We start from the raw sequence: 144,179 nt of genomic DNA on the forward strand, positions 1-144,179 counted from the left end.
GGGATCAAGCATACACTATGGTGCATGCCAGGTAACCCACAATGTGAGGCTTGCATTAACAATGATAAAGCAAGCCTATTCATTGGTGTCCCCAGCAAGGGTCTATAAGGGTGCAACAGGGTTTCAAGGAAGGAGAGGTTGCTTGCTACCCAGATGGAAGGGGCAAAGGTTGAGTCCAGCCTGGAGAAGCTGTCAGAACAAGGAAGGATAGGATTGGCTTTGGTTTGGTGTACAGTTGAGAATGGAAAGTAGGAGTGAAATTCCAGATCTGTCAGTGGCCAGATCTATGTTTAATAATAATAAAAAAAAAATCCAGTGGAAGGGGCTGGAGAGATGGCTCATCAATTAAGAGCACTTGCTCTTGTAGAGGACCAGGTTTCAGTTTCCAGCATCCATTTTGGCAGCTCACATCCATCTGGAACTCCTGTTCCAGGGGATCTGATGCCCTCTTGTGACCTCTACAGGCACCAGGCAAGAATGCAGTGCCCATGCATGCAGAGAAACATTCAACACACACACACACACACACACACACACACACTCAAAAGTTTCTAGCAACAGCAGAAGCTGATGCAGCTAATCGCTGCTGAACATGTCATTCCTTATACTAAGTGCTGGTCAGCCAGTATTATCTCTGTAATTCTTAAAGCAGCCTATGACGAGGTAATTATTATTATCCTATTTCACATGGGAAAGTACGGCAGAGCCGGGACCTCCTTTCCAGGTTCTTACAAGATAATGGAGTTTTCAGCGATGAGAACTGAGGTAGGAAAATGAAAAGGACCTGTCGGGATATCCGGAATGGAGACAAGAGGGGCAGTTCACCTTTGTTTCTAGGAGTCAACAGGCCTCCTTAAGTGTGTGAGTCACATAAACACTAAAACCACATCTGCCATCCTGTCTAGAGGACTACGACTGGACTGCACCAGCCTTGTCGTGACAGCCCTAAGTTCCAGTCGGGGGTTAGGTGGGGGCGCAAGTCCTCTGGCTGATCCCTGTCCACCCACATCCTGTCATTCCGGTCTGGCTAACAGAGAGTGTCCATTCTATTAGCCGAATGGGAGACTTTCTCCCTTCCCAATCTTCATTGTACCCTGGGGCAATTCAGTGTTTTCCCTCCCCCACACCCGCATTTGGATCCCTATCTATATGCTAGAGCAGGTTGGCTCTCAGGAAGGCACTGTATATTAAGTTGAATGAGTTGTTATCCAGAAAAACTAATTACCTAGGGCAAAGGTAAAGATACTTGAATGGTTAATTGGAAGTGTCTATCCGCGGCGGGATAGGCACCCCTTTCTGATTTGTTAATTTTATCATTCTTGGCGATTTAAGGCGAAAAAGGACAGAAGGTACATTTCATATTTCCCCACCATCTAAAGGTATTTAAAGTTCGTGGGATGGAGACTAGAAACGCGCCTACAGAGACGTTCTCGCCCGGGACACCGCCCTAAGATCCGAGTAGGAAGACTCCTTTCTCCTTGGATGAGCTGGGCAAGCCCTGCCCCTAAAGGGGGTGGTGGTGGTGGTGGTGGAGGTGGAGAAAGAAAGCGTCCACACCACGCGCGTCAGCCCGGAGTCCAGACTGCTAAACGATCCGGGCGCGCGAACCTCGGCCATTTATTTATTTATTTATTTTTTCCGCTCCCCACCGGGGTGCGCTGTCCCTTTAAGTGGGAATGCTGGTGCTGGCTCCTCCGTAACACCGGAGCCGGCAGCTTGTTGATTTCGGGCGCTGGTGAATTTCACATTGTTTCCACTTCACTTTCCTTGCCCCGGGGGAGGCTCGGCTCGGCTCGGCTCGGCTCTCCGGACGCCGCCGCCGCCGCCGCTGCTGCCGCCGTTACCAAGCACGGCTCGGGGAGGGTCGGGGCCCGCAGCGGTGCAGCGGGCGGGGACCGGAGGACCGGCTGCCGGGGCCACACGCGCACCTCGCCGCAGTCGGGCTCCTCCCGCGGAGGAGCGCGGCCGCCCGGAGCGCAGCGCGGCCGCGGGGGCCCGCCCAGAAGCTAGCCCGCCCACGGGCCGGGCTGCCCAGCCGCGCCGGGAGGGCCGGGGCGGGGTGGGGGGCGGGGGTGGGTGCCGCGGCTGCCGCGGAGCCGCCGCTCGGCGCGTTTTGCATGAAGATGGCGGCTCCCACCGCCAGCAAGGCAGCCTCCCTGGGCTGCAACAACAAGCCTGCCTTCCCGGAGCTGGATTTCAGGTCGGGAGCTCGGGTGGAGGAACTGAACAAACTCATCCAGGAATTCACCCGGCACGACCAGCGGGAATACGACGACCAGAGAGCGCTGGAGATCCACACCGCCAAGGATTTCATCTTTTCCATGCTGGGTAAGGAGAGGGAGGGAGGGAGGGAGGGAGGGAAGGGGGGAGGGAGGGATGTGTGACTGTGCGTGTGTGCGCGCGGGGGTGATGGAGCGGGTGAAGAGCCCTGGTCCCCGCCCCGGCGCTTGCCCCGGGGTGTCACCCCTTGGCTCCGCGAGGCTCCCTTTCCTTTCCACCGCCAGCCCCGCCGCCCCCTCCGCTCCTGCCTGCGCTCGGCGCGGGGTGCCCCTCTCCTTCCCGATCGCCCGCTCTTTTGTTGGTTCCTCGACCGCGGGGCCGGCGGGCAGGTGAGGCGGCGGCAGGAGACACCTCCTGGCTGGAGGAGCCCCCGAATCGGCGCGGGCCAGGTGACACCGGGTCCCTTGTAAGCCCAGGCGGCCCTAGCAGCGTGCGGAGGCCGACCCGCGCCGGAGCGACAAGTTGCTTCTTGTCGTGGTTGCGGCGCGGCGCTATCACGCCGAGCCCCGGGTGGCCAAACTTGTTGGGTGTTGCAGAGTAACCCGCGGAAGTAGTCCGGGCGCCCGGAGTTGCCGCAACTTTGATTTGCAAATCGACTTCCCTTTGAAGGGGTCGGAAGCATTTCCGGTGCTTCTCCGGGTTGTTGCTGAGCTCGGAATTCCTAATTCCTTGCTCGAAAATGACCAGGCTCAGAACTCAGGCCGCGGAGGAGCGCTGTCCCCCTGGTCTTTGTGTATTGTCCTAGTGCTGGCCAGGGGGTGCACAGAGTTTCCCACTCCGAGCAGCCCTGCGTTAGAAAATGTACCCCCACCGTATCTTCCAGTCCCACACCTACCGGCCCTGAAAGGTAAAGAAAATTAATGGGTTCCGGGGCTCCAACCCGATCCCCGGCGTCCTGCGGTGAGATTATTGCTTCTGAGTTGTAGAATGAGCATCCGCTGCTGGGAGCCTCGAGTGTAGCGCTGTCATGCAGCAGTGGTGGCCCCGTGGTTTGCATTCAGCAGGACTGGACTGGAGGAGCCGTGCTCTACGAACGTTTCCACAGTCAGTTTTTCAGATAGTGGTACATGGGATTGGTAAAGGCCTTTTGGCCACTGGACCAAGTCTTTGCATTCTCTTGGCATCTAATGAGACTGCAGCCGGTCCGCTGTCGCTTTTTCTCCCCCGAGGTACCTTATTGCCTTCAGATTTTCTTCCTCTTAACCCAAGTCGAAGAGATACAGAGTGAATATATGATCCACCGGTACTGTGAAGAATTAGGCAAGTTGGATGGGCCAAATGTTAAACACGGGACTATGTTTTCCCTTTGCTGCTCACCCCCACAAGTGTATTCTAGGTATTTTAGGTGGTGAGTGGGGTTGAAAAGATCTTTATTGTGATGTTGACAGTTCAACTATTTAAGTGAATTATTATTTCAATTCACAATGTGGTGGGACTCAGCTTTCAGAAAGGAGGTTAAAGTCTTTACAAGGCCCCACTGGCATCTTAAAACCAAACCAGTGATTGACAAAGGAGACCGGAGGTGGGGGTGGGGTGGGGGAGGTGAGGATGGGGTGGGGGAGGTGGGATGCGTAGAAAGCTCAGAGCATCTACTTAAGTTGCTTAACCATGGCCTTTGCCTTTGGCATAACTAACCACCACCTGTCATTACAGCAACCCCCCCCCCCCCCCTTTCTCTAGGACCTTCACTATAAAGAGGTGGTGAGAATAGTCCTGGATCAGGAAGAGGGAGGTGATGGGGAGGGTAAGTTTAAATGCTTGGCTCAGTTGGAATGCCTGCGTGTTCCTTCACCTGACACAGTGAATTAGTAAGGTCTGAAGCCTCCTACAAAGGGTAAACTATTCCAGGGTGCGTGATTTATGCACGTGTTTAATGTCGCCGGTGGCATCGTGCTGACAGGTAAACAGGACTGGCTTCTCTTCCTTTTCAGTCTGTTGACCTTGGAAGGGATGCTTTCTCCCCTCTGGGACTCTGGCATTTCCACCTGCAGGAGAGAGAAATCAGGAGTGCCATTTAAGCCCTTTGCCCCTCTGGATACTACTACCAGGCAGATGGCGACGTGAGCCTGCCTGTGTGTGGTGCTGCATTCATTTTCCAATCCCTTGGTTTCCTTTAATGAGGAGCTGGCTGTTGGAGACCAGTGATGTTTTGGTGACAGCAAGGGTCCCCGTGTGGATTTACTTTTTCTAAAGCACGTTTTTTTTCACTTGGCCTTAAGAAACGAGATTTCTTTCTGTACACTTTATTTCACTAGCTGTGTCCTAGAGTCTTTCGTGAGGATGCGGATGAGGTGTCTGAGTGACCCCCAGCTTGTTAAGGTGTCCCTTGGGTGGCCACAGGCCCTCATTTCAGGGAGTTGTAGGGGGTTTAGTTTTCTTGGCTCTGATCTTCCTCTGTCTGAGCTGCACCCGAGGATTGTCAGCAGCTTAAAAAAAAATGTGATCCTCTCACTCAGGATGAAATGGCAAAAGCATTTGTCCAAACCTCTTTAGCAGAAATATGGGTAATGTTTCCTCTGTAGCAGGCAGTTGGGGGCCCTGGGTGATGGCCAGGCAAGCCCCTATCTGTTACGAGGTTGTTAACTTTGGACTGAGGTTCCACGAGCTTCCATCTTTGCGTTTTACCTAGTTTGGAGGGAATTTTCTGCAGGTGAGTGAAGGACGTAGACAGCTGTAATCAGTGACTGACTCTTCAGCACCCGGACACCCACGGTCCTGTCAAAGCAGGGATCTACACAGGCTCCGTCACCCACTGGGGGGCCATGGGAGACTCTGAGATCTGTTCTTTGTGCAGACATTCCAGTTCCTTTGGAGGCAGGTGTTAGCGGGAATCATCAAGAATAACTTCTGTTCCTCTACACCTTGTTCATTTCGGAGAGTGATTGCTGTTATCTAGTTAATATTTGAAGGCCCAGACTCTGGGAGAGGGTTGGCAGTGCATAATAAACACCGTTTATCAGAATTCAGAGAAATTGCCAGAGTTCATTAATGTTTTAATAATATTTGGTATTTGCATACTATCTCTGCTGAGTCTTTTGTTAACCTTCATCCCCCAGTGAGGCTGGATGGAGACCGGTGGTGTCTCTGTGGAACGTATGTGCAAGGGAGGTCGTGCCGGAGATGGAGAAGGCAGCAGGACACGTGTAGTCACCAGTGGACACGGGTTTGGTGTCATGGCCTGGTCAGGAGAGTAGTTCTCACTGGCTGTCCAAACCTCAGGGGAGGAGCTCCTCGGGGCTTTTTGAGCAGGGGCCTCGTTCCCATTTCACAGGGGGAAGATGCTAACCATTAGTGGGATAAAGAAACCGAGATGAGTGGCTAGGAGACTATCGTGACTAAAGACGCGTTCCTCTCCTCCTTGAGTCCATTAAAGGTAGAAGCGTGAGATTGAGGGAGGAGGGAGGGCTTGCTTTTTGAGGCATCACCTGTTCCAGGATTCTGCTTCTGTGTCGAGCTGAGAGTCTTCACGTAACGCGAAGCAGCCCCTGCAAGTGATTGCCGAAGCACTCCCGAGTTCAAGTGTTTGATTCCGTGACAGGATCACCTATTTGAATGCTTGATTGGGAAAATCACAGAGAAATTGTCATCAGCTCTGTAGTCCCAGCCCCACTCTGCTGTTTGCTGGCTGTGCGTGGTCTTCGTTTCTATAATCTATTGTACATGGGTAACACTGGTGCATCCTTTCAGCATGATATCTGTGGGTAACATTACTTCACCAACTGGAAAAGAAGCAGGCATGATTTGATTATTTAATTGAAGAATAAATAATATTATTAGAAAGCACAGTGAACTTCGGCTGGGATGACTCCCACAGCTTCACTTCAGAAAGAACTATGGAGTACAGTTTGCAGAAGCCCCAAGGGTATGTAGGCTGTGGCCAAAGGGAGCATGGTTAATCCCAGCGTTCACTTACATTTGTTAAGCGTGCCGTGCGGGCCTGCTATGAAGTTAGTTCCTCTGCCTAGATCTGTGAGCTCCTGTAATCCGACAACCTTAAGGACGTGTCCCCTCCATCTGTTGGGAAGATGAAGCAAATGCCGTCTTAAAGATGGAGCCCAGAGGTGCACAGAGGTCAAGTTCTTATACCAGGATCACATAGAGCTTGAGTTCAAAGCAGCTGCTGTTTGCTGATCTGTTAGACCCTGGTGTCCCCGATACAAAAACTTCCATCACTTTTCACCGTCTGCTCAGACAACTGGAAGGACCTGCATCACCCTGGGGAATGTTCCACTTTTCAGCCTACTCTGCCTGTAAGAACAGGGGTGATTCTCTTTCCTCATTGGTTGCTGTTTTTTTTTTTTCTGCACCTTAAAAAAACAAAACAAAACAAAACAAAAAACCCAAACAATTACTGTTTGTTTGCCTTAGCAGGAATCTGAGATTAAAATAGGGAGCAGAAACTTTGATAAATTCACATGGGTCTCTTTTGACCCCACGCCCTCTCCTACCCCTGCACAGTGCTCTTCCTTGTACACCCACTCTAAGAATAGGTTGCTGGCAGTCCCCAACCAGCCCAATAAACACCATCTGGCCCCTTCAAAGTACTTCTGAGTGAGTGCTCCTAGACCTCCCGTATTTCTAGGCAATCTTTATACCTCCTGAGTAGGCCATTTGGAAGCGTGGCCTTCTGATATATGAATGCCGATTTACCCGGCCACATTTATTGCAAATCATGTCGCCTCGTCGGTCCCCCAGTGCTTGGTAGCATCCTTAGAGTTGCCCTCACTAGTGTCCTTATAAATTCTAGGATGGTTTCTAGTTTGTGCCGTCTCTGACAACCTTAGACATTTAGGGCAGTAGGTTCCCTCTACACATTTGTTTTTGTGCCAATCTCAGTTGGTTCTCAGCAATTGTGCCCTTCATCCTCTAGGAAGAGTGTTGGAGCCGCGGTGAGTCCTGGGTCTTGTGGCGCTAATGCCATCCATCAGTGGACACTGCTTAGGCCGAGCCTCTTCTGTATGCTCACAGCCTGTTAGAGTCCCTCTTGTCAAACTGAGGTCTTGCCATTGAATGTTAAGCCCTTTCAATTCCCCCGGGGAGTGTTAGGAAAATCCTGACTTTCTGGTCCCATTTCAGAGCTATTGATTCAGAGTCCCCAGAGATCTCCAATCTGGACCTTCAGCACTTCTGTCTGTCTGACTTAAAGCCTGAGGCTGTGCATTCTCTGTCTACTAGAGCCAGTCCCAAGCACAGTGTCATCAGGCTGTCTTTGGAGACTAGATTCATATTGCTGAGTCCAGTGAGTGGAAAACCTCAGAAAATTTGCCCAAGTTTACTACCAGCAGGTAGACGAAATGGCTGAAATCTAACCAAGGTGAGGCCAGCGCAGACCCTTTGATGTCAGCAAGAACCATATTCTCCACTCACCTGGGCTAGGAGACCCAGATTCTACCTCAAGACTTCTGAATTCTTGCTATGTGGTTTTTGGCAAGTCATTGTAGAAACTGAGCCTCAGTTTCTGACTGTGTAAGAACAAGAGCAGTTGGTGTTAATCACTGTACTGACTTCCTATGTTTGATTGCATCGGGTTCTGAACCGGAACTCCTTTGTGCAACACAAAAGAAGGGCATTGTGGAGTTGTGTTTTGTAGTGTGTGGTGTCTGTGTGACCCTGTGTCTCCTAGCCCCTGTTGGACTTCTTTTCTGCCCATTTCCCATGACTGGAAACACAACGAAGTCAACCCATTCTGCACGCCAATCACTAATAATATTTCCCTGCACATTTTACTAGACATCTGTGTTTATATTTATACCACGCTTACACCTGTAGGTACTTACATGCATATGGTTTTGTATAACGGAGATCTGAACGGGATTTACGCTGTTTTTTTCAGGTTCTCCAAATGGGGTCATCTACCGCACCTTGAAAGAGGGGCTCTGCTGAGGAGCCTGTGGGATGATGGTCTTATCTCTTCTTTCACTCACTCTTTTTGGCTCCAAGAGAAGATGCCATTCTTCAACTTGGAGCTCATTCTGTGATTTTACTAATTGAGAGTGACAGACCCCTGGCATGTGTGACTTTGGTGCATCTCCTGTCCCATTTTGCACGCTCTATGCAGAAGACTTGTGTTTCTTACTTTCTTCTTTTCCTTGGGTTGCCCTCTTTATTGGCTTTTTAACCTGGCTCCATGGAAACAATTAATGGGGAATCTGTGAACTTGAATGAGAAGAAAGGCTGTCTTTATTTTTATTAACCTCTAACTGAGACAAAGCATTTCCTCCCAATATAAATATAGGTGACGAACTATAGTAGTATTAGTAAGTAGTACCTAGGTTTTTGTTGCTAATAGAAGTCACAGGCGTTTTCTTTTGCTTGCTTTTTTTTTTAAAGTTTATTTTTTATGTGCATTGGTATTTTGCCTGCATGTATGTGTGTGTGTGAGAGAGTACTAGATGCCTGAGAACTGGAGTTACAGACAGTTGTTATCGGCCATGTGGGTGCTGGGAATTGAACCCAGGTCTTTTGGAAGAGCAGCCAATGCTTAGCCACTGAGCCATCTTTCCAACCCTGGCATTTTATTTCATAATACAATGTCACATATATTGCAAAAGAAATTGGGCCAGTGAGATGACTTAGTGGCTAAGGGCTCTTGCCCATGATCCTGATGACCCTAGTTCAGTCTCTGGTACTTGTGTAGTTGAAGGAAAGAACCAGCTCTCCAGAGTTATCCTCTGACCCCACACAGATGCTGAGTACATGCATGTGCGTACATACGCAAAATAAATGCTTGCAATACAAATGAAAAAGACACCACTGTTGTTTTACAATAAGGGCAGACACCAGAATTGCTAGCTCCTATCTATTGGGTTAACAAAGACTCGTATATGATCTGGCTCAAATTTACTAACAAAACGTGTATTTTAATGCTGACTCCCTTTGAAAAAATCTGTGTAACATTGTTCTCTTAATTTAAATACCTTGTCCTTGCCCGGCATGAAGGGGTACACCAGGGATCCCAGAACTTGGGAAGTGGGAGAATCTCGAGTTTGAGGCCAGCCTGAGTCCTATTCCAGTGAGTTCAAGCTAGCCTGGCCTACAAGTAAGACCCTGTCTCAAAACCCTACTAAACAAACAATCCTGTTCCTGGCAGGAGTTCATGGAGTAGACTGGGCTGTAAGAAGGATCGATGCCACAGAAATAGTTAAGAGTCCTAATTGGACATATTGTCTGCGCTTTGTTTTCTCCTCCCTGCTCAAAGGCCACTTTACCCATGTGACTTTCCTGTTTCTCTGAGGAGAAAGAATGTTGCCCTTAGAATGTTGTCCTTTCCTTGTGTTTTTTTAGTACCTCACTGCCCTTAGCACATTCTTCTCCTATGTTTATGTTTCTAGCACTCAGTAAAAATGTGTACACAGTAGGCAGTCACTAAATGTAAGATGACTTGAGTTAACTTTTAATTATTTATTTATTTATTTTTTTGTTTTTCGAGACAGGGTTTCTCTGTGTAGGTTTGTGCCTTTTCCTGGAACTCACTTGGTAGCCAAGGCTGGCCTCGAACTCACAGAGATCCGCCTGGCTCTGCCTCCCGAGTGCTGGGATTAAAGGTGTGCGCCACCACCGCTCGGCTAACTCTTAATTATTTTAAGCTTTGTTGTTGTTGTTGTCATTTTGCAAGACAGGGTCTCTCTGTGTAGTCCTGGCTGTCCAGAAACTCACTCTGTAAACCAGACTGGCCTGGAATTCACGGAGATCCTCCTGCCTCTCTGCCTCTTGAGGCATACCTTTAATTTTAAACTCTTTTTATGAGCTCTTTAGACAGGGCAGATGGTTCAGTGGTTAAGAGCTGCTCGTGAAAAAGACCTGGGTTTGATTTCCAGCACCCAAATGGCCACCCACAACTGCCTGTAATTGTAGTTCCAGGAATCTAGTGCCCCCTTCTGGCCTCCTCAGGTACCAGACATGCTTCCAGCAGACGTGTATGTGTGTAGGCAAAATACTCATACATATAAAAAGATAAAAATCTTCGAAAAAGGAATTGAACTCTTCTGAAATTGTCTCATGATTTTCTCATCTGTTAAACCACACTTGATCATTTTTTTCTGGAGCTGTGGAGTCTTGGTCTTACTCTCTTTTGTGGCAGAGGACTATAATTGGCTTTTTCTACTTAAGACATTCCTGCCTTCCTTAAAACATACCCAAAGGCAGTGTAAGAAATGCCCAGAGTGACTGCTGGGGACTGCTAGCCAAGAGCAGAGCAGCAAATATGTAACTTGTAAACTTGTGGGTATGGGTCCTTTGTTGTGGCCCTGGGTTTTTGTGCTCTGGGCATCTCCTGGACCATCCCCTGTCCATGCTGGAGGGTTGGCATGAGTCATTGTTCCCAATAAGGTGTTGAGCAGGTTTATCATTCATTCTCCAAATTGTTAGATGCTTCCTCTGGGACTCCACTTAACAGCCATTCTTGGTTATAAATGGAGTATTTACAGTCAGTAATAATTTATCTTTGCACAGTGAACGACTGCAGTCCACATTCTTGTATTGTATAACGGGGTTGGGCTAAGCTTTGCTGAGAGATTATATAAGGCAGCCTTAACCCCCATTTATGCATGGGGTCCCCCAGACCAGGAGGACGTAGCACTTTATTCAAGGTTGCAGATATAGTGGTGGAGCAAGACTCAACCCAGCTACAAGTGTCTCTTATTGAAAGATACTGCAAAGAACTTACAGGGCGTTTTGCCCTCACCTATCTTCTGCAGGTTTCCTGGGACAAATCTGTATTCTCAGACAAGGCCAGGGCCGCAGGTGTCATTCACCTGACGGTTTTTTGTTTCTCCCCCGGACCTGAGGCTGTGTTGTAGACAGTTTAGCTAAGAGTGATGTGTCAGTTTTTAACCCCGTGGCCATATGTTTTCCTGGTTGCTGGCCCCACCCAGCTTCTTCTGTAGGTCTCTGGCATTGCTTGCAATGAGCTCGGGACTAAGTCCTTGTCAGCTGAGTGATTACTTAAGGACAGTTCATAATGATGCCATTCCATGAGGCCGTGTCTCCAGGGAAGAACTCTTTGTTTGCCATCCTCTCCAGTGCGTTTTTGTGAATTCCCTCTGCTCAAGATAGAGAACTAGAGATAGAACCTGCTGTAAGTCAACCAGTGGAAGGAACTAGTATTCAATTTTTTTTTTTTTTTTTTTTTTTTGAGACAGGGTTTCACTGTGTAGCCCTGGCTGTCCTGGAACTTGCTTTATAGACCAGGCTGGCCTCGAACTCAAAGAGATCCCACTTGCCTCTGCCTCCCAATACTGGGAATTAAAGGCGTGCGCCGCCGCCGCCGCCGCCGCCGCCGCCGCCGCCGCCGCCGCCTCCTGGCAACGTGTTCATTTTTTATTGAAAACGTGTTTTCCTCAGTACAGAGGACTTGATGACTGTTTGTGAGTTAAACGAAGCCCAGAGTGGGAGTTGGTCTAGATTATATTTATGTTTTTGTTGCTTCTAACTAGGGTTTGACTGTCTGCCATGTACACATAGCGAATGGTACGAGAGGCATTCATTCATTCATTCATCCATGGTCGGTGTGCCAGCCCTGTGCTAGCATAACCACTGTCATGCAATTACTGTGTAAGAACATGGAGGAGTGAATACATACAGCAAGCACAAGGCTACCTCCGAGCAAGGCTTCTGTTCTCTAGGGGATGGATACTGTGATTAAACTTGCAAATGAATAGAGATGTGTGCATAAGGAAAACAAGTAGCCTCGACTGTCACAACGAGGGGTAACGGGTTGGCTGCTGAGCAAGGGGTAGAGAAGACTTCCTTGCAGCACGTTCACTTCAAGCCCAGGAACGAGCCAGCTGCTGGAAGCGCGGGTGGCGGCGTACTCAGGTAGACAAAACAGCAAGTGTAAGGGGGTGCAGTTGCAAGCATCTTTCAGGGCTACTTAAGTGACAGTCAGTCTTACCTCTGGGGAAGAATGGTTCGTGTTCAGTTTGACCCAGGCTGAGGAATGTAGTGCGTTTCCTGGGGATGGAGGCTTTCCAGGTAGGATCAGTGGGCATTACTCTTCTCCTGTCCCGGGTATTTAGGGACGGGGATGGAGATGAAGGAAACGTAGAAAGTTAGACTATAAAACCTTTATGATTGCTTCTTCTTTTTTGTTTGTTTGTTTGTTTTGTTTTTCGAGACAGGGTTTCTCTGTGTAGCTTTGCACCTTTCCTGGAACTCACTTGGTAGCCCAGGCTGGCCTCGAACTCACAGAGATCCACCTGGCTCTGCCTCCCGAGTGCTGGGATTAAAGGCGTGCGCCATCACCGCCCGGTTGTGATTGCTTATTCTTATTCGTATATTTTGGAGATAGGAGCTTGCTGTGTAGCTAGCCTAGGTGAGACTTGAACTCACTGTGTAGCCCAGCCTGCCTGTGAACTTGTGGCATCAGAATCCCCAGTGGTGAGCCTCCGATGATTGTCGGGATTACAAGCTTGTACCACCATGCCCAGCAGGATAACAGATGGCAGAGAGGCCCCTTGTAGCCCTGCTGTTCTCTGATTTCACCTCTGATAACCCTGGGGCTAGAAAAAAAATAATAAATCCTGGGTTGATTTGTGAACGCTGCAGTGTTCCGGGGATGACAATAAACCTTTTGTTTCTGTCTGGTCCTCCCTAGTTTACAAAATACCATCATAGGCAGTTTGTCCTCCGGACTTAGCCTAACCCCATGAAGCCGTGATTGTACCTGGTACACCTTAGGAAGAAAGGATGGCCCAGAGAGAATGCTGGTACCTCGCTGAAGGTCACAGACGGCGGCTGAGGGATGGGGGTAGAGTGAGGGTATCAGACTCTGGTCCTTTGAAGGCACATAACACTGGACAGCTCTGTGGCTTCCTTGAAGCCCAGCCTGCCTTGGAGAGAGTAGAGGGAAGCAGGCTTCAGGGTCCCCATGAGGGGCAGCACGAAGCCCAAAGCCTGTGCATCTCCACGTGCTGCCCATGCCCGGATCCTCATTCAGCTTGTAAGCACTTCTCTCGGCTGCTTCGAGAACACCCTTCTAGCGGCTGCAGCTGCTCCTAATAGCAGCTGCGTGTGCGGCTTGTGTTGTGATTAATAAAGGAAACTCAACAGTTTGCTCTCGCAACTGTGCCCTTGGTGTGCACAGCCTGCTTTCAGGCAGGCTGTTTCTGATTTGGAGCAACACAGTCCTCCTCCTGGCGTATGGATACAGTTCTCATGTTGTGGTGACCCCCCCCCCCCCACCTAAACCATAACATTATTTCGTTGCTACTTCATAACTGTGATTTTGCTGCTGTTATGAATCATCATGTGAAATATCTGACATGTGACCCCCCCAAGGGGTTGTGACCCACAGGTTGAGAACCTCTCTGATTTAGAGCAGAGCTGGTGGCCTGAAGGCCCTGGGTGGATTGGATGATGAGGGAGCGATGCACGGGTTGGCTCACTAATGGTGGTGAGCCTTCATTGTCTGTCAGGGAGAATAGGGGTGTGTGTGTGTGTGTGTGTGTGTGTGGTGGGGGCGGCCAGCAGTGAAGCAGGCCCACCCTTTTCCAGTGTTTGGCTGCTGGGTAGTTTTAGAGCTTGAGTGTGTTGTGTATTCAGCTTCTGCTTTTAGCAGGGGTCCCCAGCTTCGATCCCAAGTATCTGACGCCGGAGGCATGGGATGGAGCCTTGAACTTGCAGTTCTAATACATCTGGTTAGGTAGCTGCTGTTTTGGTGACCACACTTCCAAAGCCACTGCTCCAAAGACAGGGTTGACAGCTTTGCAATGTTTGGAGTTTTTCCTGAGAAATAGACAACATTTTAAATATTAAGAACAAAGTAAAAACCTTAAAAAAAATACAGTGGGGTTTGAAACTGTAGGGGTCAGTGGGGTCAGTGGGGTCAGTGGGGTCAGATAACCCTGGACCTCTTGGCGGATTTCCTCTGATCTGAGTGCATTAGAGAGCCCTTGGGCGTCTGCTCAGGAAACGGGGCCGAGTGTTGGGGCCACAGTTCATTCAAGAGCATCCACTTCTATGGGTTGGGGGTGGGGCAGGATAATCATGACCTCATGTTTCCTCTGTGTGTGTGTGTGTGTGTGTGTGTGTGTGTGTGTGTGTGTGTTCATCTGCCCGTGTGTGTGTGTGTGTGTGTGTGTGTGTGTGTGTGTGTTCATCTGCCCCAGCTTGCTGTCCTGATTTTATTTTTAAGTTGAAAATCTTGCTATGTCCCATTGGATATAATGATAATGGCACGAAATAATGTTTACTGTGTCCCAAGCACAATTCTAAGTATTTTATATTTGGCTTTTATTCACTAAATTAGTATTAACTGCTGTGAGGAAGGTAATGATAGCCCTTATTTTACCGATGAGGACTCAGAAGCCAAGAGCAGTAATGCCAGACCTCGGGTGCTCCTTGGTGGAGTGGGGATTCGAACCCAAGAAGTCCTAAGTCCAGGCGGAAAACAAGAAAACAAGTAAGTTGTGGTTGTTAGTTGTTGATTTTGTGTGTGTGTGTGTGTGTGTGTGTGTGTGTGTGTGTGTTTGTGTGTGTGTGTCTGTTTGTGTGTGTGTGTGTGTGTGTCAACTCAAGCCAGGGTTATTTGGGAAGAAGGAACCTCGATTGAGAAAACATCTCCATCAGATTGATCTGTAGACTTATAAATCGGTGAGACTTACTGAGGTGGGAGGGCCCAGCCCAGCCCACTGTTGGTCCCCCCCACCCCCACCCCTGCAGGTTGTCCTGGGCTGTGTGAAGATGCCTCTGAGTGAGGCCTGAGGAGCCCTCAGTAGATAGCATTCCTCCTTGGTCTTTGCCTCAGCTCCTCCCTCAAGCCTTAGCTTTCCTCAGTGAGGGACGGTAAACCTCTAAGCTGAAATGAATCCCTTCCTCCCCAAGTTGCTTTTGGTCATGGTATTTATCATGGTGACAGCCAGCCAGCTAGGGCCTAAGTTTATACCTTCTTCTTTTTATTTGTTTATTTTTCTTTGTATGTGGGTGTTTTGTCTGCACATATGTCTGTGTAGCATGCCTTATGCCTGCTGCATCAGATCCCCTGGGACTGGAGTTACAGACGGTTGTGAACTGCCATGTGGGTGCTGGGAATTGAACCTGGGTCCTCCAGAAGAGGGGCCATCTCTTCAGCCCTAGCAGACCATCTTTTTTTTTTTTTCCAAACCGTTTTACAAAAACACAATGAAAGAAACCTTTCTCATGCAAAGTGGAAGCCATTGAAAGAATCATACTATTTACTATTCCAAGGACACTTGAGAATCAGTGGCTGGATTTCCTCCCTCCCCCATTTTACAGTCATGGAAACTGAGGGCCATCTTGAGCCCCAGCTTCACTTTTGGGTAGAGTAGAGATTAGCAGCATGTGGGGCGTAGATGATACCGAACAAGATGTTTGCACACAAGTCACTCGGCTGGCTCTGTGTTTACCCCCCAGGGAAGGCCGCCTCGTTTTGAAGTCATTTCAGGGGGGCTCTGCTTCAAGGTAGGGGACATTTCTCTGCTACAAAGCCTCCCTGTAGTTTGAAGTTCTCTTAATTGCCGTTAGAGTCAGGATGCTCAGAAGAAAACCTCATGGGCTGAGTGTATTTTGGTCCGTCATGTTTGCTTTGGTCTTCTTGATTGTTGTCGGTCCCTTCCTCCCTGGTTCCTTTCCTCTGAAGTGTGTGCCCTCTTCCACCTGAGCTGGTTTCGTAACTCAGATTGTTATTTTGATCTCCAAACAATCCAGTCTGGGGTAAGGAAGGCTGGCTGGTCCTCCCTGTGGTGGTTGGAAGAGTGGGAGCGCTCTGTAGGCTGGTCTACATCTCAGGGAGGAGAGCTGGCATTGCCCTCTTCTTGGGTTGGTGGTCTTTGGGTTGGTGGTCTGGGAGCTCGGAGTCCCGAGGACTTGGCACTCTTAACAGGATGAAAAGAATTAGGAAGCAGCACAGCAGCGCCGTGGTGCCAGTCCTGAGGTCAGCTCACCTCTCACATCACTGTATAGATGGGGATGCTTAACTCCCCTAGTGGATAGTGACTTCCTCAAGGCTAGGCAGCAGTGATTGATGATGAACATGAAATCAGGGGACACTGTCCCCATTGCCTCAGGTGCTATAGAATCATCGATCCCTTTGATCCTGGCTGTTGGCCACCCCTGCTTTGCAGCTGAGGAGGGGATCAGTGTTTTGTCACTTGTTCAGGCCAGCACCAGAGGCCACTCAACCAGGCAGCGTGACTTCTCCGACCATTCTCTGCATCATCATCAGGAAGTTGACTAGCCCAGGCTCTGTGTGGCTGATGATGGACAACCTGGGCTAAGTGACAAACGTTGGGGGCCAGTGGAAGTGAGGAATGGTAGGCAGAGGACAGAGCGGATTGGCTGTTCCCGAAGCCGGGGCTGGCACGGTCCTGTGACTGGATGTTTCTTGGCAGCGCTCAGGACCAGCATTCTTTTGATGCCGGGGCTTCATGTATTGAATTAGTCTTTTGTAGGAGACCTCATCCTGTCCCCAGCTTCCCTCTTTTTGAAAATTAAGAAGGTGGGCCCCAGCTAATTGATTGATTTAAGCCCCGCAGAAGTCAACGGGGCCCCTGGCGCTGAGTAAATTAGGGCAGTTTTGTGAAGCTCCATTCCCCACCCCAGTGGGTTTCACTCCAGATTTAGATCATTTAATGAGGGCGTAGTTAATGTAGTCTGTCCTGGGGTGATGGGGAACAGATGATTTTCCCAGTGAAAGGCTGATGGCAGTGTACTTTTTAAAAGTTTATTTTGCAATCAAAATTTATTAGCTGAATTGGGTTTTATGCAAATGAAGGACTGTGCTGCCTCCTTACTGTTTGTGAGTGCTTTGTTAAAAGTACATAGCCTGCCCCGTTTCTCCGTGTTGTCGTATGGGCCTGGGTTTGTATTTGGACTTGTTGTAAAGCACTGAACATATTGGTGTATGCCACCATGGCTGGTGTTGACTGGCAGCTTGACAGAATCTGGGATCACATGAGAGATGGGCCTCTCCGGGCATGACCGTGCCAGATTATCTCAGTTACGTTCACTGAGGTGGGCAAGCCCATCCACCGTGGGTGGTACCTTTTCCTGGTCCAGTCCTGGGCCGTATCAAGCATGGAAAGAGAGCTGAGTAGCAGCATGCGTTTGTTGCCCTGCTTCTTGACCGAGGATGCAGGGTGACCCCAAGCTCCCACTTCTGTGACTTCCAGACCATGATGGCTAACCTAGACTGTCAGCTGGACAAGCTCTTTGTCTTGTAGGTTGATGAAGAATATTTTACCACAGGAAAAGAGACCAAGGCACAGTCCTTGGGATGCGGTTGGTTTTTGAGGTCTTGGTATGGACAATGATGTCAGTGCGTTAGGATTAGAATCTGCAGAGAAACCTCATTCTAACCTCCTCCCCTTCCCCCCAGGTAAGAATCACAACCAAAATGTAAGTGGCCTTGAAGGGTAGATCCTTCTGAACGAAGTAGATGCTTAAGGAAAAACTTAATTAAACTTGGTTAGTCACTTTATTTTTGTGTAATTTTGTTTGGGATGGGTCTGGGTAGCCCAGGCCAACTCAGATTCCTGACCCTTCGCCTTTTTCTTCATCCTTGCTAGTGTTGGGATCACAGGCGTGTGCCACACATGTGGCTGGACCATGTGGGACAGGCACTGTATAGGGATACTGAGTTGCCATGGAAACCCAGGACTGATCATGATGGGGGCAGCTCGTGCTGCCTCCTCCAGCCTCAAAGGCCACCCGTCTCCAGCCTCATGCGTCCCTGCCCTGCCCTTAAACCTCTCACGTGCCCACACCCAGCCTCACGTGCCCCCCCCCCCCCCATGCGCCCTCATAGTCTAGCCTCAGCAAATGAGCTTTTCTTCAGAGGTGGCAGCTGCTACTCCAGCTTCCCAGGTCCTAGCTGGCCTGGTTTGTTATGAATTTCTAAATATTTGTGACTGATGTCTGATGTATCTCACCTCCTTAACAACTCAAAGGTGACCCTTCATGTATATATACTTTTGTTTCTCCTTTATATGTCTGGAACACAGGTCCGTGAAGATTTGAGAGGGCCCCAACACATCTTGCTAGTGTTATTGGTGATTTTGGTTTTGTTCTTGAACTTGGGCAGTTGGAAGGTCATCACTGGTGACCATCTGTGGCCCTATGTATTCTTACAGTGGCTCAGGATACCCTAATATGAGAAACTTCTCCAAATATCAAGTAATTGTGCTTAGATTATTGCCTGTTGAGATATTTGGCTTGGACAATTTGGTTTCTAGCTGTGGTTTAGGCAAAATTTTTTTAGTTCCCATGTTAAGTTTTGTTGTCTGAGGTGAACAGAGCCGTTCTATCCATCCCTCTGTGTCTGGAAAGGAAGGATAGAGTCATCATGGAAGAGGAACAGTGTGGAGGCCCACAAAGGTTTCCTAGTGAGATCTGAGCTTGCTTTACCCAGCAGAGCTGCATTAGAGGATTGCTTGACCACGTGCGTGGTTACCAGGGGTTTGGAACGGTCTACATTTTGATGTGTGGTATGCTTTGATCTAGCAAGGGAAAGACTTTCGCCTTGCCCCTTGGCATTCCTTTAAAAAGCCCTTTAGAAGAGACAGAAGGGGCTTGTGGATAAGGATCCAGGCCCTCCTAAGGCTATCCTATGTCTCTATCTGTTTCTCTCCTCTCTATCCTTCTATCTAAATCTCCTCAAGAGTACCCCGGGGGGAAAAAGGTGGGGGTGGGTGCCCCACAGCACAGGAAAGGTCCACAGGGGTGCCATGAGAAGGGAGAGCATGGGCCTGGGGCCAGGCAGCCTGGAGCCCCAAGTGGCACTGGGCAAGCTGTCGTGAGTGTTAGAGTCTTCCTGAGTACAGCAGGAGCAAGAGAACGTGGCTCATCTTCATGATGTAGCCTGTGGTAGATCCTAAAGAATTTGAAGGGAAAAGCCAACTCATAGGCTTTCTTTCCTTCAAGACTGACAGTGCTCATTTGGGTTGTCCCTGAGGCACAGGGAACACGAAGCCTCTTCCTCAGACCTCATTCTCCCTTCTCCAAGCTGAGATGGGCGTGGTGGCTAGAACTCGAAGGAGCAAGTGAGATCTGCTCAGGGCTTCTGCAGTTCTCTGTGAAAATGTTTTGTCAACAAATTGTTGAGGCCACGGGATGGAAACTCCTCTTGTCTGTTTCAGGTTTTGTCGATAAAAGAAAGCTAGGTGATTTTTTTTCCAGGAGACACAAAGAAATTTCTTTTTCCTTTAAATAATTCTTTCCCGGACGTTTTTGCGGTATAGGATTGGCCAAATGAGGCACTTAGTGTGGCCACTGTGCAAACCCTCCCCACTGGGCCTGCAGGGTGGAGACGTGCCTCTCCACACCACTAAACTAATTACATGGATTAAAACGCTCGCGCCAAGGCTGGGGAGACAGCTCTGTCAGCACAAACATAAACACTGAGTTTGAATTCCCAGCACTTGGGTGAGAAGCCAGCACAGTGGCCCAGGCCCTGTAATCTCAGCCCTGAGGCGGAGGGCCTCCGATCCTTGGAGCCAGCTGGCCAGCCATTTTAGCCAAATCCATGAGCTCTGGGTTCAGTGAGAGAGAGGCTGTCTCAAAAACCGAGATGGAGGATGATTGAGGAAGACACCCAAGGTGCCCTCTAGCCTCCACGCCCACAGACATGTGTGCACTAATGTCCATACTTGGGTGCATGCATGAACCCATACTCATGCATACCACACGCACACTAAAAGAATCTTGCCTGGCTGGATTGGAGGAATTAACATTGTTGCTTATGTTGATATTTATGCTAGCAAGGAAGATAGGGAGAGTTTAGGAGTGATCCATGTTAGGTCTGATTGGGGTGTGTTTGGGTGGGGATGTGGGATTCACACCCAGACTTCCTGTGAAGTTCAGGATGACCCCGATCCTTCTGAGGAGTCGAGGAACAGCTCCATGGAGTCGGTTTTCTCCTTCCACTTTATATGAGTTGTAGGGACTAAACTGTCATTGCCAGGCTTGCATGGCGCATGCCTTTCACCGCTGAACCAGTTGACCAGCCCCTCAAAGAGGATTTCCTGTCAGTCTTTTCTGTACTGTCACTCTTAATCCGTGTCTGTGTGTGACTAAGTGAGGAAAAGCCTAATGTCAGTCTCCTTGAAGGAATAGTTGTCAGATGAACGGGGTGACCTCCTGCTTGGTGTGAGTAGTATTACTCACACCAAGTATTGCTGTGATAAAATATTCCGGCAAAAACACTTTAAAGGAGAGAGGATTTGTTTAGGCTTACTGCTCCAGAGGGTTACAACCTCTGCCAGGGAGCCATGCAGCAGCCGGGGAAGCAGTGTGGCCGGGAGGAGGAAGTTGACTGACCACATGGCATTTGCACTCAGGAAGCAGAGAGTGAACAGTAAGAGGGACCGGACTATAAAACCTCAAAGCCTACCCTCAGTGATGGGCTTACTCTAACAAGACTCCGCCTCCTAAAGGGTCTACAAACTTCCAAACAGCGCCACCTGCTGGGGATCGAGTGTTCAAACACAGGAGCCTATGGGGGAACATTTTACATTCAAACCATAACAAAATACATGTTCCTGTTGCTCAGGTGGGAGGCAGAAGATGAAGTGCAGGGTGTGGTGTCTGAAGGCGAGCTTCTTAAGGGCTAGGACAAGGGTCTGGTGGGGGTGACGGTTTCAGTCTGTTTCAGAAATAGTAGTAGAAGCTCAAATTACATCTCAGAAAGAATTAAGACTGTATGTTTCATTCACAGCACCAGAAAAAAGTTTGTAAGATTCTAAAAGCGTGTATATTTGTTCTAGTTACCCATTGTCTTCCTTTCAGGGTGAGGGGGTGAAGATTTCAAAGTGAAAATAGCTGTCTCCTTATCTTCAGGAGAAGTCAGATAGAGGGCTGAGCAAAAAGCCTGGAAAGCCATGCCCTACTTTAATCCAATTAGGAGAGACGAGCCCGACTGCATAGAATGGGGCTAGGGTATTTCAAGAGAAAGGAAACAAGCCCTGGGGTCGGTGAGGGGAGCCTGGACTGAGCCCCAGTAGCATCTGGTGCAGCTGTTTTTATAGTGCCGAGAGCTGCTAAGGAGATTTCCCAGATGTTCCGGGAAAAGCGGAGTTTTCTCATAAAACCACTGGGTTAGATGCCAGCCAGCCACTTCCTCTCTGCAGCCCGCAGGTTCCCATCTGTATTCGTAGGAAGCTGGGCTTCCCTTCCCACTCAGTGACTTAGGATTCTGAACATAGTGCGTTTTCTCTGGTTAAAAGGACGTTTGTGGAAGAGCTAAGTATGTTAAATTCCCATTCAGCATGGAATTTTGTTGTGGCTTGGCAGGCAGGGATTCACTTTTTAATGGAATTTCTGGAAAGCAAGTTTTGCATTCTCGTTTGAGGAAGTTATGACATCACACATGACACACTTCCCTGGCCCTCGGCACGGTGACTCAGCTCCAGGAGAGTGCAAGCAAGCCCTTGTGGGGAGGCTGGTACCCTGGCGCCTGCAGGCTGCTGTTGGTGGCATGACAGCTCTGGGCCACGCACGCTTAACAGAAGTGGAACTGCTGGAGTGGAAGGCACCAGGAAGGCCCTGAGCAGTTCACACTGAAGGTGACAGCCAAATATTGTCGTGCAAATTAAGTCAGACACCAAATGGGAAATTCATCTTAATCTTCTTTAAATACTTAACTGCTCATTTGCCAAGGTTCTAAGTAATACAATTTCAGAGGTTCAGAGGTGTCTAATACAATTTTCCCCCTCTGTACATAATTCTCTGCCCATTGTGTAACTCTATTAGGAACATTAGGGTAATTACAGAGCTGTGTTCCGCTTTTGGATTACTGTTATATTTGCCCTGAGTCTGCCTGTACTGGCCCTGTTAACAAGCAGTGACTACAAATTAAAGAGAATCTAGCAGATGCCTGAATTAGGATGCCCTTGTCTTTCTTTGGGGGATTTCTGAGTAATGCAGGTAGCAGGGTGGCGTGTGGGTTCAGAAACTCAGTGTCCTTCACTCCTCATCTGTTGGTGAAATGGGGGCATCGTCTCAAGTCCCAGGCCCTGGGGAATGTGAGAATGACAGTGGGAGGGAGCCCCAGGTAGTGTACTCTAAGGTCAATGGCAGGGCCCGGGGATGGGACTCAGCTCAGTTCCCAGTGTGGGCAACAAGGAGGTGCTAGGAGAGCCTCCTGGTGGTCTCGGGAGGCTTCTGTGGAACAGAAGCCTCGTACATAAAGTTTGGGCTAATGATGGTTAACGGTGGCATGGCGCTTTAATTCTCAATCTTGTAAAATACATGGTGTTGTATTTTCTTATTCCGCAGACTAAGCAATGAAGGTGCAGAAGGCTTAAACGTGATGCCTAAAAATCCAATCGGAAGACAGTTCGTTAAACCTTTTGGCTTGGGTTTAACAGCTCAAGAAATCTTTCTTATCTCGAGTCCTGTGCTTTGCGTTGGGAAGGGCTCTCCCATCCCCTCTGCAGTAACAGTGGGACCTAACACATCTTGAAGCTTGGTCTGTGGCCAGTAGATTGGAGAGATGCTGATGCTGAAGTAGAGCTGCTAAGCAGAGTGACCCTCATGATTCATGAGAACGGATTCACGGACCGCCCCAAGGACACCCAAATCTTCAGATGTTCAAGCTCCTTCTATGACATGGCCTAGAATTTGCATATAATCCCCCCCCCCCCCCCCGATATTTAATGCTCAGGTCACTTACAGTAGCCAACACTGGAAAGGTGGCCCCGTGGATAAAGTGCTTGCTTCACAAGGGTGAGGAGAAACATTCAGTTCCCCGGCCATCATGTCAAAGCTGGTAGGATTGGTGGCTGGCACTCAGGACATAGAGACGGGGACCCCTGGAGCAAGACTAGTGAAATGGGTGAGCTCTGCGTTGAGTGAGAGACTCTGCCTCAGTCTATAAGGTAGAGAACAAGTAAAGAGGATGGCCTGCACACACATGCACACTTGTGTGTATTTATACCCAAGCTCACACTTGTACCACCACACTTGAAAACATGCTGATACATATGTATACCCACCACACATACACACACACACACACACACACACACACACACACACACACGTGAGAAATAGACAATGCAGTGTGAATAATGACAGTATAAGCTAAATACAGATGCAATTTTCTGTATTTTTCCTATGTGTTGGTCCCTGTTAGTTGAATCCATGTGTGCAAACCCCGAGGATACAGAGGGCCAAATGTAACCTGCCAGTGTTTACACAGCCAGTAGGGCAGACCCCTGGGCTTTTCTTGTATTAATAGCAATAGAAATAACAGAAGAAGGAACATTTCTTGATTGAAAACTAGGTGCCAGGGGCTATATTGGTATTGTATTAACCCTGTGTGGGGAAGTATTTGGAGATATTCTGCAGTGAGGGAGTACCTACGATCTCCTTCTCTCATAGGGATTTCCATATACTGCCGCATGCTTCTCTCTACTGGGTTGGAAAAAAGCAAAAGTCAGTACTTCTTGTGATTTTTTTTTCTTGCTTGTGTTCTATTACATCTAGTATTCTAATCCACATGTTATGAATCGGCCATCTGCATCCCTGAATGTAGCTCACAGATCTACCTTGTTTTGCCCTCATTATAGTAAATACGAACACATGACTGAATGATGGTAACATCTAAAAATTCACATGAGTATACAAAAATGTGCATTTATGGTTTATCATGAAAAATTATGGCCGTGTGGGCCTTTCTTGATATTCTAACATCAAATAACTCCGTATGGATTGGAAATGATTTTCCTCTTTTCTCATCTAATTCCAAGTCTCTAGGAGGGTCACAAAGGGTAATAAATAAGCCTTAGAACAGAAGAGTTTGAGTAAATGTATGCAAGATGGAGTCGAGACTGCCATCTTATGAGGCAGGCTTAGTTTGGTAATTGGGCATTTGCTCTTGGTGAGGTCACTTGCTTTCTTGACACTGGCACATGGACATGTTAGGCATAACTCGCTTATGCATGGGAAGAAGGAAGAAGTCCCTCTAACGTGATGGTATATGACTCATCAGAATAAAAAGATGCCATGATCCAGCCTTCTCTGGACAGAATGACTTATGTTATCCAACATTTGAGGAGAGGAGAGGAGAAGAGAGGAGAGGAGAGGAGAAGAGAGGAGAGAGCAGTGTTCTCGGAAGCAAGCCATAGATCTAATGAGTGGAATGGGATGATGTGTGTTAAGGCCCTTCGTATTGAGTTTATAAGTTCCTGGAGGTGTTTTGAGAACGTCATCCTGTGTCTTGTTATGATAGGCTTTCTGAACTGTTGTCTGTGACTTGGCACTGGCTCAGCAAGCCACTCAACCCTCTCTGAGCCTTTTCTGTACACAATGTATTCATGTGGCTAATGCCATCTCCCAGCCTTCTTTGCCGAGAGCAGGTGCCCAGTGTTTATATTGAATAAAGAAGGAAATGCGGAGCTCATTGAGGTTCTTTGAGTTGACGTGCATAAGGCATCCAGGAGCGCGCGTGTCATAGTGTTATACGGTTTGTTGAGGTTGCTTTTGTCTTCTGTTTTGGTAGTGCTGGGGGTTAAACTGTGAGCCACACACCAAAGCTAAGTTCATCTACAACCCAGCCTTTGGTTTTGTGTTGGTGTGTGTGTGTGTGTGTGTGTGTGTGTGTGTGTGTGTGTGTGTGTGTAATTGTAGCAGTCTTTCTTTTTTGGGCCACTAACCAGCTCCCAAATCAAGACACGGAGACTTCTTATTAATTATGAATGCTCGGCTCTATCTTAGCTCTTATTTTAATCTATTTCTCTTTATCTGTGTTTTGCCTCAGGCCTTTTTACCTTTCTTCCTGTATGTTCTACTCTGTGTCTGCTTGTTGGCTCTTGCCTGGCTTACCCTGGACACCTCCCGTTCCTTCTCCCTTGCTCCCCCCTCCTCCTCCTCCTCCTCCTCCTCCTCCTCCTCCTCCTCCTCCTCCTCCTCCTCCTCTTCTTCCCAGTCTAGCTTTCTCCGCCTACTTATTCTCTCTGCCCACCAGCCCTGCCTGTCCATCTCCTTCCTAGCCATTGGCCATTCAGCTTTTTATTAGACCAATCAGGTGCCCTAGGCAGGAAGGTGAAACAGCAACATAATTAAACAAATGCAACATAAACAAATGTAAAACACCTTTACCTAGTTAAAATAATATTCCACACCAGCAAATGGCCTGCCTTCCAAACTCTGTCCCTCTCCATGGGGTGTGTGTGTTTGTGTGTGTGTGTGTGTGTGTGTGTGTGTGTGTGTGTGTGTGTGTGTGTGTATGTATGTATTGGGGTGTATGTGTAGAGGGAACTGATGCCACAGGGCTCTATCTATGTGTGAAACGCCAGGTCAGTGGTTTCTTATGTTGTGGTGACCCCCAACCATAAAATTATTTTTGTTGCTACTTCGTAACTGTAGTTTTGCCCCTGTTAGGAATTGTAGTGTAACTATCTGTGTTTTCCGATGATCTTAGGCACCCCCTGTGAAAGGGTTGTTCTGCCCTGCAAAGGGGGTCACGACTCACAGGTTGAGAACTGCTGCACTGGATGAAGCCAGGCAAGACCAGGGTTCCTCATGACATACTGCTGCCTTCCATCCTGTTGCCATGTGACTAGTCAGACATGTGACTAGTCAGAGCAAGGTGAGCCCAGGTGTACGGAGTTCTGTAGGAGTTCAGAGTGACTGCAAGTGACAGTGTCACCAGGAAGGGCTCCTAGTGACGCCTGACTCCTTCTTTCTTTTCTGATGTTTTTTAGAGATAAGGAAATAACAAAGAACAAAGGCTTTGAGTTTGGACAGCTCTTAGGGTGAGCCCCTACCCTGCCTCTTCTTGTCTGTTTCTGTGTCGGGGACCTGTTCTGACCTGCCGAAGTGTTCCTGGGAGGAGTGAGGAATGAAGAAGTATTAGACAGAAATGTAGGCCTAGATGAAGAGAAAGGCACAGACACAGGATAGCTTTGGGAGGGCCTTGGGTCAATACCCAGCAGCCCAACTTTGTTCATAATCGGCCTTTTATATATCAGCAAGGGGAGGAGCAAAAGACCTTCACCTTCCAAGGTCAAGGTATAAAGCACCAACAAGTGTAGACCCTTCAAAACACCTGCTACCCATGCCTTTGGCCAAATCATCCTATTACGCAGCCCTGCTGGGCAAAGCAAGCTCAGACTTTCTGACCTTGAGTAAGGCCTTCCTGGGGAGCCTCTGTGGGCCCCCACATTTCTGTAACTCTTAAAAAACAAAATTTGTTTTACTTATGTTTATGGGTGTTTGGAGTGCGTGTATGTCTGTGTCCCACCTGCATGCAGTGCCTGGCGAGGCCAGACAAGGGTGTCAGAACCCCAGGAACTGGAGTTAACAAGCTGCCTTGAGAGTGCTGGGAACTGAATCCAGGTCCTCTGCACGAACAGCAAGTGACCTTAATTTCTGAGCCATTCCCTCGAGCTTTGTTTCTATACGTTGTAGGCTTTGTTGCTGTGGTGTGATTCACTGGGTGTTTATAAGGCCTGAGTTAAAAAAAAAAAAAAAGCACTTTGTATGTACTTAGGAAACGACATAGGAACATGGTGGCCGTTACCTTTAATCCAGCACTTGAGAGGCAGAGGCAGGCAGATCCCCGTGAGTTTGTGGCTTGTCTGGTTTATGTGGTGAATTCCAGGCCAGCCAGGGCTGCAGCTGTGGAAAGCCGGGAGAGACGGGTATGGCTGGTTGTGATGGCTTTGTTGTCACCTTGGCAGAATTCAGAATTGCCTGGGAGACAGGCCTTGAGGTGAGCGTGCCCGTGGGGGATTATCTTGATTGTACTAATTGAGTTAGGAAACCCTCCCCGCTGTGGATGGCACCATTCCCTGAACAGGGACCCTGAACTCTGCAAGACAGAGGAAGGGAGTTGGGTACTGGCACTGTTTCTCTGCTTCTCGGCTGTGAACACAATGTGATCGGCGCCAGCCAAGCTCCTGCCATGATGGGCTGTAACTTTGAATGGAAACAGTAACAGACCTTTCTCCTTTAAGTAGCTCAGGCAGGGTATTTTTATGCTGCCGACAGGACAGGAAACCAGGACTCTGGCCAGAGTCACCAGTCATAGGGTGTTGAGCTGGTGCTACAGGGGTACCTCCTTGGTTGGGGGGTGTGGGTGCAGAAGGTGATGTAGTACAGGGCGGGGTGCTTGTCTGTGCTCAGGGTTGAGCAGCCTTTGCTGGGACTGAGCATGCTAACATCTTGAGTTTAGTATTATCGAGTCTTAAGGTTGGTGAGACCAAACCAACCTATCTGTAGTAAAGCGACTCACCCACTGAATCTGTTCAGGAACTTAAATAGGAGTCGGACGATGGCAGATATGATTTTAATTGTAAAGAACGTTGGTTTCATTTTCTCCTCTTTCTGGGTGGCTAAGCCATTAGGAAGTGGAAATGATCTCTGAAGATACTTTATTTGATTTGGGTTGAAGGTGGTCACCATCATTGTTTCTATGCTCAAAACAGTTTTTGAGGTTTTATATTAGTATTTAAAATGATCATATCCACTCCCCCCTCCATTGCCTTTTTTGGACCAGATATTCAGGGATTCCTCAGAGCAACAAGAAGGATGCTCAATTCGGCTTCATGTTGTATTCTTGAAACAGACATTGTTTTTTGTTGTTGAAATGCACTAGTTTCATAGTTTTTTCTTTTTTCTTTTTTTTTAAAGTCAGAGTGCTCATTTGCTTGGCTTCATGGTTTCAGAGTTCATGCCTGTGTAGTAGGATAAGAGGCGTGGGATGCAAATTACAGCTATAGGATGTCAGTGCATCAGATTTTTTTTTTTCACTACCTAGATAATTATCACCTAGGAAGTAAGCTCAGCTCAGGTTTACCATTTGTCATCATGCCCCATCAGACAAAAATGCTAAGCCTCTCAACTTATAAAAACTCAGCTTTCTTTCAAGGGCAAATATAAATTTATATAGATGTATGTATATATGCCTCGTGTCTTGATATCTAAGTGTCTGGTGTCCTGAATATCTAAGATTTACCCGATAATGATCTCCCAATGCTAAAAGTACCAGAAAAAATATGTCTTCTTAGTTGATTTATTTCTGTGGCGTCTGTGGTCCACAGGAACAGACCATCTTTCTAACAACAGGAGTGCGTTTGCCCCTGACTTCGTTGTGTACAAGATGCTTTCTGTCCAGTGCATCCTTACACCGACCCACACGGGGCACAGAAATATGTTTCAACTGTTTATAACAAGGGAGGCTTTTTTTCAGAAGCAGTGGGATGATGTCACAAAAACTTGTTGTTTCTATTTGTTCCAGGAATAAATACAGGTGAGAGGCATTGCTTTTATGATTAGTTGTGGTTTCAGAAATAGCATTAGTATTTCTTGAAATCTGTCCTTCACAAAGAAGTCTCTGGATCCTTCCTTGCATTTTCTTAGAGGTTTCTTATTCACTGAGCAGCATTTTTATTGCTTTATTTTGTGAGACTCATTGCGGACTGGATGTGCATGTGTTTAGGGCCTCCATTCTTTCAGTAGGAAGTCTTTGGACTGAGTTTAATCCTAGAAGTATGACTTTAGTAATTGCAGGTGGCAAATTCTGTCGTAGTATAGTATAAGACTGTCATGGTGCATGCTTTCCAGAGAGTCCACAAAACACTTTTCAAGTCTTTGATCTTTGAATGCACAGTTTTCGTTTCCCTGTTAAATCATTTGAAAGATAGTTTGGCTTGGGTTTGAGGCATCTTGACAAAAGCCCCTGGAAGTTATATACAGAACTCTATGTTCATGCTGCAAGGCCAGGGCAGATGTATTAAATTTACCTACAGACTAGAGCTTCAAGAAAGTGCTTTCAGGGCTATTCATAATGAAACTTACTTATTGTTCTTAAAGAGTATTGTCTATTAAGTGAAAATAATTAAATGCATAATTCGAGATTCTGAGCCAACTAACCTCTTAGAACAGGCATTGAATTCTTTTCTCCTAGGAGCCTAGCAGTGCAGGTCTTTGCATTCCAGCCATTCCACAGTGCTCTCTGGTGTGGGTTCTCACATGCTTCCATGCCTTAGCTCATGTTTCCCATGATGCATTGCAAGTACCTGTCTTTTCATCACTTGCCAGAAGGATTATCTCTGCTTGTACAAGTGCGTGCGTGTGTGTGTGTGTGTGTGTGTGTGTGTGTGTGTGTGTGTGTATGTGTGTAGGACACAGATGAGACAGATATACAGACAGAGATAGACTGATAGGTAGATAAGTAGGGAGATTGATTGTGTATGTCCATTTAGTAAAAAATCAAATACTAAAAATCTTTAAAAATTTCCTTCCTTGTAATGCTTCCAGTGGAAATTGTTTGCTGAAGGTGGGGCATTGTGTAAGTTTCTCCCTTGCTGCTGGTCCCAGCTGGCTGCCTCTCCACATCTGTGTGAATGCAGAGGTTTGGGGCACTCCGGGGCACAGTGGGCGGCTTCACCCTGCAGTTCTCAGCAGAGAAGGGCACCTGTACATCACTCTCAGCTTAAAGTGGTGGTACGCGTCTCTGAAGAGGGGTGGGATCTGGTGAAGAGGATGAGGTATTGTGCCACAGTTCCTGTCAAGTGCAGACTGCTGGTGTTGCACCTAAGAGAGCTCACTAAATGGGGGTGGGGGGGACCAGTATTGCCTGGTGATGGCTGAAGAAACCCAGTTTTGACTGTTCTCTGAGCACGTTTGGTGTAAAACAGAGACATCTCTGCTCAGAAGACTGGTTAAGTCAACCTGGTGACTATAATTCTTTAGGAGAAATCATGGTATTTTGTGGGCAATTTTTTTTTCAATGAGTAGTAATACTTCAGTTTTGTTTTTTAAGATCAGTTTATCTTTTTTTTTTTAAGTGTTCGTGCTTTAATGAATTTACTTCTTCATCCTATGAAACCTTTCTGATCCTATGTTAGCTTTCTGTTACCTTGACAAAAATACACGGAGATAAACAATCTGCTGGGGTGTGGTATTTTGCCTCACACCTTCTGAGATTTCAGCCCGTAGGTAGCTTGTTCTGTTGTTGTGGGCTTGAGGCAAAGTTGAAACATGATGATAGGGCGTGGTGGAGAAAACGGGAGCTGATTAGGGGGCAGAGAGCATCAGGGACGAGATAATGTCATTCAAAAGCAAGTCCCCACTGACCTACTTCTTCCTAAGTCTCTACCATCTCCCAGGAAGAAAATCAAAATGTGCCTCCAATCAGTGAATTATCCCGTTGGTGGAGACAGAATCCTCACAGTCCAGCTGTTTCCCAAAAGCTCCACCAGCTACCACTCAGGCGGTGTTCAGATTCTAACCACAACCCTTTTCTGAGATGGTTTGCTCTTTCAAACTACTTTTCCTTTCTCTTAGTCTTCTCCCAGTTGGTTAATGATTCTCAAGGCTTGCCCAGGGCTCTGAACTTTGACCTTTGGACCAAGTCTTTCCTGAAGAGTCATCATGTACTAGATTAGAAGCAGAATCTGATTGGTTGGAGAACTTTTATTTCTATTTAATGAGTTTAAATATAGGAGGTTGTCCCCAAAGGAATGAACCTGATCCTGATGTTAATATCTGTCTTTGTGTGTGTGTGTGTGTGTGTGTGTGTGTGTGTGTGTGTGTGTGTGTGTGTGTCTCCTCTGATAGGCTACCACTGAGTGCATGGTGCTAGCTGGTCCTTAGGCAAAGGGGTGGAGGATTCCTCCTGACCTGTCTGGGAGTGTCTGTGCTCACTGGTCCCTTAGAGCCGCTGGCTTTTCCCCTTCACAAGTTTGCTTATCTTTGTCCTGTGCGTTTCTCAAGTATAGTCTGCCCACAGCTTTACCCAGGAGCTGAGTTAGAATGCAGTGTTTTGGGCTTAGCGTTTCAACAGTTTGCTGAGGTGATTCTGTTACCTACTGCCCTTTGAGAAGCACCTGCCCATCACATACTCCAATTTGAGAAGCGCTTGCCAATTCTAGAACCACAGAAGGTAAAGCTGGTCTAAAACAACAACAACAACAACAACAACAACAACAACAACAAGTTTAACTGAAGTTTATTTTTACTTTGAAGCTTAGACAACTCACTGATGAAACAGAATTTTTATTGTTATCATGTTAAACTGATTTTATTTAAAACCTTTTCTTTTAGAGAAATTGAAACATATAAAAATAGGGAGACCAATTCAGAGGTAAGCTGTGTGTCGTCTGTTTATCGCTAAATCTAGCTTTTCCCTGTAGGACTGTGGTACAGTGCCTGAAGCTTCTGGAAGAGAGGTTTAGTCTGATGGTAACATTTGCCATGCAGTGCATCCAGAACACTTTTCATTCTGCACATCCCCCTTCCTAAGGTAAACCATTACACCAATATCAAGAAATATGGCCTCGACCAGGCTTGGTGGCACACACGTTTAATCCCAGCACCAAGGTAGAGACAGGAGAGTCTCTGTGATTTTGAGCTTAGCCTGGTCGACAGAGTGAATTCCAGGTCACCTAGCACTACACAGGGAGACTCTGTCTCAAAATAAAGTAACATTGGTTCATGAGCAAATGCCACATAAGCCAGGCGGTGGTGGCGCAGGCCTTTAGTTCCAGCACTCGGGAGGCAGAGGCAGGTGGATCTCTGTGAGTTCGAGGGTAGCCTGGTCTACAAAGTGAGTTCCAGGACAGGTTCCAAAGCTACACAGAGGGACCCTGTCTCTAAAAAACAAAAAACAAAACAAAACAAAACAAGCCACATCCCCCAGACTAGTGTTGAGCTTAAGGTCATCAAGGCACTGAGTTCATGAGTTCAGCATCTTCTGCTGGTCCTGATGGTGCAGTGAAAAAATCTGGAGATAGTGGTGACAAGGAGTTTTTTCTTTTCTCCTCAGCTTGTGGCACAGTGGGATTCTGTGTGAGATCTTGTAATCTCCAGTGGCCTCGCCGCTTCAGAAATCAGTCTGAGAGTTCCAGTAGGAAGAGCACTGTCTACTCAGTCTGAAGCCTGAGTCACTTGTGTCTTAGAATTTGTGCTTTACTTCATCATTTCATGCAGCTGCTTACGGTGAATGTAGAGTTGGCTGGAGATAACAGATGTACAGTCTCAGACAAGTTCAGAAAAGCGTGTTGCAGGATACCTGGCACCCAGGACACCATCCACCTAGTTGAACTATAGTATTCGTTGTCTGAATACACAGGTAACAAAAGTATGAGAATGTATGGGAGAGTTCGTCCTATTTCTTTCAGGATAGGAACCACCTCTGTGAAGACAGGAGAGGAGAATAGAATAATTATATCTGTAGATGCTTGTTTTTTCGTTACGTGGGGGAAATGTGGTAAAATGTCCAGCTAAGCACAAGCCAGTGGGTGTGTACATGGTATTTATGATGTCATTTATGCTATTTATGTATGCTTGGAAATACAAAGGAAATGCTTTTAAGGAAGCGGTTGCTTTGTTTTTATTTATGTTTTGGTGTTGGGGTTTGAACTCCGGGTCTTGTATCGGCTAGACCCATGCACTACCGCTGGGCTTGTTACACCTTTGGCCCCTTGTTTTTCCTTTCTGTTTTGAAAACCTGAAAAATTGATTTGTGTGAAAATTGTTTATAAACTCAAATTCTCAAAAATGTTAGTAAAATGTCTTTTTGTTTTTGAGATAGAGATATGTATGTGTGTGTGTGTGTGTGTGTGTGTGTGAGAGAGAGAGAGAGAGAGAGAGAGAGAGAGAGAGAGAAGAGAAGAGAAGAGAAGAGAAGAGAAGAGAAGAGAAGAGAAGAGAAGAGAAGAGAAGAGAAGAGAAGAGAAGAGAAGAGAGGGGGAGTGTCTCACTGTGTAGCCCTGGCTATTTTAGAACTCACTATAATAGACCAGGCTGGTCCCAGACTTAGAGAGATCCTCCTGCTTCTACCTCCCCAGTACCAGGATCAAATGGGTATGCCATCACACATAGCCAAAATGTAATTAAAAAAAAAATAAAAAACCCAACTCTCATATCATCACAAAAAGATCAAGACTACATATAAACATTATGAAAATAATCTAGCTGGTGGGGCTCCTGGTTGAATTAAAGTCTAAAAAAATAATTCTTAGACGTGTGGGCATTGCCAGAATTCAAGCCAGTCTTTTATACCCCACGGGTCCCCGTCCCTTCACCACTGTAGACAGAGACAGGGTTTGGAAGGCTTGTGGTGGTGGGCACGGACAGGTTTCATTTGTATTAGAATTCGTACCTCTGTTACTTCCAAGAAAGAGTCGATGTGGCCCTGTCCCGCTTTCTGTGGCCTTGTGGCCTTTAGACATCGTAGACTCCCAGCTCCACGCACTGCACTGCCGTTTGCTCCGCCCCACCTCTAGACAGTGCCTCTTCTGAGCCATTTGAGGGGACCCGGATGTGTAACAGATCTCCGGGCAGGGGAGTCTGGGGACCCTCAGCGAACTGTTGTCTCCTTAATTACCTTTCCCTTTAGGAAGTCCTTCGTTCCTTCAGAGTCTGGCTGCTGTGCCCGCCCAGGGGACTGATCAGTGTTCCTATTATAATAATCCATGCCTGGAGGGTGTGGTAAAGGTCACACATTTGATATTTATTCACGGGAGTAGAACTGAAGCCAATCACGGTGGACGCTCCTGCTGGCAGTGGGGAAGGCTTGGGCTTTCTCACCCGTGTGCACGTGCCGGCCTGGGGAACAGGAATAGTGTTAATAAGCCGCGGTGAGAAAAATGATTAACTGTGTGTTCCAAGACCTTCAGCAATGTGCTGTTTGTCCACCCCAGCCGTGGCGGTTTTATTGTGAGCAGTGGGATGGAGCCTACACTTGCGGTCACATCTGGAATGTGCAGACGGTTCCAAGGAAGTCTCTAGTCTCATCTAACCCTTGAGAGTCTCATCTAACCCTTAAGAGTATGATTTTCTTTCTCACCCAGAACTGGTTTTTTTTTTTTTTTTTTTTTTTTGTCCCCTTAATCATATTTATTGCTCTTATCTCAACTCTCAAATATTTCTAATCTTCTAAAAACATATATAATTATCATTTAAGGGCCTGGATTGTGCCAGATGGAGCAGAAGAATGGCTTCCTGGCTGTGACACAGTACTAAATCTTTTTGAATCAGGTTTTATTCCCGGGAATGGGAATGATACTCAGCTTTTTTCCCTGTCTGAGTGATTCATCAATTTGTCCTCTCATTCAGATACTCACCGGATGCTTCCCAGCTTCCTGCCTTGTGGAGGGTACCATGGTAGGCGCCATGAGGAAGGCAGAGCATGGGTAGGAGAGGTTTGTGCACATACGTGTCGGGAGAGTCTTCCTTCAGTCTCTGAGTATTTGACTTTTCGGAGGACGGAAGAGCAAACCCATGTGTTTCTCTGTTTCCACCTTCAGGACAGCTGTAGCTCACTGGAACTGCACAGTAGCGTGTCGTGATGAGAGAATGAAGTTTAGTGCAAAATGGAGGGAGAGCTGCCCAGTGACTGCCCATAACTGACTGGTTTAAAAATAAACAGTAACTATGCAGTGCAATACAGTTCAGTAACGCAGTCTTCAGTTTACGTCCCATTTTATGTATTTCTTGCATAGGGTAATCTTATGTTGCTCAGACTGGTCTTGATCTCCTGGGACCAGGCCATCCTTTCCCTCCACCCTTCCCAGTAGCAGGGACCATGGGCAGGTAGGTGCCACTGTACCCAGTCTTAAAGCACAATTTTAACAGCGTGCATGGGCAGTATACTCTGACTATGAAAGCCAAGGAGACATCCCAACTATCCCATAGTTCCAAAGTCCCAACGACTTTGGACCTGGCTTTCATTGTGTGAAGTTTTGTCCCTGTGACTCTTAAGTGACATTGACTCTGGTCCAGGTCCTTTGCCATCACAGTCTCAGATGATGTCCAGAGACAGCCTAAGAAACAGACCAAGTCCTTTTCAGCCTCATTCACTATTGCCTCCAGGCAGCAGCCCACCAAGGATGCAGGTAGTTCTTCCAAAACCTGACAGCAGGCTCCTCTGTTCATTCAGGAAGATGATGCTTCTGAAGGGGCTGGAGGAAGCCAGGCAGGGGTGGGAGGGGAATAGGGGATTGTTGGGGGGGGGGGGGGGCGGTGACCTCTTTCAAGTCAAGGTGCTGCTCAGGAATCCTGTAACTTTGGAGTTGTAGACTAGCACCCAGACAATGGGACCTTCATCGAATTTTCCAGAACCTTCCCGGGACTGGAATTGGAATCACTGACCCTACTGTTGCAGAGAGGGTCTCCTGAGTACGTTCTGAGGGACCACTTCCCCACTCCGTTCTTTTGAGGTGCGCACAAGGCTTTGTGCTCCTGACAGTGAACACCAAACCTAGCTGTGAACTGACCCGAAGCCGTCTTTTGGATTCCCTGTAGCTCGTTATAGCTGTATTGACCTTTCTCATCTAGAAAGTGCATGTCTGTTGTCCACATCTTACTTACACTAGGCTACAAGCTAGATTTCCTTTTTTTTTTCAGTTTGCTTGTCAATATATATATATTATATACATATATATATAATATATATATATTTGGTTTTTCGAGACAGGGTTTCTCTGTGTAGCTTTGCGCCTTTCCTGGAACTCACTTGGTAGCCCAGGCTGGCCTCGAACTCACAGAGATCCGCCTGGCTCTGTCTCCCGAGTGCTGAGATTAAAGGCGTCCGCCGCCGCCGCCGCCGCCACCACCACCACCACCACCGCCCGGCTCAAGATAACTTTTAGAAGTTACAAGTGAAAAGTAAGCACATGTCAAAGATTTAATTCCTAGACAGGAAACTGGTAGAAAAGAAAGGATTTGAGTAGCCCGTACAGCAGTAGGCACTGGAACAGGGCAGACACAGGGCTACCTGATGTCCGTACAGGGCACTAGAACAGCACCGAGGACTCTGCTTTCTACCAGCCAGTAAAGTCACATTTACCTGTAGTGAACACACATCTCCAAGTTGACATGTAACTGCACGAGATCTACAGCGTGAATAGCGTTTCTTGAGAATCAGGTGATGCTCGGTGTGACTTCTACACGATAGGGCTCACTGCCTTCGTTCTGTTCCATTTTCAAGTGTTGCCTAATGCATTCTCATATCCCCCGTGTCCTTGGACTTCGCCTAGGAGCGTAGGTGTTCGTTCACTTGGTCCTTTGGTGTGTGTTGTGCTAAGTGACAAGGTAGGCGTTAGAGATACATAATGGTGTGCAGCGCAGGGCCCTGGCTGTCAGAGTTCTGGGCCTGTTTCCTGGCATCTTTCAGGGAGTCATGTAGGTCAGTGTTCTCCCCAAGAGGCAAGGCTCCTTTTGACTGACAGTCCCTTTGGGCCCTATGGCTTACAAAGCCAGGAGAACATGTAAACGTCACACAGGATGACAGCCAGCGCTCAGTCCTTTGGGGACGCGTGGGGATGCTCTTCTTTGTGTTTCCTTGTCTTAAGTTCCTCAGTGAGAGTTTCGCAGGAGCCTTTGCAGTCCGGGCTGGCCAATCCCTGGTAGGCTGGTGCTGGCAAGATCCCCTGATGTCTGTACAGGCTGGTGCTGGCACGCTCCCCTGATGTCCGTACAAGACAGATGTGTTCATTTTCTGGTTTGATCAGTTTGCAGCATCCGCTTTACCAGATTCTGTGTGAAGACCTGGCCGGGAGGCTGCTTTTTCCCAGAAGTACCGGAAACTGGCAGAGAGCTCGCTCGGACTTCATGGCTGCCAGGACAGTTTTCTTACTACTTACTGCAAATCTCTGCATCTATTCAGGGAATTTTGTGTATTATTAGTTAAGTTTAATTTCCTTATTTCCACAGGGGGTGGTGGTGGCAGCTGGCGTTTTTGTAAGAACTATAAAATATTCAGCTGGAAGGAGCCTTAGGAACCCCTCACCCTCTGTACCCCCACAGCTGACACAGGGAGCCTCAGCTACGGAGAATCTCGTCATCAGCTTTTGTTGTATGGTGAGTCACTGGAGCTCAGGCTTGTCTAGTCTTGGGTGTTTTCCACTACGGTAGCAATTCTCCCCTCCATCTAATCGGACGAGCATGTTTATAACTGTCCGTAAGTGAGAAGAGCCTACATTTTCCTCCCAAACGTTTCCCTCTAATCCCATAATCAATTTTCAAGTTATTTTAAGTACGAGTGGAAAATTTTCCGACTTACAATTTTACCCATATTAGCCTGTTCCCAACAATAGAACTTCAAACTTTTAACCTTTGGAGGCTTAATTATAAATAGAACGACAGGGTGTGCCCGTGGAATAAGTGGGTGATTGAGTGCACAGACTTGCCACCAGGGCTCCCTCAGCAGGAGGACTTGGTGACAGTACCGGCGGAGCACCGACAGACAGACAGACAGACAGACAGACAGACAGTTCTGCTAGCTGTGAGCTCCTTGGGGTGGGGTGGGGGGTCTGTTCTGTTGCAGAGAGCTGCTTGCCCTGGGCCATCCCTTTCCTGGGAGACTCGCAGGTAGAGACATCTGGTACCGGTCAAGGTTGAGGTGGAAGGCTTTTTTTTTTTTCCTGGCTTTCTTCCTCGTCTCCTGGGGGGAGGTCCCTTAATAAACATCTCCAGCCCTAGCTCAGCCCCTCTCTGCCTCTGTTCCTGGGGAACCGCCATGCAGCAGTGTATTTTGTATTTATTCTTACTGCAGCCCCTTGCTGGTGTAGCCTGGGGTACCGGTGGGATGTAGGTGCTCAGGGTCTCCACTTTTCTTCTCCATTCTCTACTCTGATGAAAGATTCGGCATGTGAAGAATTTGGCCCGGGGCCAGGTGTCAACGCTGACTGTTTTGTGGATTTAAGAGGAAGTTTGAGTCTTTCTTGCTGTGGGTCGTCTTTGCAGTGAAAACCGGTTTTAATTGTTTATGACATTAATCAATTAAAGATTTACTTGCTGCGGGGAGCGCAGTGTCTCTGAACGTCGGAAGCTCCTCGGGGTTGATGGGTTAGGAATTCTGTTTTTGCTTCCAACAGCCCTTCCTGCTGCTGTTTCGGGCCCTCCACATGATGACGGACGTCCCTTCTCTGAGCTGCGCTTGGCACAGCGCCCCCAGTCTGGCTTTCTAGCAGAAATGAGGGTGCTGCTAATGGACTGGTCAGATGCAGTAGATGGAGAGGGAGGCTAGAAGGAAGGAAGGAAGGAAGGCCTTTCTGAGGCCTAAGAGAGATTTGTTTTCAACTCTGCTTGCTCAGGTGCCTTCCATCTTGGCCAGTACTGAGAACAACAGGGCACCTTACCGCTCACCATCTGTTGGTCCCCTTGGAGACCTTGGTCAAGGCTGTTGGTGCTGGCCAGCCCTGTGTTAGTGGCTTCAGCATAGAGAGTGTTCCATGGACTCTGTGCCCCAGTGAGGGTGTGCCTAGGAAGGGAACATTAGAACCTTCAGGGTATAGGACAGGACATAGAAGTATTTCTACTAAATACTTGCAAGCAAAGAGAGACTCCTGTGCGCCCCCCCCACCCCGACCCCAACTCCTAGTGTATTGCTCACGTCAATGCGTTCAGCCACCACACTGGAATTCGGGTACCTGGGAGCCCTGCAGATAGAGAGCTGCTTCTTCGGCACCTCTGTCTTTTCAGGAGAAGGGGGTTTGTTTAGAATTCTGCTGTTCAGCCCGGTGTCCACCGTGTGAGCAGCATGGAAGCAGCAATTGGGTTTTCACAGGGAGGCCATAGACGTGGCTCCTATAAACCCGGACATTCAAAGCCCTCACTTAATGGAGGTTTTAAAGGCTGTGATAAATAAGTTGTTTTTTTTTTTTTTTTTCCTCAAAGGGCAGACTAGAGCAGGAGGCACAGCTGAATTAGTCTGTTCTGTAGATGGCAGCAGGCGAAGACTTGATACCAAAGAAATTGCTAAGCTTTTTATTTCTTGTCCAATTTTCTCACTAAGGGGAGAGAGGTCTATAAAGGCGTTCATCTGTGTCCATTTTATAAATGACTTAGTCTTGCCACTGAATTTGCCTAGGGGAAGAGGAGTTAGAAGTAGACAATACACCACAGAGTCAAAAAGCCTTTTGAAATAATTTAGTTCACGGTCTTCATTCTGGGTGTTGGGAAGAACAAGGGGAAACTGCTTGGGGACTTTGTGCAGGGACAGATCTCAGTGAGCCCAGGACTTTGCCCAGGACTTGTGCTGTGTCAGAACTTCCTATGGTGCATCGTTTTTTTTCAAGCTGTGATGTGAAGGGGGCACGTGTGTGCATGCCTGCGTTCGTGCGTGAGTGTGTGTGTGTGTGTTTTAACTGGCTTTCTGTTATTGTGACCTAATACCCAGACTAATCAACTTAAGGGAAGAAAGTTTTTTTTTTTAAAAAATCACTCGGGTTCAGAGCCATCAGAGGGTTCAGCCCACAGCCATTTGATTCTGTTGACTTGGACCCGTGGCAGCGCAGTACAGTGGGTGGGAACACATGACCGGAAGCCTGGTCCCCTCTCGGCATTCAAGAAATAAAGTGAGACAGACAGGGCTTGAGATTCTAATCGTCCCTCAGAGGTATGTCTCTGCTGCTCTAAATGCCTTCTTAAAGATTCCAGAAGTTTCCTGTAGTGATACAGGTTTTACCACACTGGCCTCTGGGGGCACATTTGATATCCAGCTTATAGCAGGGAGTAATTACTATTTGGGAGCCCCAAATTTCAAGAACTTAAATCTTTGCCCTTCAGAGTTTTGGCAAGAAACATAAGCTTGAGATCTTAGACATGGCAACTTCTGGAGAGAAAGAAGTGTAAAACACGAGCATTAGTCTCATGTACTTGCTGGTGGATTGGCCAGATCCCCTGCCCCATCCCAAGTCTGAGTAGCTATGGTGTCACTCAGTGGTTAATTACTCTACTTTTTAATACAGACACATCTCTACGAGTTTGATACAGAGGTCTTGAGCAGACACTGAGTAACTGTAATAAGTGTTGTAATAGGAGCTAATGTGCACACACACACAACACACAGGATATATGAGGACACACACAGCGTGTATTTGAGAATTCCCTGATGAGATGCATAGACCATGGGAAGATGCCTGTATGGAGTCTTGTGGGAAGACAATGAGCCCCTGATATAGATGGCCAGGGACGTCTCACAGATGAACGGGCCTTTGGAAGGGGCAGAGCTTAGGGAAGAGGGAGTGGCATGAAGTCGTCCCTCAGATGATGCTGGATCAGGTGTTACAGAGCATGCACACAGCCCTCTTCAGGAAGAGCCGCTGGTTTGAAATGATTCTGATCTTAGGATGGCTATCAGTTATCTTTGCTTTGAAGGTTTATTCCTTTTTTTTTTTTTTTTGAAGATTTTGACCTTGATAGTTACAGATGTTCCTTTACTGATGCTTATAACCATCTGGAATGATTGGAACGTAATCATGCTTGATGCAAAAGACTAGCTATGATTATCTGTGGGGATTTATTTCGTCTCCTAAGTTGGAAAATGTGTCTAGCAGAAGCCCGTATGCAGCCCTCAGGGTCCTGGGAACACAGTAGGATAAGGTCTTGAGCGTATCTAAGATCTTGCCTTTTGTCCCCTTCTCCTTCCTCTCCCTTCATGGTGTCATCCATAAACAAGTAGTGACCATTCACCATAGACATTGCTCTGGATCCTGGAGATCAGTGAGGACTAACCTTTCCCCCTCCGTTTGAGTAATAAATGCCAACTGCTGTGAAGACTCAGAAGAGCTCTTCCTCAGGGACAGAATTCCTGACGGAAGTGACTTCAGGGAGGAAGGATTGGAGAGGGGACAGCCCATCATGTGGGGAAGCCATGGCAACCGGCATGTCGAGAGCCAGCAGCCACTGCATCTCTCGTCCCGGCAGAGCGGGAAGCAGAAATGGCCAGGCTATAAATAACCATTAAGGTCTCTTCGTCATTGACTCACCGCACTCGCTGTGCCTTCTTCCCTAAAGTTCCCACAACTTCCCCCCACACCACTGCTAGCTAAGGATGAAAGTGTTCGCACGTATGAACATGCCGAGGACATTGGACATTCCAGCCATTTTTAACCAGTTACTCCAACGTTGGGTCCTGAGGGAGAGGGGAACTAGAGCCTGAATGACCAGTGAATGGTAGAACATCGCCGGATCAAGTAAGGAGACTCCAGGAAGGAACATTCTCCTTAGAAGACACATTCAAAAGCCACAAGGCCCGTGGGCGATGGTGGGGTGCATGGGGAAGTGAGACAGAGGAACAGGAAGCAAGAAGAGCCTTGTGCACCAGACTGGGATATGGGGCAGTATCCTGATAGCAATGTCTGTGCAAAGAGTTCAACAAAAGACGTGCTTTTCTGGGACACCGCAGAGGCTGTGGTTGGGAATAGGGTGAGTACAGTACATGGAACACACAGTAGGCATGTGTCGCCATAGTTGAGGAAAGAGACAGTAAGAGCCTACAATTACGGAGAAAATGGAGCAGATCCAGGCGATAAGTAGAAGACAAAAGTGAGCAGAGTTGATGTTTAACGTGGAGGTAAAGGACAAGTAGAAACTCAGGATGGCAGCCAGGTTTCTCTTGGGCCCCAGACCAGGTGGTGGACCTGTCCTCAGAAGAGGAGTGTGGTTATCAAGAAACAGGTCTCGGTAGGAGAGGGAGGTGTTGAGCTGGCCATGCCTGGGGAGCAGCAGGGAGTGATACCACACCACCCCTTCCAGTGGGCTGATTGCCACAGTGGTAGAAACATCACACATCAGAACGCTTGTGGTTTGTCAGGGCTCTTTAATTTTACCCATGAGGGAAAGGGGAGTAGAGTTCAATGGCTCGCGTAGGGGAACGTAGCCACTCACTGGTAGAGCCAGGACTGGGCCCCATGTCACCAGCCTCCTTCTTAGGAGGGTTTCTACTCCTATTGCTGGCTTCATGGGCTCTGGAAACACATTAGACATCGATCCATGTAGCCACATGTCCTTCTCCGGGGAAGAATTGCTGACAGAATGCAGACCGTAAATCCATGTGGGGACTGTGCCCCATTTGCATCTCATTCGGTTCCATCTGCCCCATTTCCACACGATTATGGTAACTTTGTTAGGCAAGTGGTTTGCTTAACTCAGTGGAAAGTCTTAATTACTCTTTAATGGCTGCGTACAGAGGGAAAGTCAGCTTTAATGTTTAATCATTTGGTTGTCTCTTGAAGTTTATTTTAGTATTCTATTTGTGTACCCATAAAGTATATGAATGTATATTTGTTACATTTCCATTTTCATTCCAGATTTCAGTGAAACAAAAATGTTTTCTCTTTGTGTATGATTGCTATATAAACAGCAAATTTAATGAAAAATTAAAAATTTACAACCCACCCACAGTTTTTCTATAACAACAACAGCAGTTTGAGCTTTAGATACTTACAGTCCTTTCTTGACACATCCATATGGTAATTCTAATTTGCGTTTTCACTTCCTTTTAAACAAGATTTATTTATTTTTTATTTAATGTGTATGGGTATTGTTCTTACATGTATTGTGGTGTACCATTGTGCATGCAGTGCCTGCAGGGGCCAAAAGAGGGCGTCAGATACTCTGGAACTGGAGCTAAAGCCCATACATAGTAAGCTGCCCTATGGGTGCTGGGAATGGAACCCAGGTTCGCCGGAAGAGCAGTCAGTGCTTTTATTGCTGAGCCAACTCTCCAGTTCTTGCATTTTCTCTATTGTTTTTCTTTCATTAAATATATTATCCATCCACCCATCCACCCACCCATCCATCCACCTATCCATCCACCCACCCACCCATCCACCCACCCACCCATCCACCCATCCACCCACCCACCCATCCACCCATCCATCCACCCACCCACCCATCCACCCATCCATCCACTCATCCATCCATCCATCCATCCATCCATCCATCCATCCATCCATCCATCCACCCACCCATCCACCCACCCATCCACCCACCCATCCATCCACCCATCCATCCATCCATCCATCCATCCATCCACCCACCCATCCACCCATCCATCCATTCATCCACCCACCCATCCACCCACCCATCCACCCATCCATCCATCCACCCACCTATCCACCCACCCATCCACCCATCCATCCATCCACCCACCTATCCACCCACCCATCCACCCATCCATCCATCCATCCATCCACCCACCCATCCACCCACCCATCCATCCATCCATCCATCCATCCACCCACCCACCCACCCATCCACCCATCCATCCACCCACCCATCCACCCACCCATCCATCCATCCATCCACCCACCCACCCATCCACCCATCCATCCACCCATCCACCCACCCATCCACCCACCCATCCACCCATCCACCCACCCATCCACCCATCCATCCATCCATCCATCCATCCATCCATCCATCCATCCATCCATCCACCTATCCACCCACCCATCCATCCATCCATCCATCCATCCATCCATCCATCCATCCATCCATCCTGCCAGCCAGCATGGTCAGGCAGCTGGATCTCTTCTAAATGCGAGGTGCTATGAAACTAGGCTTCAGAGATTAGAGGAATAGGTGCTTGGGCATTGCATGTGGCCATTCTTTGTAAATCACTCCTATGCAAAACCCTCCTCCAATGTGGTGAGGTACTTAATAAAGAAAAACAAAAAATAGAGAAAATGCAAGGGGTTGAGAGATGGCCACAGGCCACAGTGCACAGAAACTACCAGCGTGTTACCTCTCCTGTCCCAGAGGCTGTTAAGCATCCTAGACCCAACAAAGCCAGAGGAGGTAGAGATACTCTGGACACCATTAGAGACAGATGGACCACATGGAAAGGTTAGTGGGGGAAACAGCAGCTTCAGTGACTCTGAAGAGGGGGTGTCAGGAGAATTAATGATTCTGTTGTGTTGTCCCCCCCAACCACAGACCCAACTAGAAGCTAGCCATTGAGTCTGCCAATATTACCCATAAACTTCTGCTGTTAAGCTTCTGATTGTAATGAGTCTTTTGAACCTTCCATGAGAGTTAGCCTTCCTAACAGATAGTTTTGTCTCCAGTATGTCAGACATCTGTTGCCACGGTTCCCATGATCATTAATTTAAAGTGATCTGTAGCAGGGCTGGAGAGATGGCTCAGAGAGAGGTTAAGAGCACTGACTGCTCTTTCTCGAGGTCCTGAGTTCAAATCCCAGCAACTACACGGTGGCTCACAGCCATCTATAATGAGATCTGGTGCCCTCTTCTGGCATGTAGGCATACATACCGGCAGAACACTATGCATAATAAACAAATAAATCTTTAAAAAAATGATCTGTAGCTGGATGGAAGTCAGGACGGGAAGTCAAGGCAGGAACATGGAGGCAGAAACTGAAGCAGAGACCGTGGGAGAAGGCTGATTAAGGCTTGTTCCTCATGGCTCACTCAACTTGCCTTCTTACAGAACCTGACCAGGAGTAGCACTATGCACAGTGGACTAGGCCTTCTCACATCAGTCATTTATCAATAAAACGCTCCACAGACTTGCCTACAGGCTAGTTTGATGGAGGAGTTTTTTTTCTCAATTGAGGTTTCTTCTTCCCATATGACCTTAGCTTGGGTCAAGTTGACAAAAAAATGACCGGCACCGTGTTTTATATAACCTTTGGTGTGTTGGGAAGGCACTGTCTCAGTGCTGAGGAGGAGAGAGCCTTCGGCTTCCAGGGAGTGAAGTTCACAAAGGATGAGAGCTGGTAGGGAGTAGAGGAGGGCTGGGATGCTACATAGGGAGCCAGCAGTTGAGAGAGTCTTCCAATGTTACCCACAAGCTTCTTCTGCTGGTACGTTCCTGATTAGTAATGAGTCTCTCTAGCTTCGGTGACTTTCCTAATGGATGGTTTTGCCTCCAGTGTGTCAGCCCTCTGATGCCATGGCTCCCATGATCATTAACTTAAAATGATCTGCCGCTGGGCGGGTAGTCCCTGCACTCAGGAGGTGGAGGCTACATAGAGAGACCTTTTCTTTCTCAACAGCAAGAAAACGCCTCTAAGTCTGAAAGAATAAAGAATTGTTAGTGTGTGTGTGTGTGTGTGTGTGTGTGTGTGTGTGTGTGTGTGTGTGATTGTATACCTCCTGGGTGGGTACCCTCGGAGGCCAGAAGATGGAGTCAGACCTCCTTGAGCTGAAGTCACTGACAGTTTTCAGCTGTCCAGTATGGATCCTGAGAACTGAACTCCAATCCTCCGCAGGAGGAGCAGTTTCTCCAGCCCCAGCCTGTGAACCAGTCTCTAAGGACGCCTTTGCCTTTGCTCACCTCTCCACTGACCAAGTCTCTGCCCTTTCATTTCCCCTGTTCTGGACTCCTCTGTGTACCTTTAGCCTGACTGTCTTACACTTAGTTTGTTTTGTTTCTTTGAGACAGGATTTCACGTAGTAGCTTAGGCTAGCATGGAGCTCACTAGTAACTGAGATGACCTTGAGCTGACCCTCCTGTCTTACTCAGGAGTGTGCACCTTGAACACACTGTCTTTGCCTCCTCCATCTCCTTATTCCTGAGGTCTGCTTCCCTGGCCCCATGGGTAAGGTTGGGGCTTCTTCTTTTAGTTCTGATGTCTGTATCTGATAGTCATTTTGTTATTAGGAATGTGTGCATTAGTTCTATGGTCTTGTTTTCCAGCACCCCATGCAGTGCCTAGCATATGGTTTATATTTAAGGGAGACGTTGAAAACTGAGGTATGTGCTTTACAGTAATGAAGGTTTTCATTAAAAAATTATTTTTATTTTATGTGCATAGGTGTTTTGCCTGTATGCATGTCTGTATGCCACATGCAAGCCTGTTGGCCTTGGAAGGCAGAAGTGGAGTTGGATCCCCTGGAACTGGAGTTACAGACAGTTGTGAGCCACCATGTGGGACTGGGAATGGGCCCTAAGTTCTCTAGAAGAGCAACAAGTGCTCTTAAACCACTGAACTATCTCTCCAGCCCCACAAGTTTTTGTTTTTAACCTTTACACTAGTTATTCTCATCTGTCAAGTGACCATCATTTTAAAGTGTGTTTATATTCAAAATATTTGTAGCTTTTCATAATGGGTGATTGTCAGCGTGGGTAGAAGGTTGGTGGCATACAGAAGTGATGGAGTCAGCCCCTGCCTTCACAGACATTATTTCCACCTTTCACGTGACTATGTGGAGCTGAGAGTTTTGTGTATTTAAACAGTTACAGTCCTCAGTCCGAAGCACCAGTATTGGTTGTCTGATTTATTCGGGGATGATTATTAATGACCAGTAATATAATAGCCTTTCTGATGAACCACTGGACCCTTGGCTTTACTCTTTAGCACGATCCGTCCAAACAGTGTAGATGTACAATTTATTTCCCTCTGAGAGTTGTTCTGTGTGATACTGACATATAGGAAGGCCCCAAGTTCTCTAACGTCCCGGCTCTCCTGCAGTTCACATCCCTAGCATAGCTCACTCCAGCAGGTGGTAGACCGTGTTGCTGGTGCCCGAGGAGTGGGGTTTCTCTCTCTTTAATGCCAGCGTCATGGCTGGTGTCTTCTGTTCAGGCTTTAATAGGCTCGCTGATGGCCTCTGTTGCAGGCACCTCCCCTTCCTGTGAAACTGGACACAGCTCCAAGTTCAAGGCCGAGTCAGGCTTGTAGCACAGAAAGACTAGTGAAAGTGTAGGCAGCTGGCATGTGCCATGAGAATGTGTGTGTGCCAGGCAAGCACTGTAGTACTGAACTATACACCCAGCCCTTTACTCTCTCTTGCCCCAGTTAGGAATCCCAACTTTGATTGGCACCTGGTAGCCATGAATTAGGGGACTCTGACTAGTTGTGCTTAGAGTCCATTCTAAGGATATAGAGGATAGAGTTACTTAGTGCTTGAGATCTGAGCTGGAGACGACTCCAAGGTCTGGACCGATTCACTACACTCTGTCTCGCTCCTCCAGCACCCAGTCCCAACACATTTCTCACTCCTATCTCATCCCGAAATGTGATGTGTGCGTTTCCACAGTGAGTGTGCAACCACTTGGTGTTTTATTTCACGGATATAGTTTCAGTGAGTGGCATTGTCCTCACATGCATTTCATTGGTTCCATCAATGGTTCCGTCTAGTCACGGTGATGCTCGGGTAGCAGTTTGCTTATCTAGCCATTCACAGCCACTCTGCTGCATCAGCTTCCTCCTGTGTTCCCTGTGGCTGGGAGCAGCATGAGGGAGTTGCACTGATAAGCCTCACATGTGTTGCTTCCATAGACACAGCACGGAACAGCCTTTCCATCTTAAAGACCAGAAAGTCAGGCCATAATGTATTTTCACATTGTGTCTACCGCCCTCTCCCGTGATTCTTTTCTACAGATGATTAATTAATTAGGAGTAGGAAAAAAACAAACAAGGAATCCTGATCACTCCTTTCCATTAACTGGCAATTAGTTTTAGGAGCAGCACATTTCTAGAAATCCCAACACAAACACCAGGAGTGTATTGGTTTCTTGCCACTGAAATCTCATGGGTAGAGAGCTGACTTGTTCAGACAAGTCAGGTGAGACCCTGGTCCTCCATTTCCATCCTTTCCTGGGTTTGTGCACATTGCTTTGAATCCCTTTTCAGAGATTTTTCTTTGTCTGCTCCAGCTGCCTCTTGCCTGCTTCAAGTCCAAAGGAAAGGTCGATCCTGAAGAGCTCAGCAGTGAAAACCATGTGTCCAGCCTCGCTAAACTTCAGAACTTGGCTGCCCGAGTGAGGGTGGGCTAAGAGGTGGGGAGCCACAGAGAGGCAGGAGATCACAGGAGGAGAGTTGTTGGGGCTAGAAGGGTGTGGTACTCAGAGTTCTGCTGCAGTGGCGGAATCCCTGAGACCAAGGAGCCAAGTCCTGCTCATTTTCATAGAGGTGCCAGTCTGTGGTCACATGTCCCCATTGCTGTGGGCAGCATCATGCCAGAAGCACATGGTGGGAGAAGGGGCTTGGCAGCTTGGAGGTATACAGAAGTAGAGACAGATGTGAAGGGAGAGAGGGAGGAGGGAGCTATAGCATCTGGGATTCTGGGAGCTCTTACAGGGAGAGGCGTGCTCTTATGACCCACCTTCCTTCCACTTCCCAGTAGACTCCACCTCTCAGAGTTTTCTCACATATCCAACTAGTATCAGCAGCTGGGGACCCAACTATCAACATATATGACTTTGGCCGTTTAAGGTTGAAATAATAACAAAGGCCTTGAATATATCAAATCCCGGTGGAGTTACTGCCTAAAATCCAGCTCATGACCTAGTGATCTCTGTCCTCCAGGGTTCCAATCTCCTTCCTTTCCACCCTTGCCTTGGCCTCTCTTACAGCACAGCAGCCTAGTTCAGAATTTCTATGTCTAGCATGTAGGCTCTCTGAGAGGTAAATAGAATCTGCCAGTTTCTTGAGTCTGGAGCCTGGGAACCAGCCAAACGAAACCCCCACATTACTCTGTCCCTCAGGCAGTCACAGAGCCTACCTACTCTGGTCCCAGAGCGCAGAGAACTTGGCCTCTGCCCTTGAAGGGAGTGTTCTCAGACAGTCTGTGATCTGCCACAGTTATCTGGTCATCTAAATCTGTTCACTGATTAGAACCTAAGGCCCTTCAGCCAGAGCAGCTGTTGATCCAGTGTTTTGGAGCACCCCTCCCCCACTTTCAGGGATAAAATGAAAACAACACTGTTCTGCACCCTGAGCCCCACCCCAGCGGATGAGCCAGAGTGACCTGTTTGCTCAGATTAGTTAGGTCGTGACAAAATGCTGCCTGTCAGTGTGGAGGGGGGCTGTTGTGTATCAGCCTCAGGCTAGTGGGGCTTCACAGGGCTGGTCACCAGCAGAGAGAGACTGTTTCCATTGGATTTGGTGTATCTGTATTTGGAGAAAGGCATAGATCTGCTGTCTGTTGCCTGAACTGTCTGTCTTCTCTTACTCCAGGCTCCTTCCACTGGTCATGAGGCCATGTTTGAAAGTCAGTCATTTTGTAACCTGTTATGGGGTGTTTCCTGGGTTTATTACCTTCCTCCAACCTGAGGCTTTGGGCCATCTGTGCACGAAAGGCAGGGAGAAGCGGAGCAGCCCTCTCCATTCTCTCTTCATTTCCTCTCCCTTCTGGGAGGAAGGAGAATGTGCAGCCCTTTTTCACATGGGACTTGATATCTGTTTCTGAGTGTCTGGTGCAGGAGGTAAGAGGTAGTCAGGGAGCACAGCCATGCAGCAGGCCAATTAACTCTTCCAGAGATAACGGCTCGCTTCTCTCCCGAGTTACCTAATGCCTGGCACTAGAACAGATTGTTTTTCTAGCCTATGTTTCACGTGACCATGCCTCAAAAAAAACAAGCCGTCTTCATGGACAGGCAAAACAATTTAGTTAATCGAGAATTCATTGATGGCCTGGCCACCTGGAAAAAAGAAATTACTCTATAATTTAGAGTTAAATGTGCTTGTGTGTGCTCATGTGTGCATGCATGCCAAGAAGTGCTGTGCTTTTACCATAGAAGATCTGGCAAAAGGAATCAGCCAGGTTCAGGGGAGAGATTTATTGCGCCAATTCTCTTCTTAATCAGAGATAGAGGGATTATTCCTTGGGTTTTTTTTTTTTTGTTTTTTGTTTTTTCAATTCTAGCAAATTGAACAGACTGCTAATAATGTTTTCAGTTTTTAAAAAAGTATATATTTTTAGTTGTGTGTATTTGTGTATGTCTATGTGTGTTTATGTGTACCACACTCATGCAGGTGCCTGTGGAGACCAGAAGAGGGTGCCAGATGCCCTGAAACTGGAATTACAGATGTGAACTGCCTAACGTGGGTGCTGGGAACTGAACCTGGGTCTTCTGCAAGAGCAGTAAGAGCTCCTAATGAGCCATCTCTCCAGTCCATTTGCAATAGAAGGTGGTTCTTACTTACACTTGTACATTGCAGTTTTAGTATATTTAGTTTGCAGTTGGGGCTGGAGAGATGGCTAGTGGTTAAAAGTACTTGTTGCTCTTTCAGAGGACCCAGGTTCAATTCCCAGCACCCACATGGTGTTTCAAAACACTGTAAATTTTGCTCTAGGGGATCTGATGCACTCTTTTGGCATCTCTGGGTACTAGGCATGCATGTGGTGCCTAGATATACATTCAGGTAAAACACCCATATAAAAATAACAACAATTAAAAAATTTAAAAAGAATTTGCCGTTGTCTTATTTGGATACAAGCTCTTGCTCTATATGTAGCCTGGGCTGGTTATGAACTCATGCCCCTTGTACCTTGGTCTCCTTTGCTGTAAGTAGAAGCACGTGCTGTCGCACTTGGTTCCACAGTTCCTTTCAGTTTTAAGATTTACTTTTAGTGTGTGTGTGTGTGTGTGTGTGTGTGTGTGTGTGTGTGTAATTGTATGAGTATGTGATCATGAGTACAGGAACCTGAAAAGGCCAGAAGAGGGCATCAGATTACCTGGAGCCTGAGTTACAGGTGGTTGTGAGCCACCCAATGTAGATGCTGGGAACTGATTTGGGTCTTTTGCGAGAGCAGCAGGTGCTCTTAACTGCTGCTTATCTTCTCAGCCCTGTTGTTTGTTCATCTCCCGCCTCCCGTGTGTCTCTTCAAGAGAGATTTATTTATTTATGTTGTATGTATATGATGTGCCTGAATGACTTTAAGTTCAGGTGACTGTGGGTCAAGGCATGGGATCCTCTGGAATTGGGCTTACCGTGGCTTTGAACCATCAAGAGTCCTCTGCAGTAGGCTGAGCCGTCTTTCTAACTGCTGAAGTGGCTTTTAAAGATCTGATTATTTGAGCTTCAGACACGAACAGTTAGCTTAATTATGATATTTGAGGAAAAGTCCATCGGTACCCAAGGGTCATACTCCAAATTGATCTCATCACTGTTTGTATCAGTAACTTCCTAAAGGTGGCAGAACTGGACAGCCATACACTAAGCCAAGAGGAATGATGGGATGGCTAGAAGGATGGGTGGGTGCCGTGCAGAACAGACTCGTAGGCCATATTTGCTCTCTGAGCTCCATCACACCTATGTATACCTCCAGCTTCCGTTCTCACTTGGTCCTGAAGTCGGGAGTCCAGCGCGTGGGGTGAAGCTGTCTTGGTCCTTCACACATGCTCCTTAGGGGAAGGCAGGCAGCTCCCGCTCTTTTTCTCCGTCCAGTAGAACCTTCGTCCCCGGAACTGGGATGCATTGTATTTGCTTCTGTTGAACGCGTTCCTAGAAACCCTTGTATTCTGTGTTTCAAGCGAAACTCCAGAACTCTGGAGGGGGAGGGTGTTGGCAGCCTGGGTTCCGGAGAGTGAACCTTGGCCTGAGCTGCTTGCTGACTTCTTGTAACCTCTGGGTTTCCTTTCAGCCCCCTCGACTCTGCACTGCTGCCTCAGTTGCTATGGGAATGAAAGCCAGCCACGTGTGAGAATGCTCTGGAAGGCTGGGAACGCCGTAGGGGAGAGGTTATATAATGGCATTTTAAGAGCTCTCACAGCTGCCAACTCTCACACCAGGGGTTGGGGTGGGGAGGCTAGACAACAGATATTTATATCTCACAGTTCTGGGGGCTGAGAGATCCAAGGTCAGGGCACCAGGGGATTTCATGTCAGGTGAAGGCCCATTTCCTGGCTCAATGGTGACCATTTTTGCTGCGTTCTTTCATGCCTTAAGGGAGAGTGCCTTAAGGGAGAGTACCTTAAGAGTACTCTCTCTGTCTCGCTTGTTTAGGCACTAATCCCTCCATGAAGGCTCCTTCCTGAGGCTCCTAATACAATCACCATTAGGATTAAAATTTTAATCCAGGGCTTTTTGGTGGGGCCATGACATACAGAAACTATGTCCTCCTTATTCTTGCCTCCTTAGGGCCTAGCACAACTTTTGAAAGTATTTAGCACCCAGTGAATGTTTCCTGACGCTATGAACAAATTAAAAAGGTAAAAAAAACTAAACCACTTTCTAACTTTACCTCTGATTCAGGATTAGTGTTTGTGCCCCCTCGTTCCTGCTCAGAAGACTTTTGGCAGTCCACGCATGAATGTGCGTTCGTTCCCCTCAGCTGCTGGAATTCTGGAATCACCAATGTGCTCTTTTTCTCACGGGTTTGGAATCTAGAAGACTGAAGTCAAGAAATGGCAAGCTTCCTTCTTCTGAAGACCTCAGACAAGACTGGTTGCTCCCTTTTCTGGCCTGGTCACAGGCAGTCCGTGGCAGCCCGTGGCAGTCCTTACCTCACAGTTGTGCCTCTTCAGCCTTTCCTCCATCCTCACGTGGACTTTGTGTGATCTCAGTGTTGCTGGCTGCATCTTCTATGGTCTTATGTTGAAATCTCAAACCCAGTGCATCTTAAAGAGTCACTTTGGTGGTGTCTGGGTCATGAGACTCCATTTTTTGTGAGTGGAATGAGAGTCCGTATAAGAGGGGCCATAGGGGACCTGTTTTACCTCCCATTATGTAGAAATCCAGCAAAAAGGCACTGATTTGAGGCAGCTCGCCCTTCCCAGGCTGCTCTCACAAATCTGCCAACGCCTTGGTACTGGACTGTCCGGCCTCCAAGCTGTAAGCAGTGCATGTGTGTTTATGAAGCATTTTGTGGTTGTGTATTTTGTGGTAGCGTTCCCAATGGACCAGATTAGCAGCTTCCCTCTGTGTACAACCCCCCCCCCTTTTATTGCAAGTCATTGAATTTTCAGCCTTCCTTAGTTTAGTATGCCTGCATCTTACCTTGATCATGTCTTTCTTTCCTTTTTGATTTTTTTAAAACTCTTTTAACTTTTATCAGTTCTTTGCAGCTTGATCATTTCTATGAAGATTGTTTGCAAAGAATATCACACTTACAGATGGGAGGGGATGGAGAGGGCTAGGGCTGGGATGCAACCTTGTTGCTGGACATAACTCAACCACTGTACTATCTTGAAGCTGGACTCCTTAACTCTTTATTATTTTCTCCAAACAGCTACTTAATCTTTGAGAAGCATTTCTAGGGATGCTTTCTCAGAGGCAAATTATATAACTAAACAGCAGCTTTGGGAAAATTTTTGAAAAATTAAAAAAAAAATCTTATACTGTATCATGCAGGACTTGTGTCTAGAAATTTGACTGGTGTGTCTAGGGTCTGAGGAAAGGACAGACATGTGCTCAGGAAACCTGCGGTCAGGTGGGTTGTACACATTCTGATGGAGTGGCTTCAACTGTGCAGCAACCCAGAACCTCAGCGAGCTTACTCTGTGCAGGGCAGGGAGGAGTTAGCTGGTCTCTGTAAGCAGCAGTCTCGGGTATAAACATCTGGGAGTCGGCAGCCGAAGTTTCTAGTCCTGCACACACTGATCAATCATTTCTAAACACTTGTAGTTGTATGCACTATCAATATTTGCACTTGGACCAGAGGAAGGCTTTGCCAATTCCAAGCCAGGTCCAGATCGGGGGCGCTTTACCAGTTTCCCATGGACTTGGGGCCTCGGTCTTTGACATGGCCAGCTAATATCAAACAATGCATATTCACTTAGGACTTCACGTGCTCTCTACAGTCTTAGGCTTAAGCCTCCCTGCTGTTTCCATCACTCCAGTCAGCATGAATATGAAATAACAATCTTATTCTTTGGAGGGGGAGGGGAGAGAACCTCGTGTTTCTGAAGAGGCCACTTCGCGCCTCCTCACGGGATTTCCAGTTCCAGTTCACCTGGAGTATGGTTTCCTCCAAGCTCAGGAACTTCTGGCCTGCTTACGACTTGCGACAAATAAATCTACAAAATGCGGTTAACAGGTGCATGGAGGTAGAGCCCTGAAGTGGAATGTCCGTGTGGTGGCTGCTAAGGTCCATTACAGAGGGGAAGCTGAGTGCTTGTGTGCCCACCCAAAGTAGGAACTACATTCCGCCTTTTGGCGTCTGCCCCAATACTCTTTTCTCTGAACCATTTAGCACTTTAGAAATCATTAGCGTCCGCCATTTATTTACCAGTCTGCTTTTGTTAACCGAATAAAGGAAGAGAAAGAAGTGGAATTGGCATTTTCAGTCTTTCTCACTAGAATATTGATTGAGTCCCTCTGTCATGTCTGTGGATTTATTTCAGACGTATCTGGGTTGCCTGGGAGACTCCGCTGCCCTCCAACAGAGGGATGTGAGTGGATAGATGGCCCCATCCTTTCCTTTCTCCCCAAACTTGGTCCTGTCCCCCCACTTCTGCTGGGTGGTGCTTCCTGAGCTGGCTCCTGGGCAGGTTAAAAGGCCTAGCAGTGCAGTCAGCAACTGTCTGCATGCTGAAATCATGCTATCTGCATTTCATATGCCGTGTGGACTACGTTTTCTCTCAATTTCTGTGAACTGGAGAGACACCCCGTGCCAGAGTTCCTAAATTGCCACAATCAGTAACCTTGGGCCTTTATTTGTTATGTATAGTGATGGCTTTTCTTTTTTTTTCTTTTTTTTTTTTAATATATTTGTTTCCTAGATCACTCTTTGCAATATTAAAAAAAAATGTAAATAAAATGACTTTAAGAAAAAGGAAAGCCTTCTGCATCAGGGTGAGTTTCTGTCCAGAGGTTGGTGGCATGCCCGAACCTGAGGTGGAAAATACTGGTTTGCTGTGCTGGGGAGCCCCTGCTGCCCTTTCAGGGCAGGTCAAGGCAGAGCCAAGAGAGCCAAGAGAGGCGGGGTTTGGCTCGGAGAACCCCTGTGCTGTGGGAGGAACAGCTTGGGAGGAACAGCCCCATTCACTGGCTTCCAGGAATCACCCAACCTCTAGCAGAATCGCTCTCTGTAGATTAGGGGATCCCCAGCTTGGTTCTCCACAATCTGTGATGGTCCTCCACCCCCACTAATGCAGTCCAGGGTCCCCAGAGTCTACAGAAGTTTCAGGCTCCATCCTGCATTTTCTGCGTTAGTCTCATTTAAACGTCTTATTGCAAGCCGTCCTTCACTAGTGTTTTCTAGCCCCTAAATTTTTTTCCCACATTCTCCCCTCCCTCTCTGATGTCTCATTTAGGCCCCACCTCTCATCTGTATCTTTTTCTTGAATACCATTCATCATTTAAGGACAGATGTCTTCTGGAAACTTTCTCTGGTTTCCCCTTTTATTCATTCTTTCCACCAACCTTTTTCCTCCAGGTCCTGATGTGCATGGAGCTCTGTGCTTTGGCCGTGTGTGTGTGTGTGTGTGTGTGTGTGTGTGTGTGTGTGTGTGTGTGTACACATGCAGGATGTCAGATGGTAGAGCAGGGAACGTGTTGTAACTGTAATCAGGCTGGCCTCTGAGGGGGCTGGCTTGTGGTTTTTCTCAGTGTTTAATTTGTATTTGAGGAGTGAATTTTGTCGTCCAGGCTTGTTTTACTGCTGTTCCCGGTGTGGAGAAACTGGATTTATTTTCAACTGGATAGTGTTGCTCAAGGATGGATCCAGGATCCCTCTGGGACTGTGTTCTTTGGGGTGAAGGTGCTGGGGTCTGCTGACGTGCTTTGTCTGTGGAGATTATAGGCCCTCAGAGCACCCTCTTTATGTTTAACTTGACCTTAAATGAGGGGTTTTATGAAGGACTCCAAAAGGCTGTCCCTGCTGTGACCCCTGCATGTGTATTCTAATGTGTCCACCTCAGCTAGGAAGTCTGCTCTGATGGTTCTAGCTCACAGATTGTTCCTCTGTGTGGACTCGGGCTCTGTACACTATAAATAGAAAATACAGGTGTATTTTCTGCACTCAACATCCCTGGAGAAAAATCTCCAAGCCGATTGTCAGCAGCAGCAAGACAGGCCTGGGAACCTCCTTGTTGCTTTGATAAGTTACCGTGGAGGACTGTTTAGGGCTAATTGACTCCTAACTACATCCTTGCCTCTCCCTCCAGCATTTGTCTTGGTGCCTAGAAAGCAAGATAGGTTGTATGTTAGGTGGTGGAAATCCTGGGGAGATAGTGAATTCTGAGTTCAGGAGGCTCTCAGGATGCCGCAGGCATGGTGTGATTTGTGAGGGCTTTGTGTGTACATGGTGTTGGATCTACCCCCCCCCCCCCCCTTGCCCAGGACTGAGATAGGACTTATAATACTCAGTTTGATTTGGTACCTTTAAGGTAGGAGACTGTAACCTGGAGAACAGTTATGAGGGGAAGGACATTTGCATGGTGCTGATGCCCTGGGGCTGGCTTTGGTGTCCTGAAGTGCAGGAGAAGGCTCTTCTCCTTTACCTGCTTTCTGTAGACGGAGTTTCTTTCTGTCCTGGAAGCTGCTCCCAAATAACCATTCAGAGACTTATTATTTATAAATGCTTGGCCAATAGCTCAGGCTGGTTACTAGCTAACTCCTACATTTTAAACTAACCTGTATTTCTTATCTACCCTCTGCCATGTGGTGGTACCTTCTTTCAACACAGCACGTTCATCTTGCTCCCCTCCCCCCATCTCCCAGGGCTCCTGAGACTCCTCCGTTCTTCCTCCCAGTGTCCTGTGTCTCTCTGTCTGACCCATCTATACCTCCTGCCTGGCTACTGGCCAGTCAGCTCTTTATTAAACCAATCAGAAGGCGCCTTGGCAAAGACACAGCTTCACAGTGTTCAGAAAGATTATTCCATAACACCTTTCCTTGTGCTTTCTCTGGCCTCTGCCTTAGAACATACCAGCCCTATGTTTTACATGATTTTACAGCTTTACAAACCTTACTTTGCAAGATTTTGCTAAGATCTGTTGCTGGAAGAACCGAATTCCCCATAGGATGTCCCGGTCCCAGGTCGTCCTCCCCGCACCCCCATCCCACCCCCCCTCCCCCACCCCCTGCCTTCCTGGTTGAGTGACAGATGAAGAGGAATTTCTGCGTTGGGATGAGAGAAGTCAGGATGGGCCATCGATCTTCCTGACTAGCAGCAAGAGGATTTTCCTCCTCTGTGGTCTTTCATTAATGCCGTAGGTTATGCACCTGTACTCAGGTGATGCCTGTGGGCGGGACCAAGGCCAGAAGCTAGGCAGAAGGGCCACACTGGAAGGGTTAATTAAAGAGTGTTTTCCCTTTGGGTCTTCAGCAGCTCTGGGCAGCCACGGGCTCCTCTTGGCTTGGGTTGGAGACACCTGTTCCGAAATCTGTAGTGACTTCTCCTCTGGCACCTAATGAGTTCTGTCTGTCTGACTGAATGTTCCCCAACTTGATGGTGGCCCTGGAAAGCCCATCTTGCCCATAGAATTGGCAGGTTCATCTAATTGTCTGGGACTCAGATAAAAATGCTTTGTTCTTTGTTCCCACATGACATCATTTCAAAGTCTCTCTTCTCCCAGAGATTGCTGAGGCTCTTCCATTTGGACCTTAAATTGCTTCTCTTTGAGCAGGCCTCTCAGTTTATATTGCAAAGGCGGCTCCTTTTGATTAGACGTTTAGGGCGTCAGTGAGCTTTCCTGATCCAGTCATTCAGGCTGCCCTTGGCTTTTCCCTCTTCTTCCCTTAAGTCATGGCGGCTGCAAAGAAATCAATTCTCGCACTTCATTTTCTTGTCTGTTTACAGTATATGATCTGTTATCATCGTTATGACTGGGGTATGTGCTACAATGGTAATAATAACCCGCCCCACCCCACCCCCATTTCTATGTAGCGACTGGCCTTGAACTTGCCATCTCCCCACCTCAGTCTCGAGCCCTGTGATTCCAGTTGTGCGCCACTGTTTATCGCTGTAGTTGGCAGTATGTACCTGGGAGAGCGGCGCCTAAAAATGAGGCGAACTGAAGTCTCATGCAGTAGCCAACTTTATTCAGAGCATCAGGCAATTTATACTCTGAGGGTTAAGAAGAGTCACATGAGGAAGGTGTTCAGTCACAAGGACCAGCCAGCACATGTGGAAAAACCATGTTTTTCCATAGAGGCACATGAATAACAACAGCTGAAGTCAACTCACTCCTGTCCGCTACACCTGGAGGGGCATGGAAACACAACCCCAGAAAAATTCTGTTTTGATGAAACTGAGGTCACAAGACTCTTGTCTTATTTTGTTGGAGTTTTTTTTTTTCACAAGCACTCAGAATTCTCAAACATCTCCATTCTTGGTCTGTGTTCCGACACCCCACCACCCCACCCCACCCAGCTTAACTATTTCTCACTTTGAACCAGTTCTCATGCTTACATCTGAGTAGAGGGATGGTTGTCAGAAAAGGTAAACACCCAGCAGACCTCAGCCAGGTAAGGCAGTGACGGTAACTGCCTGTGTGTTCATGGCTCTCCTCAGCTGATTCTCCCGATTCCAGGTTTCTCTCTTAGCAGTCCAGTGTGGGGCCTAGGAATGATGAAAGGATCCACTGAAGGTTGTGTGTGTGTGTGTGTGTGTGTGTGTGCGTGCGTGCGCGCACACACAACGTGGGTCCAGGGGTCGCTGATCTGTGTGCAGCGGTGGAGATGGATGTCAGGAGTGGTGCTGTCCCACCTCAGGTTACACACGCCTCCTGACCAACTTGCTTGGATATCTGGGAACAGGACATATCTCTGGGTCTTTGCCTTGCTTTACAACTTCTCTGCTGCATTATTTTCTGGCTTTTAAATGGCACGATAGAGCTGGAGTGGGGGAGTAGTGGGAAGACTTTAATATTGAAGAGTATATTCCAGAGTCAACAGATCTAAGTTTTAATCCTGGTGTCTCCCCCGCAACCCTCCACCCCACCCCACCCCCACCCCACCCCGCCCTTTTTTTTTTTTTAACTCTAAGACAGGAGTGTGAATGTTGGTTTCCTTATTATAAAATGAAGATGTTCATTTAAAAGTTCATTTTGAGGATTAAAAAGTAATAACTCATAAATGTGTGTTAGAATCATTGACTCATTGCACTATTTTGTGCATTTATTGAGGGGCACTCAGAGTATCTCTAATACTGCAGTCATGGCTATTTTGACCCATCATAGGCATTGGGGAAGGCCTGGCAGACAAGATGTGGTTATGTCTGCTGTGAGTCTCTGACGTGTCCGATGATTAAAGTCACATCGTATTGAATGCTACCTTAGTGTAGAAAAGTGCTTGTTACAGGAGTGCCCAGAGTTCTAACCGCCATCATAAGAACAGAATGCTGCTGGGTGTGTGGGATGTAGAGAGAGTGTGGAGTGCCCGGAAGTGGGTCGGTGGATGTGGAGATCTTGAAGGCCAGGCTAAAGAGGTTAGGCTCTCTCTGTTCATTATTTGCATATTCACAGTGCTGAGCCTGGGTTGAAGAGAGACCAGAATAAATACACCGTAGATAAACCAAGTCAAAGGTGATGCCAGTGGTCTCAGGGCAAAGAGAAGAGGACTGTGCTCAGGCCGGTGATAATGGGAAAGAGCAGCAATCAAAAGAAATCAGAGATGATCTGGAGCACTTGTCCCCTACCCCCCAGCTCCAGCACTGGAGGAGTCGGGGGAGTACTTTTAAGCATTTGTACTTTCAGGTAGTCATGAAGTTAGAGCAGGCAAACCCAGAGCAGTTCCCAGAGGCTTCGAGACCTTTGCAGACCCGGGGCCGTGGGCACTGTAAGGAAAATGGCTGGAAATGTTGTATAGTGGTCTGCAGGGGCTCATGCTGGAAAGTCTAGGCACCATTTCAGGATTTTTCTGTGAGCTTTCTTACTCCTCCTGTGCCCCCCAATTATGTCACCTTTACTGACAAGTGGGCATTGGCTTTTACTTTGCTCTCATTGGTTTACATTTTCTGTGTTGAAAGCTTACAGAGTCCAGAAAATGTGGGCAGGAACAATCTAATGTTTCCTCTTTACTATCAAAAGAGACTTGCTTTCCTTATTTGAAAACTCTACTTCATTTCTCCCTCCTCTGTTTTATTTCCCCATTAAAATTTTCAGCTGAGAAAATGACCCAGAGAACAAGTATATAGGTTGGGTTCTTAAGGATGGCGCAGCCAAGCACTGGGGTGTATTTAAGAATTCTTTACTGGCAACCCAAGCAAAGAAACTGTTGCTTTGAAATAAGAGCCTATTTGTTTCTGATGGCTCTCTCCCGTACAGCCCTCCTTCCCAGTTCATTCAGATTCATAGCTGGGATGTTGATTGCTTGGAACTGATGCCCTGTGAGCCGCTGCTGTCCCTGACTGTGAGCTTGGGGAGAGACAGACAGACGGGAGAGGGTTTTCCCTTCCTCCGCTTTTCTCTCCCTGAACTAGTTTGACCTTGTTGCGTTTTGATCACTTCCCACTGTTGGCAGAATCTGCCTCTGCCCTCAGCCACAGTGAATCAGTGTGGCCTGGCGCTACTCCAAATTCCCCGGGGGGATAAAACTTTGCCCAGGCTGGCCATACGTTCCTCTGAGCTGCTCCGTAGTTCAAGTCTGTTGATATTTCCTAGAAAACTTTGGCTCCGCATCTCTCGTTGGATGCTTGATTTATTTGACATTTAGTTTGTCTTGCTTTGTTTGACACTTCAGGGCCTACTGGGAGAAGATGTGCGTGCTGCCCTCCTGCAGTTCATAGGAGAATACTACCTATACTACCTTTGAAAACGTTGCTTGCTTTATTCAAAGCTTCAAACAGTAGTTTTAGCGTGTCTACACAAGTGTCTGTAGACTGCTGTGACTACTCCGTTCTTATTAGCATCCCCTCCCACTTCCCTCCCCCTCTCCCCGCAGCAATCTTTGGCAACAACAACGGGCAATCTCTAGTCGCCTGAGACAGAATCTGTCTATTCTGAACATCTTGTCTAGTAGACTCGTGACTCATGCCATTCACAGCCTTCTGTGAGCGCGCCTTCATTCACTCTGCCTGGTGTTCCAGGTTCATCTGGTAACAGACCACACTTTCCTTGCAGGAGCAGTGTTCGGGGTGTCCTCTGTGTTCATAGTCCCGTGAGATTTACCCGAAGTTCATTGGTTTTCATAAGTACCCTGCTTTGTAGATGCAATCATTATCACCCTTTTGGGGTGAGGGAGAAAGTGTACATAGGTTATACAGCTAACAGTGGATTGACAAGCTTGGTTTTAACTCTAGGCTGTGCTCTTTACCACCGTGAACCCGCCAGCCAGAGTGGGCAAGATATTTTAATATGACTCCTCACCAGGACCATCCAAGTTATAGTGGTCCCAGGTAAACCACTGTGGGGTTCCTTAGCTTTTACCTATGGTTGAGATACCTTGGTATTGTACTCTGTTGTACTTGAATCGTTCTGATCACCCTTGGATTGCTGTATATAGCAGTCGATATAGGGCTACAGGAGTAGTGTTGAGCTGGGTGGGGCTCCCGCTGCTCAGCGGGGTTGCATACATAGCTGATTCAACACTGGGAAGGGCTGTGCCCGAGGCCAAAGGTTTCCAGACATGTACCTGGGTGGGATGAGGCAAGTAGACTTGAGAGCAGGCAGCTTTGTTCTCTGGAATCCAGCAGAGTTCCACACCCATCATAGAAAGCGCCCAGCTCATCATATGCATGCTAGCTACACCATGAGTGACTGAGCCATGTGGTTGGTGGGTGCCATGTTGGAGAGCTTTGCACCTCAATTCGGGGAGCCCACAGGAGGAATGCCTTGCGGTCTGCGTTGTAATACATCCTGTCCATGTCTACTTCTATCTCTGTTGTTCTGTTTAATGACCTGGGGGACATCGCAGCACTTTCATAGAGCGTAATGTCTGCCTCTAGAAGATGGTTATCTCCACACCTAGTCTGTTTTTATCAGAGTCCAGGAGGTTGTTCTGTGATGTAATAGTTCTGTTTGTCCCAGTACAGTTACTCATTCAGCAAACATTTAAAGGCCTGCTTTGTGGTAGGAATTTTTATTGCTTTGTGTGCGTATGTGTGTAGATATATGTGTACACATGTATGTGAAGGACAGAGGACAGCTTTGGCTATCATTTCTCACGGAGGCCTGAGGTCCGGCCTGCTTGTTTATTAGTGGTTGTTGTTTCTTGGTTACTTTGTTTCTCTAGACAGGGTCTCTCACTGGCCTTATCTCACGGATTAGGCTAAAATGACTGGTTGGCAATCCTCTTCCCCAAGGCTGGAATTAGAGGTGTGTGTCACTGTGCCTGGCTTTTATGTGGATTCTGGCGATTGAACCCAGCTCCTTGGATATGCCGCACAAGCACTTCCCCCACTGACTGAGCTCTCTCCAGCCCCGTGCCAGGAATTATTTTAAACACCTTGGAATGACACAGAGGCAGAGCTTTTGTTGTCTTGGATCTTAGTTATGCTAGGAGAGGGAAAAATAAGAAGCAATAAACATATATAAATTGTGATTTTAAAAAAGGGTAATGCGATACACATTATGACTAAAGGAAAAAACTATAAGGAGACTATAGCATGGTTGAAACATTAAGTTTTTATTCTTTGAAAATTTCATACATTTATACAATGTATGATCATATCTCCCCACCATTACCTCCCTCCAATGCTTTTAGTGCTTCCTACTCTATGATCGCCCCAAGTTCATGTCCTGTTTGTGGTTTTTCTTATTAATCACCCCCGGAGCCTGATTACTGCTGCTCATATGTATACAGGTTTGGAACCATCCACTGAGGCATGGACAACCTACCAACAACCATGTCCCCAGAGGAGAAAGGTTCTCCTTCTCTCATCAACCATCCCATTGATAGTAGCTTCCCTGCCATGGGTGGGGCCTTGGGCACCCCTCTCCCATTTCCACTGGAGTTGTGACAGGCTTCATCTTGCACAGGTAACTACCAGCCGAGTGAGTCCATGTGTACAATAGCCAGGGCATATCCAGAAGTCAGGATTTTGTAGCTCTCCTCCCGATCTACCAACATGTATTCTCTCCATCCACTCTCTCTGATGTTAGTGATGTTACCCAGCCTTGGCTGGGGAGAGGTTAATACAGATGGCCTGTCCCCAGCTAGCACGCACAGTCACTTATACTTGCCTCTTTGAAAAGACATCAGCCTCTGCAGTAACTGCACCCCAATGTAAAAGGAAGCCTCTCTGACCCGAATTGAGAGCAACGCAAACCTGTGGGTATAAACGTAAATATTTAGTAGGCAGTTTCACAGCGTGGGCGTTGAACAGGATGGCAACAGTTGGTTTTCTGCACCCCTAGGGCCTAGGCTCTCCCCAGCCATGGTCTTTTTTGACCAGGCTTACAGTAGTAACAGGTGGAGGCGGGGGACGACTCCTCCTGTGGAACAGGCCTGGTTGGTTTCCCTCATAACAGTTCCACTGCTGTTAGACCAGTGGGTTGGTCTTGCCAGGCAGATTGCAGTGATGGCATGCAGGGTGCAGCGGTGGGTGAGACGTTGATGTCTTTCTTCCCGAGCAGGATGCATTGCACCCTCTCACACCTTGTCAAGGAGACATCAGGGAGAGCTGGCGGGTGAGGGAGGGTTGATTTCTCTGTGTGTCCTGCACTGAACGTGAGTGGCTGTACATCCTGCTCCCCTCCCCATTAGGGACTCGTAAGATAGTGTTTTCACAAAATGTCAGCACATGGGTTTGGAGAAGTGTGTGAATGCATTAAGACGCGGAGTAGGAGCAGGCATTTAACTGGCAGGCTGGAAGGAAAAAAAATAAGTGTCACTTTCACGGGTTAAGCAGGAGTTCTGTAGCGTTATTTAACACTCCGCTGCTTCCAGACTTGCCGACATGGGATAACCTCTCTGTTTTCACAAATGAAATATTTGAATAACTTTAAAATATGTGTGTGATGCTGGGTATGTGACCAGATGGAAGAGCACTGACTTCTTGGCTGATGAAAGTAAACACTCTTGCCACCGGCGTTAATGCTGCAGCTGTAGACATGAACATATTTTGGTCGATTATGTTTTAGTTTTGAATGTGCAGTATTTCCAAGTTAAGCTTCAATTGAGTTTTTATTTGAATTTTCTTTGGGGTATTAATTTTACCTGTTCTTATTGACTAGAGTTTTTAAACCTCCTGGAAGATGGATGCAGCTGTTTACATTTTTCAGATAGTTTCCCAGAAGTCATTTCACCTCCGGTTCTCCAGGGAAAAGTATGGCACAAACAGCTTTAAGGTGTTATACACAGTTTAAAGTAAGTTGTCAGCCAGGTTCGGGGGTTGCTATGGTTCTGAAGAGTCTGGGCAGCTGTATTGAGTTGTTGATCCTGCAAAGACGTCATCCACTATGGATGTTGTGGTGAATGGTGTTCTTTTACTGTAACTCTGTAACTGTGTGTGCATTGAAGACATTGCTGCTACAGAACAGCTTATGTAATGCTCGTGTGTGTGTGTGTGTGTGTGTGTGTGTGTGTGTGTGTGTGTGTGGCCTGTGACAGAGAGAGAGAGAGAGAGAGAGAGAGAGAGAGAGAGAGAGAGAGAGAGAGAGTTGATTTTTAATCCCTTGAGTTACAGCATTTCCAAGACCGTGTCTGGTACTAGTGGTGGGCCAGATGTGAACCCAGCTCCAGCCTCATCCAGCCCACATGCCTTCTGTGTCCTGTTGACTTTAAGGAGGAGTACGGTGATACTTGTTTGGCATCAATATCCAAGTATGGCACATCTGGTGTTTGACAGCAATATCAGAGCATGACATATCTCTGATATTGGCACACCTAGAGTTCTGGGTGCAGGGGTAATTCTTTGGAGAACCTGTGTCTTTACCTGCCCATGAATTGATTTTCAACATATGCTCAGCAAAGTGGTGCTGACCTCTGAGAACAGATCTTACTTTGACAGATGTTCATGTGATTACGTGGGGACTAACGAGGGTGTAGGTCCTTTCCAGCTCCCTTGATTCAGACCAGGAAGTCTCAAGAAGTAGCTGTTTCTGGGTGTTTGCAGATCATCTTCTGCTCCAGTGTGGTAGTAAGTTTTGCCCAACTGGGGTCAGTCAGGCGATCCTTAGAATAATTATTTGATGAAAGATCTTAAATTAATTGATATTCATGGAATGTTCCCAGGAGTCAGTCGGTGTGCCCATGCACACTGGCGTTGTTGAAGTGTTCATAGGAGTCAATGTGCCCGTGCACACTGGTGTTAGTGAAGTGTAGGAGTCGGTGTGCCCATGCACACTGGGGTTAGTGACATGTTTGTGGGAATTAGTATGCTTATCTTTGGCTTGGAACAGATAGAAGAGAAAAATGGTGGGAAATCCTAAGAAAGCCCACAGACTCAGAGTTTATGATGTGAGGAGCTGGAAGGGAAGGTGGCCCCTGGCTTTATGTGCTCTGGGGCACTAATGTGTATGCCTGTGCTTTGGGCTCTGAACACTCCATGCTGTAAACATGGCTTAGTCCTAAATGAAACCACATGACTCTCTTATTTAGGACAATATTAGTATGTTCCTAGTAGAAAATACAGTTGCCCCAAACCCCCCACTTCCAGGAGACGCGATGCTGTGAATTTGGCTTAGGGATTGCAGTGGGTAGCCCCATGATGGGGATTTGTGCATTGTAATCTGTAGTTTGGACAAAGAAGAAAGGGGAGGAATAGACCAGACATGTAGATATAAAAACAAATTAAACACTAAAATTACTCGCCTATATCAGATAATTTTTTTTATGAAAGTTTGTTGAAATAATATATACAAAATGCCTTAAGCTTCGCAAGTACTCAGTAAATACTGTTTTGTGTTATTACTACTTCTTTGTTACTACTGTTATCTACATATATATGATGCATGCATAGGAGGAAGGCTTATGTGAATTTGTAAGAGATGCTATGTGAGTTTTATGACATTCATAAATCACGGCATTATATGGCAAGTATGATAGCGTGTAAAGCCGACAGGTTAAAGGGTTGATCATCCAATCAGAATGTTAGGATGATTTGAGTGGAAGCATTGTTCTAGAGAGCAAAATGCCTGTGGGCTCTCATAGACTGCTGCTCATTCTTAGCCTCTGGTATGGACGAGGGGCCAGGGTGATACTTGGCGTTTCTGTCTCTGCCGTCTGTCCTTCCTTGGAGTCCCTTCAGAGTGCTGTGTGGGAAGGCAAAGGGCATCATGCTAAAAGGTCATGGGGGTCATTAACAGGTGAGGCACATGTAGGATCTAAGAGGCATTGGCAAGGGGTTTCCTCACCTGCAGTCCTCTGTTTGGGGACAGGGGTTCATGGTGAGGCTTAGGCAGGGGTACTGGTTGGCAAGGAGACATGGTCTAACTTGGTGATAGTGATGCGTGGTCACAAGCCTTCTCCTGCAAAAAACTCTTAGTGTGAGGTGTAAGTGAGAGCCTCAGGATGTTGAGGCAGTTGTCTGGGTTTGGGGTGCACATTGTTCTCCTGAGTGTAACTGATGGGGGTGGTTTAAGTTGCTTTACTCCAACTCTTAATTACTCAGAGGAAAAAAACCCATATTTAGCAGATTATTCATGAGAAGAACATGTGCTAGTCACCTGATAATCCTCTCTTTACTCTTTATTAGTTTTTTTTTTCTTCCACCACTTAGTATGAGACTTCTGAGTTTCCCAAGGAAACAGACATGTTTCTTTTACATTTGACTCAAGTTCACTTAGTGATCTGTCATGGGTAGAGGATCAGTGTTGTTTAAGAGGCCACTAGTCACCAGCTGCACACGTTCCAAATGGCAGTGAGGGGGCCTGAGCTTTGTTCTTGGCCTCCTTTGGAGGGAAAGGAGGCAAAAAGGCTGCCAACCCTGGCTGAGAGATGGGAGTCTGGACAGGGACTGTTGCCTTCACATCAAAGGGCTACTGTGTTGTTTCCAGTTTCCTTTTCTTGGATAAAACATGGGCTGTCTGTGAAGGAAGAGTCTGGCATGAGCTTGAGGGCCCATGGAGAAAAGTCACTCACTGGCAGGGTATACCAAGGCATTTCATCTCCCACTGGATTCCCTGCCCACTGAATCTGGGTACTGGGTCGCAGAAATGTCTCGTGCACCCACCTGCTCTCTAGGGGGTTCTCACTGGCTCTGTGGGCAGCTGTGCTTGTAGACAAAAGTGCAGATGATAGCCGGGCGGTGGTAGCACACACCTTTTTTTTTTTTTTTTTTTTTTTTTTGGTTTTTCGAGACAGGGTTTTTCTGTGTAGCTTTGCGCCTTTCCTGGAACTCACTTGGTAGTCCAGGCTGGCCTCGAACTCACAGAGATCCGCCTGGCTCTGCCTCCCGAGTGCTGGGATTAAAGGCGTGCGCCACCACCGCCCGGCTGGTAGCACACACCTTTAATCCCAGCACTCGGGAGGCAGAGCCAGGCGGATCTCTGTGAGTTTGAGGCCAGCCTGGTCTGCAGAACGAGAGATCCAGGACAGGCACCAAAACTACACGGAGAAACCCTGTCTCGAAAAACCAAAAAAAGTGCAGATGATGCACTGTGCCCTCTGAACTTTGGCACCATGAGATGTATCTGCTGATAGACTCATCAACCTGTGGTAGTGACTCTAGGGACTGCATTGGAGGAGGCACTGGGAGCCTGGGGTAGGACTCAGGGGAGGGCACTCAGCACCGGAAACAGCCACGGTGGGGAGAGCCACCCTACCAAAGCAGGGTAGTGAGCTAGGAAGAATAAATCACAGGCTCTCCAACTAAGGTTTGGGACAACGGAAACCAAGAGCATTCTCTTCAGATCTCCAGAAACTTTGAAGGTAAGAATAAATTTGATGGGTGCTATGTGAGGCCCCATCATAGAGGCAGGGACAAAGTCAGTGAGAGGGTCTGGCCATGTCCGTTAGGGTTGGCTCTTTCGGGGTAGCTTTCTGGGCAAGGAGGAAGTAGCAAGGATAAAGTTGAGCAGAAATCAAAACCGGGGCAGTAATAGCATATTTCATAATCAGCAGGTAAAATGGTGTGGGTGGAGAGGAATGGGTACGGGAGCTGGGAGGGTAGGGACTGGGACCCATGTTGGTTCTGGAGGACTCAGTACATAAACACTTGTGGGTTTCAGGAAGTTCCTGGTGCATGGAGGGTGGCCATGGCTGCTTCCAAGCCTGCACTCCGGACCGGAGGCTCTCTCTCTTGCAGATAAGGAAAGAAATGGTCATTTCTGTTTCAGAGTTGTTGAAACCAAAGCTCAGTAAGGTGAAATGGTGTCTAGGTGCGTAGCTGGTAACCGGCAAAGCCAGGAGGTGAATCCAGGATTTCTATTGCAACCTCTAGCATAAAAGAGTCTGATCTAGCTTTCTTGTTTGTATGTACAGAGGTGGGAAGGTTGATGTTCCGTGTGCAGGTCTAGGGCCATGGTACACAGCGAATTCATATGCTTCCACTTGGCCAGGCTTTACTTCAGACACCTCTCTCCTGCTTACATACGCTTTCTGTTTGCATTTGCTTCTGGTTTGGTTCCGGCAGCACCTATGTGTTCTCTAGGGGCAGTCTCAGTCACCTGAAGTCACAGTCCAGTCCTCTCCTTGCTCAGGGGCCTTTCTGTGGCCTCCACTGTGTGATCTGTGGCCGGACTAGTTCCTTTTCTCACTGTACAGAAACAGTTTTAGGAGGAAGGATTTATTCTGGTCCTTGCTTGCTTGTTTCCTTTCTTTCCCTCCTTTCCTTCCTTCTTTCCTTTTTTTTTTTTTTTTTTTGAAACAGGGTTTCTCTGTGTGTGTGGTTTTGGTGCCTGTACTGGATCTTGCTCTGTAGCCCAGGCTGGCCTCGAACTCAGAGATCCGCCTGCCTCTGCCTCTCCAGTGCTGGGATTAAAGGCGTGTGCCACCACCACCTGTCTCTCTCTCTCTCTCTCTCTCTCTCTCTCTCTCTCTCTCTCTCTCCCTCCCTCCCTCCCTCTTTGCTTGCTTGCTTCCTTTCTTCCTTCCTTCCTTCCTTCCTTCCTTCCTTCCTTCCTTCCTTCCTTTCTATTTTATGTGCATTGATGTTTTGCCTGCATGTATGTCTGTGTGAGGGTGTCAGATCTTGGAGTTACAGACAGTTGTTATCTGCCATGTGGGTACAGGGAATTGAACCCAGGTCCTTCAGAAGAGCAGTCAGTGATCTTAACCACTGAGCCGTCTCTCCAGCCCCTGGTTCCTGGTTTAAGGCCTGGCAGGTCATTGTAGCAGGGAAGGGCTTCCGGTGGTATAGAACAGGTCAGCCTGGGGCAGCAGGGGTGTGAGGCACCAGCTCCTTAACTTGACTGATCAGGGAGCGGAGAGAATGGAACAGAAATACGGCGGGGGGGCGGGGGAGGGGTGTCAAGGGTCTTGCCCTAAACTCTCTCAGGAGGCTGGGGGCAACCTCAGTTCCACCTCTTGGTCATAATGATGGAATTACAAAGCAGCAGGCTTATCCAAAGTGGATCGTGAAAGAAACGGACTAACAGAAGCCCAAGACGGAAGCGGCAGTGCCCTTTGTGACATACTCTTGGAAGATAAACCATTCCTCCTAACGGTTATGGTGACCAGCTTCGATATCCATGGGGGGTAGCTGTGGCTGTGGAAGCCTGTGTACTAGAAAGGGAGGTCCCTGGGGCCATGCTGGAGGCCAGCTGCAGCACCTGCCTTGGGAGTTGCATGCATGGTTCTGTTTTCCACCTAGCCGGGTCTGACTTGGAGATCAGCAGTGGCTCTCACCTGTCAAGGCTCTCAGTTTAGTGCTCTCCATAACAATCTGTCGATGTTCCAACTTTTTAAACAGAGGAGCAACCCAGGTCTAGAGGTGCTGTTTGTCTGAGCCATGCAGCCACTATGTGGCCCAGCAGAAAGTCATTCCCAGGTCTTTTCTGATTTAAAACCTGTGTTCTCTGGGGATATGAGCAATGTGTTGATTTTTATTTTTGTAAATACATTCTACAGTGTGTTTTTTGTCTGTCAGTTTTGTTGCTCATTAAGAGTATCAACATTGTGGCAGCCAGTCACGACTAGGTTCGGGTATGCAGTATTCACATTAATAATCTCCGAGACAGGAGATGTTATAAGATGTTCTAACCACCTAAGACCTTTGTCTGTTCAGTTCTGGACCTTCATCTGTTCAATGGTTGCCTCTCCAAGGCCTCTGATTGACTTGAGTTGCACTGGACATGGATGCTCAGGAGGTCCACCTGTGCACGGGTTTCAGCGGCTTTTTCCTCTTTCTGTGGGGATTCACCTGTCTCCTCCCCTGATGAGAAACTTTCCACTGAAACATTTGTCTGACCGGTCAGAACAGGCCATAGGTGTCCAGCTTGCTGGTGTTGGGCTGTAAACCAAATTTGCCCCAATAAATGGTTCCGGAGATAGAGCCTTAGCCTCAGAGGGAAGAAAGAGCCCGTGCTTTATACCCAAGCACAAAGTTCTGCGGGTTGAATTTAATAAAGGAGCTTTGATTTCCTTTTTCCTTTTGAACAAAGTTCTTCTGGCCCCTGTGTTTGGCTTTGGAAGTGTTGGATGAGTCTGTGTTTCTAATTTCGGGCTGTCTCCCTTTTTCCTCTTTAGAAAGGGGTCACCGCAGGTGGCTCTCTAAAACTCCACGCTGTGACTTTCCAACTTCCTTCTCATCACCACTTTGGTGTCTGCGGGGGACGTTCATACTTATTCTCGCAGCGCTTCTTGGAGTTTCAAAAAAAAAAAAAAAAACCTCGTCGGCTCAAGATAACATTAAAATGATATTTATCAAGAATAGGAATGTTTTCCGTCTCTGTTTCCCTGCATGACTAGGTTTATGGAGTATTGGGGTTTTTGCTTTTGTTTTTTAAGCTCTTACTGTGTGTGTGCGCATGCACATGTCAATGCAGGTGTTTGTGTATATACGTACATGTGCAGAACAGTAGAACGGGGAAGCTGAGAAGGAGATGTGGTAAAGAATTGAGAATGGGCTTTTCAAATGCTTTCCTGCTCCTGGGAAGGGATGGAAGGTTCCTATGTAGAGTGATAATTTCTTTAGCAGCTCCCCTCAGAGGCAGATTCTTTTCTCCATTGGTCTGGGGATGCTCCCTCCTCCTGCTAGCGTTCTAACACTAGATTTTTTTCTTATTGTTCCTGTATCTATGTGAATAATACTTGGATATCTTTGTACCTGCATATACAAAATGTTTCTAGACACTTCCATATTTGTTTTTAGTTACATTCTCATTTTCAATATAAATAGCCATTCTGGGAGAAACGGAATCCTCAGGAAGAGTTGTTGATGCCATTGCTTTGGACGGTTGTTCGGGGCCATTTTAAATCCCCATCTGATTCTCTTTGCCAGGAACACCAAAGGTACATATCTGCCAGAAGGGAAATAGGGTCAGGAAAAGGGAGATAGAGAGATGCATGTCCTGGGGGTGGAACTTCCGTATCATATGGTGAAGCGCCATTTTGCATCCAGACAGAAGGCGCACTGATCCAGAAGCGTGTATGTGCCAAAGGAATGGAGGGAGTCACCTGTTTCACTGGCCTCTTTGCCCTCTCAGAGGTGTGCTCTCACAATAGGCATGCTGGTAACCAGAGCTGTGTGGAGCAGTCAGCTCTGTCCAGCACTGCAGAGGCTCTTCCCTGCGTTGGCACTGGGAATCCTTGTCCCACCTGCCCCACTCCCCCACCGCTGTATCACCTGTGGGTGGGTGGGGTGGTGAGTGGATACTTGTGTGTGGAGGTGTGTGGGGTGTGTGTGTGTGTGTGTCTGTGGTTTGTGTTGGGTGGGGGGGCATGTGTGAGGGGGGTCTGTGGGATGTGCCTGTCTGTGTGTAGTATGTGTGGTTTGTATTAGATGCGGGGGCTCGTGTGTGGTGTGTGTATTGCTGTTTTACTTTCTTCTTTGTATGTAGTAGAACCACTGAACATTATCGTGACTTAAATATATATATTTGCAAATTCTGACTCTGCTTTCCAAAGATAACCTGTTCTTCAATTTAGATGAGACCTGCCGGCCTGTTTGCAATGAGCAGAAAAATTGAAAGTGACAGCGTGCAACTTGGGAAAGACAATGCTAACAGACCCTGGCTTTCGCCTTGGTGCTCTTGGATGGCTTACTCTGTGGGAAAACAGCTGCCATCCTGAGGCTAGTGAGTGCATCACACAGAAGAACTAAGACTTTAGCCAGCATCAGCAGCAGGGAACTTAGCTCTTTGCTCAAAGCTCTGTGAATGGATGTCTCTTCTCCAGCCAGGCCTTCAGATGGCAAGAGTTCCAGACAGAGACTCCACTGTAGTCTCCTGAGAAAGCATGAGGAAGAGATATCAGTGGCTTGGGGGACTAGCCTCCAGCCACCGCCAGGGTATGCAAGAAAACCCATGAAGGTGTCGAGGGCTTAGGAAATATTCTTGTCTATCTGAGGGCTAGACTTTTTTCTGTCTGCAGGGAAAAAATAAGGAAACACTCACACTTTCTGATGGTGATTTACTCTTTTACTTCATCTAGAAAAATCTTTTTTTCTGAAAAATCTCTGTCTCTACATAGATACCTTCCACATTGTTACATTCTCCATACATTCTCCACACAGCCGCATAGCTCTTTTGCAGTTGTAGCTACACGTTTCTTCTCTCTATTCTGTTACATTCCTTCACATTATTACATCATTTATTCGCTCTTTACTCATTCTCTCTTTCATCCACTCTCTCACCTCACTCTCACACGTCTCGGCCCAACTTTGGACAATTATGTGTCACATTTTCTCTCTGCCCATTCAACTACATTCCTCATTCACACACACACCTACACACATTCCCACACTCACTCTTACCTTCTGCCCAGCTCTTCTACCATTCCTTCACATCGTTCATTCTCTTCTTTAGCCAAACTCTGTACAGTTATATGTTACATTTTCAGGGTCCAACCCATTCTCATAACACATGGTAAGTCACACAGATTCTCTTAGGCTAGGAAGGTCACACTGACCTGTGCACATAGCTCTAAGTTAGCGAAGAATCCCAGACAGTAAACAGTTGGCTGAACCTTGAGCAATCAGGGCGCGTGCAGAAAGAGAACTACTGCAGGGAGCTGTATCTCATTGTAAACAGCCTGGCCTTGATTTAGCAATAAACAACGCCTGGGAATTAGTCTTTGTGTATTCTCTGCAGGGGCAGCTTAGTCTGTTTTGAATTGGTTCTGAAGTCTAAAATTAGCTGTCTTTGAGACTGAGAATACTGTTACTTTCCTGTGCCAGTAAAGAAGAATATTCTGGTATTTCTGTTCATTCAGAATTATACAGCTTAAACATAAATCATCTTCCTGACCATCCACAGCTAAACGTGTGCCCAAAAAGTGTAGAACACACCACCGAAGGGCTGTGGAAAGAACCCCACAGCTGTTCTTACTAGGGAGGTATAGCAGTGGCACCCGAGAAAGTTACAGACAGAAAACAACTAGTAATTCACAGTCAATAACCCCACGGCTTTACCAAATGGGGCCCCCCTTAACAGGGAATCATGTGTCTGGTGGGTCAACCTGTTAAACACTAGCTGTCACAACTGTAATTCTCATGGCCCCCTGCAAAGAAATGCCTCAAGCCAGGCAGTGGTAGCACACATCTTTAATCTCAGCACTCAGGAGACGGAAGCAGGTGGATCTCTGAGTTTGAGGCCAGCCTGGTCCACAGAGTGAGTTCCAGAACAGTCAGGGCTACAAAGAGAAACCCTGGCATGAGACCTCCCCCGCCCCCCCAAATGCCTACTCCCTCTAGCCTGATCTAAAATTTCAATTTAGAGAAATTGAAAGATGAGAAATGTTTATGGTTAACAGGTCTCTTAGTTGGGGGCTTTGTGCTCTGCAAAGGCAGGTAGCTTCCACAAGATTGGCTGAAGAGCATCTTAGATTGCCGCGGGTTTCTGATTGCTGTAATGGTCCAAGGCAATGAGCCAGTGATAGATAGGGACTGAAATTTGTAGATACCTGCTACCACTCAGATGTTGTGAAAAATGTGCAGCAGGCTTCTCAAATTAGATAATAACTAAAGGATCACCTGAGCTGCAGAAACAGGCAGTGGAAACTTATTCTTGGAATAGTGATCTGGGAGTCACTTAGATAAGATTCTCTCCTTTTCTACAGTTCAGGTCGGATCCTCAAGGTTTGCTTCGGAGTATTGTTCTCTTTTGGGAGCTCTCGTCATGCTCTTTGTGGCTGGGGTACTTCAGGTCAGTGAACTGTTTTATTCTTGCTTTTGAGCCCAACCTCCAAGACCTCATCCAAGGGGGCTCAGCATGGAATGTGATCAGGAGTCAAGAGTGGAGACAGGCTGCAACTGGGGCTGTCGCCTGGTGTTACTCTTAAAAACAGGCATGTTTATGTATGGGCGTCTTTCCATGTGTACAGACTTCAGAGGTCCCTTTGGGAAAGAAAAGAACCCTGAAGGAGTAAGTAGCTATGCAGAACACTCTCAGGAGGAAGCTTGTTGACCAGCTGGAGGAAGGCATAGGGAGTCTTGTGACTTCTTTGGTTAACAGATGCAGGCAGAGTTTTTGGTACAAACAAGGCACATTTTTAAGTGTGCCTTCAATTTGCCAATGAAAGGCCGGCACCCTAATTTAAAACTGGTTCTGCAAGCATCGTAACTATACTGAGTATGCTCTTTGATGTATGATATTAAGATATCTGTTCCAACCAAGTCTATCAATGTATTATGTTATACGGTCTGCATTTGCTTAAAGGGAAAAGGTCTAGGTGGCTAAGGGCTTTTATATATCTGGTGAGCTCAATGCTACCATTCTTGGGTACTAAGGAACTGTCACTTTCTGTGCTGGCCAGTTTTATGTCAACTTGACACAAGCCAGATCATCAGAGAGGAGGGATGTCCATTGAGAAGACGCCTCCATAAGATGGGGCAAGCTATAGGCAAGCTGGTAGGGCATTTTCTTAATTAGTGATTGGTAGGGGATGGTTCAGCCCTTTGTGGGCTGGTGGTCCTGGGCTCTATAAGAAAGCAGGCCGAGACAGCCATGAGGAGCAAGCCAGTAAGCATCACCCCTCCATGGCCTCTGCATCAGCTCCTGCCTCCAGGATCCTACCCTGTGTGAGTTCGTGTCCTGACTTCCTTCAGTGATGAGCAATGATGAGGAATCATAAGCCAAATAACCCTTTTCCTCCCTGAGTTGCTTAGGTCATAGCAATAGTGACCCTAAGTAAGACAGTTCGGGGACATCACACAGTGACTTTAGAATAGAACCGTTAGAGAAAGGAGAGACCTGGGCAAGATGAGTGTGACACATTCTCATCTAAATAGGCAATCCTTTTTCAAGTATTGTATTTATTTGTTAAGGCTGTCATAATAAAACATAGGCAAGGTGGTAGAAGTGACACAGATTTATTTCCTCATATTTCTAGAGGCTAAAAGTGTTAACTCAAATCATTGGTGATGCTGGCTTCCCCTGAGGCCTGTCCCTGGCTCACAGACAGCCTCCTTTACACCATGTCTTCACCTGGTCTTTCCTTTGTGTGTACCTAGTGTTACGTTGTATATCATTTTCCTGTTATAGGGATGCTGTTAGATGGGACTAAAGCCCAACCAAACGGGTTCACGTTTATTTTAGTCACATTCTCTGAAGTCCTTATCTTCAAATAGAAACACATTCTAAGGTACTGTGAGTTAGGGCTTCAGTATGAGTTTTAGGGTGACACAGACTACCCCACCACTCGCCTTAGGTGTTAGAAGTCCCTGTGAAGCAGGGTTTAAGTCCCTGTGGCAGGGGTAAAATAGAGTGACCTCTAAAGACACTAGGTCCGTTCTTTGCTATTCTGGAAATGAGTTCTGAGTTTCTCTCTGTGGGTTATATGGTGTTAAAGTTAGAAAAACAGAATGCCAGCAGTGATAAAAGGCCCTTTGAATGGCACCCTTATTTACTGTTAAAGAAGCTGAGGGCCAGGGAAGGATTTAACTAGGTTTATAATGAGATCTTTTGGTTTATAACCCAGTTCCACCCACTCTACGACAAATGAGGTCAGAAAACCAGACTCTTTGACCATACTGTGGCCTTAGTCCAACATCCCAGAGATGCTCCACCATCCCAGAGATGCTCCAATGTGAGTGGTGTGCTATTCTTTTCAAGCTCCAAGAAGGGAGCTTGTGATGAGTACCTCACTGGGAATGTGCTAAGAACATTGTGTAATCAAAAGCTTTTTGTCCAAAGGAGGACTTTTTTTTTTTTTTTAAATGCTTTCTTCTTTTTGATCTCCTAAAGGAGGTTGGATTTCTCACCATGAGTTGAGAATCAAGGCAGGTAAGTCTGTAACAGAATGGGGTTCAGCAAGAGATGGTAGTTGAAGTGATCCATGTATGTATTTAATTTGGAATTAAGAGGGGAAATGACTCCCGTGTCTCACTAGTTTTAGAGCTGACAGACAATTGCCATGTTTTACAGTGTCCCATCATCTCGTCGGCATTTCCTTTTGGAATCTGTGCAGCAGTTGTGAGTGGTGGCTTTTCTCTAAATGGAGTGCAATTTGCAGATGTGTGGCTTTAAAAGCCATCTTGAGAACCACACAATCAGATACGAATAAGGCTCTAAAAACCTGTACCTGCTAGGAAGTGACTGTTCACAGGGCCCGGTGAAGACTTCCACCCACTTCTGGGAAGAGGCCCTGTAGCATCCCCACTGGCTTCCTAGTTGGTCTTGCTCTCTTGACAGAGGCCTGATACTTCTTGTGAAGCTGCTAAAAGAATGGCATTTCAGACTTTCTCTAGCCTGAAGCCTGGGTCTGACTGTTAGCACTGGCTACGTGTTACTTATAAAGTAACTTACCTGAATGAATAAACAAGAGCTGTCTCAACATCCAGGAACACTTGGCTGACTTACTGTATCTGTGTTAATCTTGTGGTGGAATATTTGTACTGTAGACCTGTTCTCTGTTTCAACAGATGATCTATTCAACAAAAATTGAGATAGGCTTCTTGTGCTAGGCAGGAAGAAATGAATATTAACCAAGATAATGGTTTCTACTCTCAGGGAATCTGTATCTTAGGGAGGGCGAAAAAAGGCTTTACTACAGTAATTTCAGGTTGAGTGCATGCTGCTTTGAGTAAATTCTCCAAAGGAAGAAATACGATTCTCCAAGATAATGGAGTCAGACCAAAAAAAAAGCCTGCGCTCGGCTTGGAGGATCTGCTGAGGACCTAGTTCCTGGCAAGAATGGAGGGAAAGAATGAGTTAAGTTCACTGGGGAGCCTGGAGAGAGTGTGACAGAAGAAGGGACTTTACCACAGGGAGCAGCTTGTGCAAAGAAGTGACATAATGGAGAGGAGACGACAGCCTGGGTTTTGTCTGGCTCTTGACATTTTTTTTTCTTGTTTTTTTGTTGTGACTTGGACAAACCACTTCAGTTTCCTGGGCTTGGGTCCTTATTTATGCCATGGCTGAATGTGAACCAGAGAATCTGAGTGTTCTTCGAACTCTTATTCGTATAAGTTGCTTACACACTTGCCGTGCACTGGGCAAACCTACAACCCTGAGGAGAGTGAACTGGGGCCATGGGCCTCCAGGAGTCAGGTCCAGCAGTAGAGGTTAACACAGGGAACAGCTGGTCCTGTGTAGTGAGTGCTGTGGGAATGCACAGGCGGGTGGGATAAGTTGGGAGGCTTTACAGAAGAAAACGCTTTCTACCAGAAGCTGAAGAAGTACAGTTAGCCCCAGAATCCTGTGGAAAAGTTGTGTAGTGTCTTAATCCACTCACTGAGACAACGATAGCACCGCTCAGCACTCTAAAGAATCATACTCTTTTCAGATTTACAGCTCCCGGGTTTTCAGGGTAGATCTGAGGTCCGTGCTCCATATCTCCATGTGCTGCATGCCCGAGGAAGTGTAGAAGGGTCCCCGCGCTCTTGTTTGGTGAGCCTACCTGTCAGTAAATGCCCTTTCTAGAACAGGGCTCCTGCCTGTGCTGAACTGCCGTTTTTGAGATATTTGGATGAATTTCAGTTGGAAATCTGAAGAAAACTGAAGGCTCATGAGTGAGATGTTTAAAAATCAGGAGGAATTTTAGTGTTGTCTATTGAGAAAGCGTCTTCAAGAGTCTTTTTGAAGAGCCATGCTAAAGTTACTCATTGTTTGTTTGCTTGCTTTTTTGTTTATTTTGAGCAGAGGCTGACTCTGTAGCCCAAGCTGGTCTTGAACTTGAAGTGATCCTCCTGCGTCAGCCTTCTGAGTGCTGACATGACAGGTGTGAGCTACCACACCTGTCTTAAAGATACTCTCTGTGTGTCCTTGGGTGCCTTTTCCTGGGGAGATGTCAGCAAATGCCCGCCCACCCCAGTGCCTAACAAGAAGGAGACAGTTCAGTGTACCATGTGGTATTTATGATCAGGTGGAATGATCCAACCTGCCCGTAACACCACTGAGTTTTTCAGTTGATGGCAGACTGCCCTTAGAAAGATACATTTTCTTGTGTTGACATCAGTGAAATCATACGTTTAGTTGGAGGTGCTTGGAGGAGTAAGTGTAACTAAGGAGTCCAGGATGTTAGGTTTCCATGACAATCTGATGAAAAGAACAAGTGTCAGTAGGTGCGGTCATTATGTTGCTCAGATCAGTGTTTTAAAATCTGTATGTTCACAAGACATCTGTGGGGCTCCGGTTAACACCGCCTTCCCGAGAATGAACACGTCAGGGTCTCGGTGGGTGCTTAACAATTGCACCAAGAGGTTTCTTGTGCGGAAACAAGTTGAAGGAAGACAAAGACTGTAGATACCTTTTCCGTTTGTTTTCATTCTCTGGCAGCTGTGCTCTGTAGAGGAGGTACAAATGGCGGCAGGAGCCTGAGGCAATCGCTTTACAAGTGAGATGATGGAGCCCAACAGAGCCGGTTTAATTAGCTGGCCTGGATGGCCCGGATGTCGTTTCCTTTCCTCAAGTTGCGCTGCTTCAGGATGCTGCCTGCTCCTCTGTGACTGTGTTGATCTTCACAGCGTCAAAAAGTTTAATAACCGGACCATTGATTTCAGTGTGTGTCTCCCCTCAATTTCATATCTCTCACATTAGTGTGATGGTAGGATTGATGATGTGTTTGATTCTGTTTTGTTTTAAACTTAGGAGAAATGGTGCATCTTATATTCAGTATGAGACAAAGGTTTGATTAGCTGAGATTGCTCCATTTACAGTCATCTGCAGTTCTAAGGAGGGGACATAATCAGGGGGACACCACGATGAGCCAGGGAACTCCAGATTAGCTCTCTGCCTTTATACCAGTTCCTGACAGTTACCCCCAAACACAGTGGGATAATAAGTGAATATTATCTCACCTAAGTTCTTGGGATCAAGTGTTAGGAGGAGGCTCAGCTGGGTGGTTCTGAGTTGGCATTGCCTGGAAGGCTGTGGTTTAGGGTTAGCTGATGCTGCTGTCGCTCAAACGCTGAAGGACCCACAACTGCCCGCGTAAACATCTTCACACCATAGTGACTGGCTTTCTCCAGAGATTCCAGGGACCAAGGCAAGGAAAAAGTCACAGTGCTCTTACGTTTTAGCATCAGAAGTCACCCACTGGCTCTGCTGTACACTCATTGGCCACACAGCCTAGTCCTGGCTCACTGTGAGGTAGGTATCACACAGGGCCTGGGCATCTGGAGGCGAAGGACCGCTGGCCAGCTCTGCCTCCATCACACAGTAGTACCTTCCCAGCATAGCTTCATAGTCTTCATCATATTGGCCGTTTTATGCCCTTACACCATTTCTTAAAATGAAAATCCTCGGTGACCTGTGCCCCATTCTAGCATTTCTGAAATTTTAATGAGTCTGCCGATCCCAGTGTCTGTTGCGAAAGCACAGCTTCTGATTCTGTATGTCTTGGTTCGGTCGGTCGGTCATGAATGTGCCTGAGATTGGGCGTTCTCACTTGCTCCTGGTTTTGTATGTGATGTTCTCAGTGGCCAGGCAGATGGAGCCAGCAGCCCTCCAGTAGCTCGGGCTCCAGGGCCCCTGCGTCCTCTGCGTCATTGGCAGTCCGACGAGCAGTTTGGTGAGAAGGAAGTAGGGGAGCAGAGCCACCTCCTCCGTGAAGTCAGTTCGTTGAGAAGGAGGTGTGTAGCGGAGCGGAGTCCTCACATTTTGAAGTAGCCAGCTTGCTGAGCTGTGAGCGTCTTCCCACAGAAGGTCAAGTTTCAGGCGGCAACAGATGTGTGCTCCAAATGGAAAGGTAATTAGCTTTCAGGACGAGATGGAATGGGACCCAGAGCAGCCCTCAAAATGAGATGCGCCAAAGTTTTATTCAGACTACAGATATCTGCTGCTGTGTCCACAGTCCTCCATTCTCACATTGCTACCCTCTTCCTCTTAGGTACACACACACACACACACACACACACACACACACACACACACACACATATACACACATACACACACATATACACACATACACACACACACACACACACGCATATACACACACGCATATACACACATACACACACATACACACACACACACACACCTTTTGAAACATTAGCAATCAGAAAAATCTCTGGACTCAGACAATGTTTCTCTGGATAAAATTACAGCTAAAATGGTCCCAGGAGAGCCACATTCTTTAAACTGCTTAGGCAGAAGCCAGAATGCTGGCCAGGGCACCTGCCTGTCTTCTCGACTCTGGTGAAACTTCTCTCCCGTGTACTTAACACATCTCTTAAAAGGAACGAGTGCCACGAGAGTGGAGCCGTGTCTCTTTTGTGTCTCTGTACCGCTCTGTTTATCTGTAAGCACAAACACATAGACAGCTGAATGTAACGGAAGAGTGAAGTCAACAGTGGTGGTCGGTGAGAGGGGACTTTGGGCTTATGAATCAAACAGAAAACATGGTGGGCTCCTCGTACCGTGCACAGGGAGCTCTCTTTTTATATCTAGTGTTTCGGAGGGACATACCAAAGCTGGAAGAGACGGTTAGCACCCAGTCCAGTGTCTGCCTTGGATTGCCCCTGCTGCTCTGTAAGGTGGACACTGCGTGGGGTCTCTGCTGTAGAAGATTTGATAGAAGGGACAGCTACTTACAGTGACATAATGGTCATTTCCTGAGGCACTCTACTAAATAGTTTGTCTATATGTCTGGTAGGAATGCAAAAATGCTATAACCACTTTGAAAAAAAAATAGTGTAATGCTTTGTGTAAATCAACGCACCACACGCTGAAATACCACACCAGTTCCACGCCTAAGGATTTGCCCGAGAACAGTGGGATTTAGAGCTACAGAAAGGCCTGCACACAGAAACATTTACAACAGTTTTAGTCAAAATAGAAAAAGATTTGAAAGTGGTGAATGGATAGATTGTGTTACATGCACACAGTGGGCCGCTACTCAGGTAAAAAGAAGGAAGCGTTGATGAATCAGCAAAGTGGATGAAACTTAAATACCCCATGCTAAACAGAAGGAGGCAGCCACATAAGGTTACACGCTGTGCCGTTTTGGTGTTAATCAGTATATCCCCCAAATTATGCCCTCAGATGAGATCAGAGATTGCCTGGGACCTAAGAAGGCCATTGACTACAAAGGACAATATGAAAATTTTGAGAGAGAATAGAAAGTTTCTGCCCCCCCCCTTCTCCCTCCCTCTCTCCCTTCTTCCCCATGAGGAAATAATTCAACATAGCACCTTGTGATCAGGGACCCACGTTTCCCAGGCCCAGTCGGGAAGGAACTGGAGCCTTGGCCTGTCCATGGCAGAGGCTGGGAGGGAGTCAAGCGTTCGCTCTACCTGCTCAGCCTGTGATCTACTGTGCCACCCAGCAGACTGTTCTCCTGCCTCTGGCTGTGGGTGTCCTCGTTAGAAAATGAAGCGGATTTGTTACCCAGCCCATAACCCCCAAACACAGCTTCCGCTCGTGGATTTGCATGTACACGTGCTGTCTTGCCTTTATGTAGGTAGGCATTGGGAAGGCAAAGCAGACTCATTCACGTTTGCAGAGGAGTGCCTTGTAGGTGGCTGCCAGTCAGTCAGCCAGTCAGGGAAAAGCTTCACACTGGCTTCTTGTAGTACAGAACACCTGAGATTCAGTGTGAAGTAGACGTGTGTCAGTTCCTGGTTTTTCACTCCCGTGTTATGTCTTTGGTGAGCTATTCTGCTTTCTTGTCTATAGGCGATCGCAGTTCCTACCATCCTATCTTACTGGGGTTCTAAGGACAGCTTGGGAAGGGGCTTACCCAACCCAGGGAGGAGAGACTGCTTGTGTTACCACACTGGGCTTTCTGCATCATGTCTTAGGTTCGACTTCATCATTTTTTTAGCAACGTGGAGGTCCTAAGCCCAGGGACATTAGCCATCAGCAGTCATGGCACTGGCCAGAGCCATTACACCGCCTGTGGATACTGGTAAATGCTTATGGGTAGGTTTGTGGTTGACTCTTAGGAGAATTAAGCCCTTCACTCTACAATGGTGGTAATGTTCTAAGTAAATCTTCTTCACTTGAGAACATTTATCTTCGCTCGAGAAAATTCCTCCCATTACACTTTCGTATGTCGGATTTGCAAAACAGCAGCTAGTTTTAATGCAGAGACAATTAGCAAAGTGTCAACTGTCAAGCATAGCCAAGACAGTAGAATTGGTTCCTGTTTCTCATGAGCTCGAATCCCTCCTCACTATGCTCATGTGTTCTGTGTGCCTTGACCCAGTTTTCCTCTCTAACCTTTGCCTCCCGGTATAAGTGGTCAGTTAGATTTAGGATACTAATGTGTCCTGTCTGGCCCTTGGACCATTGGGTATCCTATTTTGCCATCTGAAAGGGCGTAATTTGAGTTTGAAAGTGAGCATGCTATTTTCCAGTCTGTAGAAAATATATGTGTTATATCTCTGTGTGGGCAAGAAAGCACACGCTGTTTTAGGTGATAAGGATTTCCCTGCTGCCCGAGGCAGAATTACCATCTTCTCAAATAGTTTTAGAACCTGATAATTAAAGAAACTGGAGCCAAGACAACGGGTCATAGTGGGAGATGACAAGGACAAGATCCCAACGCCAGCCCAGAGCTGTTTCCCCTAGCCCCCGGGCACACTCTGCTTTGTGTGGGTTATTTAATAAATTCATTTCACAACCCATAGAGCGCAGTAGGAAACAATGCAATTACTGAACCATAGGAACACACAGCTGCCAACATCTTGTTGATTCAGAATTGTCCAAACACTTCCATGTGGGGGCGGGACTGATGCGATTTGCTGGTTCAACAGTTGACATTGATAAATTGGAGTTTCGTTTCCTCTGCCTTCTGTTGGAGGTACTAATGAGCATTGAAAGGCTAGAGAAACAGAGAGGGAAGGGAGGCTCTCGCCTCATCTGCATACTAAGTAATTGAGCCCAGGAAACTCGACACCAGGAGGTAATAGGTGGACATATTTGAAGCCACTAATAAAAGCCAAATAAAACTAGTCTTGTGAAATATTGATTCTACTTGCACATTGTGTGGTCTAGAGTCTTTATCCTTAGGAGAGAGCATGGCTTTTCCTTATATTCTTTCATGTTTCGTGAAATGCTCTTTTATGTTAAATGGGGCACTGTGCCAAGATTCCTTGGCTTCTGGAAAATGGTCTTTTAAGGTCTCTCCTAAGCTCTGTTTTTTTTTTTTTTTTTTTTTTTTTCACTTCTGTGGCATAAGAATTTGGCTGAGACAATCTGCACCCCCCCCTCCCCCCAGGCGTCTGTTTTGTACAACATTCAGTTTCTCCTTCGTTCAACAAGTGTATGATGTGCCAGAAATAAAGGAGGTGGCCATCTGGAGCATCCCCGGGCCGGTCTCAAGAGCTGCCATTGCTAGGTGATGTGCTGGAGGAGCATTTGTAGGTTGATTCCTGAAATAGAACAGTAGGGGCTGGCCACAGGAGGAGGCCCAGAGAACCAAGCTGTGTGTCCCTCACAGATAGAGGCTGGCTACAGGAAGAAACCCCTGGGAACTGTGCTGTGTCCCTCACAGATAGAGGCTGGCCACGGGAAGAGCTCTGGGGAACTGAACTGTGTGTGTGTCTCACAGGTCGAGGCTAGCCACGGGAAGAGCTCTGGGGAACTGAACTGTGTGTGTGTCTCACAGGTCGAGGCTGGCCACGGGAAGAGCTCTGGGGAACTGAACTGTGTGTGTGTCTCACAGGTCGAGGTTAGCCACGGGAAGAGCCCCCAGAGAATTGTGCTGTGTGCTTTGCAGGCTTCCTGAGCTCTTTTCTGTATGGGAGGGATTGCGAGTGTGCCCTAAAACATGGGGTTTGCAAAGATGAGAAACATGGAGAGAAAGTGGGTGATTGACAGAGGCTGGAGCAAACGAGATTGACACAGATCTGACATGCAAGGCTTAAAATGTTTAAATGGGAAAAAAAAATTTTTAAATCTAATTTTATATTTTCCTTCGTAAATAGAGGCTTTGGACCACTAATGAACTTAAACACACCTTCATGGAATCAACTATTTTAATCAAATTGTTAAAACTATGGAGCAGGTTTTCTGTTCTCATCATTTCCCCATGAGGTAATTGATATTCACAGATCCGGGTTTGTGTTTCTCTCTGAACTAATTTGGGCTGGGGTGGAGCTCACTGGGGGAGAGCTGGGCTCTCCATCTCTGTAGGTTCCTACCTGCCTCTAGAAAGCTGCTCTGTGCACACGGCACTCTTGTCTTCATTATTTGCCAGCCCCTAATTTGTGCCTTGAGTTTCTGTCATGTTACTTGAGGTCTTCTTACCTCCCAGCTTCCTTCAATCATTTTGATTTTTTTTTTAATCCAGCAAATCTTATGTTCACAAAGGCTCAAGTGTGAAGATTCACCTGACTTTAAAGGATGAAATCTTCTGGGATAAAGTCCCTCTGTGATCTGAGTTTATTCTCACTTTCTAAAACTCTCCATAAATCCGGATATATCCCGGCAAGAGATTTCTTCTCCTCTCTTTTTCTCACAAAGGCAAATCCCTGCTAAACATGAACAGAGAGGTGTTGGCGTTGATCTTTTCTTTATAGGAACGGTCTCTTGGGCTGTGGCTAGGATGTCCTCAGGAGAAAGGAATCAGGCGTATAATTTTGCTTTAATATTTTTCATCTGTCAGCTCATTCATTCACAAACAGATAATTAAAATACCTATTGCATTTTATCTATCTGTCTGTCTGTCTGTCTATATGAATGTGATTATATTGCCCAAGCTAGCCTTAAATTTGGCTCAGTGATCTCCCTGATTCAGCTTTCTAAATAGCTGGACTATAGGATTTTGCTACCATGCCTACCTCATGGTTTGAAAGTAAACCAGATTCATGTTGATGTGATTTTAATTAAAGTTGAGCCTGTTCTAAAGAGAATTTCAAAGTAATCTTGACTTTATCTTAAATGTGTTTTGTTAAAGCCATTTGGGAAAACTTAGGATATTCAGTTTGGAAATTCAGATATGAAAATTGACTTTAATTTTGAATGCATACTTACAGTGTGTCAGCTATGACTCCTTTCACACTGTTACACCCTGTCATAGCGGCTGGGTAGAGACTTCTGGAAAGCAGCAGGCGGCTGGATGTGGCCATCAGTGTGATGGCCAGACTTCCCTGGGAAGGATTTAGATTTTCACACAGACAGTCGCCTCAGCACTCTATCAGTTGACTCAGGGTATCGGAGTCCTGGCTGAAAAATTAAGAGAGGACTTTTGTCTACTCTTGACTCCGGCACTTTCTAGCCACGTGACCTTCAGTTAAAGACTCCATGGCCTTCCGTGTTCTCATCTGTAGGACAAAGCCATTAGCCAAGATGCTCTGTGGGTGAATGGGAGTGAGGCACTCCTGCCTTCAGATTTAGCCCTTAAAAAAGCAAAAAAAAAAAAAAAAAAAAACAAAACCCATAAAACATAGGGGGCTACCCACAGCCACAGGTAAAGGTGCTGGCTCAACAGGGATGCTCCAGTCTTCATCCCATTTTTGTTCCCCTCCTTTTCGAGACCTTTATGGTCTCCATCACTCTGAGAGCACCTTCTGTGTCTCGGACTTTATTGTCACCAATCCCAAGTCCTTGCCTTGGCTTTTTCGTCTGTTAGGATAACATCAAGGTTATTCAGAACATGTAGAACATGTTCTGAATAACATTCAGAAGATGTATCAAGAGACATATCAAGAAAAAGTCCATTTGCAAGTCTCCATTCTAGTTCTGAATTCTCTTTCGCTCTGTCAAGGCTGGTGTGTGAGCTGGGTGTGGTGTCTCCTTACACCTGTAATCCCAGCCCTGGGAGCCACTGCTTAACCTTCCTAAGGCTGCGACCCTTTAATACAGTTAGTTCCTCATGTTATGGTGACCCCCCCCTCCACCATAAAATTATTTCGTTGCTACTTCACAACTGTAATTTTGCTACTGTGATGAATCATAATATAAATACTGATATGCAGGATATCTGATATGTGACCGCTGTGAAGGGGTTATTCGATCCCCAAGGGGGCCTCGACCCAGCAGTTGAGAACTGAATCAGGAAGACTGCTATGAGTTTGAGGCGAGTCTGAGCCACAAACCCTGCTGTGGGATGGTCTTTCTGCACACTATGAATGTGTGTTGCTCTCATTGGTTGATAAATAAAGCTGTTTGGCCAATGGCGAGGCAGAATAAGGTTAGGTGGTACATTCAAACTGAAGATGGAGATGAAGATGGGTGGAATCAGAGAGACATGATCGAGCTGTCAGAGAGAGATGATCCAGCTGCCAAGGAGGAGCAAGATGCCAGCAGACTGGTAACACCATGGCCACATGGCAAAATATAGATGAATAGAAATGGGTTAATTTAAGATGTAATAGCTAGCTAGCAATAAGCTTGAGCCATAAACCAAATAGTTTGTAATTAATATTAAGCCTCTGACTGGTTATTTGGGTATTGGGAGGTGGGGAGAGAAACTTCTGTCTCCAAAACCCTGTCCAAAAGAAAAGAAAAGAAAAAAAAAAGACTTCTGGCATCCATGAGCTTTTAAATACATACACTGAGGCCCACATATGAACACATAAAATAAAACAATAATTCTTAAAACAAAGAGTAAATGACTCTAGGATGTCCTGAACTTTCCTCTTCAACTAAATTTAGAACTTACTTCTATCAAGAGCAAGGAGTTTAGGTATATCCACCACCCACTTTCTCCGGGACCGGTACTGTTTGGTATTTTTTGGCACATTTGTTTCTTGGTAGGTTTACATCTAGAAACGTGGTGGATAATAAATTAAAAAATCAGATCACATATTCCCAGGTAAAAGCATTGCCAGTGGTGCCTAGACTCAGAGCGGCCACTGTTTTGCAAGTGAGTAATAATAACCATCTTAACCCGGACATAGCGAATTAGAAGCTACCTGTGAGGACGGGAAAGGAAGGAAGAGAGAAACTGAAGAAAATCATCCACGCATCTCTGTGATGTTCAGGGCGTCCTGTCTACCTCTCCCATCCTCTGGCCTCTTAGCTGGTGTCCCGCCTTAATACCAGTTCATTCCCAGATGCTCACTTCTGATTCCATAAACTTCCCCACCAGGGCAGGTGTTCTCTGCCACTGTGAGAGTGTTACACTCCAGCTGAACACATTTGGGGGATTACATGGTAATTAGCATTTTAACTTCCACGAGACAGCTTTCCATTTTCTTAATTGTGGACTTAATTGGTAGGATTTCAGGCAAGATGAAGGGGGTAAAACCAGAACATTCAGCTTAAAAAAAAAAGAAAAAAAAATCTCATCTGCAGGCTTAGGCTTAATCCTCCTGGCTTGCCAGTGGGTTCTCAGTGTCTTTCATTTCGGGCCCTCTGGCCTGTGAAAGGTTGGGTGACTCTGGTCTCCTCAGGCAGCAGTGGGGCTGTGCGGAGGACTGTGAGGAATGAGAGGGGCAGGGTAGAAAGTCCACACCACTCACTGATGTGAGCTGTTTGTGAGCAAAGTGTTTTCTTTGGGGTCCGACACTTGGGTTCAAACACCAGATCCACAGAACATGTAACTTGAGCGACCATTTAGCCTCAAGTGTATCCCATTTCTTCACATCAACAGGGCTATCATGAAGACAGTGGTAATATAAAAATACCCTTTGGGCCCTTAATAAGTGGACGGTCAATAAGAGTTCAGCAATGGACGGACAGTGACAGTAATATCTGGGGGCAGCAGTGTCGTCCAGAGAGACGTGTGTACGTTGTTACTTGCAGGGTACATGTTGCGAGACTTACCCTTTGTCCGGTGGCCCGGTGGGGGTGGACAGCAGGTGATCTGGATATGGCTCTCTCCGTATGTGCAAATACAGCCAAAGGAGCTGGTTAAAGGGTGGTGGGCTTTGCCTGGGCAGCCTGGGGCAGGATGCTGGAGGGAGACCCGCGGTTATGAGACATGCACACTTTTATCGGCAGCCATGCATCGTCTGGCTGAGGTGACGATCAGTACCAGAAGGGAAAGGTGATATATCATTCATCGCCTGGAGATGGCTGTAAATCTAGTGCCTATTCTTTTCTTTCTAACCACTCCAAAGAAACTTCCAGTGTGTCCTTATCCTGCAGCACCAGGCATCATCTTTGGATTCAGAAGGCCTCTTGGAGAGGTCTGAAATGACCATTTCAGGAGTCAGGACCAGGTCGGGAGTCACAGGGCCATTGGGTCTGCTCCGTTTCATACTGTATCAGGTACACAGCATCAGTTAGATGGCTCTGTTTTCTGATGGACAGTGTGTTCACTAGCACGCCTGAGTGTTAGAGAAATAATCTGTCAGAAGAGTCTGCACTTTAGTCCATGTGTCTGACTTCTACAAATACTTTTTTTTTTTGGTTTTTCGAGACAGGGTTTCTCGAGACAGGGTCTCTCTGTGTAGCTTTGCACCTTTCCTGGAACTCACTCTGTAGCCCAGGCTGGCCTCAAACTCACAGAGATCTGCCTGCCTCTGCCTCCCGAGTGCTGAGATTAAAGGTGTGTGCCACCACCGCCCGGCTACAAATATATTTTTAATAGTTGTATTTTTTTAAATGGAAAATTCAACAAAATTAGTCCTAGGAAAGAAAGTGTGGATAGAATTCAGCCACTTGAACTTCGGCAAGAGCCTTAGGTTTTTGCTAAGTACTGTTCTTGTATAATGTACTCGGGGTCTAAGGGGTCAGTGTCCACTTAGGGCTGGGGATATGGCTTGATGCTAGAGCACTTGCCTAGCATGCTCAAGACCCTAGGTTCAATCTCTAAAGCCATCACAAAATAATGAATAAACATTTGTTTTAATATCCTGACACACTGGATAGGTTGTAATAGACCCTTATATATGAAGAGCTGTCATGTGTATTTACATATTTATCTTGGAGGTGACTTTTTAAACCATCAAGACTATATTACCTAATCATAATTTTTTAATGTATACCCACTATGTCCGAGACACAAAGAGCTGGCTTTCTGTATCATCTAATCATTTGCCATTCTCTTTCTCAATCATCTTTGTGACTCAGGCGTTGAATTCCAAGAGTGGCTTCTTGGGTAGCTCCTGTGTCACATCCCCTCTCTTCTCGTTCATTTCATTACCCATTTTCCTCATGTCCTTTTTCCTGGGGTCTCAGCCGTACTAATTTTCTACACCACTTACAACCAACCAGCAACAACTTCCTTCTTGGTGCTCCACCTTAATTAGCAGCATGCTGGCCTTATTTACACACACTGTCATTGTTTGTTGATTTATGTTTTGCACTGGATGCGGAAGTGAGGACTTGGCACCCAGCAGGCAAGTTCTCCACCAGTGAGCTTTGTTTCGGTTTTATTTTTATTTCGAGACAGAGTCACACTAAAATGCTCAGGCAGGCCTTGAACCAGCATTCCTCTTGGCCAGCTTCCTGACCCATGCCAATCAGCTTGACCAAATTAATTTTTTAAAAAAGATCTGTGTCTGTGTGTATGTCTTTATGTAGATACATGCACCTGTGGGCAGGTGCCTGAATGGGCCACAAGAAGGTGTCAGACCCTCTGGAGTTGGGCTTATAGTGTGGTTGTGAGCTGCTGGAAAGTGAAATTAGCTCACCCGGAAGAGCAGCATTGGCTTTGAACAGCTAAACCTTCTCTCCAGCCAGCCCAGATTATTATTTTTTTAAACACAGCATCTCTCTCCCATTCTTTTAACACATCACATGTTTTATTCATAGACTCTTGCAAGTCAGAGAACATGCCAGACCATTTAGTCCGGGCAGTTAATTGGCAGTTAAAAAGAAGCAGAGGGGTGTGTAGGGAAAGGGACACCACTCCTGGTAGGGCCTGGCTGGGCCTCAGGTGTCTCACCAGGGCTTGTCTGTAGAGCGTTGGCTGAAGGGCCTGCTGTGCCAGATGCTGGGCTCCGCCTTGGAATGTCTGGATATGGGTAGAAGTAGTTGAACAAGGGAGGGGAGCTGGCCAGAAGAAAGTCTTTTAGAAAGTCCTGAAGTGATTAGAGGTAGGGAATTTGGGGACCCTCCTCCCACAGTGCTCTGTGTAGGGTAGATCTTTCGTAAGTAGCATTGATGTCGTTTTTCTGCTGAAGGCCAGCCACGGGCAGAATCAAGAAGTAGGTAGCTTGGTATGATGTGGTGATTTGCAAACTGATTTCTCTGGGAAAAGAAAAGAAAGAAAGAGAAAGGGGGAAGAGAGGGAGAGAGGGGGAGAGAGAGAGAGAGAGAGAGAGAGAGAGAGAGAGAGAGAGAGAGAGACTGACTCTAACCAATTGTGGGGCTACGACTTCAAATGGACACCTCAGGGGAAGCCTGTGCTATGACAGTTGGGAGTGGTGGAGGTGCCCAGATTGTAAGCATTGCAACTCGGATGGAAAGGGATCCTGGCAGTTGGGAGCCAAGGAATACCACAAAGTCACCCTAAGCTGCTTACAGCCCTGTTCCAGGGAAAGGTTTTCCCAGTGCAAGTGTAACAGCTCTGCTCCAGCAGGGGAGGGTTTCCCCAGAGAAGTTGTTACAGCTCTGCCCTGCTCCTGAGAAGTGTTACAGCTCTGCTCAGCTTGAGATTTATTGGGAAGGAAAAATTCAGGAGGTTGGCTCCCTCTGGTGAGAAGCGGCAGCCAAGTGTACAGGGTACAGAGTTTATATAGGGTTTCTTGTGTGTGGGGGGTGGGGTGGGGGGTAGAGCTTTACAGGGTGGTTTGGGATTGGTGGATTTTTGTGGCCTGATTCTGGGTCAAGCTCAGGGATAGGTGGGATTCTGTGCTCAGGGATTGGTGGGACTTCAGTCCTTGGTCCTGGAGTCAAATCAGAGTTAGGGTGTTTTTTCTTGGCCCCTTTTTATCCTACATTCCCCCCTTTTTTGTTTATTAAACAGTGGGAGATTGGGAGGGTGATGATGTTATTAGACTATTATTGCCAGGCTACTTTTCCATCTGAGCTGCAATGCTTACATTTCATCATCTGCATCCATCCTCACTCAGCTGGCTCCATGGGAGGCCTGGCGCTGGGCGCTGTTTGGAAACCATATTGCTGTATAAAGCCAGTGTTCTAGATTCAGAACTCTGTTAGTCACCTTAGGCAAACTCCATAACCACTAAGCCCAACTTTCTTCAAGCTAAGGGTCAAATAGGGTCAATGTCAGATGGTATGTAATATGCCTGAGCCATGCAAAGTACACTGTAAGCTCCTCCATGGCCAGGTGGTGGCAGCACATGCCTTTAATCTCAGCCCTTGGGAGGCAGAGGCAGGTGGATCTCTGTGAGTTCGAGGCCAATCTGGTCTATAGAGAGAGTTCCAGGACAACCAGGGCTGTTACACAGAGGAACCTTGTCTCCAAAAACAAAAACACAAAACCAAAACTCTCTGCCTTTTCTTCATCTTTCTGCTCACATGCCTTCTTCAGGAGCCTGGGGGTGGGAGGGCAAGGTGGGGAGGGAGGGTGGTGTGTGGCTCTGGCACCAGCACTCTGCAGACACTCAGCTCTCCAGGAAAACTCAGAGCCACAATGTGCCCGTTAGCTTGGGTTAGTCTGTCTGGCTCAAGATCATTCCCTCAGGAAGCTAGAGCTTCTAGCAGAGAGGCTCAGTCCTCAACCCCAGCTGCCCTGCACAACCCATAGGCAAGGAAATTTCGTGAGGCCGTGAAGAAAGGTGGTTTGCCTTCTGTCCTTGCTGTGTGGAGTGTCGTCCAGGCATTTATGCAAAAAATACAGTGGGCACATGTTCTGATGTCCTCCTGTTCTGCAAACTTGTATTCCCAAACCATTGTCACTTGTTGGAAAGATGGGACCATGGGCAGTTGTCCCAAAACCGTTGAACTTAGAGCCAGAAAACTAGCAAAAGCAATTAGCAGTACTAACAAATAAATATCACCACACCAACATAGAACTTTACCTTTAAAAGTTGGTTGAAGGTTCGGGAGGCAGACACAGTTGGATCTCTGTAAGTTCAAGACCAACCTGGTCTATGCATTGAGTTCCTGGCCTAGTCAGAATAACATACTATGATCCTATCTTTTTAGTACACAGACACACAGGCACACACACTCATACATGCACACATGATACACACACACATACACACACACACACACACACACACACAATTTCCATACAATAAGGACTGTTGGGAAAAGATTTAGATGTTGGAATTTGGTGAGAAGGACAAAATGCAGGAAAACCGCAGAATGAATAGAAAGGGAATCAGTTCCCTGAGCATCACGTGCAGTCTGGCTAGGGGGACCATGGGAGTCACTCCCTGGGGTGCTGTGTTCTGCTGTGTCTGAGTGCATTTTGTTTACCGTTATGCCTTGGTTGTACAAAATGGTAGCGTTTTGAGAAAGTTACGTATGGAACAGCTGTACTTGAAGTGTGTTAACGTAACTCCCCAGCTCTCCAGTCCTGTACACGTCAGGTCATGTAACAAGACAGGCTGTCTGTAGAACACAGTGCCCAACTCCTAAGAACACAGGGGACACAGAACAGAAGTCTCCATCCTGATGACATCCATGGTTTTTTTTTCACACCCTAAATCTCATAAATTACCATCCTGTACCAAGTTCTGTGCATGGAGAGAAAGGTGGGAGATGGCTAGGAGGCAAAGGCTGTTAAAGGGGGTAGAGGTGGCATGATTTCAGTAGTCAAGGATGCGGGGCAAAACAAAAAGTAAAAACAAAAGAGAGTGTGAGAAAAAAACTGGGGGGGGGCGTCGACTACCCAAGCCAGTGTTTGGTTGGGTGGCGTGTTTTGGGGGAGCCCTTTCTGGGACAGGAACTCATGGGCAACATGAGGAGCAGTCTAGACAAGGGATGAAGTGAGGTCTTGGCTGCAAGGTTGGGTGCACGGCCAGAGGACTTGGTGCAGGCTGCGGACGTGAGCGGAGCCTGTCCTTAAGCCCCATTGTGGGTGATGCCAACTAGGAGGCATTGCCACTGTCCCTGGGGACATGTGAGGTCCTAGCTGGTTGGTGACGGGGACACCCAACAAATAGTGGGGTCTGTGGGGAAGGCCAGACGTTTTAGAGACAGGAAGGATGTCAAATGGTTGACATCTGAATTGATGGTGTGTCCAGCTCTGATGTACCCACGTGGTGATGACAGGTGTGCCGTTTTCAGTGGTGACTACGACTGGGAAGCTAGCTGGATTTAAACACTTCAGAAGCCTGTGAAGGAGGCAGACGCTGGCCACACCTGATGCCTGCAACTGGTCTGTATTGGGCAGGACGGGCAGTTCCCAGGCCACTCACTGTTGGGTGCTCTCTTGAAGCAGAATGGAAGGGCCTTGTTCTTGGCCCCAGGTGGGAAGGTGGTGTTGCGTGGAGCTCCATTCCCTGCTCAAGTGTTGGTTTAAGGACTGGGGCATGGTGTTTTAGGTAGGAAATTAGGTGCAGTGTTTTGGCCACGTAAAGTCAGTGGGCAGGATACAGCTAAGACCCGCTAAGTAATGTCTGGTTTTTTTTTCCCCCCCTCATTTCTTTCTCTCCCTTCTCTTTCCTTCTTTTCCTCTTCCTCCCTCTCTCCTTCATCTTCATTGGAAGATAGGGCTCACTTCCAACCTAAATGAGGGGATGACGTTGGACTCCTGGTCCTCCTGCCTCCCTCACCGCCTTGCCTCAGGGCTGTGATGTCCAGTGTGGGCGACCAGGCCCAGCTGATTGTTTCTTCTTACAGGGGGCCTTCTAATTATTTTTAAGTCTTAATTTATCCCTTCCCTTCTCCGACCTTATTTTGACCTCATCCCTAGGTATTACTCCTCCAGACAGAGTGAAGGAGGAAATGGATGGCCAAGCCTGCCCTTGTCATAGTGAGTTGCTGGAAGGTTGGGGTCGCAGTCTGAGGCTATTGTTCTGGTGTCTTTCTGTCACGTCACACAGTTAATGCTAAATTCTGTGCCTGTGCTCATCTGGGGTTCCTTGGAGTGTAGTCCTTGACTGGCAGCCTCTGCCGCCTAGGAAATTACTAGAAATGTAAATTATCCAGACCCACCAAAGCAGATAGTATAGGTACAGGCCCAGCAAGTCAGATCTTAACAAATTCTCCAGCACAACCACGTGGCATATGCCAGAGTTCATGCAGCGGAAGGGAAGGGAATTGATTGAATAGATAGAAAAAAAAGTTAATATATATACTGAAAAGAACCCCACATGTTCAGTTCATGCTAAAAGTCAGTGTTGTTAATTGACCCAGAGTGGTTTGAATGGAATCATATTCTACAAAGAAATTTCTATTTTCCCAGTTCTAGAGATGGTACTGGGAGCTTTATGTACCTTTCAGTCAAGTCTGGCGGGAGCCATGTCACATGGGTGGTATTATCCCCGTTTTTTGAGAAATGAAGTTTCAGAAGCCAGCAATGGCTGGGGAGAAGCCAGTAACGTGCTTTGCACCCACGGAGCTGAGTCCAGATCCCCTGGGCCCACGTAGAAAACCAGGTGTGGCGGGCTGCACATCTCTGACTCCAGCACTGGGGAGCCGGAGACAGGTGGGTCTTGGTAGCTCACCAGCCAGCTGATGGGTTAAGTTCATAGACAGCAGGAGAACCCTGTCTCAATGGATTTAAGGTGGAGAGTGCCTGGGGAGAACAGCTGACATTAACCTCTGCCCTCTACACACATGCACCTGCACACACAGTAGCCCCCCCACATGCACCTGCACACACAGTAGTCCCCCCACACATGCACCTGCACACACAGTAGCCCACACACACATGCACCTGCACACACAGTAGCCCCCCCACATGCACCTGCACACACAGTAGCCCCCACACACATGCACCTGCACACACAGTAGCCCCACACACATGCACCTGCACACACAGCCCCCACACATGCACCTGCACACACAGTAGCCTCACACACATGCACCTGCACACACAGTAGCCCCCACACACATGCACCTGCACACACAGCCCCCACACACATGCACCTGCACACACAGTAGCACCCAATGCAGTCAAATAGCTTATCCAAATGCTGCAAAGCTCGTAAAATGTGAGGCTTGTCTGTATTCCTGAATTCAGAACATAAGGATGACACCGTCTACGTTATCTGTTGGGCATCTTCCCTTGGTCCTTGGTCCCTTTTCGTCCTGATACTGTGGAGTTTTATCAGTGATGTGTGACGTCCCATTAAAGAGGGGTTGCTGCAAACTTAATGCAGGTGTCAGGGATTCACCAGCACGAAGCAGTGTCCTGACCCATTTTCAAAACATATCAGTAAAATCAGGTATGAATTCTACAAAATTATGTCAAACCTTCAGGCACTTTTAGGCTCCTCTTCATTGGGTTCCAGCCTGTGCAACTGTAAGGATAAGTTAGGAAGGGGCGCCCTCCAGTGGAGAGTAAGGAAAATGCGCCCTCCGGTGGCTAGAACAAGAATTGTCAGTGTTTTTTTGCTGGAGAATTTCTCATCAGTCCCCTTCCTCTCCCTTCCAAGTCCAAAAATTTCAAGACTGAGTTTTTATCTGTAACTTTTATAAAAAGACATGGATCTGGGTAATTTTGTCACTATCTTGGAAATTGGATTTCTGCATCGCAATTAGACCACACCAGGGGTTATATCCTTCAGTGACTTTTCTCAACCCTGTAATCATTTTCCTACCTCACTGTAAAATCTAATCTGAATAGGCTCTTTGAAAGGTATGCGGTGTGAAGCTGCATGCCTGTGTTTAATCCTGTGGGTCAAAAATCCAGCTCCTGGGCTGCTGATAGCTTTGGAAATTAGACCTGTGTGGATCTCGATGACTCAGGTTTCAGGGTTGGCGCTGTAACTGTGCCATCACCACAGGCCATCACTGTGCTGCCAATCCACACACGTGATCCTCCTTGACCCACCTACAGGGTGGAGTGTTTTGCCAGTTCTCTTGGAGGACTCTCGGCGTAAGCACTCCGTCCAGGCGTAAGATGGGTTTGCCGCTCTCTGGTTGGTGAAGGAGATAAAGATGTAAACAACTAAGCATCAGAGAAATGTTAGCAAAATACGTTTTTTTTCTTTTAAGGTGAAATGGATACTTGGGAAGTTGGCGGTAGGAGTGATTCAGAGTTGCGACGAATGAAACATGCTCTGTTTCTCCTGAAACATTGTGATCACAGTTGTGCTTCCAAAAGTCTCTCTTCAACTGTACCTCCGGTGATGCAAAGAGTCCCTGCTCTGCTCTTGCAGACTTTAGAGTTTTCTGGTAGAAAACCCAGTCTTGATTCTGTGCAGTTAAACTTTGATTTGAAGTTGGGGGAGAAAAATCTCAATATTGACAGTTTGAAACACACAATTTCCTTGAAGGTTATGTTTCTGCTCTTTGGAGGTGAGACACAGAGACTCAAAAGTTTTACACACACACACACACACACACACACACACACACAGAGAGAGCTGAATAGCATCTTGTGGTTGTAAAGGTCAAGAGCTCTGGGTCGCAAGTCAGAGAGACTCTGGAATTCCGCTCCCAGCACCCTTTGCTCTAGGCTTCTGTTCTCTGATCTGTACGGTGGCAGGTGCGGTAATAATACCGGGAGTCAAATTTGGTTCCGTAAACATGACTCGTCTATTCTTTGTGTGGACAACACACCTGTATATTAAGCTTCACTCCCCAGATCTCCAGCTTTTGCTGGGTTTTCGGATGACAGGAGTGTTAAAGGGGCAGTGGGTACTTGCTCCTTTCCGAGCCACTGATGGTTGGCATCTAGCCAGAACGGTGGCCGCAACTCTTTATCCATTGGGGAGTGCAGGGCAGAGAAGCCAGTGTCTAATGCCACCTCCCATGTAAATATCAGGAGGGTGGCCATCCGGTTGGCCTTTGCTTTCATGGGGGCAGGTGTGGATTTGAGATACAGCAATCCATCGCCTTCTTCAGATGATCTCCCTGCGCCTCTAACATACACGCCTGCACCTCCGTAGGGGGCATTGCTCTTGTTTCCTGTAGTCTGACATCCTTTGATGCAAGCATCATCAAGCTCAAACAATGAAGTATGTCTTGTTCCTGGTATTGAACATAATCGTCAGGTAGCTGATTCTGTCGTGAGAAGAATAATTCTGTTCTTCGTTATCAGTCAGAATGCAGGCACCTTTTCCTGTGACGGCTTGCCTCGGGAGCTTGTCTGACCCCACCCCACCCCCACCCCCCTTAGCTTGTAGTTGTGGGTGTGCATGGACTGGTGTGAACTTAAGTATGACGCATTCCAGCTTTATTCAGTGGAGAATCTTGAAGCACATTCACTTAATCAGTTCTGTTTTCAAATAGCAGAAACTTAGGATATTGTTTTGTTTAGAAACAAGTAAGGAATATTAGTATTTGAGATATTACTAAATGAAAGTAAAGCGGGGTATTTATTAATAAATCATGTGGAAACCATTAAATATATAATTATTAACACTTAAAAACTGCCCCCCCACAGGAATGATGTTTATTTCCCTGGGTAATAAGGACTTGTTGGCACGCTTGTATACACAGTCTAGACATAACTGAAATCCTTTGTTTACCCTCTGTAGATGCCCCCTGGTGCCTTTTTTAACCTTTGAGCCCAGCGTTGTAAAACACACACTGGCAACTTGGTGAGAACCCCAGATGACGTATCTGTCCTTCCTTCTTTCACAATAATGATGGAGACCACGTTAGTTTTCAGTCTGAGGTCAAAGAGCTGGGTGAGTGTGCTTGCCGCCCTGGCCTTCCCACACAGCCGCCAGGAGCCTTGTGCCTTCACCTGCTCGGTGAGGACCACACTGTTTTCCCTAGGCCCAGAGCATAAGTGGGAAGGTCCCAGCCTGTCATACAGTAGTATTATTGACTGAAGCCTGATTAGCAAATTCATTTCCCCCTTGACGTCACCTGGGCTCCTAAAAATCTTAGCATCACAGCCCGCTGCTCCTCCTTTCTCAGAATCCCGTTCTTCCCTGGCATGTGAAACTTAATTCATTCCTTTTTGCTTTTTAAATCGCAATTTCAGCAAATGGGAGCTGACAACCCATATTCTGCAACAGGGCTTTACGCCTCAGAAATCCATTCTCTAGCATGCTGCCTCTCTGGGTAGAGCTTCTCTTAGCCTCGGGTCTGTGTTGATGGAGCTGTGTGCTTCACACTAGGCTTTTCTTTTCTCTGTTATAAAAGCCAAGTTACGAATCAGAAGGCATCTAGAACAGAGGTTCTCAACCTTCCTAATGCTGAGACCCTTTAATACAGTCCCTCATGTCGCGGTGACCCCCAGCCATAAAATTATTTTCATTGCTAATTCATAACTCTAATCTTGCTACTGTTATGGATCATAATGCAAATATCTGTGTTTTCTCATGGTCTCAGGCGACCCCGGTGCAAGGGTCACTTGACCTCTAAGGAGGTCATAACCCACAGGTTGAGAACCTAGATTCTCTGGTGGTGCATAGGTTAAGGGTGGTGGTTTTTAACGTGACCTACAGAGGCATCTGCTGCTCCAAAACTTCTGATTGCCTACAGCTTTTCCTTTAGGATTTGATGATTTGGGAGCCAGTGATACATGCTTAGTAAGTGGATGGAGCGTGGATGCCACCTGTTGGTGGTTACTGGGAATTCGAAGTTCGATCCCCTGTAACCATCCATCACTTTCTCTTCTCCCTCCTTGCTAGGACTGATGGTTGGGAATTGGTGATTTGGAATGTGCTAGAGTGAGTTTCATCAGAGAACAAGAGGTCGTACCTCTGTGGCTTTACCCTGTTTCATAGTCTCTCCATTAATGGACTTCTCTCATCTGTCTGATGCCTTTGCTGGGGGATATGGATGAAATACAGTTTCTTATAAAGTGTGAAAATGCTACAGGATGACGTAACAGATCGACACTGTCATCCTGTAGCATTTTACCCATCAGTGCCGTCCTCTGTAAAGACAGCTAATTCCAGGGTGTATCTATTTATCCATGCAGTTTATATCTGCTGAACTTACGTTGTTAGGAGACACACAGGTTACCAGTTAGAGGGGAGTCAACAGGTAATTGAATAATTAATAATTGGTGTGAGAGAAAAGTCACTGGATGGAGAGATGGAATGTGCATTTGGAATTGTTCAGAGGAACAGGGATAGCTGATCCAAAATGGAAGCTGCCTCCTTTGTCACACACACACACACACACACACACACACACACACACACACACACCCCGTGCAAGCCTCACTCTCCATGGTTCACTCCATACTTAAGAATGTCCTCCCCTACCCCAGACCTAAGACATACATGAGACCCTTACCTAAGGTGGCATACACAAGACCCTTTCCTAAGGAGGACGTGAGACCCATAATGGCTAAGGAGGACATGAACTCCTCATGCTCTGAAAAAGATTCAGAAGTGTCTGTTGATTGGACAGCAGAATCAGATAAGCAACAAGGCAGTTAATAACTAGACAAGATGCCAGCTGTAAACAGGCTGAGCACACGCTCACTGGTCTGAGAGCCCGGTGACCTTTGGGGACAGTTTTTCTCAGATCTCGTTTGATAAGGCGTACAGCAGGGAAGCATTCTACATACTAACTAGATATAACAAGTAGCTCGTTATTGCCAGCCTGTATGACTGTTGTTACGGTCAGTGGGGCCTCTGAGCTCTGTCACTTTATTGTGGCAGTATGAAGATCAGGGAACAGCTGAGCACTGGAGTCAGAGAATGAAGAGAAGCCGGCAGAGTTCTGTGTAAGCTGAAGAAGGCAGGAGTTATCTTTTTTTTCTTTCATTTTTCTTTATTTAGAAATTTTCTACTCACTCCACATACTGTCCACAGATCCCCCCTCCTCCCACCCCCAGCCCTCTTTCCCAAGCCACCCCGCATCCCCACATCCCCCAAATCGAGGTCTCCCATGGGGAGTCAGCAGAGCCCAGCACACTGAGCCTAGGCAAGTCCAAGCCCCTTCCCACTGCACCAAGGCTGTGCAGGGTGTCACACCACAGGCACCGGGTTCCAGAAGCCTGCCCATAGACCTTGTCTTTACAAATACATATTGGGAAAAAGTAAAATCAAGTTAAGTTTATGCTAAATGACTGTTCGGTGCGTTTGAGTGAGAACACTGGATACAGTTTTCTAAGGCCATTCATTATCTATTAGATGTCTTGAAGTGTTTGTGGGTGAAATTATATGACATTTGGGCTATTGTAGAAGAAAAATAGGATAATAACTGATATTGGCAAATACAATTCTGGAAACATTCTTCACCATTGCATATATTTGAAAATGTCCTATGTAAACTGATATTAAGGTAGGTCTTTGACTAGCCAGTGGTAGTTTAAAAATTTTTTAGAGGACCCCCTCCCTCCCAACCCCAAACTTACAGCTCTGGGGGGAAAGGTATCCTGACTTGTTGGGAAGTCAGGCTATACCTGCAGCTGGGGTCTGGGAGAGGATGATTTCCCCGCAGGATATGGCAATCTGTTCCTCTCTGTTAACAGCTGAGCTCTGCTTTACTCCACTAAGGGAGCTTCCCAGCAGAAATACTTAATTTCTCAGCTCAGGCCCAAGATGCTACTTCTTCTGCTTCACTCTGGTAAGAGGAGACTCCTGCAGAATTGTAGCAGTCTGCTCCAGCTCAGCAAAAAGTTGTTACTTCTGTTGGCTCCCAATCAGTTGCTTCTTCTGCTCTGTTTCCCTAAGGGACCTTCCCAGAAGAGATTCTGTACCCCATGCCGGCCAAAGAAGATCTTCACCCAAAACTCTTCCAAGAGATTTATTTTGGAAGGAGGAATCCAGGAGAGTGGCTGGCTCTGCTGGGTGGAGAAGGACAGCTGCCAGATGAACCGGCATAGGGCCTTATATAGGGCTTCTTAGGGGCAGAGTTGTTGCAGGGAGAAAATTTTCAGGAAGGGAATTGGTCAGATTTCGATCCCTGTGATCTTGGACAAGCTCTGATTGGCTAGATTTTGTGTTCAGGGATTGGTTGGTTTTCTGCTTAGGGATTGGTTGGTTTCATATTCAGTTGGTCATGGGCAGAGTTAGCTCTGGTTCAGGGCCAAAGTGTGTTTCTTTCACTGGCTCTTTTTAGTCTTTTTGGCTCTAGTTTCAGGGCCAGGATGTGTTTCACTAGCTCTGGTTCCAGGGTCAAAGTGTGTTGCTTTGGCTCTGGTTTCAGGGTCAGGGTGCGTTTCTTTGGCTGGCCCTCTTACCCTATGACCTGGAAGTTTACTGACCTGAGTATCTCCTGAACCACAGCCACAAGAAGATGCCTTTTGGATGAACAGTGACCTCTTTGCCTAGGCAGTGTGGGATATCATAAATGAGTGTTTCCTCCTCTTTTCTTTTCCATCTCCTCCTAGTGTTTGTGTGGCTTGGTTTCCTTCACAGGACTTCGGGGAACCTCATCTTTTTCTTTTCCTCAGTGGACCTGAGAGGGATTTTGTATTTAAGGGAGACTGTATTAGATACTGTCCATGGAAGAACAAAGCCACCTTCCAGAAAAACAAAACTGGGCTTCCATGTGGTTAGTGCTTTTCTTAATCAGATACCTGGTCCAGCTCTTTAACCAGGGAGTAGAAGCTTAGGGAAGGGGGGTGGGGGATCTTTCCTATGATGCCTGACTCAGTTGCCTCATATTCTTTATTTTCTTGGCATAGCTAATGTTGTTTTACAAAATTAGGTGTAGAAGTGATTCCTTTATTTTTTTTTTCCTTCCCATTTTTAGAAAAGCAGTCTTCTCACTATGGTATCGTTTTAAAAGGCTTGAACATGTGAGTATTTTATTCCTCTCTGAGAGGGTAAGGTCGAAAGTAGGGTGGGATAAGGAGAGTGGGGGGTCAACTTGGGTTTGAATCCCAACTCTCCTCTTCTAACCGGGGACAGTTTTCTCCATTGTTGTTCATCTTGATTTCCCTGGCTGTACAGAGGGGACAGCCACCTGCTCGGAAGCGTCAGGAGGACTGCTGAGATGGTAAAGGTGAAGTGTTCAGCCCATACCTTCGTGCCCAGCTGTGCCCATCACTGCAGCATCCGTCCCAGCCCGCATACTTCGGGAAGATGAGCTGTACACATTCAGTAGCCCACCCTGCCGCCGCCGCCGCCGCCGCCGCCGCCGCCGCCGCCGCCCTCCTTTGCTGTAGTATAATGTGCTCCATCTTTAAAATTGGCAAGGTGGCTTGGAGGGTGTGGCAACACCTTGGCTGCAGAATACAAGTGGCACCCCAAAGCCCACACGAGAGCAGCACAAAGTACCCAAGCACTTGACCACCTTGCTCCCTGGATGCTTTACTGCCGCGGTTACTGGGGCTGCACTTGGCCAGCAAAGGGCTGTCGGTGTCAGCATGGTTGTCTGTGTTTAGTAGCAGGCTCTTTATAGCAGACACATCTCCATCACGTGTCGTCATTTTTAGTTTTCATCTCCCCTGAGCATGCTGACTGGCCATCCCGTGAAGAGCACCCTGCTTTCAGGGCTAGTAGGATGGTTAGGAAACTGTGCCTGGTGAAGATGCATTCCATGTATGGTAGGCTTGCTTTTTAGTCCCCGTACCCTCTACATACCAGAATGACAGGTAAAGCTCATTTCTTCTTTATTAGCACAATTCATCAGTTATTAGAAGGAATCCCTGGGCCTTCTTGAATGGTCCGTTCTCCAGGGCACCTCATCCTCCTTCTCTTTCTCTTGTGTTTTGGCTAGTACTCTTATTCATTTCCTTTCGTGTTTTTCATGTCAACTTACAATTGTATGTTCATTATGTGTGATTATGTATGCTGTTTACCAAATAAATATTCCTGGCCCTCTCCCATCCCAGCATGTGGGAAGAGTGTGCTTCCTTCCCTGCAGTTGGCTGGGACAATGTACTAGTTTGGGATACTGATTCGTGAACGAAATGATGCATCGTCTCTAGCCAACGTGCTCACTTCTGTGCCAAAACTCCATCTCCTAAGAGCTTTCTCTTACCCCACACAGTCGAGGGGCTGCAGAAGTTCTGAGTAGTCTTTCTCCCTCCACTTTTGCCCTGGGTGAAGAGAAGGAGAGCCCTCAGTTTACCCCGGGCAGTCCTATCACGTGAACGGAAAGTGAAACACTGTTCAAGTCTCTGAGACGTTCGGTTTACTGCTCAGCACAATCTCCCGTCTCCAGATGGATACAGCCAGCATCTGGCTTCGCTGCAAAACCGTAAGCATTATGCACAGGAGACCATTTCTCTTTACCCGGGTATCCCCAGTGCCTTTGGGTGTAAATACTTAACATCCCACACATGGATGAATTTAACAAGTTTTGAGGCCTTTTCCTTCCCCAGTAAGCTCAACTTTCAGAGTGATTAACTAGTTTGTATATACAACCCCAAATGAGAAAACAATACCATCCAGCCTCCTGGGTCTTAGGCAGAGGTGGCTGGACTTGGCTAAGGTCTCTGTGTTAAAGGTTTTTGACTGTTCTGCATGTGGCCTCCGACTCATCTTCCCATTTTAACATGGCCTCTTGGCACCACACTTGCACTGGCTCTTGGTTCCACTGTCCTTACCATTGAGGAAGTGAACGGTCTTCTTTCTCGAACCTGGCTGTGTGGAGCCAAGATGCACAGTCTTGCCAGTACCTTCTGAGTTACAGAAATTTTGTGTGTATCTTCAAAAGGGAGCTCAGTATTCCTGAGTGGGAAATGTGTTGCTAACGTGTGCCCTTGTACGAGTCTGGACACTAGGGTACTGACTGACAACTAAGCAACTGATTGCTTATTGCAAGATGTGCGCTTTGCAATTCACCATGGCTACCTTACACACTCAAGAGTTGGTATTCTGCAATTTTAAGAAAAGCGAGTCATAGAGTTCTTAATCATGTTCATTGTACACCTACAGACTTGAAACCCTTGTGTCTACAACAGCTTAGTAGTCTTTGAAAAGGCCACTGACTTTTAGAACTTCACTTTGAAAGGGAAATAATGAACTAGTGAGGCTTTTTGTTCTCCTTACCCTACTTGACTTTTTGACAAGTACACCATTTTATACATGTATGCTACCAGCCCTTCGGTGATCCATGGTATAGCTAATGAGGTTTTGTTTTATTTTGTTTTGTTTTTTTTTGTTTTGAGACAGGTTTGGTTTTTTTTTTTGTTTTGTTTTTTTGTTTTTTTTTCTGTAGCTTTGGAGCCTATCCTGAAACTCACTCTGTTGATCAGGCTGGCCTCAAACTCACAGAGATCCTCCTGCCTCTGCCTCCCGAGTGCTGGGATTAAAGACATGTGTCACCACCGCCCGGCAGCTAATGAGGTTTTAACACTGATTGAAACACATGATACATTGCACAGACTGTTTGTTGCCTTTTGATCCCAAAGTCCGTCTAGACACGGGAAAATAAGACCTTGACTACAAGGCGTTGCCGGACTTGGCAATGACACAGCTTTCATGGGCGGAGCCTCTGGTGATTTCTGTGCCATGTTCGTTTTGTTATTACCTGATTTAGGAACCAGAGAGCACCTCAAAGCCAGCATGCCACTGCCGTAGGTGGTGAAAAGGGCCATCATTTATCTAGGTCAAGGCCCCCAAGGAGCTGCTGAAGCTCCTCAGTCCACACATCCTAGGGACTGGTGGAATCCAGCTTGCCCTCTGTTTGCCAAACTGTGTGTACACCAACATACTGTCACCCAGGGACATGTTCCTGGGCCAACAGGAGTCTTGTTATAGCCAAAGGAGAGGCTACGCTATCCATTTCATTTCATCTAGTGTTTTGTGTGCCTTGAATGTGCTGGAGGCTTTTGTTAGGTTGCTTTTATTAGAACTTCCAAACCACTCTCTGGAGTGAGTCTGGTTTGCTGTGTCAGGCTTATAGGGATGCACATAAGAGTAAAATGAATTATGTCTATTATATGCTTTGGTACTTGGTATCAACTCTGTGATGATGGTTTATTTATTTGCTTAAATAAGGAATTGGAAGCTCAGGAAGCTTAAGTATCTTATCAGGCTCATCTAAATTGTAAATGACAAACCCAGGACACCTTCCCAGGCCTCTTATTCTGGTCCCAGCGCTCATGTATATTGATCAGGGTCAAAATGGCAAAGACCAAGGACGTTCTTTGAGGAGACACCTTTGAGTTATTCCTACTCTTGTATACACACTACTGAATAGTTATGACCATGGCCATGCCTAGATTTTTAATCAGATTTTCAGTGTGTTAAATAAAACTCTGTGCAGTTGTCTAAGCAATTATACAGAATAATAACACCGACTCATTGGCTTTATAAAATCTTACCATAATGTGAACATTAATGGTGACTAGGAGATCGTTGGACAGCTAGGAGGCCCCACCAGTACCCCCCACCAGTACCCTCTGTGTTTCCAACATTGTGCAGTCTATTTATTTGGGAACATTAGTGGCATTTTTCAAGGCCAGTTGGGTCCATTCTTTCTTGATAAATGTAGGTAGCTAGATATGATCTGTTACTGGTCCAAGGTCACAGTCCAGCTTCCAGCAACAAAAATACAAAGCCAGCGCTTTGCCTGGAGAGCCTGGCTGCTTCCTTTCCAAGCCATTTTGCATTCCCGTTAAGCTGGGTCTTTGTCACAGAGAGAGCAGTGTGTAGGTGGCACTCTGACCTCTACAGCATATATGAGAAGAGGGCAGTGGTCTTGGTGATGTCACTAAAGCTGTGTGGCCTTCAGTGAGTCATTTCTCGGAATCTTAGGTGTTTCTTTTTGTACATCACACACACACACACACACATACACACACACACACACACACACACACACGGAGGGAGGGAGGGAGGGAGGGAGGGAGGAAGGAAGAGAGAGAGACTCCAGACAGATGATTTTCTGGATATGAATGAGGGATGCCAAAACCAACAAACTGGGCCGTTAAGAATTCTTTGGATGGTGATGTTCTTAGAAAAAGATAATCCTGCCCACATCTAAGGATGCTTCTTGGGATCTTGAGTGTGGCAAAGGCATTTCTTCCTGCAAAGTAAAAGCCCTGGTATCTTTACAGGGGTGTTTTCGTTATTTATCAGCCCAGGGCACTGTCACCCTAGAGGGTGTATCCGAGTCACAGAGGACTTTTTCACTGTCATCCCACACTGTGCCCGTCATTACGAATCACTGCTGGAATAAGGCTCTGTTTGCTAATTGTGTGTGTCACTGGAGTTGAAGCCAAGAAAGTGGTAGCACACTTAACAATATTCTGAGATCACACAAAGATACTTGTATACCTAACCAAAGATGATTTATCTAATGTAACTAGAGTTACAAGACATTAAAACTTTACAACTCTTTCTCCAGCACTGTGTGTGTGTGTGTATAAGTGTGTGTGTGTGTGTGTTTTTAAAGGAACTCTACATAGTCTACAAGTCTCTACATAGACACTGATACCACTTACCTACCTAGTATTTATTAAATGGGGACTTTGAAGATAGGATGTGTGTGTCTTACGTTATGATGGAGTTAGTTTGGTTTCAGGGTACAGTTGCAACAGATACCATTCTGAACTGAATCATTTCTTAAAGTAGTGTGGTGTGGCAAGTTGTATCCGCTGGGACTTAGGGAGACGGGCATACCTCTGTTCTTTTACTTGAGGTTCTGAAGATCCACAAAGTAGTAAGGGGTGACGTGGAGCTCATTCCCTAAACTTGAGGCCCCCGTCAAGGTCTTAAGGTCTTCGTCAGTGGCAACTACTCCGTAAGACAAAATCAAAGCATAGGGCAAACCTCTATCTCCAAAAAATATTTACGTTATGATTCATGACAGCAAAATTACAGTTATGAAGTAGCAACAAAAAATAACTTTATGGTTGGGGTCACCAGGACCTGAGGAACTGTATTAAAGGGCTGCAGCATTGGGAAGGTTGAGAACCACTGGCCTGGAGGAGTATAGGAAGGTGGCCTTGTTGTAGAGGTTCTTAGGAACAAATAGAAGCCAGGGCTGTTGTCTGTTCTTCCTTCTGTTTCTGCTGGTGAGCTCTGCCGGCTGGAGCCTCCTCTGGTGCTCTGCTCCCGAGGTCAGATGTGACTGAGAGCAAAAGAGAATCCGTTCAGAGGCACACTTGTTGCAACCAACCCTGCATCCACAGGTGCAGTGAGCTCCCCCCGCCTCCCCGTGTCCATGCACAGCCCCTGGTAATCCATCTGCCATGATGGCCAGTATCAGCTCAGCTTGGCTTAAACTTAAGCCGGACACGTTGGCCCAGAGGATGTCTGGGGGTGGATAGAGTTGGGGAAGGGCTCCGGTTTGTCATCACAATTTTATAAAAATGCCAGCTAGCGGTCTCAAGAAGGCTAGATGGAAGTGCGGGCATCCCAGGATGAGTGTTGTCTTAACAAGTGAGTTCTCAGTTTCTATGAGGAAAGAAAGTGAAGCCCCATGCTCGCTAGGCCGCTGAAGTTCTGCACTTTTTGAGAGAAGCAGTGTTCAAAACCGGCCTAACTCCTGAATTCTAGAATTTGGCGGAGCACTTTATATTGGCTCCTTGGAAAGAGAAGTTAGTTTTAACTAAGTGTGGAAGCAGCTGTTGGAAGGAAAGACTACTGTGTTTCAGGCAGGGAGGGCTCCAGTTCCTTATATGCAGCTGGTAAAAGCTGCTGCTTCCCCAGTCCAGCAGAGGGCGAAAGGGAGATTTTTAGCTTACCATGCTTCCACTTCCCAACCCCCAGGGATCTGTACACCAAGTGCAAGTGGCCACCGCTTCTCCACGCCGGCAGAAGGAGAAGGGAGCTTTTTAGCTATTTTTCATGCAAGTCTGCCTAAAGAAAACTGTTAGAATCCAAAGCAGAGTTCATAACAGACTTTGAAATCGGAAGGCTCAATCTGATTCTTTCATAGCTCAATCCTGGGTTAAGTCGTCTTACATTACAAAAAGAAGAGGCTGACACTGAAACATGGTAACAGCTGAGATGGGGGTATTTATCTACCTGTTGCTGATTTGGCTGTCTTCAACCATATGCAAAGGAAGATGAAATTCCTCTGTGTGGTTTCTAGTGAAGCCCATGCTTGCCTGGGTAGGGTGCGGTGTCACAGCTGGGGGTCCTCAGCCGTGCTCTGTGTGTGTGTGTGTGTGTGTGTGTGTGTGTGTGTGTGTGTACTGTCACAGCTGGGGGTCCTCAGCCTGTGCTGTGTGTGTGTGTGTGTGTGTGTGTGTACTGTCACAGCTGGGGGTCCTCAGCCTGTGCTGTGTGTGTGTGTGTGTGTGTGTGTGTGTGTACTGTCACAGCTGGGGGTCCTCAGCCTGTGGTGTGTGTGTGTGTGTGTGTGTGTGTGTGTGTGTGTGTGTACTGTCACAGCTGGGGGTCCTCAGCCTGTGCTTGCCTGAGTAGGGTGTAGTGTCACAGCTGGGAGTCTTCAGAAGCAACCTCTGAGATAGAGTCAGGGATATTTACTGAAGAACATTCCAGTATCCACACCCCTGGGAGGGAGCTCAGGAAGGGCAGGTAGAAGTCCAGACACAGCTCATTCCCAGAGTGCTTTTCCTGAAGTTGAGTGTGAGGCAGAGGAAGTCTGTGATTGAGTCCGCCCGCCACACCGAAGATGAGAAAAGACATCTTTCTAGTTGTTCAAAGAGGGAGATTTAATAAAACCACCCATTTTTCTTCATCAAGGATTTTTGTTCTTTAAAAACTGTTAGTGTATTTATTGTACGGAACAGTATATTTCATTATGATCTTTTTATATACACACATATAATATATTTTATATTATAATATATATAATATATTATATATATTATATAATATATTATATATATAATATTATATATATTTATATATAGTATACTATATATGTATATATTATATTTTAACCTCTTTCCCTTACCTTCTTCTCCCTCCTTCCTCCTCTCCCTCTGAGCCATTTATTTCCAAATCATGAAGGATTTCTTAAGTGAGATTTGATTGTTGCTCATTTGTTCTTTTATTCATGTGCTTGTAGTGCTGGGAACCAAACCCGGGGCCTTGCACATGCTTAGGCGAAGCCCTCAACCCCTGAGCTACATCCCCAACCTCCAGCTTATTACTCTTCGAGGCAATAGCACATGGCAGTGGTACAGAACCATCGGCCACCGGCACTGGTTCCAGAACACTGCCTTGACTTACCCCCTAAATCACCCATAGCTGCACACGCACGTGGCTTTTGTAACTCCAGGCCAGTGCCAAACAGAAAGGTCAGATGATGTGCCAGAGTTAGGATCTCATTGTCCTTTGAGAGCCTCTGCAGTCACATTGAGAACTTCCAGTCCAGAGAAATGCTCACGCTGGGAGAAGAAGCTGGGCGAGCGAGCCGGGCTTGGCAAAACACTAGGCTGACTTCACGTGATTGGCACCAGCGTGGAGAGCCAGGGACGGCAGTGAGACACACACACAGAGGGCATGGGGTGAGATGTGGATAAGTTTTGGCGGTACAAGGTCAGGAAGAGTGGGAGCATATGGAGGCTCTCAGACTGAATGACTGAGCATGTGTGGAGACTCTCCTACTCCCTTGAGGACTGGGAGGAGGAGGCCTGGTTGATGGTGAACGTGATACTGCTTTTCACACTGATGATCTATCAGAGTCCCTTCCCCTGAGCAAGGGCAGGCCCTGAGCAGTGTTGTTAGCTGGATCTGTGCAGCGCCTGAGATCTGGTTTTGTGCTGGCGCCTTTCATTGTTGGAGGTCAGAGCTTTCCACATGGCCGTGTGCTTCCTGTAACAGTGTTTTCTCCTTTTGTTCCTAGGCATGGTGCAGAAATTAGATCAAAAGCTCCCTGTGGCTAACGAGTACCTGTTGCTCTCTGGAGGAGTCCGAGAAGGTGTGGTGGACCTGGACCTCGATGAGCTGAACGTCTATGCCCGCGGCACTGACTACGACATGGACTTTACCCTTCTGGTGCCGGCCCTCAAGCTGCATGACCGTAATCAGCCTGTGACACTCGACATGCGCCACTCAGCCCTGTGCCACTCCTGGCTGAGCCTGCGGCTCTTCGACGAGGGGACCATCAGTAAGTGGAAAGATTGCTGCACCATCGCAGACCACATCAATGGCGCCACCAACTACTTCTTCTCCCCCACCAAAGTGGCTGACTGGTTCTACGACTCCATCAGCATCATCCTCTCGGAGATCCAGAAGAAACCCCAGCGAGGGATGCCAAAGGTGGAGAAGGTAGAAAAAAACGGGACCATCATCTCCATCATCCTGGGCGTGGGGAGCAGTCGCATGTTGTACGATATTGTCCCTGTGGTGTCCTTCAAAGGTTGGCCCGCCGTGGCCCAGAGCTGGCTCATGGAGAACCACTTTTGGGATGGGAAGATCACTGAGGAAGAGGTCATCAGTGGCTTTTACTTGGTGCCAGCTTGCTCCTACAAGGGTAAGAAGGACAATGAGTGGCGACTGTCCTTTGCCAGGAGCGAGGTGCAGTTGAAGAAGTGCATCTCGGGCAGTCTCATGCAGGCCTACCAGGCCTGCAAAGCCATCATCATCAAACTCCTGTCAAGGCCCAAGGCTATCAGCCCCTATCACCTGCGGAGCATGATGCTCTGGGCCTGTGACCGACTCCCCGCCAGCTACCTGGCTCAGGAAGACTATGCAGCCCACTTTTTGCTGGGCCTCATTGACGACCTGCAGCACTGTCTGGTCAACAAGATGTGCCCTAATTATTTCATCCCCCAGTGCAACATGCTGGAGCACCTGTCGGAGGAGACAGTCATGCTCCACGCCCGGAAGCTGTCCTCCGTGCGCTCAGATCCTGCCGAGCACCTGCGCACCGCCATCGAGCACGTGAAGGCGGCCAATCGGCTGACGCTGAAGCTGCAGCGGCGGGGCAGCGCCACCAGCATCCCCTCCCCGCAGTCAGATGGAGGGGACCCCAATCAGCCTGATGACCGCCTGGCAAAAAAACTGCAGCAGCTAGTGACTGAGAACCCAGGGAAGTCCATCTCGGTCTTTATTAACCCCGATGACGTCACGAGGCCCCATTTCAGAATCGATGATAAATTTTTCTGAGTGATTTGTTGACCTTTTCTTTTTCTTCTCCTTGGTTCTAAGACTTAGGTAGCGTGTAGTGTGGTGTGCGATTTCTGTCCTTCTGTTTTTACATATCCAGCTTACATTGGATTTGTTAAGGACACATTTTTAAGTTTCCTGGTTCCGCAGGATGGTGCAGGCTCTGAAACAGTATTATTACTATTTCACATTCTGCCTGATTTTGCTTTTTGTTTTCTAGTTATTGTCACATTATTATTTTTTTTGTGGTGTTCATTTTTAAGGAGAACTTGAGCCATATAGACGACACTGCCCATGAATCCTCTTTCTTGTTTTCTGTCTCACACCCAGTGTAGATTTGTTGGTGCGTTTGGGGGAACACGTTTCATTCTTACATATCCGAACTCTCCTCTGCTTCCATTCTGTTTTTTGACCTTGTTCTGAGTTTTCACTGAGATGGGTATCTGAGAGTCCTAAGAACCTGGAGGCCCTGTGCATGCCGGCTGCATTTATTTCTTTGGACCAGCGATCGGAACGGTTTCCCGTTTCTACACGGACGGAAACTTGGAGAGAAAGAATGATGTACATCGCGGTCTGAGCAACCTCGTTGAATGTAATTGTCCTCGAATCAGCAAACATTGGATGGATTGGAGGGAGGGCTTGATAGCTTTCCAAACAGAATTAAGGTTTCCAAATGTTAGTTTTAGTGTTTGTAATTATTTGAAGCCTTATTTAAATCCTATTAAGGAGCACACCATTCTAATTGTTATTTGCACTAATGAAGTCTTTGCCATTGTTAGAGCTGCAATGTGTGTATGTGTTCAGTGTACATTAACATCCTTTCTGGAAATGCTGTCGATTTTCATTTAGTCCTGTTCTCTCGGTCAGTAGAATGAGTCTCTGCATTTGTCTAGTTCTCCTTTAATTGTGGGTCCCGTTTTTGCCCTCTTTGATAGTTCTGGTTCCTGCCTTACTGAGGGAAGTTTTTAAAGCTTTATACCTGTTCAGTGACTAGCTAAAGCTTGGGAAGATAATACTTGACAAAGTGGGTGTCTTTGTATTTATTTTGGGGGCGGGGGAGGTTCTAGAGATTTTTCTCTTCCCCTTTCCTTTTATAAAGTGTCTTTATTTCTCCTGAGACCTGGATGGAAAACAGACAGGCAGAATTATCCCCAAATTGAAGATACTGTACCTGTTCAAAGCAGGTTTCACCGTAGAGCAGGAACCAGGAAATAACCTGAGTGGCTGTGTTGGAATAAAGGAGTCCTATTTTCTGACTGAAATGATTTGCCAGATTTGGGTGCTGTGGGATTTAGGTGCTGGGGGGTGGTGCTGGCCCTATTTGGTGTGAACGGAAGAAGGCAGACAGTGGTGCTGGAGTCATTGATGGGCTTGCTGGTCTAGATGACCCATGATGTCTGCTAACGGAAAAGTCAAGCAACATGGTGGTTTGGGTCTTGAACGTCCAGACTCATAGGTTGGGTTTTGGCCAACTGAAATCAGACATATGTGGTCTTGGAGTTTTGCATGGGAATTAATGTAATGCTTATGAATCATTCAACAATCTCAAGTCAAACACAAAAATAAAGAAGAAACATACTGGCCTTGGCATTTTTGTTGTCATTATTGCTTTGTAATCTCAAAGTTTCTCTCTCTCTTCCCTCCCCACCCCCCACTTCTTTCCTCCCATTTTCACTGTGTTGCCCCTTACTTTTAGCCTGGAACTCTAGATCTTTCAGCCTGAGCTCTGAGTGCTGAGATTTCAAGTGTGTATCACCACACCCAGCTTTGAAATTGCTTTCTTCGTAGCAAGTGCTAAGTAGTCAGTAAGTACAGCCTCTGCCTTTAGAAGTCTACATAGTGCACAGCCTGTGTTCCTGGTGGTATATACTTATCCTCCACACAAAGTATGACCTCATTAAACAACTGGTTCCCAGATCCAGATGTGCCTCCTGATTAGAAAAGCCAGTAGATACAAACCTGTTTTTCCTTATTTACAAACATGAAGGAGTGCCATCCAATCCCAATTCTTCCAGCTGGGGACATACCCCATGGAGAGCCGGAACAGAAGCCTGAATATGGAGGAGAAAGCATTCGGTTTATATTGGTACTGACAACTATCACCCAGTCATGGCAGCTGACATCAGATGGCACTGTGGGAGATGGAAATGAAAGCGTGAGTCCTCAGAACCCCAAGCCCAAGGCTTCTTCTCTTATGTGGACTTCCTCATCATCAGTATTTTAATTAGTTTTGAGTTAGGTTCAGGTAGGTTAAGTTCATTACCATAGTTAATCAAATACGCCAAGCTGAGCCGTTTTGGTTGGCGTGTGTCCCTTTCTGGGATAGCTATGAAGGATTCATACCCTTGTATCCTTGTATTTAGAGCTGGTATGTGCTGATTTCATTGATTCCTGTCTAGTCTATATAACTACTTTAGCCATTTTGTTAATTGGATAGGTTAAAACAAAGATATATGATGGATGTGGGCAAATATATTACAAAAACCATTGCTCTAAAGTCTGTTGTACTTTCAGAACATATCCAATGTCTCAAGTACATTTTAAATGCTGTGCCTTCAGATAAAATTTTGTTACAGGCATCATAAGGTTTTAGCGCATTAATTCTGATGTCTTTCCCTTTTTCCACATCTAGTCATAGTGGAGAGCACAATATTTGAATTTCACATGGAAATGTGCAAAGACGTCTGGGTGTTGGTAATTGTAGCACCCATTGTTTAATCTCCAGAATTCCTGTCCAGGCCACAAGCCCAAGACACTCTGAGGTCAAGGGTAAAAGTATGGGATGTTGCCTAATGCCTTTTCCTTAAACATACTCCATTGAGTTCTCACCAGGCTGTTCTGCAGCCCAGAAGATTGCTTTATACTAGGTAGTTATAAGTCACCTGATATTGGCTATTGGGGTATGACCTTGTGTCTTAGGGTTTCTGTTGCTATGAAGAGACAGCATGACCATGGCAACTCTTATAAAGGAAAACATTTAACTGGGCTGGCTTACAGTTCAGAGGTTTAGTCCATTATCGTCATGGCGGGAAGCAAGGCAGCATGCCGGCAGACATGGTGCTGGAGAGGGAGCTGAGAGTTCTGCATCCGGATCATCAGGAAGAGAGTGAGACCACACTCTACATTTCAGAAAGACCAGGAAGTACTCAGTACTGTTAACCACTGGAGCATCTCTCTACCACTCCTAAATTGTAAGGGGTGTGTGTGTGTGTGTGTGTGTGTGTGTGTGTACACATACATGTGTGTGTGATAGAATAGTTACAAAGAGTTAAAGAGGCCACAGCAGAGTTCAGGGAATCCCAAAAAGGCCTCACTCAGAAGCAGAAACAGGATGCTGAGGGATGTAAGGCAGATATCATGGGACTAGGGGAGCTCATAATTAACTGGTGGGAGGGCTGTTGCATGTGCTGTTGAAAGGGAAAAATCAGTAGCCATCTTGAGGGACGCTTTCCCCTCCCCTCCTCCAAAGGCATTTGCTGACCAGCAGTTTTAGAAGTGATCAGAAATTGAACTTAAGGCTGGGATAATAAATCTATGCATCCTAGACTCAGCAAAACAAGATATGGAGAGTAATGGACTCAACTGACCAGATGTTGACCTTAGAGGAGTGCAGGACTGCAACAATAAGAATGTGTCAACAAAAGCAGGACATAGGGAATAAAAATTTATGTCTCTATGGATACCCTGAATCCTGTTAGCAGTTAGTAATCTTATGCTTACCTTACCCCTAGCCCCTTTGTCCATTCCCAAGCTGCATGTAAACTTTTCCTATATAAACCCCTTAAAGTGAATGCACGGGGCATTCTTCACCTGCTGTGTTGGATGTTGGAATGGCGGACCAAGCTTTCTTGCTTTGTTAATAAAAACCTCTGTGTGCTTGCATCGGATAATGGCTCTGTGGTGGTCTCGCTTGGGGGTCTTGCGACCTGGGCACAACACTGTAAAATCAAGTTGTAGGGCCAAAATGAGCTGAGCCTCAGACTTGAGTTCAAGCTGCAGACGAGCTCCCCATGCAGGTATCAGTAGTGGGGACTGAGCAGAGCTGAAGCTGGGACAAGTGGGAGATATGTTGGTCCTTGAAGTACACACTAAGTGTTTGCAGGTCAGTTGGGTCTTTCATCATCATGGTTTTGAGTGTCCTCTGGGGTCCAGATGAGAGAGGTGGAACCTTTTCCTTGGTCTGGCTTGTACAGTAAGTTCTCAAGCCTGGTTTCCCTGACAGGATTTTAATGTGCCCATGTGCCCCCCAAGTCCGACTCTCTGTGAGAAGTGTATAGTTGCCCTCCCTTCCACTTTTAAGAATAAGTTATTTACCATCCCGTGCCTCGAGGGTGGTGCTGGATGGCATTCACATATCCACGGTGCAGAGTCTCCCTGCCTCTGCATATGCACTTAAAATGGAGTCACCTAAGGCAAGGCACAGCTTGAACAACCACCATTTTACACAACACTGTAGGGTAGCACAGCCCGATAGCCACAGCCACCCAGAAGTATGGTGGTCCGGCTGTTTGGCATCCTTGAACCCCGTGTGTTTATTATTAAGGAACTAAGAGATTGCACACTCCCTATACCAAGTTGGAAGCCAGCCTTTGTCTATATGAGGCTCTTTCTCAAGACAACAAGAAATACCCAACAAAGGACCCATTATCACACAGAGACCCTTAAAAACACAATTCTTTAGCTTGGCGCAGCAGCACAGACAATCACTTGTTGCCTGGGTTACCCCATCTCTGCCTAGGATCCATGGACTGTTAATGGGGCTTTAGTAAGAATTCCATGATCTAATTTCCCTTGCTGTCAACGCCATCATTTAGTTAAGGAAAAGAGGGTTAAATGTGAGAACATAAAACCAACCATAAGATTTCATTTTGCTTTCATGTCTGTCAAATAGCAGATTTGAGACTCTATTTTTCTCCTCACTGGCTTTGACTAGCTAGCTAAAATTGCCTCAGTCTCTAAAGAAATCTCAGTTTTAGATCTATAAAGCCAGTTCTTTAAAAGGTTGAAGTCCTTGCTTTCCCAGCACTTTTTTTTTGTTAAGAATCTCATTAAGTTGCAGCAATATGTCCAAAGTGGGCAGCACAGGCACCTCCAGGACACCTAGTATGGCAATTCTTGTTTGATCCCTGGCATTCGTGAGCCTGTTTAATCAACATGAACCTCTAGACACTCTATGTCTCAGTAATAAGTCAAATTAGGTTTCAGATAATTAAGGAAGAGTCAGGGCTTGAACCCATTTGTCTGTTTTAGAAATTTAAAATTTTTGGGGCTGAGGAGATGGCTCAGTGCTTAGGAGCATGTACTGCTCTTGTAGAGGACCAGAATTCAGTGTCCACTACCCACATTGGTGGTTCAAGATGCCTTTGTGCCAGCTCTAGGGGATCCAATGCCTCTGACTTCCTCAGATATCTTCACTATGAACACATAACTACCCTACCACACACATATACATAATTAAAAATAAATCTTTCTAAAAAATTTAAAACTTCCTGTGTCATGATGCTTCTGGGGTCTGAATCTAATCTTACTATTTAGGACACATTTGCTTATATAATTCATAAGGACCCGCATTCAGATAGCACAAGTCTAAGGCAAACTTTCAGAGTGTGTCCGTCAGCAGAACAGATGGGTGTCTGGAGAAATTTATCACTGAGTGATTCAAGGAGAAGAGAAGTAACCACTTGCGTGAAGTTTTTGGTTGATGGGAGGAAAATGGTCAAAGTGACCATACTGTCACTGTAGTTCCTGAACTGAGAGCCAGAGGAAGTGAAATAAAGGAGGTTACTATTCACAAAACATTGCTCCTTTCAAGATGTAAGGGGGGAGGCGCTTTTGAAGAAAAGGTGTAGTTGAGGGTCTTAGTTATACCTAAGAACTGATACAGCCAACAACGTGATATAAAAAGTGAAAGATTGTATTTTTAAAATTGTGTATAATTTTAAGGCTTAAAAATTGGATGTTTAATAATTTGAAAGCATTTAGTAAAAACATTGAGAGACAATACACACTCTAAATTCTTTGCCTTTACACTTTATACATCTGTATTTTTTACATTCGTAACTTTAAAAATTGGAAATGGATCCTAATCTAAATTAAAAACTGAGATACAGTTTTAATGGCAGCATAAGTGCCTGATCCATGGGAGAGTTGACCTTCCTTATGGTGACCATGGCTATCTTGAAGAATAGAACTCTGTTGTTAACTTTTGTTTTTTGGTCCTCCCCACAGCCTCTTCTTGGAAGGCTTAAGCAAATACCTGTTATATGAGCCAAACTTTTCCTTGCTTAAGGGACTAAAATGCAAAGAAACTTCCCATTTCACTATGTAAAATATGATAGACCACATCAGATCCTTTGTGGTTGATGGGCAGATACTTTCAAAATATTTCTTTACACTTCCCAGATCAGAGTTTTGAGAATGGGAAGGTGGTGAAAGAGGAGACTTCTTCAGTAGCCTGGAAGGTCAGGGAAGATGGCCCTGTGCTCGCGACAGGGCAGATGAGCTGGGCCACTTGGATCACGGGTTGTTCTTTCCTTTGAGGAAATCACTTCCCATTTCTAGGACTCATTTGCTCTTTGTAAAATGAGGGGCGAGATCTACAAATTTGTGGACCTCTACAAATCCCCATCCCATGGATAACTGTTGGCTGTAGAGGGAAAGTAGTCACCTGGACAGAAGATGGACACAGAGAAGATTAAGCAGTAACAGTCTATGTAGGAGAGATGGGTGGGATTTGCAGACTCAGGCATGGACTCTAGATGAACTGAGAAGGAAGGAGGTGGCAGGTACCCCTTGGATAGGATAGAGTAATGAGCAGACACTGCTCCTGTCTTTTCCATGGCGGCATATCGTTTTGAGAGCTCCCCAGAGTCAGGCTTATTGTCGCAGATACAGATAGATCTCTCTGTATTTTCCACGTAGCTGTTTGTGACACTTTAAAAGCCATTGCTTACAAAAGGATTTTTACTGGCAAATTGAAGGCTTTGCAGCTCTTAAGTCATTAAAATAAAGCTAAAGCATTGACCTTGGCTAATTCACACATCACTTTTGTTCAGTTTTATGTGGGAATTCTGAAAGGAAAAAAAAAGGTGTCATTTGGGATCATGTGACAGTGACTAGATTGTGTATATAATTTACTTAAATTTGATCTTTACCTCCCATGTGTTCACCTTGTGGTGGAAACCTTTGGGGACAATGTCTCCCATCAAAACCCTGTGACTCTGACAGGATCACAGCGTGAGTCCAGCCAGGACAAACCTTCCTCTGGGTCACATTCACCTTCTGGCCTTCTCTATGCTAATGTCTTTGGGAGGAAACCTACAAAGTACAGCAGAGGAATAAAGAGCAGGGCAGGTCTGAGGATAGCTTTACAAGGACGTTCTCAGCCTGGATGCGTCCTGAACTTTAGCCCCAGTTGCCCATTACTTCCCTAAATCTATGCCCAGTCTCAACCTTTATAGTATTTTTAGGTAATAGTCATACAGGACATGGGTGAATTAACAGGTCCTTCTCAAGTCTGTCTGTGAAATTACTTGTTTCCCTTTTCTTAATAAGCTGCAATCTTTTGACAGATCTCAAACCCTCACATTTCAACTTCCTGATTCGTTCATATACTCTCAACCCCCCAGTTTCCCATGACTTCTTAGAAAAATTTGCTTTCTAAGCATTCCCATTATCCCGCCAAAATTATCTTGGCAAGCGCTCTCCAAGTTTGTATAAGAAAACGTCAGGTGCTAGAGTTTTCAATGAATGTACAGACTGTGTTTTCACACTCTCTGTACTCCTGCTTCCAAATGCCACTATGCAGCAGCTCATGTAATCAACAGTCAGTCACCTGTGTGGAAGGGCAAGCCACTAGTGAAGGGAATTTCTGAATTTTGTTTGCTCAATCAGTGGTTTTCAACATGAAAGTTGCGACCCCTTTGAGGTTGAACGACCCTTTCACTGGGGTCACATATCAGATATTTGCCATTCCTAACAGAAGAAAAATTAGTTATGAGGTAGCAACAAAATACTTTTATGGTTGGGGGTCACCACAACATGAGGAAACGTATTAAAGGGTCGCAGCATTAGGAAGGTTGAATCACTTAAACCATTGGCTTAAAGTGGTTCTTAGAACAGGATGCCTTGGAAGAAAATGACGCAAGAACTGTCTAGTTTATCCATATACTGTGTTCCAGCCATGAATGAATTTCTGGAAAGGGATTGGAGCCTCATGGAACATTTTTTCTGTTGAAAGGTGTGTGAATGTGGGGGAGGACATCAGCCCTAGGAAATAGACCACCATAAAGAAGTCTTTAGCCACATGTACATAAGAGGTAGTATTTCATAGATGAAAGTAGCCATCTACCCCAGTCTAGCCATGTAACTCATCTGTCTCTTTGTTCTTTAGTTCAGTTTTGCTCATGAATATTTCAGTGTGTTCCTTTTCAGTCCTGGGGGACAGGGTCCCCCACAGGGTGCTGCTGGTGTCCTTTGGCTCATGAGGCACTACGTTTATTTGCCTTACATATGAGAACTTCCCATAGGGACTTTTTTGAGAAAAACCACATAACTTTCAATGACCATTAAAAAGCATGTGATGAAATGGTCTTTAAAAGTATTTATTCTAGCCAGGAGAGATGGTGCTGGCCTGTAATCCCAGTTGCTCTGGAGGCTGAGGCGGGAGGATCAAAAGTTCATGGCCATTCTAGGTTACTGAATGGGTAACTTGTTTCCAAATAAAAAGTAAAAAGAGAACTTGGGATGAGGCTCAGTGGTAGCATGCTTGCATAGTAGGTAAGAGGACCCTAGAATTCTAGAATGCAAATGTCAAGTCAGTATATTGGAGAATATACTGGATATAGATAATATATTGGAGTGTGCTAATTCTTCAGTACTTTAATTATTCACCTGACAAATATCCAGAGCACCTAACTAATAAAAACCTGGGAGTCTTAAAGGAGAGACCTGGTTTCCAGTCTCTTGGAGCTTTTGGTCTACTGCAATGGGAAACGAACATTAGTCCCAGATGCCCAGATACAAAAATTAGCAGTCATGCGAAAGTTTCCTAACTTGAAAGACACTTATCAGCTGACCCTGGTATGCCAGCTTAGGGTATCTCACATTTGCTACTGCTGATACTTCGAGCCAAGCATCTCTTCACTGTGAATGATGGCCCTGCACATTTACTGTGCTCTCTGCAGCTTCTCTTGCCTGGACTACCACATGTCAGTAGCATCCTACACATCCCACATGAATCCAAAAAAAGTATCCCCAAGCATTGCCAACTGCCCTTTGGGGGATAAGATTGCCTGTAGTTGAAAGCTACGGTAGTAAATAATTCTAACTTACCTTTTATTTCCTTAGGGTAGAAACGGTTTTAGCTTCATGTCTATCCTAGCCAAAAGTGAGCACAAGTCTAGCAAATGCTTGTTGGATTGCATTTACGAATGTTGAAGTATCGCTGAGCCCTTTTACGGATCCTCATTCATCATATTTATGCTTAGAGCTGCCAAAATGGTTGTCAGCAGTTAATCAAACAAGAGTTTTCAATGGTGCAAATATTACCCGCAGGGGGTGTGATCCATACTCATCAGGAAGTAGCATTTCAGGAAGTGGGGTGGGAGATTTAGTGGCTAAGGCGCTTGCCACACAAGCAGGAGGGCCTGAGTTGGATTCTCAGACTTCACACAATGCTGGGTGTGGTAGCACATGTCTGTAATCCTTGTGCTCCTGTGATAAGATGTGTGGCAGAGCAGGGGAAACTCTACAAGCTCTTAGGCCACCTAACATGGGGGATGCAGCTGTGAACAAGAGATCCTGCTTCAAACGAGGTAGAAGGTGAGGTGTCCTCTGACCTCCATGTATACATGATGGCATCTGTGCACCCTCACACATGCATATACATGTATGCACCCCCATATATACATGCACACTCATCACACACACATATAATTTATGAATGTACACATGTACAGACACATATAAAGATGTAGCTTTTTCTTCAAGGAACTTAAAGTATATAAATGGAGATATTAATTATGAATTTGGAAATATAGTAAGTATCAAAAGGACTATTCTGAAAAGTTCAAAGAAAAAGTAAGTAACAGTTTTTATCAAAGTTGAACTTAGTGTTGGGCTCAGATATGTAGGAAAGGCTTTGGAGACTAACGGGGCTAAACTGTTGAGACGGTTAGGAAAGATTTGCACAGTGAGGACTTTAGAGGGAGCACAGAGGAGTGATGGGAATTGGGGTAGGAAATGGAGGTACACTCATCTTTACAGGTGGAGGTCTGAAGTATGCTGCTTCAGCAGCAATCCCAGCTTTGTGAATACAGCTGCAGCAACATGTGGAGATGGAGTCTCACTTAGCTTAGCTTTTTTTTTTTTGTTTTGTTTTGTTTTTTTTGTTTTTCGAGACAGGGTTTCTCTGTGTAGTTTTTGGTGCCTGTCCTGGAACTCACTTTGTAGCCCAGGCTGGCCTCGAACTCACAGAGATCTGCCTGACTCTGCCTCCCGAGTGCTGGGATTAAAGGTGTGCGCCACCACCGCCCAGCCTTAGCTTAGCTTTTAATGAATGGGACATTTATAAAGCAGCTTGGCCGCACTTGAGATTCAGATGTTAGTTGTCATTGAAATGACTTTACTGCTGAGTCAGGTGCACATATGAGAGCTGTTTTGCTGTATTATTTTTGGTTGGATTCATTAAAGAAACATCAAATCTATAGAAAAGGTTAATTTCCAAAGCCCTTCAAGGTCTAATAATATTCACAGAGGGCAATTCTCATTCAGAAAAATTTCAGTCTTAGCCTATGCCAAAACCATTACATAAACAAAAACATTTTTTACAGTTACTATGTTACCAGTCTTCTGTGTAGTTGTGAAATTAAAAACATCCACTAGAGTCTGAAGCAGGAGGATCATAAATGCAAGGCCAGCCTAAGCAACTTAGTGGTACTCTATCTCAAAATAATACAACACAACACAACACAACTCAGTACAATACAACACAATACATAAAATACAACACAAAACAATTCAATAGAATGTAATACATACAGCAACACAATAAATACAATACAACACAACTCAACATAATACAACACATATAATACAGTGATGGGCTGGGGATATAGATCAGTGGATAAAGTGTGATTGTGCAAGTATAGAGACTGGCGTGTGGATCCACAGTACCCATGCAAAAGCTCTGCATGGTAGCTGTGCCTGTAACCCCAGAGCTCTGGGATCAGGACCAGAGATAGGAGGATTCCTGAAGCTTGCTGGCTAGCCAGTATATCTGAAGAGGTGAGTTCTTGCTTCAGGGAGAGACTGTTCCACAAAAGAAAGTGGAGGAATACACATGAAGTCTACTCTGATCTCTACAAGTTCATACACAGGTAAGTGCACCTCTGTACACACACATACATACACACACACTATACACATGTACACACACACACACTATACACAGTACACACAGACACCACCACCACCACCACTACCACCACCACCACACCACACACATAAACACACACACACACACACACACACACACACACATATACACACATTATTAATTGTTACACATTTTGGCAGATTCTACCTGAGATTATACAGATAGATTTTTTTTTTCTCAAGTTCTTTGAAAATGTTCCCACTTTAGTGATTGTACACGCACTTGTGGAGGCCAATGCTTTTGTCACACCACTGTTAGTTCCTCAAATCAGCAACTGAACGATGTTGGTAGCACCTGCCCATGCTCAGCAGCCGTGCGGATTCGTTTTTGTCAACTTGACGCCGGGGTAGATCTGGGAAGGGGGAATGTCAGTTGAGGAATTGCCTCCATCAGATTGGCATGTTGTCACGTCTTTGGGAGTATTTTCTTGATTGCTAATTAATGTGTGAGGACCCAGCCCGCTGTGGGTAGTACCACTCCTGGCCAGGCAGGTTGGGGGTGTATAAGAAAGGTAGTTGAGCAAGCAGGGGGAAAGCAAGCCAGTCAGCAGTGTTCCTCCTGGTTCCTGCCTCGAGCTTCCACGGTCACTTGTTGCCTAGGTTTCTGTAGGTGATGGACTGTAACCTATGGGCCAAGTTGCTTTTGGTCACAGCGTTTATCACAGCAACAGAAAGCAAACCAGGAAACCAGCCAAGAACAGAAGCTGAAAGCCGTTGGTTGAAATTGACCGTTGATGTATGCCCTGGGTGCCACTTTGTCTTCATTTTTTACCTCTTCCCATGTGTTTTGTATATCTTTAACCTTAAAACTCCATCTTAGAGCATGCTAGGTAATGGGAATTCTGAGAAGTTTTTGCCAGGTGTCTGGAATCTCTTTTACTCTTTCTTTTAAAAATTAATGTTTAGACAGCATACAAAATAATGGATTTCATAATGACATTTTCAAATATGTAGATACATGCAAATACATATTATGTGCATAACATTATTGCACTTTGCTCACTTCCTTCCCCTCTTCCTCCTCCTGGTCCATTCACTCTCCTCAATACTTTCCTTTCTGCTTTTCATATCATAATGTAGATAATTATATGTCTGTCATTAAGTTCTACAGCTAAGAGAAAATGTGATATTTGTCTTTTATCTCATTTCAATATCTGTAAATTTTTTTATTTGAGGAGGGTTTTGTTTTGTATCACTTCTTCTTTTCTGAGACTTTATTATTTATTATATATCACACTTTATTCCCATGACCAGGCTTTTATTTCTGTCATTTGTTTACATCCTTTTCTTCCTTGATTTCTTAGTATTGTGTTTTCTATCAAAATCAAAGAATTCGCATCGATGTGTTTGACTCTCTTATACTCACATTGCACTCAAATTTGTGCAAGTCTGCTAATAACAGAGGCACAATCAGGCTGGTGTGGACTGTCATGTTCCTTCAGGCTCCTGCTGTCTGGTGCAATGCATCAGTCTTTGCTTTTTAGGCCCTTGACACCACTGGAGATTACTAGCTAGTTCTTTTACAGAATGTTACTTGATTTGGCCTAGTTGATGTTTTTCTACAATTTTACCATTAGCTTCTGCATCTTACTCAGCAACAACCTAGTATCTACACCGACTTTTAAAAAAGTAACTGCATTGTTTAGATTTTTCTCACCTAAGATTTTGTCCATCCCTCTCCATGAGGAGGCTTATTTTCTTTCCCTGACTATTTTGTGATGATCTATCTTCAAAGTGTGTAAATGTCCTGTTCTTCATCACAATATCAGTTCCTTTGTGTATTATGTCAGGATGGGTTTAATGGGCCATGACTCTAGTTTGGTAATCAAGTCCTCCCAATTTTGTCCAGTGGGGGCTTCTTCAAAAATGGCTTCTGTGTCCTCTTGAGCTAATCTTGCCTCTCTTCCAGAACTTTTTACTTTCAAGCATAAGATGTCTCAGGTCCATATTGTAGTTTAGTGGCCTGAAATCAAGAGTTATTTCATCAAGAGAATCTGACTTCTACAATTAGATAATGGCATTAAGTAGTCACTTGCTGTCATACCCCCAAGGAAAAAGGACTCTTTCTCCCTCAGTAATTATTCACCTGCAAAAAGCTTCTCGGATAGAGTTGAAGCTTCATGTGCTGCTATGAGGTCATGTATCCAATGGCCATGTCATGTCTAGAAGATGTAATTTCACACACACACACACACACACACACACAGGTGTTAAGAATTATGCATTCATGCATGGGAAACCCCGAGCTGGCCAAACCAGGGTATCCCACTTGTGCAGGGAACCATGCTGGCATGCTGGGCATGGCGGTAGTGCAACAGATGAGCATTGACAACCAGATGCTACATCCATGTGGAAATGGCTTATTATAATGGACAGATGAAAAAAAGACAGGAAAGATAGAGAGGGGGCTTGAAGGGTGCACACCCCTTCAAGGGGGAGTGAAGGGGGGAGGGAGGGAGGGAGGGAGGGAGGGAGAGAGAGAGAGAGAGAGAGAGAGAGAGAGAGAGAGAGAGAGAGAGAGATGGAGTTTTTTTCTTAAGAAAAGGCTTTTACATCAGCAGGGTAGCCCCAAGGGGTGGGTCAGAATATTAACATTCCTCTATTTTGATTATTATAAGAAGAGGTGAGTTTTGGGAGCAAGTGGGGGAACAAGGGTTTGAATTCTCGAGGCTACTTCAAGCTGGTGAGGGGCAAAGTGGAGGGGGGGAAGCCAGGAGTCACGCATGGTGGGAGGTGTGAGTGAAGAAGCATTGTTAGCTGTCATCGTGGAAATCTCTGGTGTGGAGATCTCAGGTGTCTGTTCCTTGGGGTTGCTAGGAGAAAAAAATAGATTGTTATCATTGGCCTTATGAGTTGTGCTAGCCACGGGTAGAGTGATAACTGCCAGAAAGAGTGGAACGGGGAAGTGCCCTGGTTGTACAGAAGAGGCAAGAGCAGATGAGTGAGACACAAGAGCAGGTATGCCCTTCATTGGGACATCTTGGAAAACCAGGTTCCAGTTGCTGGGCAGGTTCCTGCCTGAGCCTGGAGAGGTGGTACCAGTGGTGAATTGAGGGATGATGTGTTCTTCAGGAGTGCAGGAGCCATCACATCTGTCATTTCTCTGGAGGGGGGCATGCATCCATCCCAGTTGGCATCCTCAGTTGGGCGTTGGCATCCTCGGAGCTGCTGCCAGCTGGTGCAGGGGCTGGTGTATCTGGAGAGCCCCTAGGCCCAGGCAGGAGGAGGGAGACTGCAAAATATTCTCAAAAATGGATAAGATCAAAAATAGGCTCTGGAGACTGTTAATTTTTATCAGACCAGATGTTTTGATGCAGTACCAGAACTTTTCCCAGGGACCTGTAGGTATCTGTAAGACAGCTGGAATAGATTCACACCATAGAAAGAGGGTTGAAAATCCAAATAAATTTAAGAACTCTAGCCTGGCGGTGGTGGCGCACGCCTTTAATCCCAGCACTTGGGAGGCAGAGCCAGGCGGATCTCTGTGAGTTCGAGGCCAGCCTGGGCTACCAAGTGAGTCCCAGGAAAGGCGCAAAGCTACACAGAGAAACTTTGTCTCGAAAAAACCAAAAAAAAAAAAATTTAAGAACTCTAAAGAACTGTTTGTAGTCAGTGTTATATTAGTTTATCAAAGCTGCATTTATCAATATTAAAATTTTGAACCTCTGGAGTTATATCTGAAACCAATCTATCCTGTACCTGTACCATGAAGTATGAATGAGGCATAGCTGTCTGTAATTTTAATAGGAAACTTATTAATGAACTGTCAGTAATCTTGGGATTGGGGCTGTCAAACTGATACACCTTAGTCATCAAACATCGTCAGATCTGAGAAGGATAAATTTAAAAAAATGAGACAGCTTTCCAGCTACCTAGGCAGCAATCCCAAGTCTCTCTGTGGTCATTGCAGAGGTAGGGGGGCTGAAGCCCCAAAGGAAGCACTTGTTCAACTGATAAGCTCAGAAGATCTGACAGATTTTTCAGTAGAGTAGAAATTTGAGAAGATTGACCTACCTGTCTCAGCCAGGCAGACAATTGATCCCTGTTGCTCCAGTAATTCACAGTCTGGATAGGATCTCAGCTTTTCACTGCATGGCCAGCCTTGCTATAAGCTTCTGGGTGGAGGTTCTTTGGTGGCCATCCATCGTCTTGGAGAAGATACATGATGCTGCTAGGTGCTAACATGTCTCTCTATCATAAAATGCTTTTATATTAAATGCCACATTCTCATATCTCTACAGGTGTTTGAAGACTGGGGGAACAAAATCTGTTAGATGTATTTATAACTTTGAGAGTATATATATATATATATATATATATATATATATATATATATGACTTAAATCTGAATATACAGGTTTCCCAGTTAGTTACAGCTTAATAAAGTTAGCAAGGACAAGGAGGCTGATCTTTGAGTACAGCCAGATTGTAATCTTGAATGACTTATATAGAAATAATTATTTCTTAAACTGTCTCTTGAGAAGGCAAAGAAGAGTGACAGGGAAAGATCCCAAGGCCGAATGAGAACAGGAGAAAAGGGGCTTGCGAGTCAGGGTGCAGCCCAACTCTGAGAAAAAGACCCTCTTGGTGGACCAGAAACTCCATCCTAAATGATTTATATAGAAGTAATAATTCCTTAAGGTCATACAATATCTCCCTGGTTCTGCATAACGAGGGTCAAGTGTCTTATCTTATTGCAGAACCATTTTAGTTAATAAATATCAATGGGCATTAGATAACCAATCAGTCCTCTATGCCAGGGGTTTCATTTTGACCCAGCATTTCAACCTATTCTGGACAGGGAACATGGGACAATGCATTCTCTGGAACTGCTTCGAGTTGGTGTTGGGGCATTGTTGTCAGGGCCCCCAAAAAGGATGCAAGGCCAGTCAAAGGCTGGGTAATGGGGCATTTGTCATAAGTGTGTGGTTGTCTGACCTGGCTGTAGAGACAGGGGACAATTATGCTTGGCTGGGCTGGTCCACATCACATAGACAAGAATCTCTGCTGGCATCTGGGGCAGGGAAAGTGCTGCAGGTTGTGGTCCACAACTGCTGCTCTGATGTTTCTGCCAGCCTGCTGAAATATATAGAGAGACAAGAGTTAAAATTTCATGAATTTATTTGGAACCTCTTGGACCATGGTCTTAGTAATTGGGAAAGGAAGACCAGGAAAGAGAGAAATATTATTCTCAGGAATAGACAGGTGAAGAAATTTTTTTTAGATAAATTAGTATTATCAATCAGTACTGAAATCCAAATCATAGAAAAGCAGGTAATGAGTAACTAAGGAAAATCCTTTTAAAATCCTGAGCTTGTGACCCAAGTGTATCAGAATTGTATTAGTGTTAAAATAAGAAATTTAAAATCTTAAGCATTAGTGCTGCTACCCTATCCTGGCATAGGAGTGTGCTGTCCCCACCCACATGAGCAGCTACAGAGGAATGAATCTCCACCCCGCCATGCTGCCCCTAGTAAAGATGGTGCTTTGCCCTTAGCCAAGATGGTGGCTTGACCACATGGTTACCCTTATTTAAAATGGCTATGCCTGATCACATGATTTTCTTTATTTAAGATGGCAGGTTGAACAGATAAGGAACGGGTAAAGTGAAGCATTTAAAAGTTAGTCAGAAACAAGTTAACAGGGCTATCTCTCAAGTCCAGTAGCAGTAGAGGATAGGCGGACTGCCAGAGGGAGGAGGGACTTGGTTCTGAGCAGTGGTGGAGCAGCCAGTGGGGTGGAACTCAGGGTTGTGCGCCAAAGTCCCAAGGGTGGAACAGGAGGTCCTGGCAACAGAGTTAAGGGACAGAGGGAAAAGATTTAAGAGATAAAATTACAGACAAGGATAGGAATTAGAGTCAAAGGACAGGCAGAGAGAGCAAGCTTTGCCTGGTGGGCAATTTTACATGTTGTGGAAAGGAATCTGGTGACAGGTGATGATGTAATTTCTTACCAGAGGCAGGAGGATCATGGGGGTGTGTGCAATGGGGAGGGAGCTAGGAGGAAGTAGGTGCGTTTTTCCACAATGAGGTATAATAGCAAAACGAGACAGACCTCCATCATCCCAGAGAGTCAGGGAGAACTAACGGCGCAAGATAGCCAATGGACCATCGTCACAAAGGCTATGGGCCATGGAGGGCATAGGCCCGAGGGGCATAGAGCCCCAAAAAAACACATAGTGCCTGCACCATGATTGAGAGAGACGAGAGAATCCTCAGTTATGGGAAAATGTCCAAAAGGGAGGCTTACCAAAGGGGGAGGTAACTTACCGATTATGCCGGTGTTGGATGAAGTGAGTGTTGAAGGTTCCAGGGCTCCTAGCGTGTCCCAGAATGCTGGCAGGCAGGAGAAATGTGCCAGGAGGACCTCTGTTGAGTCACTAGCACCAATGTTATGAATTATACACTCATGGGAAATCCCCAGCAGGCCGGGCCAGGGTATCTCACTCATGCAGGGAACCATGCTGGCATGCAGGGCAGATGCAGTGGTGGGCTGGGTGGCGACCCACTCCATGCAAGCATGGCAGCAGGTGGGGCTGGCGGGTGGACATTCTCAACCCAGATGCTACCTCTGCGTGCGGAAATGGTTTATTATAATAATAACTATATTATTTATTATTATAATAATATATGGTTTATTATAATAATAGAGAGACAAAGAGAAGATAGGAAGATAGGAAAGAGAGAGAGGTTTTCCTTAAGAAGAAGCTTCTAGCCGGGCGGTGGTGGCACACGCCTTTAATCCCAGCACTCGGGAGGCAGAGCCAGGCGGATCTCTGTGAGTTCGAGGCCAGCCTGGGCTACCAAGTGAGTTCCAGGAAAGGCGCAAAGCTACACAGAGAAACCCTGTCTCGAAAAAACAAAAAACAAAAAAAAAAAAGAAAAAAAAAAAGAAAAAAAAAAAGAAGAAGCTTCTATGTCAGGACGCAGGGCAGCCCCAAGGGGTGGGTCAGAATATTAACAACAGGGGTTTTCTAGCTCTCAAATTCTTTCCTCCCCATCTTTGACAACGTTCTCTAAGCCTTGGCTAAAGGGAGGTTGAAAGAGATGACTCACCTGTGGCTGAGCACTGAGAATCACTTATTCTCCGTGCTTGGACTAAAATGAATCTCTTCATTACCCACTACCCAGTGCAAAAAGAGGTTCCTCCAACGAAAGATAAAAGATGCACCAATGAATGGGATACACCTAAAGATTCAGAAGGCAGATTGACAACATGACCATCTAGCAGAACAACAGTAGCTTCTTCCCACTATGGCCCATCACCTTGTCCATGGATTTCGACTACATTTCAGTACCAGGAATGAAATCTCTCCTGTGGAGCAGGCTGCAAACACAATCAAAAAGTAACTGGTTACCTCCTCAACAGTCATGCCACTCTTGTACCCGTGGGCACTTCTTGCCCGGTAGGTCACTACTGTAGCCGTGAGACCACTGATGTCTATTGTTCCCTGCAGCTTGCATAGAACCATCCTGTGTACGACTATAAGATACAATAAAAATATTTAAAGGCCCATTTTCACAGTTTTTCTTGTAATTTGTATTTATAGTGCTAATTTTTACCCCCCCCCCTTTGTTTTGTTCCCACTTTTAAAGCAGGGTGTTAGAAAGAGCTCCTTACTGGAAGGCAGGGGAGATATGATGAGTCAGCATCTTTCTGAGCTTTGGAACTCAGTGACATTTTAGAGGTCTCACCATTAAAACCTGGTTAGCCAGGACAGACCCACTGAGGTGCTCCTCCCAGGCTGCCTCCTCAAAGTGCTAATTATCTTTGCCTTTCTCCATGAGCCTCATGCTTTGGAGGCTACAGTGGTCAGGCGGTCAGCTGCTTCTACTTGAGAGTCAACTGGCCGTACTTCCTTCTTACCTTCCTGGGTCTACATTTTACCAGACATGGCAGCTAGCTCTTCTTTGCATATACCTGACTCTGGGGCATGGTGTTTCCTAGTTTTGGCGTAGGAAGTATTTTTAGCTTTCTCACACTTCCCGTGTTGCTGTTGCCCTGCTGACCACCTAAGGGAGAATGGAGTGATTAAGAAATGGTCATCTTGCAGCTTTGTGCCTCATCTTTTCCGAGGTGTCATTGATACTTTTGCAGAAGCCTACCGGTCTTTTCACTGATGGTTTCTGATTTTGTAGTTACTATGATTCTGTTTTTCTCTCAGTACTTATTCATGTCTGTCTTTCCCCTACTGGTGTGTAGTGCTGCAGAGTGTATTACATTCTGAGGGAGATATCATATAGCTCAATGCACTATCCCCTCTGATTTTTTTGTTTGTTTATGGATTAGTAGTTAGTTACTATATTTTGAATATATATATTTTAGTATATGAAAAATTTGTTAGGTCATTGCTTTATTTTTATAAGCCCCATCTTGACTACCTCAAATATTTAAAATCTACTTTTTCAAATGAGTTAATTGATATTTTTATATCTTTTGATCCTTTCTGCTATGTCAGTATTTCGGTAAAAATTTTCCATTTTTCTTCACAATTTTATTACTGAAAATGTGGCTTTCATCCTCATTCTATTATGTATTTTCTGCTAGTTATGACAGCTGTAGAGAGAAGTGTAATAGAGTGTAAGTCCAGCCTTGTGAAATTAATTGGATGGCCATTAAAAATTCATTTTCAACAGTTTAAATATTAAGAATGATCTGTTCCTTGAATACTTACAGGAATTTCCATTAGAGCCAACAGGACGGATACCATGCTGTAGGAGGGCTACATTAGAATTTTTAGAAAATGTTTTAAATAGATTTTTAGGGAATCAGAGAGACAAAACCATCTACGGACTTCAGTCATTTCATAAGCATTTTAGCTAGCCCTGGGCAGTGCTGGTGTGGAAGGACAGCTGTTCTTTGCTTCTCAGGAGCTTATTTTAACTGATTAAATTGGCAAATACTTTTGCCTAAATAATGATGAAACTGATGAAACAGGCCAGGGTTAAACTCTTTTGACAAACCTTCCTTTGAGTTATCAACACATAAACTAACCCTGGTGCACTGAATGCTGTAATCTTCGTGGATCATTAATTAGCTTTATATCTGAGTCTCCACCATAATTTCTAGAGAAGCATTCTTTTCGATCTTCCTCCCCACTCAGTCTACTTCAGGATCTTATGTACCTCTAGTGCCGGTTGGTACAGTGGGGTAGCATGTAAGTAGTGTGTAGGTGGCCTGCTCTGATTCTCTGCTCACACCATGCATGTACCTCACACAAGTCATGCACACAGCTGTCCTTTTGTTGTATGCAACATGAACTCACAATTCTTTTTCATTTGCTTCTCAGATTATTCAAGCTTATACATAAAGCAAAAATTATTTGCTTCCTCTACAGTTGTCGACATTAGAATTGTCTTGCTGTCTTTCCTGTGAAACAACCCATTCAGAAAGCAAGCACAGGGGCTGGAGAGATGGCTCAGCAGTTAAGAGCACTGGCTTCTCTTCCGGCGGGCCTGGGTTCAATTCCCAGCACCCACAGGCAGCCTGTAACTCCAGTTCCAGGGGTCTGGCTCCCTTCCTCACACAGACATACACACAGGCAAAACACCAATGCACATAAAATTTTTTAAAAAAATTTCAAAAATCAAGCACAAAGTGTAACCCTGCCACTTGCCTTTAACACATCTGTGCTGAAGTATACTTGGGTTTCACTACCTGGACCTGGAAGCAGGGTATGGCCAATAACTTGCTATCAGTCAGTCATGTGTTTTAAATGTCTCTACTCTGTGCCTTGCCTTTCTGGTCTCTTCAGGATGTGTTTTGCTAAGGAGACATTCTTGCTTTTATTTGAATATAAAATACACAAATCTTTTCACTCTGTTTGGAAATTGCTTCCTGGACTCATGGTTGAAGCCTGACTTCTACATATATTTCCTTGTAAAAGCACCAGTTTTTTTTTCAAGCTTGGCAACTGTGGTTCATCTGGGAACATTAGGGTTGTTTGTAGCCTTAGCCTATTTCAACAGTCTTTCATGGCTAAGAATAAAGCTGCTATGTACATTTTGTACATGCATTTATTGGACATATGCACTTTCCTCTCTTTGGTGTATATCTAGAAATGGAATGTGTGAGTCAGTGCACACTAAATAGTCCCCAACAGTGATCTTAAGTGTGGCACTGGTTTATATTTGACCAGTGACAAATGAGACTTTCTTGTTGTATTACCTCATCCCATTGTATTGCTGACTATTATTTTTATTTTTTCATTCGTTCATTCATTCATTCATTTGTGTGTGTGTGTGTGCTCATGCATCTGCCACAGATATATGTGGAGGTCAGAGGAAAACTTGTAGGAGACAATTCTCTCCTTCCATTATGTGGATTTCAAGGACTGAACTCAAGGTCATCAGATTTGGCTGGCAGCGAGTTCCCTTACCACTAAGTTATCTCAGAGCCCTGTTTTTAATTTTAAAAATTGTTTTGGTAGATAATTTGGTGCTATGATTCTATTGCTGAAGACATCAGACCCTTTGGTCTCAGGACATGTAGAAATCAAAGTGATACTGATCTGGAAGTTTCTTCCCTGCTGACTGGCATACATGGTGCTGGAAGATGGTATGCAGGCTCTGAGGGGAGAGCAACATGCCTTTATCCATCTGTGAATCCTGTGAGCTACAGCCTGGCAGGATATGTCTACTAGTGCAAGGGTGTCATGGAAGTAACCAATTGCCTTTTGATGGGATTTAAGGTCCATTCCAAGAACCATTGGCTGGGGAGATGGAGTAACCTAATACTATTCTTTTGCTAAATGGATGTAGTATCAGACTGCCTTCTTTAGGTTGTCTTTTTGACCTATAGGTTAGTGCAGCTCTCAGACCTCATCAGAAAAGCATCTTTTCTTTTTTCCACCAGTGGATAGCAGTTGTTACAGAGATTCAAATCTGGTCAGAGTGCAGAGAATAAGTGACTGTGGAATTCTCAGTCATCACTTGACATCTGTCTCACATGTCCCCTGTCAAGGCTGAGGGAGTGTCACAGAAGAGGCTGTGGGAGAAACATGAGAGGCCAAGTTGAGGACTGCTGTAAGTCATGGGACATCACAAGGCTATTGCACTCACGGACTCTCAGCAACTGTAGTCACTCGTACAAGATCTGTATAAGATATGGCCAGTCCATGTTTCTGAATGGGAGGGGGAGCTGAGTGCTTTTTATTGGTTTGTTTCTATAAGTAGTCAATGGATCTACTAGAGGATAATCCTCTGTCCTCTGTATTTCATTAGTACCTTTGGAAATGAAATTATTACACACACACACACACACACACACATACACACACACACCACACACTACACACAGACAGACACATAGATACACACAAACACACACACATAGACACATACACAAACACACACAGATGGACACACAGATACACACAGACAAACATTCACACACAAACACAAAGAGACAGACAAATGGACGGATACACACACACACACACACACACACACACTTCATTGTGTATGTGATTTGATTCGTTTTTCTCCTCAGGTATTAGCGGTCCAGGCTTGGTCACTGTGGCACTGTGCTTTTAACATAACCCACCAAGTTCACTTAGCACTACCCGTGTGTGTACAGGTGTGGGACCATCCACTAAAGCAAGAAAAACCCACCAGAGACCACAACCTCAAGAGTGACTCTCCTTCCCCTAGAATCCTGCTGCCAGTAGCTCCTCAGCTAGGCTTGGGAATTTGTGAGCCACTCGCCCTAGGGGAAAACCCTCTTTCAAATATTGAAAGAACAAAACAAAACAAAAGGTAAGCCTTGAGCTCTGGACATATAACTCCACCCTAAAATGTTCTTGGCTAGTCTAGGTTTTTGTAGCTAGAGTTTTCCTGACTGGCCCACAGTCAGGACAAATCTCTGACACCCGCCAGTCCCACAGCCACTCAGACCCAACCAAGTAAACACAGAGACTTATATTGGTTACAAACTGTATGGCCGTGGCAGGCTTTTTGCTAACTGTTCTTACAGCTTAAATTAATCCATTTCCATAAATCTATACCTTGCCACATGGCTCGTGGCTTACCAGGATCTTCACATGCGGCTTGTCATGGTGGCGGCTGGCAGTGTCACCCTCACCCAGCTTCCTGTTCTCTCAATTCTCCTCTCTGTTAGTCCCGCCTATACTTCCTGCCTGGCCACTGGCCAATCAGTGATTTATTTATTGGCCAATCAGCAACACATTTGACATACAGACCATCCCACAGCAGGTTTTCTTTCATTTTCATGTAAGTTTAGAACTGGTTACTGATTGTCACGTATACACAAAGCTTACTTCAAGTGATCTAATGTCAGTTGTGACAGTATGTAAAAGCTTCCTTGAATTGATTGGGATTTGTGTGTTAAGACTTAAGGTTAATTTGAGAAGAATATTTAATAGTCTGTGAAAGACATACAATTAAACAATGTATTTTTCCAGTCTGAAGGCATGATGATGTTCTTCCTTTGCAGGATCTTAAGTTTCTGGCAGCTGGATTTGCAGTTTTCAGTTGGGGAGTAAACTACTTAGAATTTGTCACCGTGACAGAAGTTAGCATCAGCTGGGAGGGGGAAACCTCATTTGGGCATGGGCCTCCACTGGCCTTTGGGTATGTCTGTGAGGCATTTCCTTAATTTCTGTTTGATGTAAAAGGACCCTGCCCACTATGGTCAATGCCATCTCTAGGCAGGTATGATTGAGTTGTGTAAGAGAAATATCTGAATAAGGAGGAATCAAGGCAGTATGCAGGATTCCTCCATAGCCTCTGCTTCAGCTCCTGCGTCCAGGTTTCTGTCTTGAGTTCCTGCCATGACTTTACTTGAAGATGGCTTTTGCCTGTGAGCTGAAATAAATTCTCCTCTCCCCAAGTTGACTTGGGCTAGTGTTTAATCATGGTGATGGAGAGTAAACTAATACAGATCGGTTGCACACATTTTGTTAGAGTTATTTCTGTATTAGAATCTTATGGTGCTATAAATAATATTTTAAATTTAATTACTGAATTGTGATTTTAGTTTTCAGTTCAACTTATTATTTTGAGCTGGGTATGGTGGCACACACCTTTAATGCCAGTGCTCAGGAAAATAAGGCAGGCAGATCTCTGTAAGTTCAAGGCCAGCCTGGTCTACAGAGCAAGTTCCAGGCCAGCCAGGGCTACATAGTGAAATCCTGTCTCAAAACAACAACAACAACAAAATTTATACTTTTGAGCATCTTAACAAATAGTTTGCTTTGAGATAGTTTTCTATTTTCTACTCTTTCAGAGGTTCTATCCACTTTTAGCTCACTATTTTCTTTTTCTGTGTATGCCTTTGTTGTGGGTTTTAACATTCCTTACTTGAAATCTTCTTTTATATCTGAAAATGTGTATGTAGCTGTTTTAAATTCACACAGGACCGTTGGTCACAGTTTCCGCTGTCTTGTAGTTGTTTGGGTGGTACTTTTCACTAGCTGAATGTGTTGATTCTTATCTTGTGCTTCCCTCTCATGGCTCTGTAAGTGCTATGCCAAATTGCTTATCTTTAAATGTGATAACCCATTTTTGTTGCCAACTTGACTGGATTAAGAGAAACCTAGGACATTAACGAGGGACAGTAGTCTGATTGTGAGGGTTTTTCCAGGAGGATTGGATTAGGAGTAGGGACCCACCCTAAATGCGTGGATCCATTCTATGAGCTGTTGTTCAGGCTGAATGAAAAGCGAAAGGGAAGACAAGGAGCAGAGTGCTCACATTCCCTTTCCTTGTCACAGAGATGTGAGCAAGCAGCCTCTCACTTCCCAAGCTGCGATTTCGGCCATGCTATGCCCTGCCTTCAGATGGCCTGTACTTCCAAGCTATGACATACAATAAACCCTCCTGAGAATTACTTTTTGTCAGGAATATGATCACGACAATTAGAAGGCTAATTAACGTGTAGGCTTAGGAGGTTCCTTTTCCATACACGGCAAGGATGTGTATGAGTTATTCAGGGGTGAATGATGTTTCTTATTCTAAACGTGCTCCTTTTTATCACTTTAGTTTAGCTTTATTAATATCCAACACCCTTTGGGGTAGGAAGTAAATTAGTATGGCTTCTAAATTTGTGACATTCTCATTTGAGTAAAACAAAACATAATCTTAGATTTGACCTATGATTTAAGAACGTTCTTTCCCTATATACAGCCTCTTCAGTGAAAGCCACCTACACTAATTCAAAATTTAGATGACATCAAACTTAGGAGTGAATTTTTTTTCTTAGTTTTGGAATGTTAACATTACAAACCGGCTTCTCTGAGGCTTTATTGGGAATCTCTGGCATAAAAATGTCTCTACTCTATATACATTCTTTGGCTTCTATTTTTCTTTAATACTTATTGGAACATATTTATTTAAATCATATGGTTCCAGTGATAGTAATAGCCAAGGCCTTTGCAGCAACAAATCCTTTCATTGCAGAACTTTAGAATAGTTTATAGGCATTATCTGGTGGAAAATATTATTAGAAAGGGTCTAGCAACAGTTAAGCTTCTTTATAACTTCATCATGGCTGTCTGTGCTGAAAGAAAAAGTACAAGTTTAGAAAGACAGAAAACTAATTTATATTTTATATATTTTAAGTGGTATTCCTTCTGGGATCAAACATTATTTTAAAATGTTCGTGAACTGAAGGGAATTGTCCAGAGAGTGACAAATAGCAGCCTCAACTTAAGGCAACACTCTGCAGAGTCTCACACGTGTGAGATTAGCTCCCTACACAGGGAGTGTTTCAGCCTTGGGGATTAACCTCCTGTTGTGTCCATGGCCTCCAACTGCTTCCAGAGACGAGCATCATTCTGTTCTTATAGATTTGCACCCTTGGAGACTTCCTGGATCAAGTTCATTTCATTACAATGGCAAAGCCTGCTGGTGTTCCCCAAGGTCCTCTAGGGGGCAGCAGAGTAGCAGTCGATGTCTTTGTTACTGAGCCTGAAGGTGTCCTGGGGTCCTGGGATACTCCAATCCTAGATGAAAACCAGAAGACAGAGGGGGAAAGTGTCATTATCAAGAAAATACAAAAATGTAAACATTATGTTCTGGAAATAGAATTGCTGCTTTACCATGAAGTTCGAGGTTTGTGACAAGTCAATGAGCAGAAAAGGGAACACTTAATTTTCTTTTCTTTTCTTTTCTTTTTTTTTTTTTTGAGACAGTGTCTCTCTGTGTAGCCTTGGCTCTCCTGGAATTCTCTTGGTAGACTAGGCCAGTCTTGAACCCAGAAATCTGCCTGCCTCTGCTTCCCCAGGGCTGGGATCAAAGGCATGCGCCACCACACCTGGCTAGGATCACTTTTTTTTTCATCAAATATTTTCTTCTTATCTGATGTGGGGCAGATACTTGAGGGGCATCTAATATGCAAATTAAGACATATAAACAAAATGATTAAGTACAGTGTGGTTGGGGAATGGAGAAGGTGCTGTGGGAATTCAGGAAGTGGGAGGCTGGGAGGTCAGCTGCAATTTGGAGAGACTTTGTTTCCTGGTTTAGAGACAGGGGTTGTCGAAGGAAGAACGGGAGAGGCTCCAGTGCATACTGCACTTCAGCAGGAGTGATCTGTTCAGTCGAGCTCTTAGAAGCTAGGAGGACACAGAGTAAACACCTGGGTTTCTCATCCTGTGAGCATCTGTTAGTGCACACAGAGGATGAAGGGACGGAGTTCCCCTGAGCGCCCTTCATCAGCACCACAGCTCTTGGTGGTGGAAGTGGGGAATGATTTCTTTTTTTTTTAAACTTTCTTTTTATTTATTCAATGTGTCTTTCACATCATGCATCTTGATCTCATTCCTTTCCTTTCCTTTCCTTTCCTTCCTTTCCCTTCCTTCCTTCCTTCCTTCCTTCCCCTCTCTCTCTTTGTAGAACTATTTACCAAAATATCTAGACTACGTTGCAGCAACAAAGCCAGCCAGCATCATGTCAGGATGGCACAGCACTATGGTTAGGGTTAGGGTTAGGTTATTTTGTGCACTAAATAAAGCAACAATTTCTTTCTTTCTTTTTGTTTGTTTGTTTTTCAAGACAAGGTTTCTCTGTGCAGCTTTGCGTCTTTCCTGGAACTCACTCTGTAGCCCAGGCTGGCCTTGAACTCACAGAGATCTGCCTGGCTCTGCCTCCCGAGTGCTGAGATTAAAGGTGTGCGCCACCACCGCCCGGCTTAAAGCAACAATTTCCAAACAAAAAATTTCATGTGATTTGTCAGTGAGATTTGCACTCCAGGCACATTTTTTCATAGTAACTTTTTTTCACAACAGTGACAGTTACCTTAACTTGAAGAAGGCGTTTGCACTGTTGACACAGCTCCACTAAAGAATAAAGACAGCTCAGGCTCCAGAAACATGCTACACACCTCATATAATGGCTAACGTACCAGAAGTGCAGACATGGAGTCCTGCCTTGTGAAGTTTCAGAGGGAAGCAAAGGCTACCGGGGCTGTTCATACGATGCTTTGACTCGAGAAGCTGTGGTTTCTGGTCAGATAGTGGTTGATGAGTCAGATATTATTAAAAAGAGACTGGTGGCAATGCAGTGAAACCTTTGTTCTACTGGAACAATTGATGATGGCTATATGGGCTGAAAAATTACCAGTGATTTAAAGAGGGTTTCTCTGTGTAGCCCTGGCTGTCCAGGAACTCCCTTTGTAGACCAGGCTGGCCTTGAACTCACAGAGATCAGCCTGCCTCTGCCTCCTGAGTTCTGGGATTGAAGGCGTGTGTCACCACAGTCTGGCTGATTTCACTCTTTCTGGTGGAATCAAACTCCATTATGTATATAGACCACATTTTCTTTCTCCCTTCAGCTGCTGATGGGAATCTGGTCTGATTTTGCGTATTGGCTATTGTGACTACTGTAGCAGTAAACATGATGTTTAAGTATCTTTATGTTATACTTAGAATTCTCCCTGTATATACTCAAGAGTGGTAGAGATGGACCACAGGGTAGTTCCATGTTTACTTTTTGAGAAAACTCCTATTGATCTCCACAGTGTCTGCTCTACTTGACATTCCCACCAGCAATGGGTAAATATTCCTTTCCCCTGCACTTTTACTTGCCTTTGTTGTTTGTTTTATTGGTGTTAGTAATTTCGACTGGAGTGCGATGGTGTCTCAGGGTAGTTTGGATTAGCATTTATCTAATGGTTAATGATGCTGGACACATTTTTGAATATTGGCCATTTGCATATCTTCTTTGGAAGAGTTTCCAATTTACCTGCCTCTTTACTCATTAGATGATTCTTTCTGGCAGTTAAATGTTTGCATTCTTCATATACTCTGAACACGAATCCCCTGTCTGACATATAACTGACAAAAACATTCCCCCATTCCATGGGACCTCATTTCACTCTGTTGATGACCTTGTATACAGACTTGTTAATGTCATGTAATCCTGTTTTTTTAGCTCTTGGAGTCATTTTCTGAGGTATTAGAGTTCTTTCCAGAAAGTCCTTGCTTGTGCCTGAATCCTGAAATGTGCCTACGCTTTCCTCTAGTAGAGATAGTACATGAAAATCTTCAATCCATTCTGTGTTGATTTTTGTGATAACTGAGAGACATGCATCTAGTTTCATTTACATGTGGACATCTACTTTTCCCAGTACCTTTTGTTGAAGGGACTTCCCCACCCCTGTAATGCATGCTTTGACAATGTGTATTTTGTAGGTGGCTGTAGATGTGTGGGTTTCTGGATCTTCCATTCTTTCCCATTCATTGGTTTGTTTTTGTGCCAATACCATGCTAGTTTAGGTACTACAGCTCTGTATTATAATTTGAGATCAAGTACTGTAATTACAATAAATTAAACAATGACTTTGTTAATAGAAATTAGGAAAATGCTATGTTCTTTTGTGTTTGAAGTTTTTATGATTTTATTTTATTTTTTTAGAATTTCATATATGAACACTGAATCTTCACCACTCCCACTGTTTTCTCTTCCCTTCCATGTCTCCCATTCATGATCTCTTATTTAATTATTATTACATGCATACATATATTCATACACACGTACATATATTTACATACAGAGATACATACAGCTTACCGGGACCGTTTACCTTTGCTCACATATATAAATGTCCAGGACTGATCACTTGGGACTAGACCACCAATGTGGGAGCTTGTCCCTGGAGGAAACACATTCTTCCTGTCTCAGTAGCCACTGACCACCTGTAGTTCTTCATTGAGAGGTGGGACCAAATGGAATTTTCTGTCTTCACTGGCATGTTAACAACAATGCTGTTGTTATTATGTTGGTCTTGTTTGGGTACCCATACTGTTGAGCAGTCATGGGTGCATTTTCCTAGTCATGTCTCGCCGACACAACCCAACAACAGGCATCCTGGGTGTCTAGCTTTTACCATCTTTCCAACACTTTTTCCACAGTTTTCCTTGAGCCCTAGATGTCACAGTTTCATTTCAGGTGTATAAATGAGGTTGGGTACTCCAGTCACTTATTGTCTGCATTTTGACCAGCTCTGGATCTCTGTAATTGTCTCTGTCTGTCGAAAAAAGAAGCTTAGCTATTTTTAATTTACTTTCAACTGTTTCAAATATTTAGACATCTATAGAGAAATAATGACCTTTACCTTTGTTATTTGCTTTTGCCAATTGTTTCTAATCAATTGCAGCCACCAAGGCATTGAAAAGAGTGGGAAAGAAGACACTGGTCAATGGGCTCAAAGTTAACACTTAAACAAGAGATAATTTTAGTGCTATATCATGAGTGACAGTAGCTGTCTTTAATAATGTTTTATGTATCTAAAAAGTTAGAAAACATTTTAAATGTTCTTAGCCAAAGAAATGAAAGTGATGGATTATACTTAATTTAGATAAGTGTACTGTGCCAGGTACTTTCTGACACAAGCTAGTCACCTGGGAAGAAGAAACCTCAACTGAGAAATTGTCCCCACCAGATTGGCCTGCGGCATGTCTGTGGGACATTTTCTTGATTAATGATTGATGTAGCAGGGCCCAGCCCACTGTGGTTGTATAAGAAAGCAAGCTGAGCAAGTTATGAAAAGCAAGCTGACAGTATTCCTCCACGGTTTCTGCTATAGCTCTTGCCTCTAGGTTCTTACCTTGGCTTGCTTACATAACGGGACTATAACCTATAGCCCAAATATTTCCTGCCTAAAAGTTAATTTTGGTCAGTTTGTCTGTCTGTCTATCTATCTATCTATCTATCTATCTATCTATCTATCTATCTATCTATCTGCCTGTCTCTCTCTCTCTCTCTATTTGTCTATCTCATCTATCACAGCAAGAGAAAGAAAACTTAAAATTTACCAGGAATGTGGGATGTTGCTGTGATTGACATAATATTTTGTTTTTAGGGAAAGGATTGCGAGAATGTTTGGAACTTTGGGATGAAAGTATTCAGAGCTTAATGAGCTCTTGTGGGAACTTAAAAGATAATTCTGAGAGTGATGCAAACATGGAGATCTGTCTTGTGAAGTTTCAGAAGGAAGCAAAGGCTACCAGGACTGTTCATATGATACTTTGAGTTCAGAAGCTATGGTTTCTGGTCAGATAGTGGCTGATGAGTCAGATATTATTAAAAAGAGACCAATACCAATTAAGTGATCTTATTCACTGCAGAAATTGCCAGTGACTTAAAGAGACCTCTATCATTGTGAAATCTTCTGGCAAATATTTACTTGGGGTCAGCATACAAGATCAGTGGTAGGGGACAAGCAAAAGGCTGTATCTCAAGCTGGCTGCCAAACTTAGTAATGTGTAAGAGTCTCCAACATGGTAGTGATTTTGAAAGTATGAGCATTCATGCAGAGCAGTTGAAGCTTGACATTTGTGTGAGACTAAGAGACACAATCGGTGAAGGTTTAGCTTCAGTTATAGGGGAGGTCCCAGGACTAAAGGGGCGTAGAGAAAAGCTCATGCTTGGTATCATGTTTCAGGTTTGGAGTCCCTGTAGGGAGGCCAGGAGACCATTGGTAGAAGTACAGCCTCAGTTGTAGTGGAGGCCCCAGGATTGAAGGGGTCAATGAGAAACATTGAGCTTGGTGCCATACAGCAGAATAGGAGTCCCTGAAGAAACCAGGAGGCCACTGATGGAAATATAGACTAAATTACACTACAGAACCTAACACGTTAAAGATGCCAGGACCATGGGATGTCTGCCAAGGACAGTGACACATGTGGCTTAGAGCTAGCCTGAGCCTATGAGACACGTTGTGTGTGCTATAGAGGTCAAAGATGGAGACACTGGGCTGCCCAAGACCTCTGGAGCCCAGCAGACCATGAGTGAGTCCCAGGGATTATTCATTGGCTTTCTTACACTGTTAGGCTTTGATGTTGCTCTGATCTGAATGGAACTATACCCTGGTTCTTCTTTCAGTATAATAAAGAATTTAACTTATTTTTGATTTTACAGGAACCCATAGTTAAGAGACTTTGGATTTTTAAAGCGATCTTGGAGTTTTAAAGTGTCTGAATTTTTAAAAGGAGATTGTGTGGCTTTTAAAGTTCTACTGTTGAGCCCTTTGGGAATATACCAAAGAGTAGTATAGCTTGATCATGTGGTATATTTATTTTTAGTGTCTTGATGATTCTCCATACTGATTTCGAGAGTGGATGCACAAATTTGCCTTCCCACAACAATGAATGGGGGTCCATCTTTCTCCACAATCTTTGTACAATCACCAAAGGCCAGTATTTATTGCTAGTTGTTTTGTTGACCTTAGCCATTCTTACTAGGGTGAGATGAAATTTTAAAGTGGTTTTAATTTGCATTCCCCTAATTGCTAAGAATGGTGAATATTCCTTAAGGTATTTTGCAACCATGTTTATTTCTTCTATTGGAAACTTTCTGTTTAGATTTTTGTATTGGTCAGGGTTCTCTAAAGACATAGAACTGATAGAACACACACACACACACACACACACACACACACACACACACACACACGCGCGCACGAATTTATTAGAGTAGTTTACAGGGTATGGTCAGAGTGGTTGGACAGTGGAAGTCCACCAACAGAAAGGCCAAGGCCAAGGATCTGGTAGTTGTTAGTTCTTAGGACTGGATGTCTCAGCAGTCCTGATCTGGTGCTGGAGTCCCAGGATTGTCCTAGAAAAGCCACCAATATTCAGTCTATGTTAGTCCTAAAGAAGTATGTTCTAATACCAGTGAAGGATCTCATTAGCAAGAGCAAGCACAAATAGGCAAGAAGCAAAAACTTCTTTCTTGCAACTCTTTTTATGTAGGCTGCCACTAGAAGGTGTGGTCGGGATTTGGGGTGGGTCTTCTGACCACAAATGATCCAATCAAGAAAATCCCTTACAGGCATGCCCAGCTGCTTGGGGTTTAGTTGCTTCCAAATATAGTCAAGTTGACAACCAAAATTAGCCATCACAGATTTCTAGCTCATATCTATTTGTCTATCTGTCTCCCTGCTATCTATCTATCTATCTATCTATCTATCTATCTATCTATCTATCTATCTTACATTCTGACCTCAGTTTCCCTTCCCTCCTCTCTTCTCAGCCCTTCCTCCCACCTCCCCTCTGCCCCACCCTCATCTGCTCCTCCTCCATTTCTATTCAGAAAAGGGCAGGCCTCCCATGGATATCAACCAAATACAGTATATCAAGTTTCAGTAAGACTAATCACCTCCCTTTGTGTTAAGGCTGGGTAAGGCAACCCAGTGTGGGGAACAGGGTCCCAAAAGCCAGGCAAAGAGTCAGAGACAGCTCCTGCTCCCACTACTAGGAATCCACAAAAAGATCAAGCTACGCAACTGTCACATATATGCAGAGGGCCTTGGTCAGTCCCATGCAGGCTCCCTAACTGTCAGTTTAGTCTCTATGAGCTCCTATGAGCCCAGGTTAGTTGATCCTGTGGGTTTTCTTGTGATGTCCTTGACCTCTCTGGCTCCTAAAATCTTTCTCCCCTTTCTTCAGCAGGATTCCCAGAGCTCTGCCTAATAATGTCTGTGAGTCTCTGCATCTGTTTCCACTAGTTGCTGGATGAAGCCTCTCTGATAACT

At 45.9% G+C, this 144,179-nt stretch overlaps 1 protein-coding gene and 1 long non-coding RNA gene across 2 annotated transcripts; one reads left to right on the top strand and one right to left on the bottom strand.

The window, feature by feature from the left end:
- The first annotated feature begins 2,086 nt into the window (after positions 1 to 2,086).
- Positions 2,087 to 112,333, top strand: Mb21d2 (Mab-21 domain containing 2). Its single transcript, XM_059277122.1, has 2 exons — positions 2,087 to 2,328; positions 109,486 to 112,333. Exons 1-2 carry the CDS (start codon positions 2,118 to 2,120, stop codon positions 110,748 to 110,750), a joined length of 1,476 nt encoding a protein of 491 aa, XP_059133105.1. The 5' UTR covers positions 2,087 to 2,117; the 3' UTR covers positions 110,751 to 112,333.
- On the bottom strand, positions 41,772 to 51,347 carry LOC131922339 (uncharacterized). The gene is made up of 3 exons (XR_009382250.1): positions 50,991 to 51,347; positions 42,419 to 42,557; positions 41,772 to 42,150 (listed from the first exon to the last, which is right to left on the bottom strand). It is a non-coding gene; the product is annotated as an uncharacterized LOC131922339 (long non-coding RNA).
- Positions 112,334 to 144,179: the final 31,846 nt, after the last annotated feature.

This window comes from Peromyscus eremicus, chromosome 12 (assembly GCF_949786415.1).
Source record: "Peromyscus eremicus chromosome 12, PerEre_H2_v1, whole genome shotgun sequence".
NCBI classification, from domain to species: Eukaryota; Metazoa; Chordata; class Mammalia; order Rodentia; family Cricetidae; genus Peromyscus; species Peromyscus eremicus.

Coding starts and splice junctions, on each gene's coding strand:
- Mb21d2 (XM_059277122.1), top strand. CDS start 2,118: ATGAAGATGGCGGCTCCCACCGCCAGCAAGGCAGCCTCCCTGGGCTGC. Junction 2,329..109,485: donor TTTCATCTTTTCCATGCTGG/GTAAGGAGAGGG, acceptor TTTTGTTCCTAG/GCATGGTGCAGAAATTAGAT.